Here is a 144,179-nt window from a genome sequence, read left to right on the forward strand (position 1 = left end):
CAAACTCCTACGACAGCTGTGCCTTCCTGTGCTGAAATGATGCGTTTTCTGAATGAATCTATACCTCATCACTGCAGTCTGCCTAACAAAAATACTTCGACCCCATACAGGGCACTTCAGTTTATCAAGTTCACAACTACTTTTTTAACCTGCAGCACCCCCCTGCCCCCACCCCAAACTGTAAGGATTAGCAAATGAGAAGAATGGACTTAAATTGCTGCTTTTCAGTCAGAAAGCAGGAAATTTACTTTCTGTGAGCCTTCCATCAGTTTGGCGGTCCAGAAATCTCCCAGACCTCAATAGCCAATATTAGCACTGTACAATACAAATTGCACAAACCGTGCAATTTTAGTACAGTATTTTAAAACTTATAGGATTTTATTAGGTGCTGAGATTTTAAACTCAGCTAGAGTCATTTCTTATTTTTAACGTTAGGTAAGACTACTTTATAAAACTGGTATTAAAAGCATTGTACACAGACGGAAGGACTGAGACGGTCAAGCCTGTTCTCTGCCGCTCCGTTGAGTTTTAGCAGTTTACTGACTCTAAAAGAAAAAGAAACCACCCACGACCGCCAGGTCGGGTTGCTTGTACCCCTAAATAACTTGTGGCTCTGTTCCCAGAGAGTATCCGAGATGCTGCTTGTTCCCCTCTGGGAACGAACGAACGTATGACCGGGTACCGTGTCACACGTTCGGGCGCTGCCCAGAACGGCGGTTTGTGCCAGGTTTACTGTTTCAGCAGGGAAGCGCCTCCGTTCAGCGGAACCCTCCCCGAGGGCTCGGCTCCGGGCTCCGCGCCCGCCTGCAAAACAAGCCCCGGAGCATCGCGCCTAGCAGCGGCGGCAGCCACTCCAGCCGCCGGGCCACCCCGGCTGTGCCGCAAGGCGGCATCGCTCGCAGCCTCCCACGGCGCCGCTGCCCGGAGGCGGAGCGCGGCCGGGCACCGTCCCCGCTCCCCGGCTCCCCACCGCGCAGCCCGACTACCGTCAGCCCGCCGAGCCCCGACGCTCCGGCCCGGAGACGCGGCACGCCGCTGGGTCTCGCCGAGTCGGGCTTCCCCGGTCCCGAGGCGCCCGCACACGGCCCCGCGGGAGCGCCGCGGCCGAAGGCCCGCGCCCCGCTCGGTAGCGCGGCCGCCGCCATTTCCTCCTCGAACAGAGCGGAGCACAGCGTGATCGTGATCGCGATCGGAGCGGGGTGAGGTGAGGCGAGTTGAGCCGAGGTCAGGGAGGCGCGGCGGCCACTGCGCCTGCGCAGGCTCCCCCGCGCCCAGCCCCTCCGAGCCCAGCCGGCCCCCAGGCAGGCGGCCGCGCACGCGTAGAGAGGCGGTGGGAGAGCGGGGGATCACCTCCCCGGCCGCCAGCGCCGCTCTGCGCATGCGCGGCGGCGGTGGCCCCCGCGCGAGGGGCCGGGGTGCTGCGGGTTGCAGTGCGCCCTGGCGCACGCGCGGTGGCGCGAGGCGCCGCGGCCGCCGGCGGTGGGCTCGGCGGCGCAGGCGCGGTGGCGGGGGACTCCCGGGCCCGGCTGCTGGTGCTGCCGCTGGAGGAGGCTCTGTGCCGGTGGCGGGCTCGGGGCTGCGCGTAGGGAGCGGCTTTCGCCGGGAGAGGTCGGGCGGGCAGCGGCCGTGCGGGGCCGGGTAAGGAGCGCGCTGCGCGGCGGGGCGGGGCGGGCGGCTGCGCCGGGCCCGGCTGCGGCGGGAGGGGTGGGGGGGGGTAAGACGGGGGACGCCGCGGAGGGGAAGCCGTTAAAGTTTGACAGCGGCGGCGGGTCCCCACGCCTCCAGGGCGGCAGCGGCGGCGGCGCGCGGGGAGGGCAGCGGCTGCCCTTGGGCAGGGCGCGGGCGGGGGCGGCCGCCGCCGGGGGCGGGGGGCGCTCGCGGGGCACCCGCTAGGCCCGGTGACCCACTTTGCTCCTGTCACAACTCCCGGGCACGTTTGGAGCCCTGCCCGCCTGGCCCGGCGCCCGCCCGGGCCGCTCCCGCCGCCCCCCCGGTCCCCCGCCGCCCGGGCTGCGCGCAGGCAAGGGCGGGCGCGGGACTCCCCGGCATCCCTCGGCCGCCGGGCCGGGCCGTTGCCGAACCGCGCCGAGGACCGCCGCCGGCCCCTCGGCGGTGGGGCGGGCAGAGCCGCGGGCGGCGCCTGCCCCCGGGGCACGTCCGCCGCCGCTCCCCTCGGTGGGGCTGCTCGTCTCGCCGGTGCCGGAGAGGCCGGCCCGCCCGCGCCGCCCCACGCGTGGGGGAGCTTTTCCGTGGCGGTGGTGAGCGTGTTTACGCGGCGGGCAGGCGGCTGCGCGGGGGCCGCGGCGGTAGGTGTCCGCTCGGCGGCTGGGCCGTGGCGGGCCCCCGGGCCCTCCCGGCGGCGGCGGCGGGACGGCTTCGCGGAGTCTCGGGCACTGGGCGGTTAGAGGGTGCCCGGCGCTGCTGCGGCGCGAAGCCTCCCTGCGGCAGGTGAGCTGGAGCTGCGGGGTACAGGGCTGAGTGCGCACTTTGTGGGCTGCTTTTTTTTTTTTTTTCCCTCTCCTGTGGTAACTTTTATCGTGGTGCCTACAACGTGTTCGTGCTCTTAAACGTGAGGAGTTCTCAGTAGCTTTGCCCATCCGCTCCTGACTTATGTGCGTCCTTAAAATCAGTGCGTCAAATGCTCTGTGCGTGCGTGTGTGAAGTATGACCAGCAAGGGACTGGAAATCCGTGGTACTTCGTTTTTGTGTTTCTGTTAAGGTAGATGGGGAGTTTTGGTTGGCTTCACTTTCAAATTCTTGGTACTTTAGGCCTGGATATAAAGTCGAAATGTTTGGGGTTTTGTTTTTGGTTTTTTTTTTTTTTAATGAGGAGGAGTGCTTGTAAACTAATCAAACATATTGGTGGTGAGATTTTTATACGGCTGTTGTTTTTGTGTACATGTTAAAAGTTGACCCACTAAGAAGCACAAGGAAAGTCAGCTGTAGTTCTAGCTGGGATATGAAGTGGCATGTAGAGGTGAAGTGGCTGATCATAGATCCTGATCCGCTAAAGGATTCTTCAAGCAAGTATTTTTTTTTTATGACATTGTTTGACAAGCAGTGCTTTTAGTGGCACTGTTGACTTAAACAGGCCTGTTCCGTTCCTTGCTCCCAGCTCGCACCTCTTTGCTGCCCCCCTCAGCTGTACCAGCACAGTGGTTCATGGAACCCTGTCCCGTAACTGGGCTGGGGAAATGATCCAGGTTAAAATTAACTACCTTTGTTGTTTTTTTTTTTCTTTTTTTAATGTGGTTATATTTAACCTACATAATTTCTCTGGGTGACAGGTGTGCCAGAAGGCAGGAGGATTGTTTAAGCAAATACTGTAGTGAAAGAAGTACTTGAGAAATACACATCAACTGTGGTAGTCCTAGTAAAAGTCAATTTGAGCAGTTGCAGTTGTTTCATACTGTTCAATCTTACAGGAATAAAATTGATTTTATTCTGTGAATAGAAGTCTATGAATATCTGTGGGTTTGGGCCTGTTATTTGAAATTAGAAAGCATTTGATTGTTATAATAAAGGAATTCTACTTGACAGGACGAGTAACTGCAATATTTTATTAAAATAAACTATTGATTTTCATATATCCATTTAAGATACTTTCTCAAAAGTGTTACAGGCACTGCTTTCGGGTTACCAAACATTACGTGTTTGGGTTAGGGTTTTTTGGTTGAATGTGGGTCCTAGTGTTTTTAAGGTCATTGGTAAGGCAAGAGTTACCTCTTCATAAGAAGCAGTCCAAACAGTAAAAAAAACAACTCCCGGGTTGATATTTAATAGTTTAAGATGTCATTCAGCCATGTCTTGTTTTTTATTTCTTCCGCTTCATGTTCTTACATAGAAAAGTTTAACACACGTAGATAAAATGAAAGGATGTAAGGAAAGCGGGGAGTGTTTTCTTTATTAATGCTCTAAGGACCATGTAAACGCTCTGTTGTAGCTAATTTTACTCTTTTTGTACTCAGCAATTTAAAAACTGAGTGGTAATTACTTTAAATTTAATTTGTAGTGTTGGTTAATTATCTTGTTAGTATAGAATTTCACTGAAGTCATGAATCTTCATGGATGGATTGGTCTTGCCAAGGAAATTGCTGCTTTCAAGAGCTTTTTTGGGGGGGGGGGGGCTATTCTAAATTTGTGCAAAAAGTTGAAGATATAAATTAGTAGTAGAGACATTGACCTCCACCCTCCCCATGTGTTCTTTATAGGAAGTGTTTTTATCAACCTGAAAAGTTGTGAATTTTTTACTGAAAATAATAGACTTGTGTTGAAAATAGTTGTGAATCAAAAATGCAATTTTCTTCTCTAGGTAATTTCATCATTTGAAAACAGTTCCTTTTTTAGCTATGCACCCCTTCAGGAGATATGTATAATTTGCTGTCTAAAGCCTCACAGCTTCAGCCTAATTTTGTAGATTGAAGAATATGGATAGTTCTCCTCTTAGAATAGAAAATTAGTACCGTAATACAGTTTCTAACACAAAATACACAATATAATTAGGAAGAAGAGGAATTGCAGCTAAGCTGCCTTCCTTTTCGCCACATTGTAATGAGTTAGTTTTTCTTGAGGAAAATACTTTGGTAGGTGTTTGAAGTAAAGAAAAGTGCATTTTAGTGTTTCAGCCTTTTTAAAGTACTAGTTTCCATATGAATGCTGGAAATTGTAAAGGCCAGATGATAAAGCAGACCTAGAAATGTTTCTGAGGATAGATGGTATTAGTAGATAGTTGTGTAGCAAAGACAGTAAGTAGTAGTTGTTCCTGCCGTTTTTACCTTCTATTTATTTTGCAAAGTATTAACCTTTCTATGTTAATTGAGCTGGTTCACCCTGTAGAAAGCTGTACTGGCACCACTGAAGGGGTGGCACAAGAACAGGAGAGAGTCGCCAGGCTGCTGGAAGAGCAGTAGCTGTTTTAAAGTAGCTTTATCTCTGGAGGGGAAAAAAAATACTGTGAGACTACAGCCAGGCAGAGGCCAAACCATTCAAGTGTGTCTTTCATCTTCTACTAATACTGAATTACTATTAGTAGTATTGGTATTATTATTTTGAATTTAGTGGTCTTTCAGAATAAAAAGAGGTGTAGGAAGCACACCTTCAGTCACGTAGCAGAGTCTGAAGTGAAAGATTTCAGTGTTTCAGTGTGACTCTGGCACAAGCAAAGTCGGCTATATCCATTGGGAAGGTATCTCGTTCACCTCTGTGGGTGGTCCACCTGGGGAAAACAACTTACTATTGCAGTTTGTTATTTTGGTAACTCAGTTAATGGGTGTCTGTAATAATTTGAAACTATTCATCGGGCATTCCCCTGTTGATTTGTTGCAGGAGTTAAAGATGTGAAATGCAAAATCACAGAAGAGGAAGGAGACTCACGGTTAATGCAGCTGTGTGCTGCCCTGAAGGATTGAATTCTCAACCCCTACTGCTGCATCAAAATTCCTTTGTAATGCAAAAGCCACTTTAATTTTGGCATACCTCATGCCTGAGTGTTTAGTTTTATAGCCCTAATATTCTCTTACCATACTTTTTGTGTATAATATAAATTCTTAATTATAGCCGCTTTCAGAATATATAATCATATATGTAAAAAGTTTCGGTGCTCTGCGGTTGTCATATATTTAGTATTATGTGGAAGCAACAAGGCTTCTCGGATTCTTTCAGCAGTTTAGCGTTGCACACTTTGGACTCTTTCCAACTGTTACATTTTGTCATTAAAATCACTGAATTAGTTTTCTTACTCTGCACTGATGTTCTGAGGAGCATTGCTGAGTATTATAAAATCATCATTAGTAGTATTAATATTTTATTAAATATAGATCCTTAGAAATTAGATATACCCATAAGATTCAAGACTGATAAAGACATATTTAGAGAGTGAAGCTTATGAAGCTTAGTAGATACTATGGGCATTCCTCATCTTAATGATAAAAATGTAGCCAAATTAGGCATAAATGTGGGTACTTAAATGCTTTGTCCTTAAAACTATGTGTTTAATAATCTTGGAGTATGTGAGAAAGCTTCAGTTTTGAAGCTAATATTATTTTACCCATAATGACAGCCTCGTACCACAAGATAAATGGTGCTAGACTATTATGCTTATGTTAAAACAGAAGAAAACAGTTCCTGGAGTACAACAGATCCATTTAAAGTGGATTTTTAAAATAAAAATAGGTGGCCTTGTTCTTCTATAGAGGTCCTTTTAGAGTTCCATTAAAAAGGATATTTGCAGGTATCTCCAAGAAGATTTTTGATGTATGTTATTTTGGTATATGATGAGATCCATAAAATAATATAGAGGAGTCAAAACTGTGATTTAAATGGATTTTGGCTGTCTAGCCCCAAGTAAAATTGTAGCCATGTGTTTTTTTTTTTTTACAGGTCTCTAGGTTTTCACTAGTAAAGTTTTCCAAACACCTCAAAGTTTTGTTCTCACTCAGATCTTCCATAATCTTGTCACAACTGAGCATCTTGGCATCTAAATCTGTTTACTATTCATAAGTTAGGCAATCTGTAAATTAGGTATTCACTTGTCCAAAGGCATGTTCAAACCACACCTCAGGCACACCTATGGGATTGGACTCAGACCAAAACCCTGTGGTGGCTCTACCTTTTGTTCAGAAACACAAAGGAGTGAGGAGGAAGAGGTTTTGTTGATGTCTCCTTTAAGAAACCCCAAACAACAAACCAACAAAACCCCAAACCCTAAAAATCCACGTTTCCTTGTGTACAAGATGATTAAAGTCTAATTGCGCCAAAGAGAGATACTAGGCCAGTTATTTTCTTTAGAGAAAGAGGAGGTGAGTGCCTGTGTTCCAAAAACTATTTTGTATTTTCTTCCATTTAAAATTTTAAATGCTATTAGGAACTGGAAACCAGGACTCCTCTCTCTCATTTGGGTGCCCTTCTCCTTAGAGAAGCATGCACACTGGTGGTTCTGCTCTGTGCAGCAAAGCTTTACTTTTTATTTTTTCTTCCATGTTCTGAAGATTGCCACTGAAATGAGAAGTTATGAGTTGATCCGCCTTCCCAGTGCAATGTGGAGCCTGCTGAGAGATTACAGTTTGAACCACTCCTGGCAGGGTAGAGACTGGCTTTCAGATTTTTCTGTTCCGGGTTACTGTGCTGTAACCCTGTGCTGCTGGACAAAATGAGAGCACATCTTTTTTCTCCTACTGGCATGTTAAAAGAATATATTACTCCTGTTTGGATGGGAAAAGCTTAGCTACGTACATCAAGGACGGGGACCAGGATCATGAGTACTAACCTTACCTGTGTCCTAGACCTTCAGAAATAGGTGAAGGCAAAGGCATACTATTGTGTTCACTGGTTACCTTTATGGTTCGCATCTCTGCTAACTTTTTCAAAAGTCTTGCTGAGTGATGCAACTCTCCCTGGCTTTGGTACTTTAGAATTGTGGATCCTGTTGTATGAAATCCCCTTTTTGTGTCCTGCTGATGATATCTTTTAGTGAAGACTGTACTTTAGGGTAGTATTGCCTATTACAGCCAGAGCAGACAGCAGAACTCAATTACTAACTCATCACGTGGTAGTGGTGGTGCTGTGGGACACTGAGAAGAGAAGGAGTACCTGGGAATGGGCCGATCATCCAGCATGATGTCTGAATTTTAAGTGCTTTGTAGTAGGGTAAAGTATTGCTAACAACATCATCTACAAGAGTTTTTAGCTTGCAGCTCCACAAGTTAGTGAGAATATCTCAGTTGCTTGCAGAAGGATGATCTCAGATCCCATAAGCATCTCATTATCTGCTGAACTGGTAGATATCTAGAAAGTTGCAGCATTTGCTTTTAAATACCATCAGGGCAAGTGTTTGTGAACATAGAGGAGGCAGGCACTGTAACAAGTGGCTCTTGTAGGAGGGAGGAAAGTTAATGTGTGAATTTCCTAACGTGTACATTAGGAATCTTGAGGAAATATATATTTTTACATATTAAATTATGATCTTAGAGAATGAGATACTAAGCTGCCTAATAAAAAAAGGATACTTCAAAATAAATTGTATTAGTATAGGTAATTTCATATTTCCAATTCTGAGAAAGCTGCTGCTGTTGTAAATAAAACAAAAGGTAAGTTGCCATTTTTACATTTGACTAAAGTTTTTAATGACATACTAAATATTAGTTTCTGGCATTTAAGAGCATTTGATGTGTTTGGTGGCTATTTCATTGCATGTTTAATGTAATGTCAAAGACTGGCTTTTGCCTTTTCATTTGTGGCTATTACTGACATGCAGCCTGACAGAATAATATTCCATCAGTTTGGTGGCTGCTGGCGAGAAGGTGGATGTGAATTTGGAGAGGGTAGACTCCTGCTGGTGTAGTAAGGTAGAAGGTTTGTAGTATTTCTGATGAATCTTGTTAGAGAAAAGCCAAAGGTTTGGATTTTCATCAATCATCCAAAAGCTTCAAGATATATTAGGGGAAAAACTGTCTTGTTACACAGAGTAACTTTCCCAGTCCTTAGTCCCCTAAAGGTATATTTGAAACCTAAATGTGAAGTTGTAAAAAGTGAGAGAAATTGAAAAATGTTTCACCAAAATCTGCTTATTTCCCATGGCCCAGTAAACAACCAAGAAATTTTCTCCATTAAAAACTGTAGGGAGTTGCCTTTTTTAAAGCCTGATTTCCTAGGAAAATGTGATTTATGCTTTTTCCTTGTTTTCTCTCATTCTTTCCTTACACATTTGCCAATAGTTTTTGAAATCATTGACCGATTACAGCCATGTTTGTAGGAGGGATAGAAATTTCAAAGACTGTAATGTTCCTAAAGGTTTTGGGAAAATAGGCAAACTGGGTAGAGGGAAACATGTGCCACTACCCTCTCTTGAGAGAGAGATAATGCAATGTGACTTTGGCACTGACTTGTTTTTTTCAGCATGCTCTGGACCTGTGTTGGATAGGAGAACAGGAGATGGTCGTATGTGCCAACGGGGCTTGATGGGGCGGTCAGAACGTTGGGCTGTTTTGGAAAGGGATGGGGACTGAGAATATGGGGACTGGTGTGTCAGAGGGATGACGGAGGGGAAGCTGGCTTCTCATGGTGGGGGAGAGGAGAATAGAGCTATCAGAACTGTGCTTTACTGCCCGCTGAAGAACTCAATGATAAGCTGGTAAAATATATTTTGACCATTAACCAGGGAATTATTGTCCTGATGAGAATTAGATGATGCTATGTTTCACTGACTGCAGGGTTGCCTGACCCTTAGTTTGGTTTAGTATGTAAAATAAATCCTTCTGAAAGTAAAAAGAGGAGCTTTAAGCTGTGATTAAATTCATATTTTCCCATTGTTTCAGGCAAAAAGATGGTTTTTGGTGTATTTCTTTGAAAAGACTAGAACTTAGACCTTGCTTTCAGTAGTAAAGAGGAAAAGAAAGTGTAACTTGAGCTTAAGAAATAGGACTTTTCCATTTAAAGGCCATAGAGAGTAAGTGCTTTTAATAGTGTAGAGATAAAACTGAAAGGGTGCCATTCAAAGATTTCTGTTTATACCAGTTACTGAATGAAATATGTCCATTAATAGCCAAAGAATAAGATTTTTCTCTCAGCATAAGAACAAAAGATAGTACCTCCCAAATGGGATTTGTTGTACGCCCACTCCCCTGTCTTGTAACATGGACTTATTAATTGAAAAGCAGAAGGAGCTGGACTTCTGTCTAGAATGACACTTCTCTGGTTCTTTCCTGTCTTGCCTATATTTGCATTACCTATTAACTATTATAAAGAGCAGACTGAAATTTACCTCATTATGTTCAACTTGTAAGATTTTTATCAAGTCTCAGTGGAGAATTGTAGTGTGTCCTGCTGGTAGGTTTAGAGAAACTTCTTATAGACTTAGTAATGGTGAAAGTGAAGAAAACATTATTAGCTTGCTACTTTAATTTCTACAGAATTCCCTGCTCAGTAATGTCAAATATACTTTTCAGGCCTTCAGTAACCGAGGTAATACTAAAAAATTTTATAGTATTCACAAATCTTAATTCATTAATTTCAAGTATTAAAATACTTCAGTTTTAAAATATCGTAATGGACTACAAAATAGTTAGGTGACTTTGACTTGTGCTTATTTTAAGGTAGTTTTCATAGCAACAACAAATTTTCTAAAGGAAACCGGATTTTCCTCTGACTGTGAGTAGAAAAGCAAGTAGCAGCATGAATCACAGCTTCCAAGAACTGTATGGATAGGAATGCAGATTCTTTCTCTCTCACACACACACACACACACTTTCCTTGCTGTCAATTTTAATGTAGTAATGTGATTTAATAAAGTTTTTCTTGCCATCCACAGCAGCAACATTCATTATATGTTAATCAAGCTACTGCTGGCAGTTGCGTGGTTGCGGATGAAACTAGAGTTTGGAACTAGTATGGTAGTTCCAATGATAACTCCCTAACATCTCAGCAATTTTTGCTTAAAATATGTTTTCTGAAAATGTTTTTGTTGTTAAAATACTGTGCATCAGTTTTTTCCAACTCAGAAGCATTAGTTAAACATTTTGTGCTGCACTAAAGCTTTGCATGATGTTTTATAGATAATAAGATATAGTTCCAGCCTTGAAGAGTTTGTGATCTGAATTTCACTGACATAGAAAGTGAGGAGAATGACCTCAGAAAGGGGGACAAGGATTCAAATGAATAAGTGAGTCATAGTGAGTGAATTAAACAAGTTGGTGTTTCTAAGAACAGAATAAGGTAGATCATCAAGGAGGAAGATGAGAATACAGAAGCAAAAGACAGCATAAAGCAAGTCCAAATATTGTAGGGATTTGAAGGAAAAGAGTGAAAATGGGTTATTTTGCAGGATCTGGAAAGCATAATAAATTCAGAAGGGTAGTCTGAATCAGGATGAAGAGTAACAAGAAGGTGTCAGGAAATGGAGCAGGAAAAAGATGTGTAGAAACTTATAAATTATGTTGATGGGTTTGGCTTTTATGAAGAAAAAAAAGATGAGATGGAAAAAGACTTGAGAACGTGCTGGTTTGATCGGTTTGGCAGGAAAGTCAGGACACAAATTCTAGTACTAAGGGTTTTTTTAACCCCTTAAGAAATTCAGCAGTCAATTTAATTTGCTTTTAAAGTGAGTGGCAAAACAACAGGCCACTGTGCCTGAAAATTCAATCTCAGGCATTCATGTTGCTCTGTCAGTACTTCCTATTACACCTGGTTTTTGTAGAAGCTGGAGGACTTCTTATGAGTTTCAGCACAACTGATGTGGGGCTGTAGAAGCTTCTAACATCAAAGGTAATTGAGGCACTACCACTTCATCTAAGTCAAATGGATCACAAACTTTTTTTCATTAAAATAACTTAAATTGCTTTTCAAAATTATTTTAGTTAAACTGGTACTACCTTTATATGGACAGTTAAATTTATAGTTTATTTATATTGAGTTGTGTTAATCTTTGTATTGTTGGCATAAGAAATGAAAAATAATCTCCCATAAACTTGTATAGATTTTTTTAAAAAATGGCACCTAGACACTTTTCCTGCCCCATAGAGTATAGTTTGTAATTTCTTATCTATATACTGGTATTTGATTAAAAATGTTGATTTCTAACATTAGAATATTTCATTTTACTGTATGGAAAAGTAGATAAGTAGGTGATAATGGTCTACCTTTCTTATCCCATTAGGCTTTCCAGTAGACCTTCTTCAAACATTGGCATTCTTCTTCCCCAGCTTGACAGCTGCTTCTTTCTATGTTGTATGTACTGGGGGACAAAGTGTTAAAGAACAGGGATTTTGAAGTTCCTGGTTTTTTGTTATCCTATGTCAAAGGAAATCTGCCTGTCCTTGTATAGGATGGAAGGAAATAGTTTTATGTATACCTAAAGGACCTACTTTGTCACGTGGGATTACTGAATAGAAAATATCAATAGTGATAACTAGCAGTGGTTTTCCCAGCAGGATTGTCAGCAGTGAGATTATATTACCAAATTGGTGCATGAGTATTTAAAACACAGCACTGTATGTAGCAATACAGAATTTGTGATCTGTAGTAGATGAGGAGCTATTTGTGGAGTAAGTAGCATGTTTGTGTATAGAAATCTCTATTGTATAGTTAGCTTCTGCTCTGTACAGTTTACTGAAATTAGTTTTTCATTAGTGAGGGGAAGATATTTGAGTCTTTCTTCTGCTGTTGTGTGCCATGTTCTCTGAGAGTTTTAAACTGTGTTCTGAGGTAGATCACATGTCCTGTTTGAACCATAGTACACACACAGTTAAGATTGTATTGATGTATTTTCTTTCCAGAAATTTGCCTCGTGTATTATTGATGTTCTGCAAGGTCATAATATAGCCCAAAGCAATTGTAATATAATAATTGTAATATTAATGTTTCGTTAGGCAGTGTTAGAACTGTAACTTTAATGTTGCCATTAGGCTGTTGCATTTGTCTCACAGATTTGGATTTCAGGCAGTGCCAGAGCTACGTAAAAGGTGGTATGCATTTTTGAAGTACTCCTTTGTGTGTATTTACTTCATTATGTTGAATAGAGGAATTGGAAAGTGAAACTGTGGACAGTTTAGGGATGGAAATAAAGTGACTGAAATGGCAGGGGAGAAAACAGAGCAGTAATCAAGGGCTCACCTCTAAAAGTTGTTTTGAATGGATTCATCTTTATAGAACTGTGGGGTTTTTTGTTGTTGTTTTTCAGAAGACTGTGCCAAAGGCTTTTGCTCAGATGACATCACATTTGGACTACTAATGCCATCTACCCACTCGACACAGCACAATGAATTTCTAGGTAATTTAAGTAAGTACGTAGATTTTACTGCTACTAAAACAGTAATGCTTTAACCAGAAGCATCTCTTTTTCAACCTCAGGCAAGGTAGACATTCCACTTCAATCTGAGATTGAAATTAATGTTGTGTGGGGGCAAGAATAAACTTCAAATAAACTTTTAATAAGCTTTCATCCTGTACACTGGAGAGCATGGAATGAAACAATTGAACTAACTGTACCTGAGCTGCCTTGGAAACTAGAAGGAGAAAAAAACCAACCTCATGATGGCACTGTCCCCAGCAATGAAGTCTGCTAATGTGGTCCTGTGGTTTCTGGAGACTGAATTAATATCTCTTCCAGTGATGTGTTACAGTGAATGAGCATATGTGTTGCCGTGCTCACAGCTTTTTTGAGTGGTTTGTTTTGGTTTTTTTTTTTTTTGCACGTGCCCCTGTTAAAGTGGAGATGGGCTTAATACCCTATTAATGTAAGAATATATAGAAAGCAAAAGAATGCAGCTTAATAGGTTCAAGTAGCAATATCTCTGTTCACATGTCATCTCATTTGTGAAAGGGTTGCATTTCCCCACTTCCTTGATTGAACACTACGTACTATCCAGCTGAAGATGGGCTAGGAGGTACAGATTTCATCTTTGCAAGATTTGTCTTATCTTGCAGCAAGGTTACCGATTGCTTTGTACATCTGTGGTCATGCAAAGAGAAACACATGACAGACAGGGTAGTTTAAGGTTCATCTTATGAGTGACAAAGGGGTTTTGATTTGATGTATTATGAGGATCATGGCCATGGCCCCCTGTAGCCTCCATGTATGTGTTTATATGCTTTTTCATTGTAAGTAGATACTACTGTTAAACAGTACAACTGTTTTTGACTGGGTCAAAAAAACTCAAGAAACGGATCTATTTAGGTAGATCAGACATTGTGCCAATCTTGCTGAAACTGGATTATTTTGTCTTGCTGGCAGAAAGCCTTCCTATAGTCCTAATGGCTTATCATGCATTGGAGATGTTTGGTTGTGCATGAAGCTTGATCATGAATGGAGTTACAGGTAGCAGTGCTTGTAGTTGGTGATGTTTGACGCTTTCTATTCTAAGACCCTGGTTTTAGTTGCTTATAATTTGGCAAGACTTGAATCATTGAGCAGTAATTCTTTGCATTATATATCTGCTTCAGCTAAAACTTTACCAAAAGTCATCTTGTGCCTGAGAATGAAATGAGGGTGAGGAATGTACCGTTTTCTTGATTCAAAACGCACTGAAGATCTTACCACTGGAAAGATAAAGCATCTGCATATGTTAGAGCAAGCACTCAAGGTTTTAGGAGAAAACTTAAACTGTTACGCTGCAGTATCAGGCTTTTTTTTTTTTTTTGGTGCCATCCCAAACTCATACATTAGGCAGCATGATAGATTTCTGAAAATACGGTTTGTACCAGTTCAATGATTTGCCTAAATCCATTTCATCTGTCCAAATCAGATGAGGTAGGTATATTCCAAATCCTTTTAGTCATAACTAGACAGAGCTACTGAGCATGTTCTAGCTGGACTGTGAGAGGTAAACAGGCCTAATCTCCTCCACTCCATTGTAATGTTGGGTACAAACACTGAGTAAGGAGACTTTCTTCTGCACTCCTTGTGCTTTTCCTTAACCGCATTCCACATCTACTTTTGATGCTGTCCTTCAAGTGCTGCTTCAGTAGTATATTCCCATAACTGTTGTGCATTTTTGTTTCAACTTGTCTATGTTCTCTGATGTTCTTTATTGCTGCTCTTGTGTTCAGAACAGATCATAATAAAATAGATTTTGAACAATGCATACTGCGTGTGGTTAAAAGTTATAAAAAAACTTCTTTTTGAGCATCCTGGAAACTTATGTGTGCTGTGCATCTTTGCTGTTGCTTTTAAAGTAACCTTTTTAGACCATGAGGACCTGCTTTGTTTTATTAAGAATTTGTGTTTTCCAGGGCATACTTGAACTTCATTTACTGCTTGTCTCTCCATGGGCTGTTTTCCTTCACCTTTACATTTTCATTAGTCCTTTTACTTGTGTTTCTTCCTCAGCTTTTTTTTAACTTGTGCTGAAAATCCTCAGTTTAAAACTGTTCTTAAGTTACAGAACTTTTGTATTTACTTATATAAAAACATCTTAATGTTTTTTGTAGAAGTATGAAAAGCAAATAACTAAATAGAGAGAAAATACTTTTGACACTAATTTGTGGAAATAGAAGAGAGATTTGAAAATTGTTGTACTCTTTCTCACTGATTTGTCTGCACGTGTGAGTGCTTACAGTAGTGCCTCTGTGCCTCTCTGGAAACGTGCCCATGTCACTACTTGTGCAAAAACATGTTTAGTCAGGAGAACAGTGAAATCAAACCACTCTCTCATTCGGATTTGTTCTTATACACCTGCTGTAGAAGTGCAATGAGTAAGGAGTTAGCAGCAGCACAATCAGAGCCCATCCACAAGGAATGGGAAATACAGTATCATACGGCAGTTAGTTATCTTGGTCATAATTATTGGGGCTGCTCAGCCTATCACAGTAAAGAAAAATTGCAACTCATTAAATCAAGATTTGTTTAATAGGGTATAGAAAGCTAATGATCTGTAAATGGTCTCTTGGTTCCTAACAGATTTAAGGGAAAAAAGAGATTGTTTCTGAGCAAGCTAAGAGATTATCCTAGGTTTTATATTTGGATCAGAGGAGTTGACTTAATGAAATAAAGTAGTGGAGTTGCTGACCAAAGCAAAGGTATGCCCTGGGCCAGGCAGAGAGGAGGGAGAGGTGCTATGTGGGTGAAGTCACCACCCTGTTTATCTAAAGATTCAAATTATGAAACAGATGAAGATAGACTTACAAGACAGGCTGGAGACTTCTAGTTCCACTTTGTTTTGCTGAAACTAGAATTTATAGTGTGGAGGATGATCTTAATGTTTCCACCCCTCCCTTTTGCTTATTATAGGATGGCACTGAACTTCGTTTTCAAATATTTTGGGTTTTTTGTGTTGAAGTGACTCAAGAACATCTAGTATTCATGAGTTACAGGAAGATGGAATCCGTGTTCAGTATAGGAGTAAACAGAACGATTTGTTGTTTCTTAGATTTTTATGGATTAAAAATGTAGCATTGAATTCATAGTAAAATTCTGTGATTGCTTAATAGGGTTTAAAAAAATCAATGGAATAAGTTGTATTTAATGTTGATGAAAATTTCTGCTGATTTTTTTTGTTATTAAAACCAGAATTACTTACAGACTCTGGGTTTTGCTTTGAAGCCCAGGTCCACATAGAAGGAAGCTTCTGAAATGAAAAGGATTGTCATTATACTTAAAATTTTCAACTTATGTACATGTGAAAGTTTGTATAATGTTGTTTTGTGGTTTGTGTTTTGTTTTTCTTAAAAGACAATTTTTCTTTAGGAATTGCTTTAAAGAGATCTGATTTTCTTTTAATCTAAATTTTAGCAAATGCAGAGTGAAGCCAATTCTTTCATTTGCAAAAATCTTCTGGAAAATTACTTGGATGTTGTATATTGAATGTCAGTGAAACTAGGTGAGTCTGAATATTTTGATTATTCTAAGCAACTAATGAGTTAATTGTGTGTGACAAAATCCTGTTTATAACTTACAATGCTACGAGAAACTCTGGCATTTAACCTAAAATCTAGAAGATTAAATTATTATATAAACAGATGACATCGCTCAGAAGGGAAAAAAAAGGCAAAGATTAAGCAATATATTCCTGGCTTTACTCCTAAGGTAAAAAGCTGTGTGTACGCCCAGATATGTTTTTATCTAGTGTTTCTGCAATGAAGTTCTTCCACAACATAAGTTGCTTGATTAGTTTTCCTTAGCATTTCTGTATTTGGTGTTCCTGTGGCTGTTCTCTGAGGTGATGTTTAGAACCAGGCTAATTTCAGTGTTACAGTAGACTAATATTCCTGTGTCACTAATCTGATTTTTCTCAATTCACGTAGTTGCTTAGCACTGGATTTGGAGATCAATTTGAATGATTAAAGCAAACACATGTTCACCTTTAGCCCTTTTCAATTTTGTTTGAGTTAGGGCAAGTTAAATCACAGTGGTAGTGCTTACATGCCTGTCTGTCTACACCATCTGAATTTCCAAATAAAAACCAACCTTGACAGTTCTGTCTGAAAGTTCACAGATGCCAGAATCTTTAGTTTTCTCTTGCTGTATATAATAGCACAGGTAATAGGAGGAAATAAATAAATGAGAGAAAAATCTGAAAGAAATAAGGGGGAAACAAGAAAAGAAGTAAAATTTTAAAGGGGGAAAAAAAGACATAAATGATGGAGTGAAGAAATGAAGAAAAGAGAAATGAAGCCAGGGTGACAGGGGTATCCAGTTTTATGTCTTCTGCTGAATTCTGGAATAGGGGAAATAAATTCTTTATGTGGTAGCCAGTAGATTGCTATGTACCATGATCTCTTTCTTTTGTTTTTCTTTTTTCTCTTTTTTTCTTTTTTTTTTTTCTTTTTTTGTGGCGAGGAGTTACGAAGAAAAGCTTACAGAATTGTTCTAGAGTCTTTCAGTGCCCTCAAGTATTCTGTTTTGTGAGATGACACCTGCTTTGGTTAGTCTGGTTTGGAAAGGTAGGATGTAATTCGAGTGCATGCATTACCATTTTGATTTCGATCATTAGTGCTGTTTTGGAGAAAATCTTTCAATTATCTCCCCTTACCACGTACTTGCTCAGGGTGTTCGAACTACATTCCTTTTCCAGAAAAGTGGTTTGTAAGTTCTGCTGCAGGTGCAAAGTGCTCTTCTGTCACTACTGGGGACATACAGGTCTGAATCAATTATTAAATCCCTGGAAAACTTTGAATGGCTCGTGTGACGGTGAAGTTTGCTTCTGGAGAGCAGATGAAATCTAATCCAAAATAAACCCTCTTGAACAGCTAGCATAAGAGTGTCAGCACCAGCTGCTTTGATCTACTGATCCATTTCTACTGTTCCAGATTACTTGCTAATGGAGATATAGCCAAAATTGTTCACTTTGGTTATAGGTCAGTGGATGAGGGCAACGAACATCTGTGATATGTATCTATTTTACAAATCAAGTTATATGTTTCAGTGCTAATATTTACAACTTTCAAAGTGCCATGAATGTTCTTTGCAACTTCTGTTGATACCAACTGTCAAGGAAACAAATAAATACTACAAGTGACAGTGAATCAAATGACTAAATCGTAACTACCTTTTGAAATTTTTATCATTTAGTTTGCTTTTCTTCCCTGCTTATATTCTTAAATTGTTAAAAATAGGAGTCTTCTGATTTCTTTCATTTCATGATTTTCATGTAGAATTCTGAAATTTGTATACTTCCCACCCCAAGTGTTTTGCTTGGGCTGCTCATCTGCATTGAAAAAAAACCCAAGTCCAGTGTTTTATTGCAGTCATTAAGTAGGAGCAAGACAAAAAATGAAAAAGAGATGGTCTTCACAGGTGTTTGCAGTTATTACCATCTTTCTGTGCATTGAGCTGTCATGAATCCAGACAGACTTATTTTTTCCCTGGACTAAATTCCTCAATTTGAGATTGTAGATGGCAGTTGTTAACATTTTGAAAATTTAAGTAATGTTTAGTTGCCAATGTTAAATCATTTCATCTTGAAGTAAAAGTTATAAGAGTTCTCCCCATCTGCCCCATGGAATTTTAAGTTCAGAGATTCCCAATAATTTTTCACGCTTACTGCTGGTGTAATATCCCACATGTCTAAGCCAATGATTAGGACTAAACTCAGTTACATTTCTTATTTATTACATCTTTGCAGAATCTAGGCCTTAGCTTTCAGCACTTCAGAAGATTTCCAAGATTCAAGTAAGATTTCTCTTGATAGGGACATTTAAAACAATAGCCCTTTAATATAATCATTTAAAAAATATATATAAGGCTGTAGCAGCACAAGTATCAGCAGCATTTTGGATAACTTTTTTTTTTTATTGAAGCCAGTGATTTTTTTTCAAACCAAATTATTTGCAGTGTTATTTAAGTTGTTTTTATTCAGTTTATTCCCTCATGTTGTAACTAGCATAAACATATTATAAAAGTTAGCATATTTTATTCTCCTAGGCTTAAGCATCTCTCCATTCAATTTGTATAATCCTTTCTAAAAGAGCAATTATTACTGACACGTGTATGTAGCACTTTAGCCCAGGGAAGTTGTTGAGTCACCATCCCTGGAGGTATTTAAAAGACATGTAGATGTGGTGCTTAGGGACATGGTTTAGTGGTGAACTTGGCAGCATTAGGTTAACGGTTGGACTTGATGATATTACAGGTCTTTTCCAACCTAAATGATTCTATTCTATTCTAAAAAACCAATGCATTAAGTAAAAACCAAAATTTAGTACTTAGCTGCTTCATATAGCAGCTTCTGGAGACAGCCTCATTGAGGCAGGTACAAGCCTCAATTTAAAATGAAGAAAAATGTTGAGAGTCAAAACGTGAGAATTGTAAGCCAGCAAGTTATGACGAGTCCTCATTATTTTAAGTAATCTTGTCTTAGGAATATTGCACTGTCATGTTGAAGTGTATATTTCATCTTCACTGTATTTGCATGTTTGTTAATGTGTTAGGCATAACTAAACTGTTCCAAGCCTTAATGTATGCTTAAATACAATAGAGCTGTTTTCATTAGCCTGTTAGCATGTGGCCTCAACATATAAATTATATTAGTTTCAGGATTTCCTGTGAATGTTGATAGCTTTTGGAATCCCATTCCTTGATACCAGTGTTAAATAGGCTACTAGCAAGATCCTAGGTCATTGAAACCATATTCACAATGTTCTGAGCAGAAGAGAATTGCCACTGAAAATAAAACCTGGTTATAGTTTTACTTTTTGGTAACTGATATATTAATTGAAAAATTGAATAGCTATAATGCCTTTATAAATACTTTCTTAATGTTACTTTTTGGGACTTAAGTGCTGGATAACCTAAGTCAGGTTCTGTTAATAAAGTGGGGTAAGAGCATATAAGAGGGTGGGTTACCACATTTGCTTTGATTTAAAATATTAATTGTAAAATACATTTAGTGTAACTTGATTTTTAACTAGGTCCTACTTGCTAGTTAAGATGGCAGTCTTTTAAGCAGTGCTAATTTTAGCATCTTCAGTAATGACCTGGAAGGGAAGGTTGTAAATATTTGCAAATAAAATATGGTGATGCTAATCTGGGAGGTGTTGAGAACTTGAGAGTGCAGAGATGGCTTTGAGGGGCAAGCAGTAAGTATACCGAGACGTGTTTTGGTAGATAGAAATAGTGTGGTCTGATCATTTTGTGAAAGAAAAGCTTGAGAAGCGGTAAAAGAGAAAAAGAAAAAAAGCAGAGGAAAAGAGTTTAAAGTCATGCAAATGTAGTGAGTATGGTCCCAAGTAGTTGATATGATTTTGCATTGACTGTTGTAGATGGTAAAAAGGAGTAATAGTTCTCACATAAATAACTCTGAGGACTCATTTGAAACTTTTTAAAGTTTATGTGGAAGTATCAGGACAGAATCTGAATTTCCAAAAATACAAAGAGCAGCTGAATTTGTGACCTTTTCCCCCAAAACCTAATCTTGAAAATTCTTACCTCAAATATGGTAGCAGCAAAGCTTAAAAAAAGCTTGGCTTAGAAGTTCCTCAGTTATATTACGTTTTATGTCTTTCAGTCAATAACATGATCTTAAAATATTTTTTAAAGAGCTGGAGGGGATGGGAAATAATTGACAGAATTTTTGCTATGAGTGTTGAATTGTTGAATTAGTCTGCAAGGTCCCGAAAGACTTCATTAAAAAAATTCCCAATGCTTGAAGAGTAATATTGTCATCATAATTAATCAACTTAATTTACAATTAAATTGACTGGGCCCGACATTTTGAAGATCATACTGATCTATGGGAACAAGGAATTTTTTGGTGGTCTTTCACTGCTTCTCTGGTGACCCTCAGAAGGTGAATTAAGTAGGTTTTCTGGACTTGCTTAGTCAGCACAAACTTTGAAAGTTTCTGCTCATGTCAGTAGCAAGCCACAAAGGAGGATTGCATGCTGCTGCTGCTGCTCAGGAGAATGAAGAAAGAATTTGAGCAAATTTGATATCTATATAAATCGATCATGTTTTAGAAACACAGAATGCTAAAAAAACAGCTGGTTAAATGTTACAGTGCTACTTCAAACTATAATTTTCCTTTGAACAGTGTTTACTGAACATTCAGAAATTCTGTTCTGTTCAGTGCTCTAATATTTGAATACTTAAGTAAATATGTTCTTCCTTTTTTGTTTCCATATATATGACAATATATATGCAGAATGATTACAGTAAAATTACATTAAATTTACAGTTGACTTTGTATGCTTTTTTCTATTGCTGCATTGCTGTTTCTGCTTAGTTCATGCAGTACTATTCCTTTTGTTAAAAAAATGCACCATCTTTCTTGCCTGAGCAAGTCCAATTATTGACTAAATGTTGGCTGGTGTTCCATTTCCTTTTGATTCTTGCTTATAGCAGGGTGGTGAAAGGATACCTAACACCTATCCCCAAAGTGGTTACAAAGTCTTTTGCAAAGTTTCCAGGGACAAGAAAAGTAAAGTTTTTCTGCCTTGGTTTTGTCCATTTTTTAGCCAAGAGAACAGTTAAGACGTTTTCTCTCTGTACCAATTGCAAAACTTTTTTATTTTGGTTTGGTTTGGTTTTTTTTCCTGTTAAGGCACTTCTTGCCTATGTAGTATTAAGGACTTATCCTGTATCTCGGGTTTTGCAATCACTGTAATTTGAGTTGAGACTGGATTGTTATAAGTTATAAAGTTCTGACAAAAGAGTAACTCTAGTGTTTTGTTTAATGAAATTAAGGAGTAGTGCAATGCAGGGGTTTGGAATTCTGTAACTATAGCATTGATTTTTTATTTAACGTATAAACTTGCTCTTTCTATAACAGGTAGTTCTATTGGGTGAAAAACTGAAGGATCCACTGGTAGGCACCAGAATTTTAGAAAAGTAAGTCTTTACTTTTGTTAAATCTTGTTAATCTTATGAACATAACAGTAAGCATGCTAATACAGAAGTGTATTTTGCCACATCTTTTTTGAATACACTGAAGTTAGCATCCCCTAGCATTTCCCTTGTTTAGTTTTGTTCTAGTTTTCTACTACCTCGTTCTTTTTTATTTTGTTATATCACTTTCGGGTCTCCAGGATCATGTGCAGGACTTCTAGGGGAAAGGGGTGGGGGAGGCAGGGAGGAGGAGCTGCTTGTTGGTAATTTTTGACATGGACTGTGCTTCAGTGTTGGAGCTTAAAATGTTCCTACTCTCTCATTTTATGGAAATGTGAATGTGGAGTCTCACTTCTTTCTTTTTGAATACGCTTTCCAGTGAAGTGCACTGCCTACTCCATTCTTCAGGCAGTCACACAGTCCCCTCCTCACAAAAGCTTTACAGAATAATTTAGCTGTGCATGAGTCACCCGCAGTGGGAAATCTAAGTATCAGAAGCACTTCCACAGCTGCACAAATCAAGGATTGTGCAATCAACTTGGAAAAAAAATGATGCCTATCACTAAATATTTTTAAAGTGTTTTATTTACATGTTTGTATTTCTACATGAGATGGATAATTAAGTTTCAGATTAAATATTAGCTTTCTGAAACATCTGTCACTTGTTCTTGGGTGTTGCTGTTAGCAACTGTCCTAATCTTTTTTTATATATGTCCATTTGGTACACTTTTACAATTCTAAGAGTTACAAATAGCTGCTGTTGGTATAAATCATTCTTTCGTTAAATTTTCTTAGTTTCATATTATTCATTTAGGTCAATACCCTTGTATAAGTATCTATACTGAGGATCATCTTAAAACAGTCACAGTTCGTGCTAATTAACATGTTATTTGATACGTTGGTAACTACGTAGCAACATGTTAGGTATATATATATTCCTGTGCTTTACATTTTGCTTGAGTTTCCCATTGACTCTAAGGCTGAGTTCTGGATTTATTTTCATATCCAGAAGCTGATCCATGAGTCCGGACCAGTGTAAATGAACAAAACTCATTCTGTCCAGAAATTTCACTTGTCATGGGTTGCCACATGAGGTGCAGCAGTGCATGGGAGAGTACAGATGTTTCATTTAAATATGGAGCAGACTTATCAAGTAGTAGCTACAATGCTTGTTCCTTTGAGCACAAATTTGAATCTCATTTTTCCTAATTTTGTTCTCTGGTTGTAATTTAACACATGGTGTAGGTCAGCATGAAATGGCATTGTTGCCAAAAGATGTCTAACCTGGTGATTCACTGCTTCCCCTTCCCCTGTGCCAACACAGTTTTTGAGCAGCCATATGGTGAAACAAATGTAGTTGATTTAGCTGAATGAAACAGTATTTGGGTTAGTTTTAGGCTGGGCCACTTTTAGGCTGTGTTGACTGTGTGATCACAGATACTAATGCTAGCAGAAGAGAGGGAATTTAATATAGGTGTGGAAATGAGTGGTCAAAGTAATGATCAAAGGCTAACACTATGAAAACATTTGTCTTGACCAAGGCATTTGGTAAAAGTGCCTACAAATATAAATTAACTGTTAGGGTGTGAAGTGCCTAGTTATCTGTAGCTATGTAGTTACCTGCATGGTCTATGTATACATTGGTCTTGCTATCTTATGTGTGGTAATTCTTCATCTGCGGACTGATTGAGAGGAAATACTTTAGTCTGTTTCCCCCACATTCTAGGTGAGTACCCTGTCCATGAGTTAGGAATGTCTTTGTCTCCTGTTTAAAAAAAAAAACAAAAAAAACCCCCACCAACAAAAATTGAGTTCATTTCATTGAGTTGCCTGGCATGGCATGCTGCTTTCCCTCTGGCCCTCCACCTGGTTTTAGTGTGTGCATAACTAAGAAGTGTTAAGAAGTTTCTGGATGTGCTAGATAATGGTATCTTAAAGGAATAAGTTGTTGATATGAAATAGTTGGTTGTCCCTTAAAAGGTAAGGTGAATTATAAATCAAGCAAGACTGGTTTTATGACTCATAGCTATATGCTTAAAATTTCTCCTAAATAGACTGTAAAGGCATTGGGTGCAGAAATAACTTGCATAACTTAACTTCTTACTGACCCTCTTGCCCATCTGTTGTCTTGGATTTCTGAAGATTTTATAATGCAATAGTGAGAACAGAACAAGAAATTTTGACTGAAGGTGTTTACAGATTAGTTAGTACTCTTTATGTAAGAAGTATAAGTGTTCATTTGGATATAAAAGCTAATAAATCTTCTTTGGGTAGATTTTTCTGGTCTAGGATAGAATTCTGGAAAGATTCATTTGTGTGAATTTCAAAAACTGCTTTTTAGCTACCTTTCCCACCTTACAACACACACATGCATACTAAAAGTCTGACAGATAAGGTGCTCATGTTCATGTTTTTCTGCAAGATTAATTGTAGTGGATAGCTGAGTGTTGCTGCAATAATGATAATTATAAAGTCTCATTTTCTAAATTTAAACATGAGTTTATATCAACACCAAACAGAAATTTTTTATGCAATGGAAGAAGAATTTACTTGGCATTATCTTGCTTTGAATGTGTACTGATTATGTCTGTTGAATTTGATAATTAATTTTTTCCAGGACAGTTTTCAAAAATTAGTTTACTTTCTATATCTATACATTCTTCCCTCTTACTACTGGGGTAGAGGAAAAACAATATTTAACACTTTGATCTGTCTCATTTCTTGGTAAATTTTCTTGTATATTTTCCAGTGTAGGAATAAAGTGTTTGATACATTTTTCCCCTTTGGTTAGATTTATTAGTATTCTTGGTATTTATCCTCTGAGGAAAATAATGGCAAACCATTTTAGACAAATTGTTGTTTAAACTAACATCTGTACCTGATACAAAACTTTTAAAATTGCTAATCCTCTGTTTGATAAATATGCCCATTTGTAATTGGATGAATCATTTCAAAGTGTTGTTAACTCCAGGATAGGTATCTTGGTACCCTATTTTAAAGTTTTTCCTTAAATTTCTGTTAATACTGAGAAATCGTCAAGTGAGCAACTTTTTTTTTTTCTGGTAACTTTATTCTGTAGAAAATCATTATTTTGTATGTAGCAGATAATTTTCTGGGATAATTAGTAATATTCAGTGGGAATTTAAATTTTTGAGCATGTGTGTGTGGTATTTTTTCCCCTTTGAACTTCTGAAAAAACCCCTGTCAATTGCCTACCCTCTCAGTTCCATTTAAGAGGCTGAAAGAAGGAAGCTGGGATTTTATTTGTTCATTGTAAAATATAACAAGTTTAGATGCCTCCTGAGAGAGAATAGCAGACTCTCCAGATTTTACACCATCTACAACACTTTTTCCACAGCATGGTGAGTGTTAATTTAGAATCTGTTCTTGAGCTGGCTGGCAGCAGGTTGTTTCTGCCCAGAATCCCATTAAAGGAAATGGAGATTTACAGAGAGGTGAAGATTTTCGGTTTTGAATTGTAACACTAACCGGTTAGCTTCTCTTGATTAAAACTCATGTTGTGAAGTACTGGGTTTTTTGTTAAGCACCATTTCAGGAGGCAGTAGCTGTGTTTTTCAGCCAGGCTTGATTATGAGCTAAATTGTATTTTAGATGTGCAAACACAACGCATGCTCTTAAGTCTAACCCATGGTTCACTGTTACAGATCCAGCAGTGGCAGATGTACTTAAGAGGTTCCTGCTCCTTTTTGTAGAGGGGTACTGTTTCTCAGCTGTGCCAATTTTCAAAGGTGCTTGAAGCCACACAAGATAATAAAGATTGTATTTAAAACTGTGTGATATGTGGGTTATTTTAGACACATTTCACAAATCTGCTTCAGTGTGTGGCCAGAGCTAAAGGGGTGCGGACCTCCAGTGAGAGCCAATGAAGGGTGGCAAGAAGCAGGGTGGAGGCTTATAAAAATGGGTGCAAATGGAATCGTAATGTGTAGCCACAGTCTTTCTCTTGTACAGACTAGTTGCACAGGATTTACAAGCATTATTTCTGCCACACTTACGGCTTTGTTATTGAAGGAGGGGGATCTCCAGTAAGGAACTGTAAATACAAAGGACTAAGAAAGTATTTTAAATGAGAATACAGAAGAATAGCAATTGTTTCTGACGGCCAGGTCATTAAACACTGCCTTTCAAATTTAACTTACAAACTTAGTTAGGTTTGTACTATTTTTTGATTATCCTTTGTGATTTTCTGGGACAGGGAGCGTGTTCACTGACAAACTCTGAAAATCAGTATTATAATCACTTTCTTTTAATATATTTGTTAATAATTTGAAGGGGGCATGTAAACAACACTTCAGGTATCTCCAAATGTAGTTAATTTGGATCCTATAAGGCAAAGAAAATACAGGCAGCCTGGAAGGGGATGGATGGGAAAAAAGCCTGGTTAGTGCTTCAGCACCCCACAGCCAAGGACCAGTTATTACAAACCTGACAACCTGCTGAGTGCTTTCCTGGTCACTCCCAGGGAGCTGGAGGGGCAGGCTGCTCCCAGGGGAGGGCAGCCAGGCTCAGGCAAGAGCTCAGATCACCAGCAAGTTCCTGGTGAGGAGGCAGGTCTGAGGATGAGTTGAGAAGTCAAATCAGCCAGATTAGTGGGGTACGTGGCCAGGCATGGGCCAGGCTTGAATGTAGCCCAGGCGAAGAGACTGAGCTTCTTGCACATACCTTCATTGCAGTCTAAACCAAGATTAGAGAGCTGCACTGTATTGGGGAGGGAGCTGTGGGCCCATCTCTATGGTGAGGAAGGGGAAGGAGATGCAGGCTCCAGAGAAGAGTGGAAGAGTGGCACCAGAACAGCTGGTCAAGCAGAGGTGAGCCCAAATGATCTGGAACAGAGGAGTGGTGGGCAGCAGTGTTTTCTTTAACCATGAGCTAGAGAGATGGAAATTGCAAACTGGATTCAGTCCCAAGTTAGGGAGCAAAGTTCTCTCCCAATGGCAGGACAGTCTAGTACATGAAGAATGCAGGAGAGAATTGCTTTTTCCTCTAATCCTCATCGTCCATGTTTCTATGAGGATATTATTTACAGTGACTTTTAGCCAGACTTGTCAGAGCAGGTTGCTTAGGTCCATTACCTTTGTAGGGAGTAGACAAGGACACATCTGTGTGACAAACCATTTCTAAAAACTTAACCTCTTTTTACCTCCATGGTTGCTGTGTTGTCTCCTACTCGTGACCTGTAGGCTCTTCTAGCTGCTGCTGTTTGTTTGGACTTGTACAAATAGGTCTGTGGGCAAATAGTATGCACTCTTTCAGGTGCCACTAAATCTGTGATATCTCCAACCACTACCACAACAGGCCTCCTAGTAGGCAGTTCATCTCTCCTATAGTCTGCTTGGACTTATCCTCTTTCCTAAAAGTCCCTCAGGAACAGACTTGAGACTGGAGGAGTTACTTTGATAGTGGCAACCCACACCACCTGTCATCTGTCCTACTGCCCTTTCTTCATTATATTGCACACAGATGTGTCCTTGTCCGCTCCCTGCAAAGGTAATGGATCTAAGCAAGCCACTCTGTCAGAGCAGGCTACTTGTGCCCACTCACAAATTTTCCTATTAAAAGCCCATCTGGGATCAAGTTGTGTGGATGTCTGTGCTAGGAGCAGCCCTCTCCTACTCTGTTTTCCTGTGAAGCAGGTGAAGATACACACCTGCTGTTAGAGCATGTTGATCTACAGAAAATGACATTTCTGGGATGTGTCAGCTCTTCTGCACAAGTACAGACCAAGATTACAGTTGATTTGTTGACATGGTGGAGAGAAGTTTGCAATATATGACTATTCCTAGCTGCTAGAATAACCTTTTCAGCTGCAAAGTTTGGACAGCATTTCTTGAAATTCCCTTCAGCCCGATCTTGTGATGGTTTTGTTTTGATTTTTTTTTTTATTTTGAGGTAGAAAATGAGAGACATATGTCAGTTTTAAAAGCGTAGTATTTTAAAAGATAGCCCTTGATTAGTGAGAAGGGACCAATCAGTCAATTTGCTTTCTCTTGGTGTGTATACCATTGCAAGCAAAGGAGCAAGTATCTCGAATCCTGGGTAGCTTGTTCTATTAGGCCAAACTATATCTGATTAGAGAGCAGGTTATGGTCTAAAGATCTCTTGCTCTCCACAAAAGTCTATGGTTACTAGGGAGGAGGTGAACCAAGCAAATTCTTCCCCTTCTCTTCCCCTCTACCCTACCTCTGAAAAAGAAAAAGCTAAAGAGAAAAATGGTTAGGCTGGAGGTAAACTGATGAAGCAAAGAGTGAAATGGAAAACATGAGTGATAGTGATGCGCTGTTCTGGGCATGAGATAATGGATGGATCTCTGCTTGCCCATTATGGTGTAATGTCCCAGTAGAATAAAACCCCAGAAGTTCATAATCCAAGTTACCATAAGCAAATGTTTCTTTGCTCCTAGAAAAGATATCAGAAAGGTTTATAATTATCCTCAGAATCTGTATAATGAATAGGGCTTTTGGTGCTGTGCTGACGTTGGGAGTCAGGTTCTGGCTCAGCTGTTTGCTCACAGTGTGATTTTTCTGCTCCTTGGCTTGCTTACCCTGGTATGTAACTAGTGTTAGAGCTCTGCTGGGGCATCAGGTGCCATGGAAGTGCAGACTGGTGTGCTGTGATTTTGATTCTTTAAACAAGATCTTCCCTAAAGCTTATCCTCAGTGATTATAATAACTAGTTTGTTCCCCTGGCAAAGTAGGATTATGGCACAGAGATCAGGTTGTATTAAAGAAGTTAATCTATTTCTGTTTGAAGAAACTGTAGTGTTGGAAAACTGTATTGTTTCCTGTATTTTTCCTGTGGTATTTCCTGGGTGAAATTATTTGTCTTAATAATACATGTCACCTCACATCAATTCTGTCTGAGGACTGTAATCTGTAAAGTCATGAAACTATTACTTATAAAATCAAGACATTTATATAAAAATCTTTTTTACAATATAAGGGCAATAGTGGTTCTTCCTCAAAAATATTTAGCAATGTTACTGTTAAGGTGAGGTGCTAAAGACAGAGAGGTTTCAGTCACTGACTATGTACAAAATTAAATACAGGCAACGCATTGACTATTGTCCCATCCATTTTTCAGTCCAATCCTGACAGAATGTCTGTCATGAGCAAGACTGTAGTGTAATTTCACAGTTTGTTCAATCTTTGAATGTCTCTAAGATTTAGTATCGCCAACGTGCATACCAGTATTGGCGATAAAATTGGACTGAAGTTACTGAAATTCTTTCAGTCTAAAACATGGAATTTTTTATCAGATGATGTGAACTTTTCACTATTACCTTAGGTTGGAATGTGGCTTTTTACCCTATGACTTATTCAGAACCTTGTTTCTTTGGCCAAGTGATAACTTGGCACCCAGTAACTTAGTGCCTCTCCATGACTGATAAGTCAGCATAGTGCAGAAGTTGCAGTGTTGCTAGTTTTTGTGATTTTTGCTACAGATTGAGCAATGTTGTGTATTAATAGTTTGTATATCCATGGCAGCAGCTAAGGTTTTTGATTGAGGACCTCAGCTTTCTTAAAGATAGTAAGCTTCTAGCCTTCTTGGTTGCAGAAAAGTTTGGAAACATGCACTGAATGTGTACAAAGGACGTAGTATTTGGAGACAGATACGCATAATTCATTGTATTTAAAAAAATCCTCATGAATTGTAGAGACAGACCCATGACTTTGAACGCTTGTGGCTGACAATGCTGGCGTGTAGGCGTCAACCTTTCTGCTGGCTTTCACACGCATGCCATTTCTACTGACTTAAGAGATCTATGTGGTTTTGGTTAGAAAAGCTTTTCCACTGTGATTAGCTTTCCTTTTGGTCTGGTTTAAGCTTGCTTATGTTCATTTATGACATAAACATATTCCTTTCCTCCTCATCTTAAAATTCCTTTTTGAAATATCCTCAAAACCTTCTTTCTTTTTGAATTCTGTTCTAGACATTATCAAATATGGTTCTGTGCTTAAGTCCTGTGGTGTTTGTCTTAAGTGTTTAATTGTGATTTAAAAAAAAATACACCTCTACATACTGCAGAGCTCATCAGAACTCTGTTAGGAGCTGGGTGAGAGTTGGCAGAGTTGTTTGACTCCCAAGCGGTTTAAAAACACAGGTTTCATGTTGCAGTCTCTGTAACCTAGACTTCCATGGGACTCTTTGTCACTATTAATGTTTGCACTTGTCAAATGGAACAAAACAGAATAGGAGAGGAGGCTGTAAGCACCTAAAAAAGTAGGTCAATGGGCCAGCAGGTTATTTGGCCAGAAAAGAACAAGTGGCTTCATTGAATCATGCTGTAATTATTTTTCTCCTGTTGGCAGATTGTTCTGCTGTGCTTTAATTTCCTATGTTAATATTTGCATCTGTATTTTAACCACTTAAGAGCCTCTGTTAGGTGCAGGGGAAGGAGAAACTTAAGTTTTCTAATCAAATAAGAGATAATTCTGGTGTCTTCCATAAAATCCATTAATGAATTTAAGAGTAGCATAAGCTTAGTTTTTAGATCCCAGCTTCCTTTTTAGAATTTAATATGCCTTAAAATAAAATTTTTCGGAAGTGGTACAAGTACATTGTAGAGTGAATACATTTTATTTTAAGAAGATGTTGTGGTTTAACCCCAGCTAGCAACTAAGCACCACGCAGCTGCTCACTCACCTTCCCCCCCCCCCCCCCAGTGGGATGGGGGAGAAAATCGGGAAAAGAAATAAAACTCATGGGTTGAGATAAGAACGGTTTAATAGAACAGAAAAGAAGAAACTAATAATGATAATAACACTAATAAAATGACAACAGCAATAATAAAAGGATTGGAATGTACAAATGATGCGCAGTGCAATTGCTCACCACCCGCCAACCAACACCCCGCCAGTCCCCGAGCGGCGATTCCCCTCCCCCACTCCCCAGTTCCTATACTAGATGTGACGTCACATGGTATGGAATACACCATTGGCCAGTTTGGGTCAGCTGCCCTGGCTCTGTCCTTTGCCAACTTCTTGTGCCCCTCCAGCTTTCTCGCTGGCTGGGCATGAGAAGCTGAAAAATCCTTGACTTTAGTCTAAACACTACTTAGCAACAACTGAAAACATCAGTGTTATCAACATTCTTCACATACTGAACTCAAAACATAGCACCGTACCAGCTACTAGGAAGACAGTTAACTCTATCCCAGCTGAACCTAGGACAGAACAGTAAGCAAGGCAGATAGAAACAGGATAAAGATGAGAGAAAAAACTGATTTCATGTAACTTAAAAATGTGGAAAGTAGCATGGTTCAAGGGAAGAAACTGTATAAATGAAATGTAATGGTGTAAAGAGACTGGAAGTTGGTGATCTCTTCTACTGGTGCTGAGGTTTTTTATGGAAGAGCATTTGTGAGGTAAGTTTGGAATACATTCTTGAAAGTGTTTTTGAAGTGGGTTTTGAAAGAAGGGGTCTGTCTGAGGCAGTAGCAATAATGCAGCTGGGCAACTTTGCTAGTTGTCAGCAGCAGCATTCTACACATTCTGGAGTCCTGAGAGTGGCAATTTTGGAGACTTGAAGAGGAGAAGACATATCTGAGAAAGCCAGGAGAGGCCCAGGTAAGAGTTTTAGCAGAAAAGGTGTTTAAATAGTGGTATAAAGATATACTTTGTAGGTAGCAAGTGGAAGTGAAGATGTAGATGATGTGGTTGATACGGAGTTCAAAAATAAAAATGACATCAAGATTAAAGATAGGCATAAAGTCATAGCTTAAAGCAGAGATGAAATTGTGTCAGAATATCCTGCTTATCAAGGAGAAGAGCTTTGAAGCAAGGTGAATTTGGATAGTAAAATACTTGGGATATTTTTAATAAGCAGAATATGGCATTTATAAATTATTCTTGTTGGAATGATTACTTCTCTTTTATTTAAAAAAAACAAATAAGTGATCATTTCAAAACTCATTGATTTAAAAACTCTCCTTTTTCATTTTTTTACAGTTCAGAATTTAATGCTTTTCTGCAGAGGAGGATACATCTAACTTGACATTGTTCTTCAAAGGAACCAGGTTTCATCCCTAAACCTCACACTTTAACAAGTTCCAAAGTCTAAAAGGTAAAATTATATTCTTATAATTAATAAGGTTCCTATGGCTTTTAATTATCAACACTGAAGGGCTGAGTAGCAGTGTTAAGTAGTGTCTTTTGTTCTCCAGAACACAACTGAATTTGAATCTTAGACATAGTCCTTGATTTCTGTAGTTTGCTTTAAACTTGACTGGTTTCATTGGAATTATTTCTGCAGTCTTATCCATTGGCACGTAGAAGCGCTGAGAATGTTCAGCCTTTTGCGAATTTGGATGCAAAGACAGAAGGGTCAGACCTTGAAAAGTGAGAAGCAAATGTACTACAGGTGCATTTCCTGTAGCCTTTATGTTCTTTTAAGTATTTGTCTTGGATACCAAAACTAAGTTGCCAGTTCTGGTGTAGGATCTGTCTACTGTAACAAGTGAATGATTTTGTTGAATTCTAGAAATTGAGTGCTTTGTTAAAGTGAAATAATGACTTTTAAATTCTGAGTCTGCATAATGAAGATGTCATTTATGTCACAGGTGAGAGTTTTCTGTATTTAGCTGTACATATATTTTTCTTCTGCAGATTAGGGGAATAATATATCATTTGTCCTACAGAATTTTGTATTACTCTTGATCCCTATAATCTTAGGTTCCACATTTGTTTAAAAACTAACACAGGGCTAAAAGTGTAATTAGTGCATGCCTGTGTTAGTGCATACTATGCAAGCTAAATGAAATCAAGTTTCTAATTGGTGTCTTTATTTTAAACTTAATTCCATGCCAGCGATGGTAGTTTGCTTTTACTGCTGAGCAACTTGTCTGTTGTTGCATGCTTTTGACCAAAAGTCAAACATTTCTTCAAAATTTACTTGGGCTATTTCTAGCTGGTTTTCGAATAGTGCAACTCCATTACTTTATAAAACTTGGCCAACTAATTTGGGGAATTTAATTTGTCAGTATGGCCAGTGCAATTGTTATTTTGAAGAATTGGAGTGAAGGAATGGTTTGCTTCCAGTGTGTCTTCAGAGCACTAGATTTTGGAGAATAAAGGCAAGACGAAGTTGGGCTGTATTAACTGAAGAAGTAGGTAAGAGGACTCATGGGGCATTTGGGCAAAACCACATGCACACCTTGTGATGTACCTTGAAAGAGATTGTGCTGCAGCACAGCTCTCCCACTTACTTTCCTCCTGCACTCAAGTTATGAAACTTTGTGGGGAAAAATACTAGTCTTGTGAAGCAAACCTGCATAGTATGTAGCTGTTGTAGACTCTGAGGCAGTTTGGTTGAAACATAAGCTTTCTTCCTCAGTTTCCCCATATATTAAAAAACTGGGATAAGATTTTCCTGGAACATTTTGCAGACTGTCTGGATCATGGAGTTGCTGCCATATTTCTTGTGGTATTAACACTGCAAGTTCCACTGGATTTGGCACTCTCAGAAACAAACAAATCCTTCCTTCCCAGAAACTATGAGTCACTGAAGTGACTAAACCAGCTCCTTTGAAATAAATGTAATACGTTTTTACTATGAAGTTTGTAACATAGTAAAAATTCCTAAAGATATGCAAGTTTAACTAATATAAAACTTCTTGCTGCATGCAGTTGTTCCTTAATCACTGATGATGTTACAATTTTGCTGCTCCATTTGAGCTGCCTCTGACAACTGACTTTTCTGTATCAAAGAAAACGGTTTAATTGTATCAGTTTATGTTTGACTTTCACTAGCACCTGTAATTTTGTAATTTTTGGGTACCTAAAAGTAGGTACTTGTTGAATTATATACTTATTTTAATTTTATATTCCTTCTCTCACTATTAATATTTCATTCACATTCTTTATTCAAAATCATGTGTGCAGCTGGAAAACCAAGAACTTCCTGCTGAAACTTTGTAATGAATAAGTGACTGCTTTAAGAAATGGCCAGGTTAACTAACTTTCTCACAGTATGGAGATCACATTCTACTGGGTATCTTATTGTTATCATTTCACATGTCTATTGTAACAATGTGCTCAAGAAAAAAACAGAGTAAGAAATAAACGATAGCTGTAAAATACTATATCCCAAATGCTTTCTCTTTGCACAGTTTCTAAATAGAATGTATTACTACTGAGGAGTGTATTTTACATCTGTTCAACCTTCAAAATTATGAGAGTCTTTTAGGTAAATGTTAAAATAAAAATGAAACGCTATATCTGAATTCCAGGTCAGAAAAAGGTTTGTATTGGTTTAGTCCGGACTTACTGTGGCATTTAATAAAACAATGTTCTTTTGAACTCTCTGTCATGTAAAATGAGATATTAAAGTCCAGGTTGTGATGGCAGTGGAGACTGCATTAGAGACGGTAAGAGGGTAGAGCAGAAGGTTGGCAGAGAGAGGAAGATAAAGAGCAGCTTATAGAGCAAATTAAAACTTCAGTATGCTCTAATGAAGAACATGTTTGTTCCTCCAGAATCACATTTTGATATTTTTTCTTCTCTTATAGGCAAACGTACAAATGTCTACCACAAGACTAAAGTGTGATATGTTATGTTTTTTACCATAAGCACCCATAAAATGAGCTCCATTGCAGACAGGTATGTTAATAGATACTGAGAGTTTTGGGACACTTACTAGTCAATGCTTTCTTTAATAATCTTTTTCTTATGGTTAATATATAGAGAATATTAATTTATGCAAAAAATAAAAGGAGTGAGTTTGGGGCTAATTTTGACAAAGCTATTTTGGTAGTTGTTAGATGTGTTGTTTTATAGTCATTGGAAATAGTGATTTTTATTCTTTGAGATTAATCTTAAAATGTATTACTTGTTTTCAGCCATGGAACAGCATGTGTGCAAGTTGAGCTGATTTTTAATGTTTACTTGAATTTTTTTTTTTTTTAGTACTTCAATATTTGATTAAGGAAAACAAATACATTTAAATGATTAGTGATGCTGCAGATGATAAGTAAAGTGACCTGCTAACCTATTTCAAGGGAAAAGTAATAGCTGAGACATGTTTTCTACTTGAGTCCTTGAGCTGCACTTTCTTAGCAGCTTAGGTGAACATCTGTCCTTAATATTCTGTGTATTACCATTTTTGAGACTTCAGGAAATGAAACTTGCATCAAACTTACCAAAAGTTAAACCTGATTGAAATAAATAACAATAAAAGCAAAGGGTAAAACTTCTAAAATGCTTGTCTGACTTGTCAGTTCTTTTAGTAAAGTTTTGTGGCGTTTCACTGACACTTAAGCCTTTTGAATATATGAATTCCGTTTAAAAGCTTTATGTTTATGTAGTAGCATACAAAATAATTACTTCCTAACATCACTGCTTATTGTAATGTACAATTGCTTGATCCTTTATCAGTTATAAATCAGAGAGATGAGGTAAGCTTTTTAGAAAGACGGTTACTTGCCCTAAGGGAAGGAAGCATGAGGATAAAAAAATTAAGGGTGGAAACACAGAGGTCAGTGTGGACAGCACTAAATAGACTGAAAGCAGACAGAAGAAGTTAGTGAAATAAAATGTGAAAGTCCATTATACAGCAGTTTTGGAAAGTAGAAGAACAGTTTTGACTTGACTTTTTAAAAAAAGGAAATGAAACAGAGGTGTTGTGTAAAGTATACTGAGGCATCTTCAAAGGAAAACATGTCCTTATTTTGATATTTTAATACCTCTTTAGCAGTACATGGACAGTTGTCAAGCTGAGGAGAAGTTATGTGATATTTGGTGAGAAAGCAAATATAATGAATAATTACTGTTACTGTTTGGCGTTGATATTAATGCTTATCTATAAAATTATGTATGTGGATAAAGTATAGCATATTCCTCAGCTCTCTTCCATTAATAGTGCTTCAGTATTTAAGAAAAATGTACTTGCTTACTATGTACTATGTACTTTCTTACTAAATGTTTCCAATAATTGGAATAGAAGTTGCCAGTAAGTAAAAAGAAATTATATATGCCCTCTCCCATGTTTTCAAAAGGATAAGGTAATGCAAATAATCAAGAAGATAGAAAAACAAAATTAAGTAGTGTTCAATTAAGTGTTTGCATAGGGTTGTAAGTTCTTACTAGAAATAGTCTGAAAATCCTTTGAGTTGTGTCAGAAATTTTAAGGTTTTTTGCTTTCTCTTTAGTAACTGTCCTACAAGGAGAACTTATAGCAGACTTAGTTTCAGGTTTTTGATGATGGTCCTTGTGAGACATCACAGTAAAACAGTGCTTGGTTTCTTGATGTAACAGAGATGATGAATAATGAGTTCCCGCCCCGCCCCATTGTGATTGGACTCCACGAGAGGAATTTTACACTCCAACATTTATTTCTGTTTGTTTCTTTCAGAAATGATGGAAGCATTTTTGATGGGCTGGTGGAAGAAGATGACAAAGATAAAGCAAAAAGGTAAGTTTTTAAGTTATTTAAAGCTAAGAAATGTCCTATACTTGTACACTTAAACTTACTAGGGTAATTTCTAAACAATAAAAATGTGATTCTTTTATAAATAACCATATTACTCAGCAACACTTCTTTTACTGTTATTCTTCAGATATGTTGTGTATTTATAACTGTGGTTCAATGATTTGTATTTTTGTAAAAGGGTGCTTTATTCCAAAGGCTTAGCTTCACACCTCTGTGAGAAGAAGGAAGCCACTCTTCAAAAATGCTGTCTGAGATATACAGTAGGTGTTTTTGTGACAGTTCTCACAGCAGAAATTCTTAAGGGGCTGTTTGTATCGGGAACCTGCCAGTAGTATGCAGCTTATTATAAGAAAGTTTATATAAAAGTTGTTATAAAACATTTTCTACTTTGTTTTTCAGAGTGTCTAGAAACAAGTCTGAGAAGAAACGTCGAGATCAGTTTAATGTACTTATCAAAGAGCTGGGTTCCATGCTTCCAGGTAATGCCCGGAAGATGGATAAATCCACTGTACTGCAGAAGAGCATTGACTTTTTACGGAAGCACAAAGGTAATTATTTGTAACAATAAAAAAATATTTGTGAATTCTTAATTTTTTAAACGATATTCACTTAGTACATAAAACATTAACAATTTTGCAGCTTCTTTAAGGAAATTGTCAAAAAAATGTAAAGAGCTCCTGAGGAAAGACATTCTTACGATAATAATTTAGGTAGCAGAGATATAACTATGGTTTTGCTAATACTTTGCAAAAGCTAGTACTAATTTTTTTTTTTTTCCCATAGTTGTCAAAGAAGTCTGTTTCATGAAGAGAAGCATTTATTTTTTAAATAACCTTGAAGTTTTTAGTTCTGGACCAATGGAGACCTTTAGAATATAGTTGCTTCATAAGGCACAAGTTGTCAAAGTTTTGCTTCAGAGGAAAACTGCCAATTCATTTCAGTGGAAGTACTTGCTGGAAGTACTTATTTTGATATTTAGATAAGACTGGTTTGAACAGTTGGTTTGTCTCTCCAAGGTCCACATAAAGCAAGATAAATCACTGAAAAAGCTAGTCCAGGGGAACTTAATGCTCCCACTTTTCGTGTCGGGTATCTACACAACTGGCTGCTTTAACGAAGTTGATAAGAGAATGGGGCATTGTGGTCTTTAGCCAGCGTTAATGGGTGACATGTAGTGGGCATACAGACCAGGAGCATGGGCATTTTCTTTTTTACTTTTAGCTGGAAAAAAAACCCAGAAAATCTACAAATACTTTTAGCTGAACTTTCTAATTTTCAAGACATACCCACTGATGTATAAGCCAATGAGTGTGTGTCATTTTGTAAACTGTCATGTGAAATGTCAAAACAATGAATGTCTTTGAACATCCTTGCTATGTTTTGTTTGTCTGGTTGTTTGCATCAGCCGATGGTGGGATATACCCAGATACGTTGTACTGAAGTTCATTACAGATAGTTATTTCTGTCACAAAAAAATTCTTCCACCAAGCGTACACTTATTTATGGCTGTTTGATATTTATGTACATAAAAAAATCCCTGTTCCTGCTCCTACACTTGTTCTTAATATGGCACCTTGTGGTTCATGCTGCCAAAACCAAGATTAAAATTCAGGAAAATGAACTCTTTTGCTAGTTAACCCAGTTCCCCGAGTAATTTCTGGGCATGCATACTAACTAGAAAGCAGTAGGGACAAAAGAAGCAGCTATAAGGTTATAAAATAAAATAAGTAAAGTTGTGGAGTGGATGAATAGGTATGTATTTATCAACAGTATGTGTGTCAATTTAAGGTATTTTAAGGTCTGATAAATATTTTTCCATGCCCTAGCGTGTCTCTTCCGTTAGTGTTATGGTTCAAGTGCACTAGATGTGTACCGAATAGTGCCATTAAAAGGGTAAACATAACAATTAAAATGGAAAGGGAGAGGGGAATAATTTGTGTGAGAATTCATAGGTTTGGGGTTTTTTTGCCAATTAAATATTGATTATGCTGTTTTAATTCTCTGAGACACATTTGTCTCAAAAAGAAAAGCGGTATGAAGGCTCCTTTTCTGTAAAAGTTCTGCAGATTCTGAGGCCTTTGTGAAAATTGGTTCTGTTCCAAAATCACTTTATCTTGTATTGATGATTCTTATCGTAAAATATAGAGTGTAGAATGAACACGTGTCAGCCAGTCAGCAGCACCAGTCATACTTTTTTCTTCAAAGTGCTTTCTGAGATTATTTTTTAAATTTTTTTTTTTTTTTTAATTTTTTTTGAATAAAGGGGGGAATAGCAGCTCTGGAGATGGATGCTTTTTAGGGCATGGTGCTTTTGTCCTTCAGCTGGTGGGACAGAGTGCAGCTTTGTGTGACTGCACATACCATATTAAGGTCTCTAAAGCTCTGGCTGCCAGCGCTTACTAGCACTGCTCTGCACTGGTTTACATTAAAATATTTTGGACAAAATGTTGGCAAAGGTCAGAAGCATATTTTGTCTCCTGAGGTGCTTGGATCTGTTACAGTAAAGCAGAGTGACCCTAGCAATAAATGAATTGTTCAGCACTGATTAGCTGCTTTATTGTTGAAAATCCTACTGTGTTCAGCCACCAGGTTTTGATTAACTGCATTGCTTCTGGTTCTTTCTGGACCATTTCCACAATGGCCAGGCTTGGTACTCTGGGGGCAGCTCCAGATGAACTATCTGAGCTGGTTATTAGCCAGTGTGGATTCTGTTTCTCATTGGGAAAAAACAGCAAGCTAAACACACTGAAATTATATTACTGAGAGCTTCTCCTTGGCTAATACTGCCTACCATCTTCCTTTGAATTTGTAAACAAGAAATTTTTGAAAATTATGAAATACTGAAGAATTTTGCTGCTTATAATTACAACCAGCAGACTGATAGTCATACAACCAGCAGACTGATAGTCATACAACCCACAGATAAATGCTACAGATCTTGGCCCAGCTGGCAGTTTTTTTGAGGATGCTCAGTGCTGATGCAGAGTTGCTTCAGATCCAGGATTTGAAGACTGGAGTTTAATGTGCAAGTTTGGTTACGCTTCTATGTCTGGTATTTAGCTCAGGAACGTGACCTCAGTGCCATTTATCTTTGAATACAACCTTCTGCCAAAATTTTTAGGCATTTCTCTGAAGTTACGAAGTGAAACAAGTTCTTTCCATGTTACTTTGACTCTGTTTTCCAATATCATACTTATTGTTCTAATTACGGGAAATGTAAAAGAGCACCTGTGTTTGTGATAAGACAATTCAGAATGGTTTGTTAGAGGCACGAAATTCAGCTTTTATTTAGTATAAATCCTTTCTACTGCAGAAGCCAGAGTGACTTATTTCTGTGTCCTTTGACTTACCCCTCAGTGTTCAATACATTTGTTGTGACTGAAAAGTTGGATTTGCGGCTATACTTACATTATCCTTATTCTCCAGCTCACTCTTGCTGCTTTGTGATACCATTTCAAAACAGATAGCAAAAGCCTGATCAATTTATGTCTTTTGTGAGATCTGATCATTGGAAATTCTGGTCCGTCTTATTTGTTGATATTTTTTTCCCATCTCCTTGCAGCTCTCCACTTCTTGCCAGTTTCTTGCATGACATTGCTGCTGTTTACTCTTCTTTTAGTTAAGTCTAAAGCTCTTTTGTAAAGTTTTCCCCCTTCAATGTGGGAACCAAAATTCTGAACTGTTCCAGCCCTTTGCATATTTAACCCAATTCCGGGTTTTCTGTGCTCTTTGAGCCATCTGAACTGACAAACTAGCTTACGGCCTTTGTACAGACTTGTCCTTTAGAAATCAAAAGCCTTAAAGACATGGTTTGGTTCTTTCAATTTGTCTAAAATACTTGATTCACAATTACTTGTTCAAGGTTGTTCTTACAACCAGTACTTCTGTAATGCCTTTGTTACTCATGAAAATTGAAGTACTACGCTGTCTTGCTTCTTGTTGTTTCAGTTTTCAGTTGATAAGGAAGCATCAGCTTTCAGAACCTGGGGTCTGGTTTTGCTTAGCTGTTGTTTCTCTCACCTCTGTATTGGAAGTTAATCTGTGTATTTCTCTTAAGTCCTACAGGAATCTCTGTTCGGAATTTGTCTCTGTGTACAAATCAGACAGTAATTTTGCAGTGGAGTCTGTCATATAGCTCTTAACAGTCTTTGTTGAAAAACTACTCTTTTTTTAATATAACCTTATTTCTCTACAGAAAAGAGTGGGAAGAAGAGGAAGGATAGTGACAATTTTTAGTGCCAGGATTGGCCAAGATACTTGAGGATCAGGCGTTTTAATGACCTAAACTGATCAGGAATTTTGGCTTTCTAAATCTTTGAAAACAACAATCTCAATAAAATATTTTATTATAATTTCAGAGGAAAGAGTATTTTTCCATTGTCAAAATCCATTACTTACTGTCATTAACTTCAGCATTACCTTGAAGTCTGGCAGGACTGTAGCACAAACTGGTAGAAGGAAAGAGAAGACAAATCTAATTATGAAATAGGGGAGAAGACATTTTCTTTTTAAGGAACAACATCTATATGTAATGAGTGAAAAACAGAAGAGACTAGAGAACCTTCTGCTATTTCCTACTGCGTATACGTAGCTTAGTGGGAAAGTAACGGCTTTTGGAAGTATAAATCCTTATATTGTATATATGTTTGATTGTAGAAATTACTGCACAATCAGATGCCAGTGAGATTCGACAGGACTGGAAACCGACATTCCTTAGTAATGAAGAGTTCACACAGTTAATGTTGGAGGTATATTATTTCTGTTTTTTCTGGGAGTTGAATATTTCCTCAGTGGGAGTCATTCCATGATGAAGTTTTTCAGTTTGATGACATAACTTTTTATTTTCATATTTTAATTGTAACTATACGTTTTCATTAAGATAAACAGCCAAAATTCCTATGTATGCAGTGTAATGCAAACCAGTTTTTTCTTTTAACTGCATTTTCAATTACGTAAAACATTACAACAGAGCAAGTCCACAAATGAACATATTTACTGTCAAAGTAAAGTGGATATTTTAAATTATCAATGTAAGGAAGGTACTAGTTAAATAAAGTTATGCATAAATTAAAATCTTAATTATAAAAAAGGCTCAACACATCCATGTAACGTGAGCAATAAAGTGTTTCATTTCTTTGCTTAATATACTTTACGAAAGTGGTGTGTGAGCGTTACTTTGCTAAAGAAGATTATGTGAATAGTTAGATGACTACTAGAAATAAGCTTTCAGTATAAGCTATCATTTCCTTGGAAATCAGGCTAATTCATTTGTATCTTGTTAGTGAAACAATTTCTAATATTAGTTAAATGAAAAATATTAAAGCAAATGAACAAGCACTTTTTATTTTCATTCCATAGTTAAACCTTTTCTTTGAGGCACGGATTTAAAAAGTAAAAAGTTCTCATTTTCTGTATTTAAAAAAATAAATTAAAAAATCCTCTGGGGTGAATTTGCATATTTTTTCCAACAAGTTAGTGAAGTAGTTGCTTCTGTTTTTCAAGCTTTTTTCTAGCTGTTTTGGGTGTTTCTCAAGTCCTCTTACAAAATATGTGTCTGCAACTAGTGACTGTAAACCTAGAACAATATGATATAACAATTTTTTTCAAAGACGTGAGCCTTACAATTTCCTATTTAGAAATACAGTTCTGTCATGCTTTTATGTTTGGTAGCATTCAACTAAAAGATAGTTGTGTTATGTTCAGTGGAAATAAGTTTGAGTTAAGTGGAAGATAAGGCAGTCAGAACTATCTTACAGTTTTTAAGTCTCAATAAAATCTTGCTACAAGTTTCTTTTATTGAGATTGGGAATATTGAGAGTTTAAATACCAAAATTTATTGATTTCACCACCTCTTTTATTGTTCTTCTCTTAGTTTTTCTATGTCTTCTTGCTTTTGTGTCTAACTCATTTTTCTGAGTTTTCTGATGTTTAAAATTATGATGGAATTAAAAATAACAGGCAGGCAGAGTGGGAGATGGGGGGAAACAGTGGCTAGCTGTATATGGACTTGCTTCTGAAACCACAGATTATTTAAGAACAGAACAGTATGGCAATTGTAATGCTTGTAGTGTAAAAGCAACACTAAGAAGTTTTAGTAGTGAAAGGCATTCTCATTTTTATAATAAACTAAACTAAAATTGGTCTAAATTATTTTCCATGTTGAATATAGCTTAACATTTTTAATATGCTCTGTTTCTTTTTATTTAACTGCCCATTATGTTTAATTTCAGGCTCTTGATGGTTTTTTTTTAGCAATTATGACAGATGGAAATATAATATATGTGTCTGAGAGTATAACTCCCTTACTTGAACATTTGCCAGTAAGTACAAATTGCTTTCAGTAACAGATCAGTTTGTCTATGGATGGTGTTCTGCTATGAGTACTAATTAATCATTAGCCTTTTCAGCATTATAGAACAGATATATTCTTTGTTTTAATACTTCTGCTTTTTCTTTAGCACAAGTCCTTCCTACTGGTCTGTCTCCTATATTAAACATTTCCTTTGGAAATACAGAATGCAGTCGGCACTCTGATAGGCAGGATTATGAAGTGTCAGACTAGCATCAGTTTCTCTTCAACACAACTGAAATAACACAGTTGACTGCAGGAGACCCTTTGGAGTTCACACCTATCACAGCCTCTACATGAGTCACAAGAGTATTGCTAAGGAGCTATATCCTTGTAGTTTCTTTAAACTACTTTTTTACTCCTTTCTTGCCAAAGAACTCTTATAAGAAATACATTACTGCTGGTTCTGCTTTTTAAGCTAGGTATATACTTTGGGTTTTACCACATTCATTCATCCTTAATCTTGGTGGTATTGCTCACTGGTAAATTTTAACATTCTAGTTTTTAAAGTTACTTGTGAATAATGTTATTCCGAAATGAGGCAAATTAGTGCTCAAAAATGCAAACAATTGATGAGTGAAACAGTTTTTTTCTGGAAGAGAAGGACAAGTTATTGTTGAAGGCTAGTCATCTTACTGTGATAAGAGTATTTTGTAAAACTTGCAGTGGCATATTTAAAAAATGATTCTGCAAAACACAAATTCCCCTAAGGTATGCATGGTGTCAGCCTGAGAATTTTGAAAAATGTACAGGTAATTGTGATTTTTTTTTTTTTTTTTTTTTAAAAGAGTAGAGTTTCCCAAGTTCTCAGAGGCACATTTGTTCTTTGCTTTTAGGTGTGTTTATATATTCTAAACATACAGTCTATGATCCCTCTTCTCTGAATACTTAATCAAATGCATTTATGCATATAATCAGTTGTTCAGTTGCTCAGTTTTATTGCATTCATCTCTGTTGTTCCCAGTTTTGTTTATATAGTTGCAGAACTAATAATATGTATTCATAAAATCAATTGCAATTGGATATTATTTATTGGTAACATAATAAACTATATGATGTAGGGAGGGGCTGTCTTTTGTTCCGAGGTATCATTTCAATGTTTTGGATGCCACCGACAGGTTACAGTGCCATAGAACAACACCCTATAATTTCTAATTAAAATGCTCTAATATAATTTCTAATTAAATTGTTGCATCCTGGGGAGGTTAATACAATCTCCATTGTACTTCAGCGTGTATGTATATCTGGTGCGTTCATGGTGTTTTTCATTAAATGGTTTGCAGTGTCAAAATTAAGACAGATCAAAGTGAGATTTTTTCCTTGCAAAATATTCATGTGTATTCCAGCAGGTGGCTTTGTTGAGTCGGTAATGTTCTTCTGAAGTGTGAAATTGTTTTACATTAGAGTAGTAGGCTTTGTGACATTATATGTCTTGCATTAGTTTAATGCTTATTAAATCTTTTTCTTTCAGTCTGATCTTGTGGATCAGAGTGTATTTAATTTTATCCCAGAGGGGGAACATTCAGAAATTTATAAAATATTGTCTTCTCATCTGCTGGAAAGTGATTCATTGACACCAGAATACTTAAAATGTAAGTAGTTATTGTGGGTTAACCCTGGTAAGCAACTAAGCACCACGCAGCTGCTTGCTCACTCCCCTCAGTGGGATGGGGAAGAATCAGAAAGGTAAAAGTGAGAAAACTTGTGGGTTGAGATAAAGACAGTTTAATAGATAAAGCAAAACCCATGTGCACAAGCAAAGTGAAATAAGGAATTAAAAATTTGCTATTTCTTATTGGCTGGCAGGTGTTTAGCCATTTAAAGGAAAGCAGAGCTTCATCATGCGTAATGGTTACTTGGGAAGACAAATGCCATAAGCACAAGTGTCTCCCCCTTCCTCCTCCTTTCCCCAGCTTTTACTGCTGAGCACAATGTTGTATGGTATGGGATATGCCTTAGGTCAACTGTCCCAGCTGTGTCCCCTCCCAGCTTCTTGTGCACCCCCAGCCTACTCACTGGTGGGGCAGCGTGAGAAGCAGAAAAGGCTTTGCACTATGTAAGCACTGCTCAGCAATAGCTAAAACATCCCTGTGTTATCAATGCTGTTCCAAATCCAAAACACAGCACCATATGAGCTGCTATAAAGAAAATTAAGTCTATCCCAGGTGAAACCAGTACAGTAGTTGTGGTAAAAATAATCTGCTTTGTATCACATGTAATCAGTTCCTTTCTTCCAGTCTTATTTAAGCAGAAACATATGGGTGATCTCTGAAGAACAGAAGCACTTCTTTGTGTTCCCCCCCTGCCTGAAGAGTAAAATTTTCAGTGTTGCATTGCATTTTGCTCTATGACTTACCCATGTATTAGAAATGTTCATCTTGTTTATACAGCTTCCATTTAGGCAGTTGTAGCAGTTGGCAAGAATAAAACCGTAGCAGCCTAATGGGATTTGGAAGTGCATACTTTAGTAAGTTTAGAGCAGCTGCTTCTTTAAAATAGCTCTAGTTTTCAGGGGTTTTCTATGTCATTAGCATTCAGGCCCTTCATCCATGAATTCTAAAGGAGTTCTTTTCTTTAGGTTAGTTAATATCATGCTGGTTAAAAGCAGAGGCTCTAGCCATTTGTAATCACAACACTTACAGTATCTCAATAAGTATGCAGCTTAATTATTCCTGCTTTCCATTTCATGTTGCCCGTGCGCTTCATCAAGCATGTAGGCTATTAATTTGTTTATTCTTTTCTCAGCAAAAAATCAACTAGAATTCTGTTGCCATATGCTGCGAGGAACAATAGATCCAAAAGAGCAACCTACATACGAATATGTAAAGTTTATAGGAAATTTCAAGTGTTTGAATAACGGTAAGTAATTTCAGTGATGTTAGAGTGGAATACTTAGGCAGCTTCACAGCTAAACAGGCTTGGGACCATTGTGCAGCATTTGATGGTGGACTAAAATCACTCTTTCAAAAGAAGAGCTTGAAGCAGAGTTATATTACTTCTATATTGTTTTAATGAAAAAGAATTAAAACTGCCTATCAGGTATTACAGCTCCATGCGTTTCAATTCAAAATGTAGTAATTCTGCTTAATGCTTTCAATTAAAGAAACTAGTATGTTGTAAAATGTTTTTAAAAGAATGTAAGAGAAATTTAAGCAAACACTTTAAAATAAAGAGCCTGAATTTAGTTAAGCATAATCCATACTTTAGCAGGTGACTAAGTAACTTGAAGATCAGTGGTACTGAGTACCTGCAGTTCTCATTATGCGGTGAACTGGGAAGTAAAATGTTGGTTTCTCTGTCATTTCAATTCTGTGCTTTCACTGACAGGAGTTACCACTCAGATAAGTGGATGGGCCAGTACAGTTTTCTGCACTGAGTTCCTTCTCCCTTCCATTGAAGTTATTTTTATTAGTTATGTACTAATATTATTCCTCTGTACTACATCTCTAATCTGTTTGGCCAGCCTGTGCTGACTAATTACTTGAGAGGCATGTTTATTTGGTCAGCCAAATAAATGGGTTGTGCAGTGTGGTCAGTAGTAGATCTTCATGAAGATCACCCCCCAAAATATTATCAAAAACATATTTTGTAAATAAACCTATGGGGTTTTGTGGGATACCAGTATTTTTCTCACAAAATGGGGAAAGGTTGAGTCTTAGTGCCAAATGTAGGTATGTACTATTATAGGAAAGACAAGAAACAAGCCTGAAAAGGCCAAATATGGTGCCAGTCTTGGAAAGAGAAGTTGGGAAACTGCAGACCGATTGGTTGCAATTCAATATTGAGAAATATTCCAGAACAAGTAATTAAACTATATTTGAGCTTCAGGAAGCTAGCAAGGAATTGAATAGCAACCACTGTGGATTTTTCAGGTAGAAATAGCATCAAATCAATTCAGTTTCCTCTACCAAAGAGTAATACACTGTGTGGATAAGAGGACGAAGCGCAAATAAATGATGGACTTTATTAATATGCTTTTGACAGTTATCATGTTCTGTTCTCACAAACATGTAAGGCTAGCACATGTTAATTGAAATTGCTGGAGAGTAGCTGCAGAAACTAGTTGGAAAGGTTACTAATGTTCACCATCAAAATGAAGTTTTAATGGACTTCTGGATTTGATCAGTATTTTCATTAATGTTATCAATAATGGAACGTAGTTTGCAGTCATGAAATTATGCGAGAACACTAAAAACAAGATAACAATTCAGCCCCAAATTTAGAAAACAAATTATTTTGGGGGAAAAAAGCATACAAATTGACTAAGAACAAAACAAACTATATTAACAGAGGAAAAGGTTACAGTCAGCTAGATAGAAGTCCTTTAGAAAAAGGAGTTACTGTGGAATGTAAACTGAACATGACCAAATCACCATGATCGATCACCAAATTGTGAAAATACAAAAGCCTTTCTAAAATATAGTCTAAACCACATGAAATAATCCCATGGCAATTCTTAGCACCCATATGTCCTCATCCAATTTTTTAACACTATTTGTTGGTAGTAAGTAAAGCAGCTGGAGAGAGTTCAGACTTGAGCAATGAAAGCAATCAGAAATTAAAAAATATAACTTAGAAGGCAAGATAAACTCTGAAGATCAAAGGAGAAGGGATAAGATAAAGAGGAAGGAAATTACCCATTTTCTTTCTGATGGGAAGAGCAAGGAGCTGTAAGCTTAAATTGCATGAAGAAACTTCAGTAGAAGTTCTAATCTAGAGCTGAACTAAAACCAGTTAGGCTTGGAAGAGCCTGACAGCATTTTGGAGTCACCATCATTAGAGCTTAGTGAAGATAAACTAAATTGCTGTCTGCTGGAAATGAAAGATAAGGTTAATCTGTTTTGAGGTCTAGTCCATCCTTTGCCCCCTTATGATTCCATCCATCTCTGTGATTCAGTAAGTGGAATTTGTTTGTTCTCAGCTCGGTGTCCTGATTCTTTCACATACATAATTGTTGTGCCTTTGATTGTTCTGTTACTCAGTGTGTCTTCAGCTTGTGTCGTTTGAATGTGATGGAAGCCTAGAAAAGAAATACCTACCTCAGAGTTCAAAAGAAAACGTTAGCAAAACCTGATACAGAAGAGAAATTTTAAAGATTTTTTTGAAGAAGGTGTATTCCAGTCATTTTTAGTAGTTACCAAGAAGGATTAGAATTGTTATTAGTTTCTTAAAACTGCTTTGTTAAATAATATCATATTAAGTGTAATTTTAGTTCTTTGAGAAAGTTACTTCATGGTTGTGTTGCCATTACTACTGTACAGCTACTATTCCTGTGCATAATGTGTATATAATATCTGTAGCATTTTTGTAATACATGTTAAAGTATAAGCAAACCACATTAGATAAATATTGGGCCATTTGTCTTGTGCTTTTACTGCCATTTTTCTCCATGCTTATATTGTAATCTGTGTTGACCTCTTCTCCTCGATCTTCCCTCAGTTCCCAACTCAGCGCACAATGGGTTTGAAGGAACTATTCAGCGATCGCACCGGCCTTCATATGAAGACAAAGTTTGCTTTGTAGCCACAGTTAGATTAGCTACACCTCAGTTTATCAAGGTATGTACAAATGAATTCACTTTTGTATCATTTTAAAATGTGCTCTGAACAGGAAAACTTCAGAGAGAATGCACACAGCATTTCAAATATTATTAATGAAAACCGTAAGGAATTTTATTATATGAAACTGAAAGTGTCTGTTTTTCTTACTTCACACACAAATAAGTTAAATGTTATGCAGAGCATCAAATGAAGTTGTTACAGTGAATGCCATTTCTAAATAGTCATATAAAATAGTAATATGCAAGAGATTAATTTAGAAGAAGTCCATAGGAATATAATTTAGCAAGTTTAACTTAAACAAAATGAAAGATAACATCGAGATTCCACTTTCACTGGAGAAATTAATAGTTTTAGTTGAAACTTGGATGTGAATTTCATGTTGCTGATGGTCTTGCTGTAGTTTGATACAGAACCAAATCTGGTGGGGCTTAATGAAAGCTAACATTACTTGTCAGTAACTGAGAGTTGGGTTTGCTGTAATAGAACTCTTGTTTTGTTTCAGTACTGTTACTCAGTAACTCAGTTGTTTAAAGAGAACATTTTGCTTAACTGCTAATGTACAATGAAGTTATCTTTCCAAGTTTAGAACTGGATGTGTATGAAGTTTGTGGTTTACCAAGTATAATCCTGTTCCTCACCAAAATCAATCAAAATAAATACTCAGGATACAGTACAGGAAAGTCTGTGATTGTGATTCAGATTATATGTTTTATACAAATGTATTAATCAAAGTACAGGATAGTCTACTAGCTAACATTTGTTCTTGCAATTCAGTTGTAAAGAAATGCCGTGAAACGTATACGGCACATGGTTAAGCTGCTGTCTGTCATGCAGAACTCTTTGTATATTTAAATATTCTGCCTGTAAGTTGAATGCACTGGTGTCTTAAGCTGAAGATTGTTGGTGGTAGCCTCTGAGGACATGGTCTATATACTTGGCACTTTGAAAGTGTAGTAGGGAGCCTGTGGACAAATGGTATAAACTTCTTCAGTTCTGTCAGGTTGAATAGGAATTGGATCTCTCCAGACTGCGTGCCAGAGACAGTTTGTTGTTTATTTCTCCTGAAACATGGAAATCATTCATGTGACACTTTTCTTCCCATGCGGGTCTAAATAATGTTCTTGCTGTTATGCCTGCGGTTGGTAGAGATGTTAAATGTGTGATTTTTGCTTCATGAAATACTTGGGGGAAAAAGACCAACCCAGCAGGATTTGCAAATATTTTTGTCTTTTAAAGTCTGACAGGTTAGAATGTACTATAGTAAAACTTCTGTGTTTCCTACTTCTGGAACAGGATATTTGGAAGTTGAGGAACATCCATTTATGATCATTCAGGTCTCAGTCTCCTGAGGGCGAAAGCCTTACAGGTTATACTCTGGCCAAAGTTTCATTCCTCTACCTGAACTTCTGAGCCCCTAGTGCCTAAGTAAGCTTTCACGTTACAGAGGTTTTAACATCCTCTGAAGGGTTTTGACTAGTGCTGTTCGTCTGGGAGCTCTTCTTGTGAAGACTTTTAACCTGACGATACTTGTTTATACTCTTTTGATAACTTCTGTTATTATTGAGGCTAGCATTGACTAGAGTCTAGCAAATAAGTGTTATATCAGGAACTTTACCATCCCAGTAACTTTACTAACAGATGTGTGATGCAGCCAGTAATAAGATGTTTATTTTAGTACTAGATTGCCTTATTTAAGGTAGAACCTGCCTGCTCATCTGCCACTTTTTATTTCAGATGGTATACGGTTCTGGATTTTTTTTTTTAACCTAGAATGTAATTTCTCAAGGATATACAGTGCTTTTGAAGAAAGCCATAGTATTCATGAGAATAACCTCTGAAAGTTCACGTTTTTATTGTCTGCATATGACCCACCACTTTTGTAACAAAATATGCCACAGATTTTGCCCCCCAGTGAAGGATTTGGCTCTACACATTCTTTAAAACATTTGTCTTGCATTTTGACTGGTAAATGATTGAATCCTATCAAGGTGGCAAGATTAATCCACCCAAATGGATTCTACCAGAATATTTTTTGTTACAAATGAAAGTCCTTTCTTTTCTAGATGCCTTGTTGACAACTTCAACAAGATGCCTTGTTGAACAAGATAGCTTCTATCCAGGGGTATTTTACAGTGGAATATCTGCAAATATTAATATAAATGCATTGAGTAATCAGATACTAACCTGCTGTGAGCTCCTCTCTAACAATGATGTTTTTACTGTGATTTTACTGCCTGCACTTGAAGTTATTTTTACTTTTGTTTTGGCTTGTGCCAAAATAATTACATTAAAAGAAACAACAAATCAAAAGTATAGCTCAGGGCTATACACTTTGTCATTTCTTTTATTTTGCTATGAGTGGTGCTTTATTAAATGCTGTAATCTTAGGAAATTAGATGAGCTTTGGGTTTTAGGGGTAGTTTTCAGTTTTGAAGGTTAAGTCTTGCTAACTGGAAGTCACACCAAGAGTCATAAATTTGTGCCCAGAGTGATTTTGTTCATTACCTCCATCATATAACTCACTTTCTAGTCACTGTCTTTAGATTTTACACTGATGCAGGTGAGGAAAGAACATTGCCTAGGTATGTTCACTTTTTTCTTTCATACAAAGAAAACTTAGAAATATCTATCTAAAGAACTGCAAAATATCCACTTAAACTCTCTGTATTATAACCTGAAAGAATGAAAAGAAGGTGGTCCCTTTGTAGGAATAACAGTTAGTCTTCTACTGTATTTTTCCACAGGACTATTTTAGTTACAGATGTTTGTAGAGCAGCAGTGTGCTCATCTGTCCACATCTGTCAGTGAATTATGTCATCTGACATGAATACAATGTCAGTGCAGCAGTGGCTTCCATATTGTAGTCTTTAGGAAAGTGTTGTGGTATCCAATCATCAATAGATTCTGCTGTGTTCCTGGCAATGGGAATACTATTGCAAGCTCCTACAAGTGTGACAAACGTGCAGGTGTCCAAAAAAGAAAGATTTACTGATCTCTAATTTTATTGTAATTCTTTGAGGGGTGTATTTGTATGTATGCATGTATTCCATCATCCATCTTCCTTCTTGTAAGGCAGTACTAGAGGAGTTTGCAAAAGAAACAACTGGCTTAGGGTACTTAGCTCCGTTACTGTCTCAGCATGAGGCACAGTACTTGGCAGGGCATCTTTACCTCTCTGGAAGGGGATAATAGAAATTGACTGACATGCACTGATTGCACATATGTCTGAGTAGAATACATTTAAAACGATGTACAGAATACCTTGAGGATTTGTTGTAATAGTGGAAATACAATCATTCTCTTACTTTTCATGAGTTCTAAACATAAGAACTGTGTGTTATTTGTAGTACGTGTCTGTGCCCTCAAGCCCAAGTGATTTAGAGTACTCTGTATTCACTAAAAGGAAGAATCCTGCTCCTAAACTCAAAATAATGTGACCATCTTGCTAATGTTGTTTTTTACCCATTATAAGCATATACTGTAATCAGAGTGTCTGGTGGGAGTGTTTCCTCTTCTTTTGCTTGTTGCAAGTTAAAAGCGTAACTGCAGGAACTATTGATTTCTGCTTGTACTACTGTGTTTGTAGATACTGAGCTTGAGTTTAATCTCATGCCAGGGTTGTTCCATTTAAATCAACTGAGTGTCAGTCTGGCACAGCTGAGATTAGATTCTACCTCAGTACTATGCATCTAAACAAGCAAAACCAATGAAGCTGTCTAAAAATAACATTATAACTATTGTGGAGTTATCTACTAACTTTAGGTAAGTCTGAATTTCAGAAGAGCTTATGAATTAGAATAGAGCAGTTTTGAGAGAGATTTTTATTTTTTTACTTTTTAGGAAATGTGCACTGTTGAAGAACCCAATGAAGAGTTCACATCTAGACATAGCTTAGAATGGAAGTTCCTATTCTTGGATCACAGGTGCAATTCCTTCTATGTATAGCAGCAATAGTAGCTGAATCACAGTGGTGGCTATAATATTTAGAGTCCACCAATCAGCATTAACTACTCATAGCTTGTGTTGGGTTTAATTTTTAATTTTTTTCAGAGCACGTACTGTAAACAAGAAAACGTATATAATGAAGTAATTTCGTTTGGGATTTTTGTGTGAAAATAAAATGACATTAATTTTTGTATTAATTAGGGCACCTCCGATAATAGGTTATCTTCCTTTTGAAGTTTTGGGAACATCAGGCTATGATTATTATCATGTGGATGATCTAGATAATCTGGCAAAATGTCACGAGCATTGTGAGTACGACTAAGTTGCTAAAATGAGCAAGTTTGCTTTATAGATGTTCAGTTTAAAGTTTGTTAAAATGTACAACTGTTGTAGTGAAATTTTGTGCTATATTTGATTGAAGTGTCTTTGCTCCCATTCATTTGACATAATTGCACTGCTGATCTTAATCTTTTTTCTTTTGATACAGACCTACAAAACAGTTTTAACTTTGTCTTATAATTTAGAGTTTTCATTGTGGTAAATTGGAGTGCACAGCACTATGACTAATACTTCTCTAGTTCTTCCAATAGCATTTAAAAGGCTCTGTGATGTTTAATAAATGCAAAAATTGTTTAAACATGTAATTGAATAAGCTTTCTGTTCAACTGTGTTTTTCTTTATAAAGCTGTATTTAAATTTTTTGCACATAAATTTTTCACAGTATGTAAAAAAAAAAAAACGACAAAAATGGAAGTTTGAGTTCTGCAGTTCTCTGAAAAATGCAGTGTAAAATGTTTTTGGTAGAAAGCTACAGTTGTAAACCTGTTCTTAGTCATTGTCATAATACTGGATTTAGACATGATTTTGGGCCATATGAAGCTGGGAAATAATGTTGATTATGTAATTGCAATATTTACAGACTGGAAAGACAGTCAACTTTATTCTTCACTTTTATAGTAATGCAATATGGGAAAGGGAAGTCATGTTACTACAGATTCCTTACAAAGGGACAACAATGGATTTGGCTGCAAACACATTACTATATCACGTATCACCAGTGGAATTCCAGGCCAGAGTTTATTGTCTGTACGCACACTGTTGTAAGGTAAGTTATTTTTAAAAATCTATATTAGAGAAATTCTATTGGCATGGGAGCTGTATTGCTGGTCTTTTTGGAGGTAGAGAAGTCATAGCAGTTTAAAGAGTCATTGGAGAACTTTCTGAGATATTTGTAAGCAAGGTATCTCTGAGAAGTTTGGTTTTTGAGGTATGTTTTTTAAATCATCCAAGAACATTGCAGTCACATTTGGTTTGTTCTTCTAGTTATGCAGAAGTTAGAGCAGAAAGACGACGAGAACTTGGTATTGAGGAGTCTCTTCCAGAGATAACAGCAGATAAAGTGAGTGTCTTCTATAATTTTATTTTACGTCTTCTTTCTTTCATACTAAAAATAATATGTAAGCAAATACACAGCAGCAAGAAGTGTTTTGTCCTGTTACAGATAAAGTAATTATTTTGATCTCTAAATAGTATGACTGTTTAAAATGATAAAGTAGTCTAGGAAGGGTGTTTAACTGTATTCTGCCGTGAACACTTACCCTCTTCTTTTCAGGAGTTCATGTGCATGTAGTTATAACATGGCAACATCCATAAGTCGTTATTAAGATCTGATTCCTGCAGAGTTTGATTCATAAATAAATTTTCTTCCTTACTGGAAGCACCCATAATCTGAAAAACCAAGATCAACACACTAAGATGGCTTAAAGGAATTCACAAGAGGAAAGCAGGAGCTATTTCATTGTGTGACTCTGTCCCACTTCTTAGAAGTATACAAAATTCATTTTGAATTAATGTTCTTGGAAGCTCAGTGAGTTTTAGAGAAGCCAGCTTGTGCAGATGCTCTGTCGTGTTTTGCCTTGGCAGTTCAGTAAGTTTCATCTGACAGTGCTCCTTCTAGTGGAATTAACTCATCCTTTCTCAAAAGAATAAGCAGTTCACTCATTGCACTGGTGTTCAGAGTGGATTGAGTAGCTAGAGAAGGAGGTCAGCTCAGCAGTCGGTTTGTGGCCTATGTCTCCATGCATTTTGGTTTCTAGGCATATACGGCTTTGGTTTGGTTTCTTTTCCAAGGATAAAAGCCACAAGTGGAAACTGAGGTTACAGATACCAAACAGGCCACTACTTCTGCAGTCACCTGTGTAAGGGGGTTAAATAGACACAGCATGGTCTTAGATATTTGCTAATAGAAATGTACATTGTGTGCTGAATCAGATAAAAAAATTGTTGCTTGTGTATGTCCCTTCAGAGTCAGGACTCTGGGTCTGACAATCACATAAACACAGTGAGTCTCAAAGAAGCACTGGAAAGGTTTGATACCAGCCCCACACCTTCTGCTTCCTCCAGGAGTTCACGAAAATCTTCACATACTGCAGTATCAGATCATTCATGTAAGCACCAACTGTTGAAAATATAATTGCCTTCCTAGTGAAGGCTTTCTCTTCTTTACTTACTTGAACTAAATGCATAACTAGCAGTTAATCACCATTTTATGAAAAGTGTGCAAATGAAAATGTCCTTTTTGATGGTTCAGAGATCTGCTGACCACTCAAATTTTCAGAGGTTGTATAGTGATGTTAAACCATGACAAGTGACTTCTAAAAGTACAGTAGTAGACCCTAGAACACTCTATTTCAGTCCATCAGATTGCATTAGTGTTGGATAGTCAGGATAAAAAAAAGAGTCCAAGCCTTAAGCTTTCTTTTTATTCATGAAAAGCTTCCTGTGATTTGATTATTGCATTGCAGAACTGAGATAACTATTAACATGTCTCTTTTGTTGTAACTCTGAACATTGTCAGCAACACCGACTAAAATGACACTGGACACTAGCACTCCTCCAAGGCAAAGCTTATCTGGTCATGAAAAGACTACACAAAGAAGATCATCTCTGAGTAGTCAGGTAACTCTTCAGAGAAAAATTTTGTACTTAATCAGTGTAATTCACCTTTAAAGTGTATTATTAAATCCATATAACCTTTGCTTTATTTCTTCTGAAAACACATAATTTAAACTGTAACAGTTTCACTTGGAATACATGACTATCAGAATTGTATCATCAATATGCAACTTCAGTATACTACATTTTAAGGGAATAGAATAATTAAGCATATAAGTATTTTTTGGCATTAGGGTTTGCAAGCTTGAGTATGAATCTCTGCTTTCACTCACACATAACTTTCTACGATTCTGCATTTTTAGTGTATATATGTATATAAGCAATTATATACATATATATATATATATATATATAAAATTACCAACATAATGCTGTGTGTGTCCCTATAGAGAAATCATATAAATTTACGACTTTAAAGAATGTTAGTGAATACTTTCATATAGTTTCTGAAATCTTGGTAACGTGAGAAAATGTCATGCTTTGTGTACTTTGTGCTCATGTTCCAGTTGAACTAATACATTCACTTCAAAAATAGAATGCTTATTAAAATATGTATTTTTTAAAATTATTAGTGTAATAATAAATCAAAGGTGTCAACTTCCAAACTTGTTGAAAAAGTTTTTCCCTTACTACAAATAAGACTTTTAAAACAGTTGTCATTGTAATTTATGTTTTTCCTGGTTTATACCTACTGTTTTTATATATTTTTAGCAGTGGAAAAACAATACATATGTTATGTATATAATCAATTGCTCTCATGTTCTTAATTCTCTAACATTTAAGGTTAGATATTTCAGGAAACATTTACTTTTTTTTTTTTCATATGATGCTATTTTGGAATTGACACTTTATGTAAAGAAATATTTCATGTCAAGTACAAGTTTCATTCTTTCCACTTATGGAACAATTTTTTAAATCCTAGTCTTTAAGCTCCCAGTCTCTTGGACAACCAGTAGCACAGCCAGCGATGTCTCAGCCTGCAACTTTACAGCTCCAGTCTGGCATGTCCCAGGTATGGATTAAGTTGATTTATTGTTTATTATTTTTAAACAGTCTTGTTCTGAATATGAGGTTAATTTCTCTTTCAGAAGTTGAGTTCTTTGGTGCCAAAGTCACCTTTAGCATTATTCTCTTGAAAAGAGCAAATTTCCCAATTTGATGGTTTTCCTTTATTTTTTTTCTTCCTGTTATTTGTGTGGGTATAGTTTTCAGCCTTGGCCATTAGAAACATAGATACAAACACAATTTAAGATAAAATATTGTAGGACATGAATTTAAAAATCCATCAGTTATGCTGGTAACTTTCTACACATATGCTTGTAACACAAGGCAGCTTAGTCTATGAAACACTTTCGTGAAATAAGGATAGTGGTATCAGGTCCAACCAAAGATCTATGTCCTGTAGATAGGATATAAGTATCAAAAGGTTATATTGACTTGTGGCCCATAGCAGATGTCTAGGAAAGAATAGAAATGGCAAACATAGTTTCTCTGTGGGCTCAGCCTTCAACAGTTTGTGACTGAGGGTATTCCCAAGTTACTTGCATATGTTTTAGCTCTGGATGAATTTTTTTGGTAAACTGGTACAATTCTAATTTTTAACCTGAGAGAGCTTTAACATCCGCAGTACCATGTAAATTACTAAGGCTTTTTATAGAGTCTTGGTGATTTGGACACCAGTCAATTTCTTCTGCTATGGATTTTTTTTTTCAGTTCACCAAATCTGATGCATCAATTAAATGTGAGTTCTGTGACATTTTCATACTAATGAATTTGTCCTCAGATTATGGCTATTAGCAGTTTAAAAAGCAGTGCTTTGCTACTGTGGAGGAATGTATTTACTGCTTATAAATTACATGTCATTAATTTTGCTCAGCTTTTAATTTATTCATTGCACTACAGCCTGTGTTTCAGTTTTCAGCTCAATTAGGAGCTATGCAGCATCTAAAGGACCAGCTAGAGCAAAGAACACGCATGATAGAAGCAAATATTCATCGGCAGCAGGAAGAGTTGCGTAAGATTCAAGAGCAGCTTCAAATTGTCCATGGTCAAGGACTCCAGGTGAGTTAGTGTAACTGTTACAGGTTTGATTAGAGAATTTAGGCATCTGAAATGAGACTTGGGTACTTAATTCCACAAGGTAATCCTCCCTACTCCCTGTCAGCTGCCATCTGGACCTAACGTGCCTAAAATCCATAGCATCTGAAGCTACTGTTCCTGAGGTACCTGCCATTTTGCTTCTGAATGTATCTGGAAGTGCCCCAGTGTGTTTTCAATGTTGAGCAGCTCAAGCCTAGCTTATGCCTAAACCTAAATGTAAAAGGATGCAGTGGTTGTTACTTCTTGCAAAGTTTTGCAGCCATTAGAATATTAATCCAAAATGTGCAAGATAAGCATTTATTTCCTCTTTTAGCTCGAGGGTGTCAGATTGATACCTTTTGTTTCTTAAACTGTCCTAACTTATCAGGCTGTGGTCCTCCTATGCACCCTCCTAGTGAAGTGGTTCTACTTTGCATGGTATACTGAAGTAGTTACTGAGCCAGAAAGACAAGAAGTCGAAAGGATGTATTACTCAGTCAAGCAGCTGACTACCTGATTTCTGTATTTTAACTGGTATATTTTTTTTCTAATTTTGTCATTCTCTTTTCAGCAGCCATCTTTGGAAGAAAAGAATGACCCTATTGGGTTTTTCTAGTTAAAAAAAACCAACCCAAACCGAACAAAAACCCACCCAAAACTAAAATACACCTTAAGGAAATAATCTAAATATTTTCAGTATGGATTGTGAATAAAGAGTAGAAAAAAATACTTCCTGGAAGTACTGAGTATGTTGTTTAAATTCTGTTGCAGAGTAGGAGTTTCTGGCGTGTGGCATTTTCGGTGTTTTATCGTGTCTAGCATAAGCCTGCCAGCAGTAGACTGCCTTATAGATGCCTCAAAAGGAGAGATTCACAGCTCTCTTCCCATGCACTGTGGAGGGACCTTATTCAGGACTGTGGAAACTAGGGAAAATAGATCTAAGTGCTGCACGTTCTACCTTATTACCCTGTCTTCTTGTAGTCTTGGGCCTAACTTTTTGTAAAGACTCAAATATTTTTGTGCTGAATTCAGTTTATTACAACAATGTTGGAAAGTTCAGTATAATCATTATGATTTCTTGATTGCCAAGGAAGATTATGTTCTTGGTGCTATGCCTGGATTCTAAGATTTTCTTCATTTGAATTAGTTTCACTGCTGGAGATCCTACAAATAGAAATGTGATCTCAAATATGTTTTTATCTTTAGACAGTTGTAGACTACATTACCAGTTAGTCTCTAAATAGTACTTTTTCTTTAAGAACAAATAGTAAACCTTAATGTTTAGGGCTCTAGGAATCAGGATTCTGATTCTTATCTTACCAGTTACAGTACAGTCTCTGAATACTGACCCTATATGGGAGTTGGGCCTTTTGCTCTAGGTGGTTGCAATGCAGTTTCAACACTTCTAATAACTAAGATGAAACTTTATCTTATATTGATATAAAATAATTAAGTTTAGATTCTCTAAAACATCTTGAACAATTAACAGATTTTTCTTAAAAGCTAACTTGGGAATTTTTTTTTAAGATGTTCTTGCAGCAGTCAACTTCTGGACTCAACTTTGGTTCTGTGCAGCTTGCTTCTGGAAATTCTTCAAATGTTCAGCAGCTTACGCCAATAAACATGCAAGGTCAAGTTGTTCAGACTAATCAGACTCAAAGTGGGATGAACACAGGCCATATAAGTACTCCACACATGATACAGCAACAGCCTTTGCAGAGTACTGCAACACAGGTAAAATTCTCATTATTGATTTTGCTGGATAGAATATGTGCTCAAAACTATAGCTGAAACACAACATTTTTTTTTTTAAATGTCCTTTGAGTCATATTAATTTCTTCACGTTCCAAGTTTTACAATTGAAATGCATTTATGTTCTTGGTAATGCAATTTCAGATCGTTTGTTTTTATTTTAAGACTTAGGCATGTAAATAATTAATAACAAGTAGCTTTCTTGAAAGACCAGTATCACAAAAACTTTTAGCTTGCCTTTTTTTGAATGTCTATGATTTTTCTGTTGACAGAACATATAACTTGAGATTTGTACTAGGTGAGCTTGAAACCCGGTGTCCAGACAGCAAATAACCAGAAAAAGCATAGGAACAGGACAAGCATATATTGGTGGTTCTGCGGTTGACTTCTCTACTCTTCAGCAATTTGTCAGATGCCATAGGTGTATGACATCTGTAATGTAATAGCCTTTTTCTTCTATGAGTTTATTCAGTTTCTTTCAATACCATGTAAACTTTTGAAATCCACAGTATCTCATAGTGAGTTCTACAGCTTTACTCTCTGTGAAATATGATTATGTTTGTTTTTTAAACTTGCCACCCAGCTTATATACTGGGAAACACATAGAGCAGCTATTCGCTCTTCACCTTCTCAGTCATATGTGATTTCAAAGTCCTCTGACACATGTATCTCCATAGGAGCCTGTCCTTCAAGCTGAACACTTTTAATGGGTTTGACCATTTTGTGTATGGAGGCTCCTTATACCTCCAGTCTCTGTGGTCACCCTCCTCTGTACCTTTATCCAAATTCCATACTTTCTTTTTGAGATTTGTGAAGAGGCAGACTAGTGGTGGACAGTGTTACCATCTCAGCAGTAAGCTAGTTCCAAACTTTCAAATAAGAAATTGATTGATGTGATGTGCACATTTTAGTCTAAATCTGGCACAGAGATGCTAAAGGAGTGGAAAATAGGATTTTCAACAAACAGTATGCAAGTAGCTGAAAAATTCAGGAAAAAAAAATAACCTGAACAGGAGAAGAGGGTAATCTAAGAGATTTTCAGATGTCTGAGGGCCAGTCCCACCTCCAAATCCTCAGTCAGTAGAAATACCTGGGTACTTTAAATTAAGAATTCATTTGTAATAGAAAAACATTGGCAGCTGTGAAGTATGGGTAATGACAATGAGGAGAACAGCTGTAGTACCTGGCTATTTTCAATTTACTATCTCATAAAATATTTTTTCTTTTCAGCATAATCAACAAAATGTGCTTAGTGGACACAATCAACAGTCTTCTCTTGCCAGTCAGTCTGCCAGTCAGTCACAGAACACAGTCTCAGCACCTTTGTATAACACTATGGTGATTTCTCAGCCAACAACAGGAAATGTGGTCCAGGTTCCTTCTAGCTTACCACAGAACAATAACCAGAATGCTGCTGCAGTAACCACTTTTACACAGGATAGACAAATCAGGTAAATCTTCAATATTCAGATGACTTGCTATAATGATATGCTTACATAGTTCCATCATATACAAAAGGAACTAAAGTAGCATTAAAAAATCACGATTTATTATTTTAACTATATATGAATACAATTGTTAAACTAAACTTTGCCCAAAATAACATGTTCACAGGCTTATCAAGACCCATGTTGTTTATAGCAAAGTATGAACCTGACAAATCTCAAGTGCACGTGACGCTTGATTTATCTTTCCTAAAGAGACTCCAGATGTCGTTTTCTATTAACAGATTTTCTCAAGGTCAGCAACTTGTAACAAAACTTGTCACGGCCCCAGTAGCATGTGGAGCGGTAATGGTACCAAGTACTATGTTTATGGGACAGGTGGTGACAGCTTATCCCACTTTTGCTGCCCAACAGCAGCAGCCACAGACTTTGTCAATAACGCAACAACAACAGCAGCAGCAGCAAAGTCAGCAAGACCATCAGCAGCAGCTCACCACAGTTCAGCAACCAGCTCAGCCACAGCTGACCCAGCACCCCCAACAGTTCCTACAGGTAATGCAGCATTGTCTACAAATTTTTCGAAGTCCTGACACTTTCAGCTTTGCTAGCTTATCCTAGGGGTGCTTTATCTGAAAACAGAGCACTTAAAATAGCAACCTATGAACAAGCCTGATGCATGAAATAAGTTTATTCTGTAGCCATTCTCTAAAATCTTACTACTTAAAGGAGAGGGAGACTTTCCTGTAATTTGACTCTATGCTTTGTCCTATTTTATGTCTTCTTCCCTTTGAATTGCTGCTCTTGCTTGAGCATGGTATGAAGAAACAGATGTTTCCCTTTAAAACAGTTTGCATTTTCTTTGCATTCACATATTAATGCAAGAAGGTTTGAGAGATGATCTCAAACAGAATTGCTTGGTCTGGAAAGCAGCATGCAACCCAAAGCAAGACATGTCCCCGTAACATGAGGCATGAACATCTGTCTAGGCTACAGGGGAGGCTGAGCAGCAAGTAACCTTTTAAGCAGAGAGTAGAGAAGAACCTTGTTTTAGTGGAGAAAGAAGAGACATTGGATCAAAAGAGAAGGAGGCAAAACCCAAGGAGTTTAGAGACAGGAAATCTCGAAAAGAAAAGAAAAGAACCAGAAGGTAGAAAAAATTGATGGGGAAATCCGTTGCCGTTTGTTGATTCCAATTAATTGCTGGCACATAGCTCACCCAGCAGGTGATGCTGCTGAGGGAGATGTAGTTGTAGCTGGAACACAGAGAGGAAGTGCCTCCAAGAAGGCGTGCATTAAAAAAAATCTTAATTTGGCCTCTGATGTTGTCTTCTCCAAAGAAGGATAAAGTCCATGTAACTATCACGATGTAGTTTGTGCATATTCTTAACATTCATTAACTACTCTGGGAATGTCAATTTTCTTTTTTTTTAATCTTTAAGAGTATACATAATTAAAAAATCCTTATTTTAAAAATATTTACTATATGTGGTCTCCCATTTGCACTAAATTTGGGATCCTGTGTGCAGGTGGAATATATACAAATGCAGTAAGTAACTGGAGGCTTAACCTACATTTAAATGCACAAGGAATGGTTACAGTTCTGTTTAGGGCTGAGTAAAATTTTCTTTCACTAGGTCATTGACAGAAAATATTGACTTGTTGAAAAAAATCTTTCCCGGGAACGTACCAATTTCAGTCATGCATCAGGCAAAGGCTTTTCAGCTGCAAGTTGACTTTCAAAAGAAAGCTGAAGAATACCTAGTGATTTGAATTTCAGCACTCATTTATGTAGTGGGAGACTCTTGAACTGAATCAAACCAGAGCGCAGACTTGAATGTGTTCTCTGACAAGTCAGATAAATACCGTAACAATGCTGTTTAGCAGGTTGGTAGCGTCTGTACCTCTGTTTCCAAATTTAAAAGTTGGTACAAATTTGACTTAATTCTGGTGAAACAGAAGATTTGTGAAAGATTAAGATCTCCAAAGGTCTGTTCCTGTCCCAGAATTTCTTTCTAGGCAAAAGTTTAGTATTTTTAATACAAACTATTAAAGTGCTAGACTTTGAAATGAAGCAAATGCTCTTTAAAAAGGGAGAAAAGTGTTTTTCCTGCCTCTGCTCACTGGGGCAGTCTGATTCTGTAGGTGCAGCAGTCGATGTAGTTTACTTTCTGCTGCAAGAACGTGTTTCAGGATTGAGACATCCAAGTGCATTTGTACCCATCCTTCGTTCCTTTTCTTCAGTAACCATCATCTTTTGGTTCTAAGAAGATTAATATTAAAACTAAGTACTATTTCCAATAGTAATAAATCTCCTTCAAAGGGGATGTGTGGGTCTGCAAATGCAGCAGTTTCTTTGTTCATTTTTGGCTGGGGGGAATGAATGTGATCTGTGCCAAGTCATGCACTGTTTTTTCATTTGACTGCAATGACAGCCACCTGCACTTGTTAAAATAGATTCCTTAAGCCCTGTTATGCTCTTGTGGTCTGAAATGGAGACAAATTGCCATGTGTTCCTACTCATTGTCACGGGACCAGTTACAGCTGCTTTATTAATTGGTCAGATGCGCTAATTAACTTTATTAGTATGAACTAACCTTTGCAATGTTTGCTAGTATGAACTAATCTTTGCATTGTTTGCTTAGCTTAAATGACCAAATCAGAAGTTTATTTTGATTCAACCCTTATGACAAGTTAAAAAGCAGCTAGGCCTGTGTTTCTCAGTGCAGCAGGAAAAATAATCTTTTTCTGTTTCCATGTTTTAGACATCCAGGTTACTTCATGGAAATCAGTCAGCTCAGCTTATCCTCTCTGCTGCTTTCCCACTACAACAAAGCACTTTTACTCAGTCCCACCACCAGCAGCATCAGTCCCAGCAGCAGCAGCAGCAGCAACTTTCGCGACACAGAACTGACAAGATGACTGATCCTTCCAAAGTTCAGCCACAATAGTGTGGGGCTTTGCCTCTTCTTGAAGCAAACTAGCAGGAGGGGGCTGCTCCAAAAACAGTTGCACTGCGGCTACAGAGGTAGCAGTACGAAGGCTTTCTAACACCACAGTGTTGAGATCTACTTCTAACTTCTGGAATCTGTTAAGAAAAGCCACAAGATGATGGGGACATGGCCAACTTTGATAGTTGCCCCAGTTTCTGTGTTCTGAAGGATTTGCTGCCATGTGTTAATTTGTCCAGGTGAGATATCAAAATGTGACTGAAATGAGAGGGATGCTGAAAATATTGGTATTTTTATCAATCCTGTACATTTTTAAAGTATTGAAATGGACATGGAGCAATTGTTTGAATTAGCAGAAAAATTAGCCAGGAATATAGTCCAAAAACCATCTAATTTTTTTCAGATGATTATGGGACAGTAAATATTTTGAAAATGTTGTGTGAAATCCAGTTCTCTGTTGTACAGATGCTGTAAAATATTGTGTATATGTCTGCATAAAAGGAGAAAGAGCAAAATATTTTATATGATGCATGAAAATGTAATCTGTTATTTGTAGGTTTGAATATGTTTCCCTAAATTCTCACGCCATACTCAGACTAATGTTTTCCTCTGTTCTACCCTTTTGTTTACAACATGATGCATCATTATTTTCACCCTTAATGTGGGCACAAGTCTCTTGTTTGTGCTTTGTCTGTGATGTCAGGGTTTGTTTGGTGAGGTATAGTGTGTTGGTTAGTTGACTTCTTGAGGTTAAATTATTGATGAAGCTGTTTGAACTGGTGATCATGCATCAGGGTTCAGGACATTCAGATTCATGAATATCATCCATCATTTCATATATAATTCATAGTTTTATTTGAAAAATAGGAATTTGCACTGCTTTCTTGTGGATGGTTTGGAATTTTATTCCCCAAAGCTATCTTTTGATATAGTTCATAGTTGGAAATATTTATGTAAAAGGTTTAACAAAAAATGACAGTAATTTTCAAGAATGTTTCAGTTATAGGAGTAATTTGCACAAAAATATATTTACATTTAATAACCTTTTGGGCACTTTTTAACCACTTTCTCTGTGGTGAGAATTGTAACTTGTTAAAATATGTTGGAATCTTTTTATTCTCCTTCAAAAATTAGTCAGAACTAATTCAGGGTCATTTTAACAACAACAACAAAACCCATAGTGCCTTGATTTTAATTCAGGTGATAATGTTGAACATCTTGAATTACAATGTCTTGAATCTGTAACCATTTTCAATTTTGAAGTCTTAGTACATCGTCAACCAAACTTGTGTAACTACTTCATCGATATTTCTGTATTGTGTTGATTTTAATAATGGTCTGAGTTGAGACCATGAGCATTTTTGAGTGGTACTCCCCTTCAAACACTAGCCAGAAACAGAGGAGTCTCTAAAATCTCAGACCTTGAAGGTAATACTCTTAAAAGATCAAAAAACCTAAAAGTGTAGAACTCCTTTTGCAGGAGGAGGAATAGTAAGCTGATTTTTTTGTTGGGGTTTTTTTTCAATCATTTTCATAGCATATAAAGTGTGTTTTGGGGGAGATCACGATTGCATTTAACACTACCAGGCTATTGATTTAAGAGATATCACTGAACTAAGACTTCAGAAGGCGACTTCACTTTATAAAGAAAATAAAAAGTTCCAACAGATATGATGTGCTATTTTAAGTAAATGTTCAGTAGGTTTTTATGGTACTAGTTTGTGGAAATCAGAACTTCAGAGGAAAATTAATAAATGCTGATAGATCTGATAATTAAAAACAAAAACAGTAAAAGCAGTTAAAATTAGTATTAGGGAGAGAAAGCTGGATTAATCTTGAATACTGAGGAGGAGTTGAATGAATGTAACCAAATGGTGAGGGACTATTTTGTACTATGAAACAGTTTGATTGTATTATTGGATGAACCAAACCCGCAGGAAGGTAATACCAGTTTAGCCAAGTATTCGATACAGTTGGTTACGTTTTGAGGCTAGCCTTTGCCTTTGCATGTGTCCCACCATTAGATCTTTGTTATTCCCCAGTTATAAAGCAAGAGTTTGGCACCAAAAAGCACAGCAGTGAACAAGGAAGGAGAGTGTGAGAAACACAGTACCAAAGAAAATCAGATTGCTTTCTGCTCCAAGAAGCCTCTTGCAACCTGGAGCAAGGAACTGATGCCAATACCAAACATAGCAAGGAACACTTCCCCTTCTTTAAAGGGATTTCTGGCATCCTCTGGGCTGGAATAATTGTCAGAAACCTGTTTCTCTAAAGTTCTATGTAAAGAAATCCTGCCTTGCTCTACTATCCCTACCACACCATTCCACCTGTTTCTAAATTAAGCTGTGTTGACTAGAGGTCTGTGCGATCAGTACTTTTGCTTAATGGAAAATAGGTTAGATAAAAATGTTTTTAACCAATTACAATAACAATATAGCACTGAAAAAGAAAACTGGGAGAGCTTTAATAGTGCTGTTAGAACTATTGAATTGAATAGTGGTGAAATAGGTTTATTAAGCTATTACACTGAGAATTACAGAAAATAGATACCTGCCAGACGGTTAACGATGCAGCTTTTTATATAAAGCTTCGTTTAAACTTCTCTTCCCATTTCCCCCTTCCCAAATACTCTGGTGTGCTGCTATAGGTCTGTTGGTAAAAAGGCTAAACTAGGTGAGAGAGAAATTAGATAATGACAATAGCATGACTGCTGAAAGAGAACTATGGAGATGTACGCTTTGATCCAGAAGCTTTTTGTAACCTCAGAGAGAGGTCATTCAATTACAGAACTACCAGCTAGTAGAGAAAGTATAGAAGATGGGGAAATTCAAAGAAACTGGAACAATATAGCACGCATTTGAAAAATTCCTGCCATGAATTAGGCAAACTTTTTACAGAAGTGAGTATGTAGAACTCGGTCTAGATTCTGTGCAAGTATGCAGATGCTTTATTTCACAGCTGGTGACTAAAAAGTGTATATTTAAAAGGTGTGCAGCTTCCCCTGTTGCTAATCAGTTGCTGAACTGTCCTTGATTTGTAGTGGGAAGAGGACCAGGCTATTGCCTCTTTCTTAATCAGCCTTTTGCTTCTGCCCGACTCACTTACTACAGTCATAGACTTATTTGCAACATCCTAATCAATAGGACAATAATGAATGCTGTGATGCTGCAGGTTCTGGAGCATAAACATTACAGAATGACTCTGACAGAAGGGAAGGAGTCTGTTAAGGAGAGGATTGTATTTATGAAGAAATGGGCTGGTGACACCTGATGGAGTGAAAAAGATGGCATAGTTGCATGGAGTTTAGGAGACAGACATTGTTTGCCTGCAATGGGTGAGGATTTGAAGAAAAGCTTCTAGGATAACTTCAGAGAAGAAAAATATAGCTATTTTTATATTATATTTAATATATATTATATTTGTATATAAATATGAAAGGATTCTAGTAGGAGCTCTCCATATGCCTTCCATTTCATCTAGAAGGTTTACCTTCTGCACTACGGTTCCAGTGTGTCACCACCTTCTGTGGGCATCTTGCCTACTGCCAAACACCAAAATTAGTAACCCAGTATCCTTACAAGAGATAGGTTTCATTTCAGCTTTATGTAAAAATGAATAAAATAAAGCTATATCAGGCAGTTTTTCACAGAAAAAGAAATTCTCTTAAGACTCAAATAGCACTTTCTCTTTTTTTTTTTTTGAGTAATAACAAGCACTTTACTGAAAAGACTATTTGAAAAACAGTTTATTTCTTTAGTCAGTGAAACTGTTAAAAAGAGGGGGGGCATTGAGGAATAACATGCATAACTGTCAAGAGACATTTCTGGAAAATGTTTCTTTAATATGGTGATCCTTTGAGGCTCAAAGTGCAAGATTAAAAAGGCTTCTAAAACTGGTTGGCTTTGTGTTTTATGTGGCTGGGGAAGGGATTAATGATGATAGCTTCCTTAAAAGGAGACTTTTTAAGTTGCACAGTTGCCTATGAGAGAGAATCATCTGGAGGTTCATTTGCCTGTTCAGTAATTCTAAGTGTCCCTTAGGATTATAACTTGTGTGAAAATGTTCTGAAGGTTTAAAGATGTGGCCTTTTTCAAATGTTGAAGTTGATTCGGGAACCATTTATATTTTCAGAGACTTAACCCAGGTATTGTTATGAGTGTTTTAAATGTTGTGGCATCAGAACATGTCAAACGTCAGATTCGTAAGTTTCTCTATTTGAAATCATTATTAAAATTAGATGTACAGTCAGAGGGCTGGAAAAATGGTTATTTTGATTAAAAGGGAAAAGAGACTAGTTTTAATAATTAACCTTTTATTTTTTTACTTATCCCAGGTGGAAAAAGTTGAAGAAAATTAAGTGAATTTGGATTAAAAAAGACATATTTAAACAAATCATAGTAGATTAGACAACTGTGAGAGAACATTTGAAATTGTCTTGGTTGTCCGTGAGACTGGATAGTTGCTTTTTCACTATCATGATTTTTAACACTACATTCCTTGTCTTTTTTTTTTAACAGGTGATTTTAAGCTCTGCTATGCTTCATGCTATGTCATCTGCATGAATTTTGCCAGCATGATATGCTATATTCAAAGAAATTGTACCTAAATAAAAAGGGGGTGGGGGGGGGAAACACAAAACACTGTGTCTGAACAAAATACTGTATGGCCTAATATAGACACCCCAGCTAAGACTGAGAGATGCTGCATTAATAGACAATCAAAATGGGTAATTATTTATGAAACACTTTTGGGAATGGTCTTAAAGATGTTACTGCTTTGAAAGCAGTTGGTGAGTTGTCTTTTTTTAATAAGAAAGGTAAAATATTTATTTTCAAATATATCAGATTGAATTTTGAGTTTTTAAGCAGTGTTGATTTCACAGTGTCTTGGGTTTCAGTTTTGTTTTGTATTTTTTTAACTGGCATTAGATTTGTATACGTAAAAGAAAACAAACAGAAAAACCCTAGTGCCGCTCATATTGACGTCAGGAAATGTAGATACAGTTCCCTGGTGTTCATGTGACCATTACTAACTGTCAATTTTTTAACTGAATAAATGTAACTCATTTAAAATTTTGCTTTTTGTAGCTTCTAAGGTTCCAGAAGTTTTTTCCCCCCCCGAGTTGCTTGATGTCAATTTTATCCAAGTTTCACAGTGAAGCACTCTTAGCCTTCCCACAACTGTCACAAAGGCACTCTCTCTCCCCCACCCACAGAACCAACTTGTGAGAAGTTGCTTGATGTCGATTTTATCTTCTCTCCCCTACCCAGACAAATGACTTGTGAGATTTCAGTAAAAAACACATACTGTATTTTTTTCTTGTCTTCTCTCTGTATCTCTTTATAAATTGATGCCCCATTCTAAAGGCTAGAGACCTTTGATTTGTGTATTTATATTACTGGCTTGGAATTTCCTTACACAGCACTTGTTGGAACATGCAGAACTTAAAACTACTTTTGTATGTTCATGTGTACAGTTGCTGTTCTCTTCAAATGATGGAGCAGCACTGCAGAGCGTTTATCAAGCACAGAGCCCTTCCCTCAGTTTATGGCATGGGTAAAACACCCTTCTTTAATTCTTTCAAATCCCCTCCCTGGATATTTCTTCTGCTGGTGAATTGTCAAAGAATAATATTTTCAAAGGAGTAGAGATGATCTGAAATGTCGGCTATGCCACCAAAAAAGGAAGGAGAGACTTGAATTTAGCTGGGAGCGCAACTCGTTTAGAGCACGCAGCTCTTGCTTTGAAAAGCTGTGTGATAACATACAACCTGTCAGGGTGGTCTAACACTTTCTCCCTGATCCTTTTGCACTGATCAAAGTGTAAACATTAATAATTTGAAATTAATTAAATGTTCAAGGAAGCGTGGGAGGGAAGGATATCCTGTAATTGAAGCAGAATGCCTGGAGAAAATGGTAAATATGCTTAGCCATTTTTACAGTCTGCAGTTCTTTTCTTTCGGTACTATCACACTAGATGCCCATGTGAAGATACTCATCTTTTGCCTTTGGGAATTAAATAATACCTGTGCAAGTTGTATATTACTTCTATGTGCCATAAGCCCCCTGTGCCCCAGGAGTCAAAACAAAATTAGCTATAGAAGTGCTGTAGCTGTAGTTAAAAACTGTCAACACCCACCAGCGATAAGACCAATAGCATGTAGCAAGAAAGATTATCAGTTTTCTTAAAACTGAACTTTGGAAATATCAATATATTTTTCCATAAACTTATCAAGAAGAAGAGCTGTAATTATAACTGCTACCACACCTGAAGCAATGCTGTTCAATGGCAGTTTGCTGTCTTACAAGCTTAGAAACAAAAACCATGCTTATATGAGAATGCAACTGTTAAGTACTTGTAAAGATTAGCAATCCAAAGGTTAGTTGCACTTCACTTCTGAGTCTCAGGCATTAGTGATATAAATTCCAGAAGATTTCAGCTGTTTGAGGGTAACATATAATAAGAACAAAAATGTCCACAGTCTTACGAGCATTCTTTGTAGCACAGGGTGTCTATCGCTGTCAAGACTCTTTGGCAACTATATTTTCACTTTGGAACTAAATTTAAATAATCCAGAAGAAATAGACATCTGTAGTATGTGCCAACTGTAGATGGAGAATCTTAGGGGTTAAATGTAACCCATGTCTACGTTAGCAAAAGCCTGTCACTGTAACTTGCCAAGGGTGCTGACTTCAGGGGCTGTACGAGGTCATCTGTGGAAAAATGCTATGTCAGTACGGCAAGTGCCATTACGTCATTATTTCCCTGCCTCTGGAAATTAAGGATAACTCGGGTTATATTAGGATGAAACTGCCTGATCCTCTTAATTCAAGATCAGAGACTTTTTTGTTTAATATACAGCATCTGGGACTAAGACGTAAGTAGGCTCAACCACCAACCCCTTTCTAGAAACGTGTTGTAAAACTGCTCACATGAATACAGTGGCAGCGCTCCAGCTGCTGTGCAGCCTGCCCCGAGCTGGAGGTGCAGCTGAGATGAGGGAAGCCTGCATGGCAGCAGGCTGCCTCTTACGGCACTTGCTGAATACAGCCCCTCCGTAACTTTCCAAGTTTCCAGACTTGGTATCTGACTACTGTATCTCAAAACAGCAAGCCCAAGCACCAGCCCAGCATATACATACCTGGTTGCATGACCCTAGGAAGAGCAGGCTTGCTTGTGAACTGGACCTGTACTTTGGTTCAATAGGTTTCCTTTGAAAAACTTTGTCCTGGCACAATGGAAGATTAGAAGTTTGCCGTAATCTTTGCTTATTGCACTTTGCCACATACAGTGTAATGAGACAGGCTTTACCTAAGGATTGGGAATAGGCACCTTCGAAAATAACAAGCACAAGCTTTTTTCATTTTAAGCATCTCGGTTGATGTGAGATTTTTTTATCGCAGTAGAATGGACCATCATCTCCATTTTGTTTCTCTCACCTGGAAACGAGTAGTTGCAGGCAGTGTGCGCTTTTTTTAAACCTCTGCTGTGTGCACATGCAGTCAGAGATGCAAACTCCTGCTTTAGCGGCTGCTTTGGAGGTTCCCTTGGCAGCGACTGAAATCAGCTGCATCCCACCTCAGCAGGGAGAGCTGCAGGGCAGATGGGAAACCTGTGGTGGACAGTTGCCTATTTATTTCCCATGCTGCAGATGCAACGATTTGCAGAGCCTTCCCTTAAACGCTCGCTGTATTTCACATTCTCCAGCTACAAAAGAACAAGAAATTGCATAGCACTGTGGCAATTTAAACCTCAGCTAGTTGTTTCCTTCATGTTCTAAAATGCAAGGCAACCCCCAAACTTACCTCCATTTAAAAAGGAAAGAGCACTATTATTTAAACTTTTTCTGTATTTTCTTCCTGAAAAGCCAGGCCTTGGCTGGCTAATACACCAACCAGCTCCTTCCCCAAAAGTACCACCATCTAGGTCGTGGCCATGCATAATGCCTCAGGACAGAAGCATTTATAAAGCCGTGTGTGACATGCTGCTCCACCAGTACGGCATCAAACCTGCTCTGTCATCTTGAACCTTGAGATCTTGCAATTCCCAGCCTGCAAATGGCTCCTCCAACCTACCTGAGAGCAGCTCGAACACTGCCACTGCAGGACTGAACTACAGGTGCAGTTGTATTTCTTCCACGTGAGCAAGCTGATGCAGCCAAAAAGCACTGAACCACCCTCCCCAAGCCCTTGGCTACAATTTCATAGCTTGAGCATCTCTATAAACATCACATCATCTCCCCACCCCCCCCACTGGATCACGCACAGATTCTCCTCAGCCGTGGTGCTTTAACACACAGGCTTAATGCTCCTGCAAGCTGGTAAATAACTTGGCAGGACAGTATCTCAGAAGAGAGGAAGCCTGAGCTACAGCAAGCTGCTGAAAAGACAAAATAATCTGTTCCCATATGCCCAGCTGTGCTGCTAAACACATTGCAGCTCATTGAGGAGGAAGAAGTTTGATGAAGGTGCAACACACGAGCCTACTGAACCGCACAGCTCACAGTCAGATAGACATGCCCCATGGTTCCCACTTTATCTCTTGGTATAAGAAGTAGAGAGACAGTTTCTTTTACTAAGAGATCAGTAACTTCCACTTCGGGTACAGGGTGGGGAAAGGAGGGGCAGGGAATGAATTATTGCTCACATGCATCAGCATCTCAAGCCTCAAAAGCCTAGCTTTCAGCTCCCCACCCGCTGAATTCAGAGGGCATCGCAAGTGACTGCAGCATCAGTCCAGATCTTCCCATGTTCTGCCCTCAGCACCTCCTGCACAGGGTGTTCCAGCCCAGGGGCCAGCGACCCAGCGCATGTTCTCCCAAAATGTTTTAGCTCTAGTAAGAAGGCTTGCTTCATCTTACCAACAACATACCTACCTCTTCAATAAAGACCCACTACTTTAAGGAAAGTATAGGCAAAGGAAAGGCTTTAACAAAATCTGGAAGTTTTTGATGCAAACTCACCCTAAAGGGCAAAACACTTTTTTATTTGTATGTATATATATACACACACACACACACACTCTCAAGATACTACCTGTATCTCAAGTATCCAGGTATTTTGAGACAGAACAGCGCCACACACCTCTCTGATGACAATGCACTAGAAATACAAAACAGAAGTATGACGAAAGCTGCTAAAATCCCAACCCCTGAACCAGCCGACAGGCAAGAGAGATGGCCAGGGTGCGAGCGCTCTGAGATGCTGTGGAAGGACACCATGTGTGCTAGAGACAGCGCAGCAGGCACGGTGCTGCTAAAAATACATCAGTGGAGTCCTCCATCACCCTCAACAGGCTTCGGTTACATCCCGACTAGATGCTTTAAATTGTGAGAAATTCCAACAGGCACTTGACAACATCAAATCACTGTAACTAGTAGCAACTACTAAAGCACCTTTCAAAGCTTCTACTATAATTTCATGAGCTGTATAATTTTATAATAGATTTCCAAGGATAAGTTGATGTTTGTGCTTTAAAAAAAAAAACAAACAAAAAAACCCCCACTATTCAAACTCACTCCTACCTGCCTAGCTAGCATTAGAGAACAGCCAAATACATTGCTGTGACTGGTCAGAAGCAGTACTTAGCATCATGTGTAAGTTTGTAATAGTAAAATATAGATGTGGAAGATGCAGAGATTTGTTCTGCAACTTCACACTTACCTCTACAAACAACATATTAAATAGCTTCATTTTTCTGTTGATACTAATTGTTCTCATATCAAAACAGCTTTAAGCAGCACATACGAAGTTTGGATGGCTTCTACTAGAATATGGCCAATCAGTTTGGCTTTTTGGATTTTGAGCAACAATTTTCAGCAGGAGGAACTGCGGCACCACAGTTCCTTTACCCAGGACACATCTGTATAAACATACTGTAACCCAGCAGCTCCACTTTTGATTAATACAACAAGCAGTTGTCCAGTAAACAGTTAAAAAGTTTAGCCTCTTCCCTATTTTCAGTTCCCTGTTCCTGCCCTGTTTTAACATGACCTCTGCCACAAATCCCCTTGAAACAGGAGTTGAAACATGCCACGGACAGAGTGTGTGTTTCCAGGCTGTGGGAAAGAAGAGGCTGCAGCTTTTGGCTACAACGTTTGGTTCAAAAGGAAAACAAAACATAACAAAAACCCAAAGAAACCAAAAAAACGCAACACCAAACCAAGGCAGTGCCTCACCTAGTAATTAGCGATGGTACTGCCAGCAGCACCCTTCTGTCAGGCCAAGACATGACCATTTAGACCTGGAGCCTGAAACTAGCCTGTTTTCATACCGTTGTGCATGACAGGCATTGCGCTGCTGCAGTCTTAAGAGTTTGAGAAATGTGGCATTAAGGGGTTTTCGGGGCAGAGAAACCTAAGAGAAGGATTAGGGACTGCTCCGTTTGTGAGCTACAAATGGAATGGTCAAATTTGTAATGCTCCATATTACTTTAGCTTCAATAAAAGGCAGATTCATAATATTAGAAACCACATTTTCTGTTTTACAAGACTGTCACTGAGTAGATCTTAGTGGGTTAAGTCATTAGCTCAGAATCCAAATCATCACTGAAGAGCAGAGAAAAGCAGGTATTTCTGCAAGCCACGGATCTTCAGCCGTCAACATTTTCAAAGTCTTTATAACACTGGCATTTATCAGTACCCAAAATAAATTTAGTAAAATTTCCTCACCTTAAGTACATAATCACTAGGTAAACATTTGTGGCAGGAATTATGCGAACCATCAAACACAATACTGAAAATAACTCAAATGAAGACACTATGTTTTATTAATACTCTTCCAGGTTACATTTCTATTCCTAGAAAGAAAAACCGGAACACATCTAAATCTAAGAATTCCATTATTGTTCAATCCTGAGAACGGAACATTGTTAAGTTGGACCATGTTATTACTTTCCATATACTTTAGTATTTCAAAATAAAAAAAAAAAGTCAAATAATACTACCTCCAGACATTGCATATTGAACATGGGGTAGGTTGTTAATCACCACACATCAATTTCCTGATAAAAATCCCTGATTAAGAAGCTTTCCCTCTAAATTAAGTTTATAAAATTCTCTGTTGGTGGCTCAGCCACTCAATGGTATAGGAACTGCTCCCAGGTTTCTTGTTGCTTAGATCCAACTCGGGCGCACCCTGGAACCGAAGTCCTTGGAGGTGGGAGCCAGCAGTTTCCTTCTTTACACCTTCTGTTGAGCAACATGGAACAAGACACAGTCTGCTTCAAGAAGCCTTAAGAATCAGCTCTTGAAGAAACAGGAAAGGTGGCCATGTGTAACAGAGGAAGAAAAGAGGAAGCCTCGATACTTATGAGTAGATCCTCAAAACTCAGCTGAGCCAGGTCCCGCAAGCAAGAAAACCACACTAGTCCCACCAAGGGAGCAGGCACTACAGAATAAACAAACCAGGCAATAAGCAGATCTCCATTGCAGAAGCTGTCCATAAATGTGTCAGTCCCATGAATCATTCGCTATAAAAAGTTCAGTGTCTCATCTTCAGTGCTTAACTATAATTCTGTACATTATATACAAAAATGCACAAGGATAGTTGCTTGATGCTTCCAATCCTTGTTCTTTTGCAGTGATGAAAATTTTTAAAAACCAGAGTCTGGACTTATAAATAGTGCAGAAAATGCAAATGCTAAGAAGACAATGCCTCCTATGATTGTCACTGAAAAGAAAACAGAAACCAAAAAGAAATTAGATACTGAAAGTTAAGTATCTCCCACAACACATTACAGATTTTTTTTTTTTTTTTAAGTGTCTGATTCCCAAATAACCTTACTTTAAAATTTATGCTGCAAACAGTGGACATCATTGTTTCTAGCTCAGTGTCAGGATGCCCATATGTCTAACGAATATGCCATCCCACTGTCTAACTCCATCTACAAGAATATATTCCGGTCCTTAAAAGGAAGCTTGGTTTTACTCTTACTACTTTACCTAGTATAAAACTGAGGTTGACACCTGCTGTTGAGTATTTGGCTGTATGGGGGAAAATAAGATACAATATTCTCATGCTGGAGCAAGCCATCAGTTAAGAGCGACATACTAATTCGCATTTTTTGCACAGTTTAGGTAACTATATTGAAAGAGACAGTATCAAAAATACTAACTGCTTGCAATGGCCACAATCTGCTAGAGGCTGGGACAGTATTCCAGGAAAGCACCACTGTTTATGTTCTCCTACTCTCCTCTGAACAAACTAATGGGCTAGATGGATCTTTGGTCTAATCTAATAAGGCTATTCCTGTGGCCAAAGATCCACAATGAGATTATTAGGAGCATATTAAATCATTTTTAGATTAGCATTTCATCACCAATTTCCTTGGCAAACAAACACAACAGAATGCATGTTTCACTTTTTGCAGTGAAGTTGGTTTTTTACAACCTCTGCAACTACAGGACAAATATTTATAGGAAAAAGCTTCACAGAATCCTTCCCAGGAGCAAGAAATCTCACTACATCACAGGACTGACAGTTGAAGCAAGCTGCAACCTAATCTAAGGAAAAAAAAAAAAAAACCCACAACCCAGTGAAACCTTACTGGTCCTTCCTGTTACACATAGCAGGTATGATAAAAAAAAAAAAACATTTCTGCCACACACAGAGTAGCTTTTAAAGCTTTTATATGGCTGCATAACTTATAAGTATGCAGTTCTCTTGCTCACTTGGAAGGTCTGCACTCAGAATTGCGACAGAATTTCCATTATCCACTGTCAAACAACACATACCAACTATTCAAAATACTGTATTTCCTTCCTCTGGTCTCCTACAAGCTAGCTAACAGTGAAGCAAAATGTGTTTCACCTGTGTCTATCTTTAAACAGCTACAATACCCATTTCGATTCCTTAAATCAGAGTCAGTAAACAGTTAAGTTCAATTAAGGCCAGACCCCTTACAAGCACACTCAGACTCTGTCTGGCAGGAGGAATGAGCTGCGCAAGGGGGAGCTGACTATGCAAGAGGGGCGGGAAGGGGGTGGGGGTGACAATGGAAGACACAGACAAAAAACAAACAAACAAACAAAACTTTTGGGGTTTTCCAAAAGTTTTGAGAAACACTGTTCCCAAGCATGTAGTTATTTAGACCACAAACATTACCAGCATTAATGCATTTTTTTGGAGTGAGTTTTCACTTACCAGTCCTAACAGAAATTTTTTGTGCTATCATTCTCCCTCCGATAACTGCTAAACCAGTGCATAGGCAATGTCCCACTGTTCCTCCTACCGCCACACCATAGGGGTCCTGAGGAAAAAACACAGAAGGGAAACATCAGCACAATTGAAAACCCACTAGTCCTACAACTATCTCCTGCCGTAAAGGAGCAGTGCCTTGATTCCCTGGGTGCACACTGTCAAGCATGGAGGATACTCTCCGGTGTTTGCTCTGCTATCCATCACTGCCTTAAAGACCAGTAACAGTGTACATCAGCTAGCAAGACAGACAAATCTAAACCTAACTAATATAGGAGCATGTGGCATGTTTCAACCAAGAAGCATCTTCGAGTCATTAAATATAGATCCAGAAATCGCTCTACTATACTTAAACAATTAAGCAACCTCTAGAGGGAAGGTGGCAGCTGTTGAGAAACACAATATGCATCAGCTGGAAGAACACCAACCTAATTATAAAAAAAGAGAAAAATAAATCCATGAACTGCAAATGAAAGCTTTCAGCAGCTAAAACATTCTGACTCCTTCGTCCAGCTTCCCAAGCTTGTGCTCTACGCTCTGCCCTCCCCGATCATCCAAAGAGGGAAGTATGAAAGAATTTAAGTCCGGAGGATAATAAACTGTTCTCAAAGTTTATTGTCAATGACAGCTTTCAAACACTGTGTAACAAGCAGCTACTCAATACGTGAACAACTCTACTATGTAAAGAGGTTTCTCAGATCTACTTACAATTTACACAGTTAAGGGCAGCCTATGTATTGAACAGCTCATAAAACAGAAAACTTCAGCATTAAAAACAGAAAACAATCTTTTAATGACCGATAACGAAGGCAAGGTAGGAGCATGACTTTCTGCTGTACAAAGATAAATGAGGGAAAGTGGAGTTGAGTCCCCTGCACATCTCTATGTGAGACTTTTAGCTCCAAGAGGAAAAAAAAGCTGCTGCTGTCACATGAGGAATGCATGAAATCTCTAACAGGCGAATAGCAAAACTGTCTAAGAAATGATACGGTATGAAGACAACACTGACTAGCTAAAAGTACCAAAACTACAAGCCAGTGAGAAAAGGTGGCGAGCACCAAGCAGAGGACAGGTGGGAAACCACCAAGAAGTGCAGGTCAGAAGCAGGGCTGTGCCAGCAGAACACACTTGCCTCCAGCATCAGGACCCAAAGTTCCCAGAAATCCCTGTTTCCCTGTGGTCAGCAGTTACCTGTACAGCTTCCACTGGCAGAGGGTGGATCTCGCCCCCCACCCCATGCCCTAGAACCGTCCCTGGAAGGCAACAAGTTACAATGGCTTCCCTCAGCATAGTGTCTCCAGGAGCAGAAGTGCTCAGATGCAGCAGCAGAGGCAAAGCCAGTCTAGTAGGACATGGCGGAGTTTCCTTTTCTGTTTCCTTAAACAGATGAACAATTCTTATACACAGTAAACTATTAAGGTGTAAAATCAAGTTCTTAAGGACTGTTGTCAGGACTAGGTTCATGCAGACAGACTTAACTGATTCTGCTGGTGTATGCACCGAGACTGCCAAATTATCACTCTTTTTTTCCTCCAAAGGAGCCCTATTTGTTTGTTATGACAGGATGGACACTACTTTCTTAATGAACAGTCACGTAGTATTTTGTTTTCTTTTCACTGAAGAATGTATGGTCACAGCCAACTTACCACACTGCTCAAATCTCCATATAAAGATAATTTCTTTCCTCATAAGCATTTCTGTAATGCTTCTGCTATGTATCTTTGTACTTCACAGACACAGATTTATCTGAATGTGTTATGAAACAAAGGGGTATAAAACAATCCCACAGATAAAATGAAAAAAGATACAGATCATAATCATTCACTGATTTGGTAAGCCAAGATGAAGGTATCTTCAACTCATTTTTTGTAGTATTTGTTTTTGTAGCACTTATACAAATACTTCATATGCTAAAGGCACAACATCCCAGAGTCTTTAGTTGCAATGCTGAGCACTTCACAAACCAGACCAGTGTCTGATGGACACTTCCTAACAGGACACTCAGAAAACACAAACCAGAAGTCAACAACAAAGACGGGCTTCAGCAACTTGCCTAGCATCATATAAAAACTTGGGAAAAGGCAGTTAACGGTTCCTTGTTTTCCAAGATGGCCTGTAAGTGTAACTGCCTGAACAATGAGATCATCCTGCTGTTCCCTGCCTTGTTAGTTCTAAGCACCTTCCTTCCCTACACTGTAATAGAGACAAGAGATTCCTACAGATTACAGTCTCTTTCATTACACAGCCCTGATTTATCCCTAGGGAAGGTCTGAAAGTGCACTGAAAGAAGCATGAGTCCTAGGGAAAAAAATGTAAATTATCTCAATGCATGAAAGAGCACAGGCAAGCTACTTATGTTTATTACAAGGTTGACTATAAGTTTTAATTTTCCTTTAAATATAATACAGTTTACACATTCCAATCATCATGCTGAATATCATTTCATTTACAGTATTACTTACTGCACAGCAGTTTAGAGTTTATTTTAGTTCTATACACTGTACCATATTCACTTCCAATTTTTAAAAGGAGGTAACTTTTTAACAGCTTTAAGTTCGCTGGGATGAAGGTCTCTCTTTAAAGCTACTGTGTTAAAACTGTATGACTGCACAGATCAAAGAAACATCTGTTCTGTAACATCGCTCAGCACTGTAACAAAAAAACAATTGTATTCAGCTGCATGATATAAAACAACTATTTCCAGAAATGCCTGTGCAGTCCCAATCATGTAACAATAGTTTTAATACTACACGGAGCCTCAGTGCATTTATCTTCAGGTCTCAGCACAGCTGTAACACTAAGTAAGGCACAGCAAGGCAGCAGGTACGAATCTGATACCTCCTGCAAGAGTATTTTGTCTCTCCCACTTCTCTACAGGCAACCCAAAGAGGGCAAAAGAACAGCGAGCATTCTGCAACACTCACCTCTCTGGCAGCCAAGACTATGGTTGTTAATTGGGAACGATCACCCCATTCTGCTAAAAATGTTAAAGTAAAAGCTTGAACAAAGATTGGAGAAATGAAGTGTAGCCACTTCTTCTGAGGTATAGTGGTGCCTGGCCCTGATTCCACATCTCCTGGCCCATTTAACAGTTTAGTTCTCTGAAGCTGTGGAGGACAAGGGAAAAAAAACAAACCAAACCAAAACAAAACAAACAACTGTAAGAATAGAAATGTCATCTAAACAACCCAAATGAAATACTTACACAGTAAAGCTAGCCATTTAGTATCTGGAATTTTATCAGCCAGTGACTGCTGCATTATCAGTGTATTACTTGTATTAGATACCATTTTAAAAAACTAGCTACATACACGCACACACATATGTGTGTGTACATATACACACATATACATATATATACACACACTTGTAATCACCTCTAACCTCCAGTTATTGTCCATCTTGTACTGCCTGCACTTAGACAGCAGTTTCAGTAGGAATGACACCTGGTTTTTAACCACAGATTTCCTACTATTTTTAAAGCAGGGATCCCCCTCTTCCCAAGTGGTGGCTCTCTTATTAGGATTTGATTAAATAAATAAATAAATAAAAAAGATATAAGATTAATACTCTGCACTATTCCTTGGAAGTGGACCAGTGTATTTAGAAAGTTATTATAACAGAGACTTTTGCTGCAACATTACAAACCTCAGCATTAATCTGCCTGGCCATAAGAAGAAATAAAAGTAGAGGCAAGAGTAAACTGTTAATGTCCTGTTTGCTAGTAATGCATTTAAAAAAAAAAAACAAACCCCAAACAAACAAAAAAACCCCACACTCTATGGCCAAAGTCTCTTTTCTCCTGAGAAGCCAGGCTTGCCACACTGTAATCACCTGTTGAAACAGCCTCCAGGGGCCACTTCTGTCCCATTTACCACACGTTTTCTGTGTCATATTATCAATCACAGACACAGCTGAACACCCCAAACAGGACAGTGCCATTCTGCAGCTTCATGGCTCTATTTCATCAGCCATAATTCACAGAAAGTTGATGACTTACTTCCTCATCTTTTTTTTTAATTTCTGCTTGAACTTCCTCCAGCTCTTCCTGACCCTCATCTGGACTCATTTTCAAGCCTTCCCGAAGCATTCGGATGCCAAAAATTGCAAACAGTGCCGTTGATACATAGTATGTGTACACACGAGGAATAACTGTGGTGGCATAGCCAAACAAAACTGAAAAGAAAACAAATGCGTCATTTTAAAAAATAAGCATGAGGATCAGAATTGTTTTTCCCACATCTAAGAAATGCTTGCTAGCAAAGTCTGCAATTCAAATACCCACCAGTAGATAAATATTGTGGTTTTTATTAGTTTTATATAATTTTCTATTTTTTTTTTTCTCAAGATAACGACACTCTAGAAACTCCAACCATTACTGGTCATGCCAGCGACTGAAGTCCATTAACACGCAGACAAGGCATACCAGGCAAAGTTGATGTGCTGCTATTCCCAAGAGCCAGTCCAAGCAACATTATCTTTCCCATCAAGGACTACGCAAGTCCTGCCTTTCTCCAAGCATGCCATGAAACTATCATCTATAATCATGTTAGATTAGTCACAGTGTATACCAGTTAATTCCGTTTTTATATATGACTACATGTTGGACAGCATCTCTTTCCAATAATTTTATTTATCAGATAAAGTTAGAATGAGATTTTCTACAAGTTAAATCTACCAGACATACCCACAAATCATCCAGCTGCGTGGATCCACGTCTGTCTTCTTTTGCCAAGTGCAAATACCTGCACGGTACTATTCCCTTCTCTCCCACACTCCCCACAAATACACAACGTGACAACTTTGATCTTTCTTTAATTTAAAAGCACTGATCCCACTCAAAGACCAAAAAGCTACCTCCACAGTGCATCTACTTTTATGGGTATCGAAGGTGATCAAACTAAGCCAAAACTAGTTCTCAAAGAAGAATAAATATGTATCCAGGACAAAGTACTTCTTCACAAAGTAACACTAGTTAGCATTTTCGGACAAAAAAGGCCTGTATAAATGAAAGGAAATTAAAACTCCACACCTAACATTCAAGACTGCTTGGACCACGCGCTCACAACTGTCTCTGTTGATTTACTCCCCATGCAATTAGCTAAAAGAAAGGATACTACCATGTGTGTTTTCTTGAACACTTTCTTAGTTGAAAAATGCACTTGGAAGTTATTACATAATCTGGAAATTGATCTGGACTGCCACTACCAAAAGTAAGACTATGGGACCAAAATTAATCAGGCTGTACTATCAGCAAACACGGCACATACATACATGAATAACAGTATTGGTTGCACAGCTAAATAAACCAGAAGGAGCTAAACTAAACTTTTTTAAAGACTGAAAATACTAAAGCAAAGCAATGCAAGACACTATACAAAAAGATATTTAATGATTTTTTTTAGCATTACTTGCATATACAACCATAGACATAATGAAATAAGCAGAACTCTAAGGCAGCTTATTTTGTCAGGCACAGCTTGAAAAAACACCCCAAGTAGTGATTACTTGGAGCTATTAAGTTTAAGTGAGCATGTTTTCATGAAATCAAGGTGGGCAAAACCCCCAGGAATTTCCAGACATAGCTTGTATAAAACAAGGGCAGTGGAGAGAGGGGAGACGGGGGGGGGGGGGGGGGGGAAGGCTCCTTTCTGAAAAGGAAGAAATAGTTGGGAACCTCTAAACTGGGGGATAAAACAGAAAAGAAAGCTTTTATGAAACAGCATCAGGAAGATGTGAAGAAAGACTTAGTATAGAAAAAGGAAGAGCTGTAACAGGCAGGAGAAAAGAGATCGCAAGATTTAAAGAATAGTGCATCTCCTATGGTACTAAACAACATTAAATGAAGCAAGCAGTGCAGAAGTGGAAGAAGAGTCAAAGACTGTTAGATTAAGTGAGTAACAGAAGAAACTCATACAGCGCTATCATTACACACAGTGCAAATGGAAACTGCTCTAAGACTGCAATAATAATTGCAGCAGTATATATAGCAACAGCTACACACCCAAAACCCATTCATAGAAACGCTTGCTGAGAACCCTGAAGCCAGTTAATCGGCTGTCTCCAGTGTATAGAAACCAACAAACACTATTTCAATTATTTCTGAAACGGGCATGGTTAGAAATGAGCAAGCATACAACAAAATTCATGCTGCATCTGATATACCTGAAGGCTGCTCCATTTTACGATCACAGCTACGTAAGCACCCACAGCTACAGGTTCAAACGCCACCTGACACCTCGCTTCCCCCCCAGCTCTTGGCTTTGTCAGTACCGCCCATCCCAAAGGATCGTGGCAGAACGTCATCTTCCACTTACGCAGCTCCCAGCACAAATCCAAACAGCTACACATATGGGGATACAAGTCAGACGAGGGAAATTTGTCATCATATTAAGAATCTTTCGCCTTAGGAGGAAAAACAGAAGTCACTCCCACATTCCCTTTAGGCATTCTAATTTAACAGGAGCTAAATACAAAAAGGAAACCAGCGGCCCAAAAATCAAAGGAAGTGCTTAGGCTCCCAATTCCATTCCTCTTCCTTAAATTCATATTGAGGTCTAGGGAGCACAAACACCTCATTAGAGGCAAGAGCCTAAATATTCAATCTGAGCCGTGGTCTCCAGGAAAATCTTCACACTATCCTCAAAACAGAAGACTGCACATACCTACTACCTTCATTTTAATTTCAATTAAGATTTATTGATAAATACGTACCCAGCACGTTTTAAGTGATGAAGCAAAAAGAAATGAGTGCTAACCTGATAAACACGTCATCAGTCCCAAGGCAAGCATAGCACCAGCCAGTACAGTCAAACGGTTGTACCGCATTGCCATGATGGCTGCAATGAAGAAGGTCTTATCCCCCAGTTCTGATACGATGATGACCGATATAGCAGCCACAAATGCATGAATAAAGCCCAAATTAGTCTTGTCAGCTGACTCTTCATTGACAATGTGAACTGGAGCAACTGGCGAGGACCCCTTCTGTAAGAGCCGGGGGAAAAAAAACAACAAAAACCCCACTAGTTAATTAGGCTTGAACAGGTAGTTTGCAGGCATACTGAGCCTTGTGTTTCTCCTGTCATACCATACTGCATAGTGTGACATTTTAAGTATACACCTCTCACGCAGCATTAATGATCATTAACTAGTTACTGGCTGCCACCTACCTCAAATCACTAGTTAGGCACGTGGCAAGATCAGATCGTGCACCGATTATTAAAGCAGTACTTCACTGCACACACTATTACCAGAACGTGAGAACCACTATTACAACAGAATATGGGGAAAGCTGCTTTAGTTCAGCTCTAATATCGCTGTCTTTACAATCCCTGGCTATTTATTTTATGACCTTGACCAAAAAAACAATTTGCTGATATAAAGAACTAAACTCTTCAAACCAAAATTGGGTGGCTAAGATAATTAGGAGAAATATAAAGTCCTTTCAAAAACTGTCATAATAGCTTTCTTCCCTTGCAGAATCTTTGCATCTCAGACGCATTAACAATTTGCGCACGTTTTCATCAGCTTTTTATTTTTGCACATACCCTATGTTTGTTGAAAACTAGCTTTAAGACTTTCCAGTGGTCAAACTGGACCAGCACACTCCAGATCTCACTTACTGAAGTGAAGTGTTAACTTTTACAGAAATTAAGATATCTACAATGAAAAGCAAGACCCAAAACAAGGAAGTCGATGTTCACATACTCGACCAGAAACGGCTAAGAAAACTTGTTTCAGCACATCTACCAGCAGAGACAGATTGCAACGTGTTCTAACATCGTGGCTTCCCAGCATTCCACTTCTAGCAGTGCTGTAAGGTTTTGGTTTTGATATTTGAAAGTTTCCATGCTCTATATGATACATGGTGATTTCGCAGAGCTCGTTCACCTTTAGCAGTGCTGTAAATTTTTGGTTTTGCCATTTAAAACTTGGTATGCTCTACATGCTACGTCAAACCATACGTTAGGAATTTCTTCATCCCTCTGATCCCCCGGCACTAGAATCCCCTAACCAACACCACCGTTTAAATAGTTTTAACGCAAAGAAATTAAACATCGAGGAAAAACTGGCGAGTTTCGAGTCGCAACAAAGCCTGCCTTCATCTGCTTCTGTGAGGAAGAAGACCTGGAGAGGTCGGTTCCTCCCCTCAGCATGCAAGCAAGGCGGGCACAAAAATGTTTATGTGGTGGAAAAAAAAAAAGCATTAGCCCATTTTTCACGTCGGACCCAAATTCCCCTCTTTTAGCAGAAAGAGGGGAATTTGGGAGTCCGATGGCCTCCGAAAGGCGAGGCGTCCTGCAGGCCGGGGCCGTTCCCGCCCCCGCGGCCCGGCTGAGGGAAGGGAGGTTAGCGCAGGCAGCCGGCGCGGCCCCCGTCCTCGCCTCACCTCAGCCCTCGGTTCGGCTCCCTGCGCCGCCGCCACCGCCGGCGGCGGCGGCGGTTCCTTCTTCCTGCCGGGTTCTTCCTCCGGAGCGGCTCGCAGCCCCGCCGGGGCCGCCAGCAACAACGAGACAGCGAACAGCAGCGCGGCGGCCCGCGGGAGCGGCGGCGGGGACGGCGGCGGCGAGCCCATGGCGGCCGAGCGCGGTGGTGAGGGGAAGGGGAGGGTGGGGGGGGGCAGCACGGCACGAGGCCCCTCTTAAAGGCGCCGCGTCACCGCGCGGCCCCGCAACCGTCCCTCAAGCGCTTCCTGCAAACGGCCCGGCCCGGCGGGGCGGGGCCGTGCTCACGCCGATTGGCTGCGGCGGCCGCTGATGGACGTCCCGCCCTCCTCTCCGCTCCGCTCCGCCGGAACGGGCTGTAGCGGGGAGGGGGGTCCCGCTGTGAGTGGCGGTGCGGCTGGCCGCCCTCGGCATGAGACCCCGGGCGTTGTGTTTCTACCCCTTTTTCCGGCTCCCGGCGTCCAGAGGGGACGGGCAGGGCGGCCGTGCGGCTTTCCCGGGGGAACGGGCGAGCCGAAGCCCGTCCCTCCTCCGTTCGGAGTCACCTACGGGCAGGGAAAGGGCGCCGAGGGACGGAAAGCAAAACGAGGGACGGAAAGCAAAACGGCTGCGTAAGAAGGCAAAAAAAAAAAAAAAAATTGCACGGAAAGGGCCTGGGCACACCCAGGTTTCTAAAAACCCAGCGTTTTGGGTATGTGTGACCCGAGGAGGGCCGTGCACCCCGGAGCTCTCCCCGGGCCAAGGACAGGAACGTGCTCCCCGAGAAGCAATGAACAGTCTAGTAAACAGGACCCAGAACTCCAGTAAAACAGGAGATGCTTGGAGGCAGGCTCAAGGAGGCACCCAAGAATCACTAAAAAAAAAAATAATATAAGGAAAGATGCAGTCCCAAGACAGGGCTGTTTACGTTCCACGGTGAACTGAAGCTATGGAAGTGTTGACGGAGAGAGGGTTGCGAGAGCCAGGAGAAGGACGATATTCTGTGTGAAGTAATTGCTCACGTTTTGCAAATACACAGCTCAATTTTGAAAAATTATACAAAGTGGAAATAGAAGGTGTAATAAACTGTTTTAATTAGGTATTCATAAGATACACTTTAGTATATAAAAATTCTTCTCATATACAAAACAACATATGCATGTGAGTAGAAAACATGCTGAAACACCAGCATCCATATGCTACATCACGCAAACTGATCATTCACTCCAGTATCATGAAAATGACCAAAATATTCAATGGTTAAGTGCAAATAAACCCCTGTGCTGAGAGACATCATCTCCCTAGTGAAGAATTTCTTTGCAACGCTTGTCAGGTACTGGTTTCCATGTGTTCTCTGCCTCAGCAGTTTGTTACATCTGCTCTCACAGGCTGTTAAAAACCTGCGTAGTCATGGTTATGGTCATCCTGCATAACTGCCCCCTCTAACACACGAGGGATTCCAATAACCTGCTATAAGGACGACAGAACCGTAACCAAGAACATTAATTTTTTGCAAATTCTCTTCTACTGTCACTCTAGACAGAGAACCTTCCATGATTTTCCCAGTTTAGGGATAAACAAGGAGTTTTCATCAATGAATGAAAACACTTTGGTGCAGAAGAGATAATGCAGAGAATGGGTCTGTTTATCTCCACTGCTGAGCATGAGTCATTCCTCCACCGCAGCTTTCTCCACCGTTTTTTTGTGCTTGCAGTTATAAAGCAGCGGCTCTTTTTAATTATCAACAGGGAAGCACAGAAAGACAATACACAATTTGCCTCCCTCTGAAGTGATTCAAAGAAAAAAGACTAGGAAAAAAATATGCTTAAATATTAGACCAGGCATGAAATACAGTAGTTTAAATGATTCCCTGCACCCTCCTTTCACTACACAGTTTTCACATACATGTATTTGGGCTCACTGCACAACAGCAAGTGTTTTATGCATAAGATATAATTATAAAACAGAAAAGAGCCAATTAGCATCTCTTCAGTTTGCATTAAGGTCTTTAGTAAACCTTTTTTTAGCTTGTATGATATGCAGAGACTTTACATTTCCCCACATAAATCAGTAACACAGATGACATTATCATTAAGATTATGAGCTTTTAAGCTGGAATTAAAGAAAGTGTGCGGTTTTACCTTGGCTTTAATACACTGTAAATCTCTTATTCCCTTATAGAAAACCGTTTCCCTGTTTGCACTAAAGATACTTTAAACGAAATATTCTAAAAAACAAATGGTATAAATGCTTTTCGATGCTTTGGGTAGGAGCTAAAGTTTTTCTGATAGAACTCATGACACAAAACAGCAGCCAGTGCCTGGTTAAAAAGAACATACATCACTACACACCACCACGTCACGTTGTGAAACCCAAGCGTGATGGCCATAGATACATATATGAGGAGCTCTGCAAAATAATGAGGGCATGAAACTCTCTCAAACCAGTCTCCAAAAGGCACACTGTGGCTCAGACTTATGACCTTTCCTGCAAGCAAACAGGAAGAAATTAGTTGAGAACAACAGGCATTAAGCAAACTTTTCTCTTCTACTCACTACAGAACAACTTGCTCATTAAAGTTATCATCATCATTCACCTCCATCTGATCTGGCAGCTTTGCGCTTCTTAATGAAATTAGATGTCACCTCTGGCTGTTTGCGCAAATACGGAGTAAGGAAACCTATTTTTAGCCCACATGGAGACAGAAATGAGGTCCCCGAGGGGTGCCCACAAGTCCTAAGCATTAGCATGTGTCTGTCCTTAGGATACTAGCAGCTAGACCTTCATTTTAAGTTCTGTTAAACTATATATACACACACAGACACACACCCACCCTATTCAGCCATCAGATCTCTTTTCCAAACAGCCTCATTTAATCTACTGAAAGTCTCATAGAGAGTGCCACACTACAGGAACTGAAAAATACTCATGTTTTAAGGTATTAGAAGCTACAGAGCCTATTGAAACAACCAGGAAAAAATTACCTAAGTAAATGATCAGCAGAAATGAAACATCTTACCTGATTTACTTTTTCTAAGATTAGCTAGAATCACAAGACATCTGTGTTGGTGAAGAGAGGCCCAAATGTACATCGTAACTCCTACAACGTGGTACCAGCAGATCTGCACAGAAAGCTCCTTACCTGAATGAAATATGTTTCATTAATATACGGCCAGGAAATACCTTCCCAAGCATCATCCCAAACATTGTATACATTTTTAAAATGTTACTGTCTTACAAAATTCTAGTAGTGAGCCTCTAATCCCTTGAAAGATGCTTTTAAATCCTGCATCATTTAAGTGCTTGGCTGGTAGTTCATTTCCCTTAGCCACTCTATACTAAAAATATCTAGTTTTTAATCCAGTAGCTTGAGATACAGCATGATGTACAACTGATACATAATTGATAGTCTAAGACCTCAATATTCAACATTGTTTGTAATTCTTATCATCCTAATTAAAGATGTTGTCATGGCTCAGGTCAACATACAAGTACACAGTTGTCTTGTTCACACTGAGTGAGATACATACACCTACACACATACCTACGCCCCGGACAGTGTGAACCATTTAGGCCTTCAAAAAAAATGTTAACTGTATTAAGGACGATTTCCAATGTACAAGCCAATACACCATCTCCAAGAATCCACAAGATGTGAAAAGTAGAAGACAGGTTCAGAAAGAAAAAGGCTTTGTCTACATGTAGGAGATCTGAAGGTTCTTTTAAAAAAACACTGGATTAAACTAGAGTTGATGTGGTTGGAAGTGGTTAAAAACTTCACTGAAGTTACATACTTGGTAATGACCACCTTACAAAAATTAGTCATGGGAGAAGTGCTACAATCAGCTCATGGCTCATCCGTGCAGGGGAACAGCAGCGCAGTTGTGAGACTCAGTGGAATGTGTTGGCAGAAAAAAGTCATATAATTCAAATTTCTGCTGTATTAATGGAGACATTACAGTAACGAGGGAAAGAAAAGACTGACAGATGGAAAGCAGGGCAGTGGTGAGTTCCTAATGGAAAACAAAGGAGGTGGCCAAGACAGCCTTGCAGACTTGCCTTACAGAAAAGCTTACAACAACAAAAAAACCCAAACTCTAGTTTGAGAACTGAAGTTGCATAGTGGCATTTGAGAACTGCTACCTATTACTGTCCTTCATAAAGCATATCTCAATGCAAAACTGATTGGTAACGATCCTGAAAGCATCTATGTGAGATGTCTTTCAGGAGGTTAACTGTGATGGTTAACATGAAACTGTGTGTGTCTGTGTGTGTGTATAATGCTGGCTGATTATGTGATATACTGAAACATAGTTACTTTGAACTATGCCAGTAAGTATTTTTATGTCTTGTCAATTAACACATTTCTCATACAAGCAGCCCTCTGAAACCATTTGCTATGATGGAAACAAATGGGAGCAAAACTGCATCTTTGGTAATAACTAAGCAGGCACGTACCATTCCTGACGTTACTAGGCACTTGACATAGCACAGTTGAGCCAACAGCAATGTAGTAACCAAGTCCAAAGCAGTACTGCACGATGTGAATGACGCCATTGGAAAACACGCTGGTCCAGAGGCATTCTGCAAGTCTTCGACAGCTATGCAACCAAAGCAGTAGGAGAACCAGGAGTGCAGAGAAGTGCTCACTATCTGCTTGCAGATAAAAAATAGCAACTTTTAGACAGACGGGAACAATTTAACCCCAACAATGCTTCAAAAAGGCTATTTTTTCCCCTCCCCACAGCAAAATTTTACCTTCATTTTAAATTAACTGAGCACTGGGGAAAGTATTTGTACATGTGAGACACTGCTGACCTCAGCAAGATTACTTCTAGAAGGTGCTAACAGCCCCTTCTGCTAAAAGGACTGCTGAAAGCCATCATATCCATAAATTAGAATGATTTCTACCTTGAATAATGACAAAGGGACTTGGTATTCCAGGAAAGACACTTGGAGCCTAGTTTAAAAGCAGCTGATGAAGTAGCACTTGAAGCATACAAATTCAGCACAGGATGGTAGTGCAGCTTTCTAATATTTATATGGCTGCATCATAATATCTGGAATACTTGCCCGTGTCCTCACTCTGAGAATCTCTGCCAAGAGAGCGGTGCACATGCTGAATCCATGATGGGAGCGACCCTCCAAGGAACTCGGCTTGGAAAAGCCCGATCAGCAGAAAGCCGTTCCAGAGCACAGAAACCACATAAAAGTGAGTAAACCACCTGTGGGAACAGAAAGGGGTCTTCGTTAATGTTCTCATCATTCCTTAATTGGAAATGTACCTGCAGTACATGCTTGCCTGATGGCGAGTACATTCCCTTTTGGTCCCCACATCAATAAGTAGAGAACTCAGGACTCTAGTGGTACCAAGCAGGAATAACCCTAACACCTTCTTCCCCCAGCAAAATGCTGCCTGCAATAACCTCTAACTGAGCTTATCTTACTAACCATAGCTGCACTAAAGAGGAGAAAGCATAAACTACGCACCGCAAAGGTATTCCTCAATGCTCACAACTAATCATGATGTGCACAACTTTTTGTTCACAATTTACACCACTGAAAGCACATCCAAATTAATTTTCTGGGCATTTCCAGGCTGTTGCGCCTAGCAGCTCTCCCACTTTCTTCAGTTCTAGTGGATGCATTACATGATGTATTAAAGTTCATAAATGACAAATGCAGATGGTAAAAGGCACCCAGAAGTAAGTACTTAGCTGTACACTAAAATATCTTGTCCCTCTGCAAATTCAAGGCCTGCAACAATCATATGGGAAAAGAAACAGGAGAGTCCACCAATACCACTGGGTGATTACAAGGCAAAACCACACTTTTTTTGAAGAAAACAAAGAAACCCCCAACCCCATAATGCACTTACAAAAGCATATTATGTATTACTGAAATGCAAGACATTACGGTCAAGATGGGTAACTGGATGGAGTTAAACAGCCTATGATATCCAGCTCCAACTAAGTGATCCAGTATTTCCGTTTGCTTTTAAAACTTAAAGTCCTTCTGGCTAGGAATAAAAATCAGGACCTCTGGAAACACCTGCAAAGAGATGAAATACGTACCACCGGAATACGCTGCTGGCTTTGTCTTGACAATGTAACTATTGGTACAAAACTAGAATATAACTGTATAGTCAGAGAAGACTGTATTTCTCTGGAACATGCAATCTTTTCTTTTGGGGAAGTGTAGGGGTATAACACCCTTGCTTAGTGAAACCAAATAAAGTGACCCCCTCCCAAAGCAGCTCAGGTATCTCTCAACAGCAACACAGAGGCCAAGTCAGAACCACAGAGGTAGCAAGCATCCCTGCACGCTCCATAGCACCTTGCCCATTAGCGGTTGGTAGCCACTTCAGACGATAACTTCTCCTCCTTATTTCCGTCTCCTACCAAGCAGAGACAGCAACATTCACTCTGCTGATTTGCAACAGCAGAAATAAAATTTATCCCCTCTCCCTCATTTTCTGCTTAGAAGACAAACAGAACTTGTATATTGATAAAAACTTAATGCCACCTCCAAGTTTCAAGCTCTTTCCCTGCTGTCCTGTTACTCAGTAGACTGCTGTCTCATCACTCGCCAGAGAACTTTCTCCACACGCGTTGCTTTTTGCTACTGGCACACAAACAAGCCCTGCCAGCTTAGCACAGACATGCCCTGCGAGCCTTCAGCAATCCCAGTTACGCTGGGGATGTGTCTGACCTACAGAGCTATCCAGCACTGCAGTAAGTGCATGCGTCATCCCTCAAGGAGAGGAATGTTCACTATTTGTCAAACCAACCCAAAATGAATCATAACATTTGACAAGATGGAATGGCAAAGTTAAAAACAAGACCAGGCTAGTGAAAGTACAATAACTGTTTGGAAACAAGACGCAGATGAATGGAAACACAAAACGCCTCAACAGCTACCTTTGGGATGCTCTCTATTCTTTCAGCTAGCAGCGTTATGGGTTCCCTACTCAAGCAACAGAATTGCGCTGTAGACGTTGAGAGCTTGAGACCAATTTTCTGAAAAAGCCACATTCTTCAGACACCATCTTCCCTAAGAAGGGGTGGTGGGAAACTTCTGTTGGAGAAAGGTCAACTCAAACGAGAAACTACCTTAAGAATGTGGCACTTTGCAGTACGCTGCAATGAAGACAAAGCCTTTACGAGCCCTTATTTTGGCTGAGGGTAGTGCAGAGCTTAAACACATCCCTGGGTATTTTCTGTAACCAGAAGCCTAATAACCAAGTCAGTACATTACAACCTTTCCACGAATAACATGCTGAGTCACAAAACTTTTTTTTAACATTTGGTTTGAAAGCTATGTATATAAAATGTGTCAGTGATAACAAGATCACTGCATTACAGGTGATCGGATCTTTGGGTTAAGTAGCCTCCCAGTCTTGTCCTGCCAGCCTTGCAAGACCCTGTGGCGCCTAGGTTTGAGTCAAAGGCTAGTTCTAGTCGTGAATCTCAGCCGGTCAAAAATGATGAAATCCCAGTAATGTATAGAAAGCTGTAAATGGCATTTTTTTCCCTTTTTCATCCTATTAAACAACTGTTAAGAGACATGTTTGGATAACCCAGTGGTTCTTTTGCCTTATTAGCGACTGTTCATGCAGGGTCCAGACTGTTAACATGCTGCTAGTAGTATCCCAAGTCCCATTTTAAAGCGAAACCTTGAAGGAGGAAGACGATGGCTCAGCATCATTTAAGACAGTAAACCTGCAGTATATTTGCACAGTCACAGTTACCCTCAGGAATCCATATTCCCAGGTCCCTGACCCGAGCCTTGCGGGAAGCTTTGTTTTGCTGATACCGCACGGGACTGGGATTCAAGGGATTAGGCTTTTGCTCCCATTTGGAACATACGGACTCTGTATGATCGCCGCCTCTATGCTCCTCGGTTCCCCATCCGTAAGAACACAGCAACGCTTCCGCAAAAAACCCGAGCCCAACTCCATAAAAATACGCAACGCCATTTGCACACGCCGTTTATTTTTCCACATCTCCAGCTGAGTTAATGGGAACGCATACGCAGTTCCTTCCTCCTGCGCTGCCGTGCCGTAAGGCGAACAGCAATGGCGGCAGGCGCCTGCCCCGCAGCGGGGAGCGCAGCCCTCCGAGCCGCCCCCTCACCTCTTGGGGGCCTGGAGGAGGCGCAGCCAGCCCGGGCGCTGCCCGCAGCCGCGCTTCGTCTTCCCGTAGCGAACGAGATCCTGCAAGAGGCCGGAGACGACGCCGGCCCGCCGCAGCCGCGGCACCAGCACCAGCGCCGCCAGGAAGGCGGCGGCCAGCAGGGACCAGGCGGCGGCCAGCACCGCCGGCATGGCCCCGCTCCCGCTCCCGGCCCCGCTCCGCCCAGCGCCGCCGAGGGCGGCCGGGGCCTGGCGGCGGCGGCGCTTCCGCTTCCTCTTGTTCTTCCCGCTCTCGGGAAAAGCGGGGCTCGCCCAAGCTGCTGGGCGGGTGAGTCCTGGCGGATCCCGGAGCCGCGGTTGCTGCGCTCTGCCCCTTCAGCTGGCTCCCGAAATAGCGGGGTGGGGGAAATCTCTATTTATAACCTTACCTTGTGCCACCTGGGGCGTTTGCTGTGAGCTCCGTCATCTCTTTTCGTTTAGATTCGGAGGCGGTGGGGAAGCTGCCGCAGGTTTAACGAGGCTGGGGAGAGACGAACCCGCTCGTTACGCCGTGGTCTCCTGCGGTAACCGGGAACAACCTCCCTGCAGCTGCCTGCCATCGCACCGAGTTCCCCTTTCGGGGCTCATCTCGAGTGCGTGCTTACCCGTCACAGCCACCTCCTTCGTGTTCCCTGTATGTGGGGTCCCGTAGTCAGAATCGTATTCTAATAATACTGGTTTTGCCATTACATGAAAGGAGAGGCTTTCTTTGCCTTTCTTCTGCCCTGAGAAATCAAGAAGCCACACCAGCTTGGCATCAAAGGGAGAGGGTTCCCTCTGACCCCCAGTGAAAAATGTCCTGCTGCATCCCTCTTGCGCGCATGCAGGGATGCGGGTCGAGCCTTCCCCTTGTAAGAGAAACCGGAGTGTTTCTTGGCAGGTGTTCAGGTGTTGGTTTATCTGACCAAATATCTCTTGAGTCTATTATCTGACTCACTGCCTCCAAGGAGATACCAAAAGATACTTCAAACTTTTCATAGTACGTATGAGAAAAGTAATGATGTTTAGTGTGGGCATACTTACGCTAGTACTTATTAATGCTCTAGAGTAAAATAAGATTTTAAGTCAGGATTCCCAGAAAAAAATAGTTGGACTGTATTTCCAAGTCTTTAAATACAGAACAACCTACTTTTGTTAGTCTTTAGTGCTACTTCAAACCATCATGAAATCAACACATTAAGAGAATAAGGCAATGGCCACCACCTTGCAGCTCACTGAGATTCAGGCCTGAAGTACCCACAGGTTTTTGACTTCAGGAGGAAATTCTGTTGATACCTATGCGCTTCCGGTGTGGCTGCCTTTATAGTGCTGCCTCCCGAGGTATCTTTAAAGGTATTGATGACCTTTTCCCATATGGGATTGAATTATGTCATAAGCACTTTAATTGCATCCCTACCAGCTACCAAACCCATATAGTATGGGTGTAGATCAGGCTTGACTGAAAGAAAATTTTAAAATTTTACCAATGTTCTTTCCTAAACAGAGGTATAAACCCTCCCTAAATTATTTCAACATGTATGACTGTGTTAATCCATCCTATCAGTGAATCCTGCAAAGCAGCACATGCTCAGCTGAAGCACTCATGACATCAGTAACATTGCTTTGGGAAAAAATCATTGGAGTTCACATTTTCTGCTAAAACATGTGTTGGTAGCTCTCCAGTTATATCTGCAATATATAATATATATATTATATCTGGGTTATAATAAATATTTTAAAAGTCACTGTAATTTATGTCAAGGTTCGGAGCTCAGTCTAATTCTCTTGTCAATTCAGTGTAACTGAATCCTAAATGTGGTTCGGGGATTTGCTGGCTAATTGTTTAGGGTAATCAGCAGGAGACAAAGATACCAGGCAGGTGGGTAGACATTTTGGGGAGTGGGAGGGAGGAGCAGGTGATGTGCAGGTAATCCCACAGCCGGTGAGGGCAGGGGGAAGCAGAGCATGCCCAGGCAGCGCTGGGGAGGAGGGAGGGATGCTGCCATCGCTGCTGCCCAGCCTCACGCCCCGGGGAGCTCAGGCAGCAGCCGCTCTGCCGTGGCTGCCCTTGTCCCGGGGAGGACGCGGGCAGGTGCTTATTTCTGCATCCTACGTGGCCACGTTTCGAAAGTGCTGCTGTGGTGACTGGTTTGGGCAGAGCAGGCCGTGAGTAAGCAGGGAGCAGCCACATCTGCTTTGCAAGCAGCGATGGCACGGGAACCCTCTGCGAGAGCCTGCGGGTCACGGCAGCGATACGCTTCTGCAGGTCCTGACTCGAGGCACCGTGTCCTCTTGTGCTGAACATTCCCTGCAGCTGGAGGTTGTCCATTCTTGCAGCATGTCTCTGAAGCACAGCAGACGTACCTCTTTTCAGCCTCAGCTGAAAAGAGAGTCTGAAACACCAAGAAGACGCACTGCAGCCTTATCTCTGCAAGGTGTGTCCTTCTATGGCTTTCACAAGATAGATAAGGCAAGGGGGAGCAACTGTCTGGCCCATAAAGAGGGTCCTTCCTTTGTCTGAACAGCAAACTTTTAAAACTTAAAATAGCTTTGCTCAGCAATTTTGGTGGGCAGTTGTCCTGGGATAGGGTTAATTTTCACAAGAGACTGGGAGGGGGCACAGCCAGGATAGCTGACCTGAACTAGCCAAGGGGATATTCAATACCATATCACATCATGCTCAGTATATAAACTGGGGAGCTGGCCAGGGGGAAGACAGATTGTAGCTCAGGAATGGGCTGAGCATCGGGTTCTGGGTGGTGAGCAATTACATTGTGCATCACTCGCTTTATCTATTCTTAGTATTATTGTTGTTATTATTTCTTCTCTCCTTGTGTTGTTGCTCCAGTTGTTAAACTGTCCTTATCTCAACCCACGAAGTTTTACCTTTTTCTTCCAATTCTCTTCCACCAGGGTGGGGAGGAGTGAGCAAGCAGCTGCGTGGTGCTTTGTTGCCGGCTGGGCTTAAACCATGACACCGGTGCAGATGCCGTTTTCATGAAATCATGGTCTGAAGACTCCTGGCTGGGTGTATGGCATGGCCCTGCAGCATACCGAGCAGGTCCTTGGCTTCCACTGCACCCAAGTTATATTTTTCTGTGCAGTTTGAGCTTTGCGGGGTGTTTGTAAAGGGAAGGATAAGGAATGTGGCCGTTACGGTGCCCATGAGACAGTGGAGGCCAGAGGACCTAAGGCGTGCTGCTGCGGGATGGAGCTGATGAACGACAGCAGGACTCCAGCACGACAGTCACACGCACCCAGAGACACACAGCGCATCATGCCATGGTGCCCTTCAGGGTGACAGGTACCCAACTTTTTGGCACTTCAGTCATCTCCTAAATTTAACTAACCTGGAGCTCTCATGGAGGTCAGTGAACTACCAAATGTTTAATATCAAATACTCTTCCATCAATTAACCTTTATTTAAGGAATAGAGAACAGGAATCCTCTATGTGTGGGTCTGTAGTGCACGGTAGGATCGAGGCACTAATTCTACATGGCACCCTGTGTCACCAGCCACGACGTATTGACTGCAACGTTACTAGCAGCAAAGCCAGGCAAAGAGGGATTTAGTAGGCATGAGACAAGACTTGCTCTGCACTCTACCAAGATATATAGGTGGGCAGGGAGAGAAATTAGTGTCTGAGGAAAACTACAGCTGTAACAGACAGAACAGGTCCCTTTTAATATTTTATTCCTTGGCTCCAGCACTACTACTACGTGGGGTTTCCTGTGGGGCAAGTAAGAGCCACAGCATGAATGCCGTGCCTGCAGATCAACCCATGGCAGCGACTGACCATGTGCAGCAGCTTAAGGGTGAGGAAAGCACTGTGGTCTGCAATGTTTTGGTGAACGCTTGCTCAAAAATTGCTTCAACCCACTATGAAAGAGCTGCAGTCTACCCATCAGCAACACCCCCCCCAAGGTTCATAGTGTCCCTGCAAGTTATCATCACTGCGGTAGTTACCACACTGAACCATAGGTTATAGGTGGCAGATTTAATGGTGAGAGAAAGACGATGACTTGTATTTAGGCACCAGTCCTTCCTTTGCTTGTGGATGCTGGCTCTTTTCCCGCTATAATGCAGAACAGTTTTAAGTTACACGGGCAGATGCTAGACTTCAGGGGGGTCATTTGGAAAAGCTGGTGATCAGCAGAGGGCTATGAAATTGCATCCCTGAGGCTTTCTTGGCCACACAGTCGGTGCTTCCTGGAGGCCCAAGGCACCCCCTCACCCCCTGCCAGCTGGCTCCAGCCACGGCCAGTGCTACAGCAGCACAGGGAAGCGGGATCCGACCTCCAGATGTGGTCAGTTTGTCGGCTGTTTCTTCAGAGTTCAGATAATTGGAGGAAGAAGGGAAGGAATACAGCTGTGAGGCTGGGAAATGGAGAGGAATTAGCAGTTGGTCATCTTAAATATACCTTCTATATTTATATGTGCAAGTTATATTGAGGAGGAGATGTAAGTTGTATGCTGCTACTTCTCATAATTGTGTATATTTTTGCACAGCAGTAAGAGCCCTTCTCTCTAGGAATTTTTTTCCCCAGCGCTGTACATCCGTGGCACATTCCATCACCCATGTGCGGTAATGATTTTCCCACTTTTTAGGCGAATAGGTCCCTCTAGGTGGCACCCGCACTCTTCGGTTCACCCGAAGCCCTCCCGCCCTACGCCGGGCTCCGGCTCCTGCTGCCCGGGAGGGCCCCGGAGGTCCCCGGGCATCCTTCGGGCATCCTTCGGGCATCCTTCGGGCATCCTTCGGGTATCCTTCGAGCATCCTTCGGGTATCCTTCGGGCATCCTTCGGGTATCCTTCGAGCATCCTTCGGACATCCTTCGGGCATCCTTCCACCTGCATCCTTCCACCAGCAGCGCTGCAGGGCTCTCACCTCGGAGTCCCTCCTGGCCTTAGCTGTTTGTAACAGTTGATGTACTGATAGCATTTTTAGGCTTTGTAATTTGACAATTGCAAATGTTTGTGGTTGTGTGTTAGCTCTTCCTGGCAAATATTTGCACTTCAGCTCTGTGACGCTTATTCCAGTTCAACTTACCTAACTTTACCCATCTAAAAATTAGATATCTAGCTGAAACTAGTTAAGTGGGTTCCTAATATAACAGATGGAGACAGGTTCTTCTGGAGTGCCAGGTTTTTTTCTTCCTAAACACACACATCTCAGCTGTTGAGCTGAATTGTCCTCCCTGGTGAAGATCCTCCTGATGGAAAGAGAATCTTAAAGTATCCAGAATAAAAATGGGTATAATTATTTCTGCTCCTGAGTCTAGAGTTTGTTCGATTAGTGTCATGCAAAGAGGCTTTCACTGAGAGAAAAAAAGCAAATTTTCACAAAGCCTTGGGCCATGCAAGAGAGTTATCTGTAAATGTAACTGCTTCATGTTTCCTGCCTGTTACAGGAGACCTGCCTGGACAGTTCATAGGCTGCTGTGAAACACCACTTACAACAAAACTTGTTCACCAAGGAGAATGGGGAGAGAGCCTAAAAAGATGCTGTGCAAAAGGTGGGAAGGAAGGTCAAGGCTTGGCTGAACCATATAGAAAATGCTGGAGAGAACAGACAAGTGCTCAGATTTATGTATCACAAAGCTGGACTTGTGTGGGACGCTGTGGACCATAATGACTGATAGTGCTTTGTGAAATGCCTGTAGGGGTGGGAGAGCAAAGGTCTGCTTCAGAGATTTCCAACTCAGACCATCATATTATTCAAAGGAATTTGTCTGCGTGAGGGACAATAATCAGCATCATTTACTGGCCAGCCCACAGCAGATTTCACTGCAACTCCAGATTTAATAGACTTACCCACTGATTTTATGTAGTGATTTTGGTTTATTTTTTTTAATTTATAAGTGAGAATAGGGAAATTATTCAGTTACTCAGATACTTTTTTCTGGTTGCTTTGTTCAGATTTGGTTTTCCAACAAAGATTTTAATTTCCTAACAAAGGCCCCAAAGCTTTGTGAGTAAAATGGCTACAGGTGGGTTTCTTGGTAATATGTGTGAGACAGGATTCAATGTGAATTTAGCACAGGGACAACCTTGAAAGTACAAATAGAGGCCACGGTCCTTCAGACCTTTATGAACATGCTTAAAGCCAATATTGGTGAAGACCCTAAAATCTAGATACTCAGTTATGGGACATGATAATCTATGTTAATTAAGTCGGTTGGTACCAGCAGGTCTAGAAACTTTAATTATTAAAACATTCCTTGATTTGGCTAATTAGCATAATGGGGCAAAGTCACACACTTCTGTGATTTGTGGGAAAATAAACCAAGAAAGCCAACAGATTGCTACATTTTGAAGGTTAAAACACTTGCCTGTGCTCTACTGGTTTTAATCATTGGAAGATAATACCGAGATACTGGGGCCAAGAAAACATAAATCACAGAGCACAAAAAAAGAGTGCTTAGAGATGTGAGAAACGTGCACTGAAATGCACTTCCCACCATTCAAGGATCACTCTGTGCCCTTGGCTTTCAAAGTAGAAAATGTGAGTGTTTCCACTAGCTGACGGAAAGCAGGAATTACGCTCTGATAAGATGAGAGCTCCTGTGTAGGATTGGTGCCATGCTCCTGGGATGAACGCTGTTGTTTGCATAGCTTGTAATGCATAATTCATACACATGAATCCGTAGACTTCAAGGTGTTAATTCTACATCTCTTAGAGCTATGATACTAAGACGCATGATTTATTCATTATTCAGCTATATTATTTGCTGAGTTTTCACTGATCACAGCTAGCAAGTATCTTGCCAACATGGTTGACTTGGAATCTGAGACAGTTTGGAGTTTCACCCTGGGAATAAAAGTAGCTTTATTCCAGCTTGTATTGATTATGGGCTGGTCATGTGCTGTGAAGGCTAAGTCTGGGCAAGCTGATGTTTGCTATATGAACCTGCATTTGGATTTTAAAAAAGTATCTTTATCTAAGGAATTTTGTAAGGGAGAAAACTACCTAAAGCTCATAATTATCACTTCAATCATTTTGATTTGCAGAATAGCTTAATGAAAAATAAATACGCCTTTACTTAAGATTATAGGTAAGTTATGGTTAAAATGAGAGCAGGGAAGATGACTTAAAATTCTCAGGGATGAATCATTAATACTTTCTTTGTCAAAGGGCACCAATCCATGATACAACCCCAGGGCTTGGCAGGAGCAGAATTCAGACTCTTAATAGTAGCAAATAATTGTCTGACTGTACCAAAATCGTCAAAGGACATACTCACCTGTCTCTGTCTTCTGTATATTGTTTTGTGTTATTTTAGAAATATGCCAGAACATATTTGCTTGCAAAAATGGTCGAGGTTTTCTTGGGACAGACAGACAGACAGCATTCAGGCACGGGTTCAAAAGTAAAGGTTTCTCCTTGAGACTCCTGTTGAAACTTTCAGTATCAAATACAAGGGTTGAGAGTTCAGGGGCACCGACTGCCTGTCAGAGGAGAAAGACCAATGCTGATAAAAGCCATGGAGGGCAGTTAGTTTTAACAGAGCTATCAGCTGAGGAGGGAAAGCTCTAAGTAGACTTGGTAGACAATGAGAAAGGTAATAGCAGCACTCACAGCTCACGGTTGGGAAGGGTCAAAATTTCCTCGAAGAAACAAAGACTGTTTGTACGCTGCTTTATGCACTTGATGGAAATGGATGGCATTAGTGACCCTTTCCTACACCCTCTGGGACTGTGAACGGAAAGTATTTTAAGGCTGGTACCTGTTTCATAAGAATCAGCTGGGAAAGAAGGGAGTTTGGGACATAGCTGCAGTTCTCTGGGGCTGTAGAAGTTGTTCCAGGAGGATAAAAGTTGCTTCAAAACTATCTGAAGAGAAATACTCTGTCTACACCACATCTTGTGGACCACTCTGTGGCTCCTTTCCATTTTGAGGTTGCTTTTCATTCAGAGGGCCAGCCTGAAAGCATGGCCTGTGTGTGGCCAAACTCTAGAGCAGCCGAGCTGTAACGTGCATGAGCACAGCCAGCAGCTTATTTGACTTATACGGCCTGGAGAAGCTCTACAGTGGCTGTTGTAAGGAGCCTACAGATGGTCCATAGAGGTCATGGACAGCAGAGTTTGGGCAGTTGCTCTTCTACCGCTCATTAGCTAAGGGAGTCATTCACAGCACCAAGGACTGAAAACTACTTTTTTTTTTTTTCTAAAATGTGTTATAGAATAATCTTGGCTATGAATTTGCTCTTTATTATCTAGAACTTGCGTTCTAACTCTGAGATTTCATCTGCCATGCAGAAAAAAGGGAAAAAAAAGTCCTCATGCTTTGGTGTTCCTAGAGGCATGTTCAAGATGTGACTGTGGATCTGGTCACATCTCAGCTATCCATATGGGCCCATTGGGAAAGAAGAGACTCCCCATTTTGTACGACAATGTTGTGAACATTGAGAATTGTGAATGCGACTGAGTTTGTTTTAGATACCCAATCTATACATGAAACCCGTATTTGAAGAACACCGCCCACATTTATTGTGGGCTATAAGAATGCTATTACTGAGTAGCAGAAGCACCTTCTCAACTAGGCATCATCCAGAGTGGGTACCTCTCCCTTGGTATGGGAGGCTAAAGAAAGTGCCTGTGTTCCAGAGATACTCCCTGCTTCAACAAGGCAAATGCTAGGTTTGAAGATGCTGGGATATTGCCCTGTTCCAGAATGCAGATGTGTATTTTTTTCCATATGTTATCAGTGTTCTGCTGAGTTGTGCCGTAACATGATGACATAGGCTTAATTCGTGTATCTGCTTATACTTACCGGTGATCCTGCCTTGGGAAAGATACAGCAGCTCAATGAATCCTTACTGTCCATGACCTGTGACTAGAAAGAAATTCAGGTTTTCAACTACTAAGTACAGTTAACAGCTGTAAAAACAGCTGTAGAATATCATTTGTGTTGCTAAACTTAAACATGTCACAGGGGAAATGAAAGCTATTTATGAATATTCAATTTTTTTTTCCATTTATCCTTATTGTATAAATATCATTCTGGCAAATTAACTCTTCCTGATTAACTCAGCGCAGTATCGGAAAGATAATTTGACGTCTTTATTTTCTTATTAATACAAGTATTCACACATTGCTATAAAGGGCAAAAAAGGTGATAGCACAGATAGCATGTAAGGTCTGTGCTAATAGGATATGGTTTGTGCTTCAAACTGCTAAGTTCTCTTAGCAGGACTTGTTCCTAAATATGTCTGAGCTCAAGCTTTCAGTCTGATGTTGGAAATTAGACAAACTAGCGCTGGCTTTGCAGTTTTTCCAAGTGAAGGTGCAAGAGAATGTGATTTTATTCAAAGGAAATTAATTTTATCTGTAGCTTTTGGTTACAAATCCCAGTCTAGTTCTGAATGAAACCATGAGTGGGGAGGGAGTCAGCTCCACTTTAGCTCACACATCTTCTTTTATTCTGGCAAACCCTTACTTTGCTGTGTACTTCTTCCCTTGCTGGCATACGCTTAATTTTGTATACTTCTTTTTGCCAGCTGTTTCATTAATTTTTATCTTGGCTTGCTTTTCTAATTGATTTTTTGTAGTAACAGATTTTTAAAGGAAATTTTTTTCCCCGGTGTGCTTCCTGACAGAAAATGTCTAGTAAATATTTATCAAGAAAGTGTTATATTAATAATTTTCTCAATAAATATTTATTAGAGGCTTAACACTACAAACCCCAGTAGAATTGTGATAAATATTGACTACGGCCAAGAAAGAAACAGTGCCTGAAGAGCACTGCATGCTGCAAGCATGCTCAGATGCAGCTAATCAGTGATAAATATCTGGTGATTTTTAGGTAGGACAGCTGAGCTTTCCTTACCTACAAGATCTGTCATATGCATCGTGGTGCAGGATTAGCTACTGAGCTGGGGACACAGAATTAAGACACAAATCTTTTAAAATGGCAGCAGCCAAACCAGGGGAGTTGGGGGCTGACACTGGTTTTAAAGCACTTTTAAAAATACACTGCATCTTCTCCCAGTGGAAATAGTCTTCTTGATTTGATAGACACGTGAGAAGCCAGAAAGGCTTCTTGTGATACAGCTAGGCGAGCGTGCTAGTACCCACTTCATTCGCATCTGTGTGCACGGCTGGGTAAAATAATTAAAAAAAAATAAGTCTGGAAGTGGTAAAAACGAATAAAAGGTCATTGGAGAGTTAATTACTTGTAGTGCCTTACCTACAGATTTGCGCTGACATAGGCTGCTCTGTTGCTCTCTGAACTAGAGGCTAGAAAAATAAACGGTTATGAGTGGGTAGATATGATCGAGGTGTGTGGGGTCTCCGACGATAAATAATCTCAGCCCTTGTGTTCAGATACTGTAAGCAGCTTTGGCTAACGTCACGACTTACTTGCCAGATTCATTGTGTGCCATTCAGCAACTGAGACAGCAGTTAATAAATATTCTTATTGTCTGGACTCAAAACAAAGCTGAGGTCACACAGGGCTGGCACGGTTACCTAGGAGGAGACGCAGGCTCCGCTCTCCAGACTGCTGATTTCTGGGCTGTTTTAATGAAATCTTACCCTGACATGCTTCAAAACCCTTGGAATGAGAGCAACAAGATGACTGTCAGAGCAATAAGGATGCACTGCTTGCATATGCCTCTGCCTTTTGTGCCGGGAGCATAGAGCAATGCGCTGGCTCTGCTGTACCCATAGCTCTGCTGTGCCTTACATACAGAATACTCTTCCTACCGAAATCACTCTCAGTCCTGAAGTAGTTAAAGGAAGAAAAAAGGGGAGATGAAAACGGCAGCAATTTGGACCAGTGTGTAAGCAATTTAGGTTTTTCTTTCCAACCACGCAGCCCATAGGTGCAAGGAGAAATACAGCCAGGGTAGGATCACTAAACCTTCTAGGCTGGCTTGTCTGAGCCAGCGCTCAGGGTAGACAGGGCACAGGGCAATAAGTGATAAAGACCTCTCCTGCACTGCCAGTCATTTACACCATTTCAGAAGGGTGTAAGCGCTTCTGTCTCCTGCACTCATTGACAGGGACATAGGGACAGAAGCACTGGGCATCCTGCACGATGGGTCTGTGCCTGGTGGGCTGACCTGGCGAGGTGCACGAATGCCGCTGGCCAAGAGGACAGACCATGGCATGTCACAGCTCTAATTGGGCAGGATTGACTCTCCCTGATCCTTCCAATTCAGTTATCTTGTGGCTGACTTACATAGGTCTTATTTCAGGAGCCTCTCCCTATTCAGCAAAGGATTAAACCCAAGCTTAAGTGGCTTTGCTGAACAGGGATAGAGTTAATCTCAGGACCTTCCTTATATTTATTAGCATGATAGTCAGAGGTCTGGCTGTCATGAGCAGTGTATGTAAGAACAGTGAATGGCCACTGAATGGCCAGCCTAGCCTGCTGCTTGTCACTCCTGCATTTTGATGGGACCATCTGCGCAACACTCATGCTGAGTCCCTCTGCATGCCTTCAGCCCCTGCCTGACCTGGTGTCCAGGGGACAACGGCACTTGCTTCCTCCCCACCCCTGCAAAAATCTGTTTTAACACTATCTCCTCTGCCTACCGGTTGTCAGTGATCAGAGGGTCTGGTGGAAACCTTTGGATTTGTCATTTCCTGCTGAGGCCACCCCTTTGGTTAAATTCAACTCCCGACCTGCTCAGTGAGGTCCTATGAAAATCCATCCTGGCTGAGGAAATCTAAACATGCATCTAACATCTAGTTTTTCATTTCACCCTGATCCAGACAGTTTTAGCCCACTGTCCTGCCTAATTCACCTCCTAATGGAATCAACAGCTTCCAACTTGTTTGGGGGCTTCAGGAAAAACATAGTCTAATGCCCAGGGACCTGTGCTGGAGTGATGTCTCTGGTGGAGAGGCAGCTTCAGTGTTCGTCCCATCTAAAAATGCAATGACAGTGGATGTTTTTCTCTGCTCGGTTCCTTCTTTTATCTGTGTTCAGCATTTGTTTCCACTTACCTCTAGAGAGACTTGGAAAGTGATCTGATGAATTAGAAGAGGCTATTTAGGAGGAAATGAAAATAACTCTACGCAGCTCTCTGTTACTTCTTCAAGTCTTTCTGTGACTAGTACTAAGCTGTTATGATACAGGATTTTTGAGATGCCAGGGAGGGAAAAACAGCAGGGTTTCTGTGTAGCACTAAGTTTTCCACCCTGGGGTTTCAGATTCCTGTTTGCGGGACTGACATGGCGCTATCCCACTGCTGCCCAGCAGCCCTTGCATGGATAGGGCTGGCTCCTTACACCTCACCTTGCAGGAGCTCCAGTCTGGTCTCTGCTGAAACCCCTGTATGCTCCCAGAGAAACAAAAGGGGATTATTTCTTAATTTCTTGTTGGAAATGAAGAACATGCATAAATCTCAGTAAGAAGTACCACTTCTTCTTACTTACCTCCATTCTTTCTGCTTTGGAAATAAAATGTAGTTGGTGGGTCCTGACAGTGGGGCTAGTCTGGACATGCCACTGCTGAGGAGCCAATAAGTTCTGCTATTAGAGCTTTTTTAAAACATTGAACTGTATTTTGTGTCTTTCCTGTGCAAAAATCTCTCTCTCTCTTTCTCTCTCTCTTTTTTTTTTTTAAACCATGCAGGAAATGTTTTGGAAGGGAGAGTCAAGAGACTTAAGTCTGGAATTTTTATGTACACCAGAAACTTAAATGTGTGGTTCAAGCTGATAAACTTACCACACCTCTTTCTGTTTTCTTTATAGACTTATTACAAATATCTGGCTTGGAACCTAGATTTATGGTGTGAACAAAAGAAACATAGACCATAGAGACATGAAAAGATAAATCTCAGGAGAAGACATAAAAGGGTTTGTTCAACTTTTAAACTGTTTCTTAATGAAACAAAATAACAAAAAAGATCAGAACACTCATTTTTTAAAATGTTTGTGTTTAAAGAAACTGCTGAACATTAGTGATGCCACATATAAAATATTGCCTCTATTGTTTTATGCCTGAGTTGAAATTGCCTGTAGAGTCCAGTCCTGAGTTTCTTGTGGCATCACAATTTGCACTGCTCTCAACTGGAGGTTTGTACAGAAAAAGGAACAGCAAGCACAGAGCGCTCAAGCTATATTTTGAAACTAGAGCTGCCCAAAATTTCCCAGTGGTGCATTTAGGAGCACTGTTTTGGATTCATTTCAGGTGGAATGTTTTGTGAAAACATGTACACTTCCATGATATATAATTGAGAAAAGAATAAATAGATAATTTCTGCTTCTGTTTTTACTTTTTCCTTATATAGTATTTTAAATAATTCTAATTAAAATGAGTCCTTGTAACTTCAGTTTTGACAGTGCCATAGACTCTGAAGCCACTGTGAGCATACAGACCCCCTTCTTCCCCAGCAAAGATGTGGGACTTCCCTGAAACTTTGATCCGGAACATCTTTTAGGAAAAAAAAAGGACATTTACTCTTGACTGGCAAATTTTCAGTGGTGGAAAATTCCCACAACCTTTGGTAAGTTGTTCCAGTGATTCATTATCCTCACAGGCAAAGAGCTTGCACCTTATTTCTAATCTGAATTTGTGTGGCTTCAGCTTCTCACTCTATGGGCTTATTATAACTTGATCTCCTACAGATGTAAAAATCCAGCTTGTAGACTCAACACAAGTGCATGCACCTATGATCAAATCAAATAATCCCTGTTCTTATTTGTTAATTTAGATGAGAACCACTACTTGTGTCTGTCCATGAAAGACATACTTCCTTTATGGCTGTTCTTTGAATCTCTTTCAGTTGAGCAGAGTTGCTCGTTGACTGCAAGCACCAGAATGAATCCCACTGTTCTGGCAGCAATTTCATCCATGCCCAGTAAAGAAGAAATCTAACCTTCCTACTCAGTTTATATTGTATGACCAAGAATTGCACAAGCCATCCTATCGCAATAGGAGTTCATGTTTAAATGATTATCAACCAGTACCCCATCAATACCTGAATACAGTTTAGTTTGAATAAGACAGTGTGTTCATTTGGTCTACCTTTGTCTGATAGTTGAATTGAAACCTCAAAAATTTTGCACGTCAACATCATATGTCACTAAGAATCTATGAGGATAATTTTGTGAAGTCAGGGGATTTCTACTGTGTTCACAAATAACTGGATTATGTCCTAGGTCCACTTATAGGTTTTTATTGAGGGTGTCTTTGCCTAGAGTGGAGCTCTTTTGCCTTTGGAAAAGGGGATTTTAGGAAGTAAAGATTCATATAAGGCATAGACTCAAGCTAACATTTTTTGAAAAAATGTGTGCTATAAGTCTATGCAATTCAGTCATCTAATTGCCCAGATAAATAAATAAGGATTTACGTTTCACTGGGAAACTAGAAGATCTTGGATGAGGAACTTAATTGTAGGTTTAATCTGTCCCCACATCACTGGAAAGTGAGAATTATTGACCTTTAGTGGTTACTTGGTGTCCCCTGTAACCAAGGGAATTCTTGAGTCTTATAACGACAGGTAGCCACACCATGGTACTGCTGCCGTGGCTGTTCTTAGCAGGCAAGTTTCCCAAAGGCTAGGTAGATGTTCCAAGGCCAAAATGACTATGGAGACAGACCTACCCATTCAGCCCCATCAGGATGCGTCTCAGAAAAGGAAATGAGGCACCTCAATAGGAACAGGTGGGGAATTTATGCTGCTCCTACCTGAGCTGTCATTTCCCTGTGGCTAAATAAGAGATTTGCTCCTGACTCTTTCAAGAACACCAAATTAACTTAAAAGAAAATCAGGTCTGAATCCAAATGTAAGCAGATTATCTCTGGGCCCTAACAAACGAGATTGCTATGAAGAATTATGTAATTCTCAAATTTGACCTCTAGTCTGTGCAAACTTTCAAGAGCAGCCTCATCTTTATGGGGATCTACTCCAAGCTTCAAAGCATCTATGGCTCTGTGGTTTTGTCATGAGCACATAGTAAATGTGTCTAAACATAGCTACTGTAAATGTCTGGAAGTTACCAGCTAAGACAGAAGCAGCTAACTGAATACAGCATCAGCAGGCACAATAAATGTGCATTGATTTTAATGTTATATGGAAGACATAATATTCAAGTGACTAGATTACTATTAATTGCATTGCTTATTCTAAAAATGCAAAAGATAAGTAATTACTAAAATTTGTACATTAATTCGGCTTAAACGAAGTGATTAAAAGTAGAAAGAAAAAATGAAAACAAAGCATTACCAAATTCTTTTACTCACTTTTTTTGGGTAAACAAGATCTTTCTGTGATACAACCACTGTTCAACTAAAAAGAAACATTGATAATTATAAAGTATTATGAGCCAACCAAGTATTTTCCATTTGAACAATGATTTTCACTTAGCACGTTAATGTTGACAGAAAAAGACCAAAGGCACCCTTGTGACTTTACCAGCATGTCATAACAAAATGAAGGCTTAACCTGTTTCTGAAGGATTGACTTTCAAGCAGGAAACTGGGCTATTTTGGAAACTCAGCTAATGACACTGTTATTTTTTCTCCTGAGTGATAAGGTTGATGGATACATACCACTTGTATTTTGCTTAATCCTTTTTCTCCCATGCTCAGGACTATCACTTACACCATAGTGTTGATGAATCAATGTATATTAGTATCTAGCTCTACTGACAAATGCTCTTGCTCTGTCGCTTGCAGCTGTAAATTTATTTCGACAGAATTATCTGACACACAGTATCTTTTTTTTCTTTGGAGAACTGTAAAGACTAAAATTTTCAGAGGGATTCACCTAGAATTTGGTGAATTCATCTCTTAGTGAAATCCCAGGGGCACCAAGTGCCCGTGTGCCCCAGGAGTCCTGAAAAACCCAGTCAAAGACTGATTGGGATCTTCCTTATGCTCCAGAATAATGTCACAGTACATCTGATGTGATAGAATAAGCTTCTATAAAATGTGGAGATGTAAAGAGCAATAAATATACAGACCTATAAGATTTAGAAGCAGCACCAGTAACAGTGGCTACCACAGGTGTTCAAACTGTTAATTATTTTCACTGAGGTGAACATTTCCAAGCTAGGTCCCCAAAATAAATTCTTAGAGCGAGCAGACGGTAAAGAATATAATTGGATTACAGAGCTCTGCAGTATCAGTGCTTGGCTTCCTTACAGAATTTAAAATACATTTTAACTGATGGGGAAGAATTTCCAGTTGAAGAGAAGAGGTGCTCAATGAAAACATGATTTTACCATCGCCCGACACTTCTGCAAGGTCACAAGGGCAGATAAACAACTTCCTGCAGCTGTGGCTACATCTGGCACACGACTGAGGCAGAGAGCATGCTTCGCAAAGATAAACATATCAGGTTGTATCTCCATAGTCTCCTACACTTCTGGATAAAGCTTGGGGAACTGAACTTGGCCCTGCAGTGCCAGCGGTAATTAATATCTGAAACTGCATTGCCACTAATGAATCAAAGCAGCCCTGCAGTGAGTTTAAAACCACCGCACTCCAATAACGTGTGGTGGCCATGGGTAGCTTGGTGCCACTGCACTGCCCCTGAAGCCCCCGGTGGTTTTTCTCACCTGGAGACTATAGCTATCGTCAGTCTGCCGGTGAGGTGCTTCAGGGGCACACAGCTGAAAGAGGAAAAGTGAACTGTGGATCTGCATGGTCGGTAGGTGAATGGTGCGTGGTGAGAGCCAGGTAGCAGACCTGCTCCCAAAATTGTCACATGAGCTATACCTGGGCTGGGGAATGCGTTCCTTGTGGCCCGGGGTTAGGGGCTGCCTCTGTGTTCCTAAGACACATTTTATTAGCCATTTTAGAAGACAGTCTCTCTTTGGATAGCTTAAATTCAGCAGACTTGGTTGGTGGGTATTTCTGGCATATTGTCACACAGGTGGTTGGCTTTTTCCTCAAAGGCTGTCACGGTGTTTTTGGGTGTAGGGTGGGATAGTTTTTGTTTGCTAACTGAACAAACTGAAATTATTAAATGATTTTCAGCTGATCCCAGGTTGAAAGTTTTTGGCATATGCCATGAAACAAGCCAAGTTAGCTTTAACCTGAATGGTAATAGCAAAAAGGAATTAATTACATTTTGCATCATTTTTGTATTTGGACAGTAGAATAGCGTTGCGCAGCTGGAGAGGCATTTCCCTTGTAGCCCCTTGGGTGAATTGTATGTGGGTGCCTCTGCAGGTTTCTGGAGGGAGATACAGTCCTGAAAAGGTGCCTTCCTCTCTCCCTGGACTATCCCAGGAACCCAGTTGTCCACAGAGGGCAATCCAGACCCTCCTCTGAGGCTGGAGAGGAGCAGATCACCCACTCCTCTCCTGAGGCTGGGCATGCTATGGAGCAGGGAAGGGCATCTGAAAGTGAAGGGCAGGTAGTGCCCAGCATTTGAATAATCTTATGTATTATATTATGTTATATATTATTATATTTTGGATATTGGTTCAATGGGCATTACGTTGATATGGTCAGAGCACTTGCCCACGGCTGGGAGCTGCAACCCTCTGAGCTTGAGGGAGCACTTGAGAAGTGCTCCACAAGCTCTGTGCAAGAAGTCCTCGGAGAGCCTGCATGCCAGGTGATGCCCAGACAAGTCTACCCATAACACACCACAGAGGCAGCCCTCGGTGGATGCGACACAGTGGAGGTGCTGGGCAGACACAGAGCTCCCAAGGCAGACTTTGGCCACCCTCTGTTCCAAGGACCGCTTGGACAGCAGCTGGTGATGGAAGGATCATGTTTATACCTCTTGTACCAGCCAGATCCCCATCACAGGGAGCTTTGCCCCTCAAAAAGAGAAGCATAATTCCTCCTCTGTGGTTAGCTTGACAGTTTGCACTGAGGAATAGCTGTTTGGCTGCGTAGCTGTATTGGTAGGAGCACTGCTTTCTTGCTTGCTAATGTATTGGGAAATTGCTGGCCCTGTTGCCTGTAGATGCTCATGATATCTTCCAGGAGAAAACTAAAGTTCCTAGGACCTTGGCCCCAAGTTTATCCTATCTGGAAACAGCACAGGGTTTGGCTGAATTTAATTCAGTTTAGCAAACAAAGAAACAAAATTCCTGAGTTATAAAACATCTCTTTTCTTTGCAAAAGCCTTAGTTCTGTAACAAGCCATGTCAGGTAAGTATTTGTCCACACTTCGACACATCACAGGGAGAACTGTAGGAGCTGACAATATACAAGCCATTTGATGTTGTGTTTCTACCCTGCTTCCTGGCAGACACCTCTCGAAGATGACAAGGGAGTATCATTTTTACATGACGGTGTTTCTACCAAACTGCTGATAGAGCCCTTCACAAGATCACAGAAGGGTCCGTATCATCTGATTAGCATTTAGAGAAGCTGGTTGTCCGGGAGGGAACCGCAGGAGACCAGAGACTGCCACCCTTGAGGGCTGAGAGAGGAAAGACTCAATCAGTGGTTGATAAGGCTTAGCAATGATAAATCACAAACAAAACTCCAGGCTTAGGAATTCACAGCACAATCTGTCATGAATTTCCTTCCCTTCCCTCCCTCCTCAATATCTGATGAGAATTTGCCTTTTAAAATGGTCTCTGGCAGTACAAGAAACCAAGTCAGCGAGAATTGCTGAGCTGTGCCTGGCTTTTGTTAGTTTTCTTAGTGCCTTATAATTTTTTTTCATAACTGTATCTTTGTGTGTATGTGCGTCTCTGGGTATATTTATGCAAATTCGGCTGCTAGTAGGTGATAGCAGGAGGAATTTTAAATTTCAAGGGTTTTTTTGTAATGTTAAAATGCAAAAATCTCATGTGAAAAACACTTGGTACCAGACTATCAACACTTTAAAAGAGGGAGATTTGAAACCTGCCTAGGAGTCCCAGTTCCCCACTGAAGCAGTCTGCAAAATCCTTTTAAAAAAGCATTTTAGAATTGACTTAAAATAAAAAGACCTTCTCTACAGGAGGTACTTCTGCCGGTAAGAGTGCTCTCCGCATCAGATTTCCCACCAGTTCCGAGAGGCTGTAACACCTTAGTCTGCTAGCTGCATGTATATACAGTATATAGCTATGACGCTGTAGGCCAATGCATGGGTTGAAGTTATGGCTTCCCACGGTGTGGCTATGGAGGAGAAGGAGCACCGCGGTGTCGGTGTAATGGGACAACACATTTACTGAACACGCATCTCGACACTCAGCTGTTGTGCGTGATGACATTGCTATAGGTCTGCCCAGGACACTTCTGCTTTATCCCCTCTTCCCCTTGTTAACCAGTTAATTGATGCAAGGGGAAGATGCAGAGATTTTTAGGTCTGCCTTTGCCTAAGAATGTTATAAATAGGACTTGGCAGAGTACTTCCACTGATTATAGCACTTACAGTCACACGTGTACATTCTCCCTCTCACTTTTAGGGTACAGTGATCTGGGGTGGAAGCAGGTCCTTGTTTCACCTCTGTTTCTGGGCACAGGAGCACCCCTGTGGACTGTGAATCCCCTTCCAGCACCTTTTCCGTGCTGCCCCTTAAATGAAGGATGGAGACAGATGAGTGCTACTTGCCATCTTTCATACAAACCAGTTCCCTCCATTCTTCTGAGAGAAGCCAGATGAGCAAAGCACGCATGAACGACATGCCTCCCAGCTGCACGTCCGCTGACCCTCGCTTCTCAGACACGTGTACACGTGGGCTCAGAAGTGGGGTCAAATAATCCACATCTACCCAGTTAAGAAGCTAAAAACAAGGAAGAAAAATACTGTTAGAATGGACCAACTGTGTAGGAAAAAAATATGGATTTGAGGGGGAACGATGGCAAAAAAAATGCCAGAGACCGCAAAAAAGCAGGAAAGAAGAAAAGGCGGCACGTGGAGAAAAGTCCACTGCACTAATCATATAGAAATTGCATATACACTGCTCCCTAGTTTGAGGGGTGGATGGTAGGAGCTGCATTGAGCTTCTTGCAGAACTGTGCTTTAAAAATACAGTAAAATGTTGGCTAGTGCGCTTGCAATGAAACCTGTGGGTTTTAACCTAAACATCACTGTGATCATCCTCCTCTTCCATGATGGGGATATTTTGGGGCAGTGTTGCACTGGTTTGCTATAGCAGCTGATAGGCTGAACTGAAAAAAGCATAAATGTTCTTTCCAAACTGATGTGAGAGAGAAAACTGTTACAGGAGGGGAACACTGAGGATCTATTTTTAATTCTTACCTTGTTAAAAATCATTGTATGATAGTGATAGCCTGCTTTTACATCTGTAACAATTCCTGCCCTCGAAGAGCAGCAGGATTCCTCTAAGGGATGCCCAAGAATGCAGAAATGCTGACGCTAGCCTGATGCTGGTGCTAGCACTGTGCACTGCTTACTCTTATTAGACAATAACACATACCCTGGGGTGTCTTCTGGCTTTTGATTAATCTCCCTGGGATTCCGGCTTTGTAGATTGGCCATTGTAAATGCAGAGGCAGAAGAAAGATGCGATTGCCTCTGCTCCAAGGGTGGTACAACCACCTCTCCCGGCAGGAAGTGCTCAGATGCCCTTGATGACAATGGGCAAACAGACAGTGTTTTTGTTTATTTTCTCATAAAGTGCTGATGAACAAATGAGGCAGAGGCATTAAGAAGCTCACACTGTGAGGAGAGATTTGAGTTTATCAGCTGCTTCTTGGCAGGGTAAATTTTACATACAGTGAGAATTTTAAGCGATCCCTCCCTGAGGGGTGAGACTCTAGAGTTTTATTTCATAAATAAAAGGGGAGGAGTGCTTTCCTTAGAGATTTGCTCTTTTCTTGAGTCAAGTTTGAATAATACCATTTGTTTTCTCTGACCTTCTTTGCTGTAACATGATCATGAAACACATCACAGCTAGCTAGTTGAGGGACAGCAGAGGATGAGAGGAAGCACCTATGGATAAAGCACAGCCTGGGAAATGCTGAGGAAGAGCTTCTCTGACTAACAGGCCAAACTCTGCTATTAAACTTTGTTCATTTGATGATCTAAGCCCTACGATGAAAGGTGCTATTCAAAACTCGGGCTGGTATCTGCTCTCGCTGAAGTCGTCACAAATGGCTCAAAATACTATGTACGGAACCTTGCCCAGCGAAAAGAGGTAATAATGAGCCCGCATGATCGCACAGATCACATGCAGAGCTCTGTCCTGCCAAGTGGTGAGGGCTGAAGATACTGAACCTCACAGCTAGCACACACGAGTGTTCTCTTTCCTCATACCCTTACCTAGGAGGTCTTTATACATTTCACCAGAGAGGTACATGGCAGGTTTGGAAAACATTTTGGAATTTACATTGTGAAGCAAAGTGGGATCTTTCCTCCAAAGTATCTAGAGGCCAGTGGCAATGTCCACATGATCTCTTGTAAAAAAGGTGATGCCATATGGCAGGAAGCCATTTATCTGGCTTCATTGCTGTAGGGAGTGAAAATTGACAGGACAATGCTATCTGCAGGGCTCACGGGCCTGGGTCAAATCCTGCTTACCTTACTTATGTAAATAGTTCCCTGCATCTCAATAGCTCTGTGTTGTTACAAACTGTCCTGATTTGCACTTTGCAAACTGAGAGCAGAAATTGCTTCCAAACCTTCCAAATGGAGCTTTTCCCTCAAACAGAAAAAAGCTTTGTCCTGCCCAACCGAGTCGTCCGCATGACTGCAGAAACCCAGTAGCGTTTCACAGGGAGTTTTCTTTTGAAGTTTGGTTGTGTAAGACAGGAGGAAAACCTTCCCTCCCAAGCATAATCCTGTAGTGTAAAATCAGCTTTATATTTATTTATTTTGACATTCAAACCGCTCTTTTTAATGCATATGTATAAGGTCTTAGGGATTTAGGTCTTCATCGCTTGGTGATTTGCCTAGTATTTCTCATAGTCCCCTATACAAGAGAACTATTTTTAAGAAATTCTGCAGTTGCAGCTTTGCTATCCCTTTACAATGGTTAGAGAGGGAATGCTGGGGCCAGGGGTGTGGGGGCATTGTTAAAAAAAAAGTTCAAGGGTGGTTTTACAGACTCAGTGGACTCCACAACTGGGAACTCAAACCTCTTGAATTACTGCCAAGTCTTCCTCTCAGATCCATCTGAAATGACTTAGAGCTGGTGCGGGTCAGGTCTGAGCTTCGGCAAGAACCGTCCTGTGTTACCCCTAGGGAGACCCCACCATACTGCACCTGCCTTTGAAAAATAGAAGATCTGCATGGTGATGAAGCACTAAAAACAATAAAGGAGGGTGCAATGGTTAGGAAATTATCCTTGAGCACAGGCTCTGCATGTGCAATAACCTTCTGTGCTGCAGTCTTCCTGTGCAGCTGCGGCCGAGCCCCCGGGGCTGCAGTCCATAAATGATGGGGAGCCCTATGACTTAATGGGATCACCAGCCCCAATGCCCAGGAGTGCGGTGCTCAGCCCCTCCTGGCACCCCAGCTTTCACCACCGCACTTCCACTGGTGCCCACGGCTGGAAGTGGCTGGAAGGGTCCCTGTACTGGCAGCGCCGTGATGCCCACATCTCACCCATAAGTGACCTGCGGTCGCTTTCTTCCATTACCTGACACTGTTGGAGCCCGATTCCTTAATTCCCCCTCGCACCAGATGACACTGGGGAGAGAGGGGGAGGACTCATGCATAGTCTTGGATTCAGGAACAGAGATGTGAGCTAGAAATTGATTTTGAAATGTTTTGCTTAGTTTTTTAAGTATGCAAGCATTTCTTCTGAATAAAATGCAAAATATTATCATAAGATGGAGCAATTCAGATGTGCTCATCTGGAATTAAATGCAATCTTGATTTGTTAATTTTGGCATTTGTGAAGCTGGAAGAAGAGGGATTCCTGCAGATCTGTGTATTGGCCTGGCAGGAGACTAAAGAAATCAAAATAACATAAAACCTGGGATAGGACTTGGTCTGTCTAAATCCCACACTGATCCTACTTTCTCGGACTGGCTAATCTCTCTACTGAAGCCAGAAATCATAAGCAAAGTGTTATCAACCCACACTTTTAGGCCTGTCTCCCTTTCTGCAGTAATCAAATTGCTAGAGAACCCCCCCAAAAATGGGGTCCATGTCTGCCCCAGTCTGAAGGAGCCCCTCTGCCTGCATCAGACCAGGACGTGCAGCCATCCATCCACCTGCTGAGCAGCCGGGATGAGCACAGCCCGCGGCAGCCCTTCAAGGCCAGGTCCTCTTCCTCCGGGCAGGGGGATCCTCCAGCTCGTGCTTCCCCTCTCGGGGGCACCCCGGCAGAGGGATGGACGCCCAACCTGCCCTGAGCAGATTGCCCTTTGGGCAGGCATGCTCTCCCCATACAGGTGAGAGGTCCGGTTCTCTGGACGGGATCTGCTTCTGGGGGTTGTCAGAGACACCTTTGTCCTGCCATGGCCTTTACAGCGAATTTAAGAGCTTACTTTCAGAGGACTACGTCACTGCCTCCTTCATACATCCAATTTAAGTGAAGTAACTACCCACATTTGGGGGACTTGATTTTACTTGATGTAGGTAAGTTAGGCACCTAAATCAGGCAATGAATAAGCTAAAACATGGCAATGACTCCATCTTTTCCACCACATGAAGATGTGTCACACAGAGTGTAGCACATTGACCTCGGTACGTCTCCCCTTTGTCTGACACACGGCATAGGAATGGGTTAGAGCAACTACACCCCTCCATCTCCTATCTACCTAAATGAAGAAAGTTAGCACAAGTTTGTTCCACACATCAATTTACCTGCATGGATGGGGCTCAGGATTATATTTTTGAGGTCAATTTGTTATTGACATACATTTCCAAGTATCCATCAATCCACACTTACATACAGGATGAATATTACCATTGTACTTTGGCACCAGTTTCCACATCAGTTTAATCTTCTGTATTCGTAGTGATAAAGTCTTAACATTTTTCAGGTCTTGAAAATTAGGCTCCAGATTAAAACATATTCCTTCTCTATGGCTTTGTCTGCATAATATAATGCTCTTAAAGTGGACACTAAAGGCTTGACTGAGTTTCCTATGCTCAGGTATAAGGTGCCATTTGAAATGGCCTGGGGTACCCAGGGCATTCCCATGGGTGGACAGCTATGACAGATGGTCTTCAAAAGACTCACCCCTTCCTGGAGGAGACTAGTGGGATACCCCAGGGCATCTCCAGAGGTACTAAATGCGATTTATGGATACCTGAGTCAAGCCTGCACCAACTTAATCTGTGTCCTTTCTGCCACAGTTTTAATTGGTTGCTGTAAAGACTTGGAAATCTTTGGCTCCTGAGTCATTCAGCTCCCTAACTGCTTGTTCTATAAAAAGCAATTTAAAATAGAAATACAGAATAGTAGTAATTGAGGGAGCCCACTTCTACTGCTAATATTTTGGCTTAATTAGGTTACTCTGTGGAAATATCTATCATGGCTGGTTTTTCTAGAAAAATTGCTATGAATAATGAAGGAAAAATGTATTCAAAGGGATGAAATTTCTAAATGATAATTTATGTCATTTTCATTATGCTCTGTAATTCTTTGAAAAAAAGTTCCATTGTTTGGTGTTATCAGGAATTTCAGTGGGAACTCCCTAGAGAAAGGTGCAGTTGGCTCACTAAAAAGCTTTTCATTTAAAACATTACTGTAGATGGGCCCGCACATGAGATAAGAAGGAGGGGGCAGTTAAGAGGAAACAATAAAATATGCTAAAATGTTCTGAAATGATGGTGCTGAGTTGATATTATTTTTTTCGTTTCCCTTTTTTTTCCTCCTGCATTGTCATATGAAGAACATGGCTCATATTTTCATCAAGTGGACAATACAGCTTCAAAGGTCTGGGAGGAAGGGGAAGTCTTTCTTCCAAACTTTTCAAAACCAATGATCAGTCAGTAAAAGCAAATATGTTTATAGTAGCATAATTAGTTGAAATTTTATTTACTGCAGAGACTTGCACTTCGGTTAGTTGCAGGTAATTCCTTCTTTGGAGTCTGTACCCTGTGGAGCAACAAGAGTTTTCCGATTGGCAGAGGATGTTCCTCATTTCAGGGAAAAATAATATGTACAATTAGCAATACTTCTTCTGACCCAACCTGTTGGTCAGTGTTGTGGTGGTTTTCGTCGTTCCCTCCTTTCTATCACTTTTTTTAGACACCCATTTAGACATGAGAAGCCCATCCCCACTGCCCCAAACAAAACAAAACAGAACAAAAAAAATTCAGCATTTTCCTCCTCCATTTTCATCTCTCAGTCAGACCCTGTAAGCATGCAGCTCAATCCCAGTCCTTGCAGGTAACTGATATTTTAAGAGATGGTTTCTATTTTTAACCCATCCTGTTTCTGTAAGAGCCTAAATATTTTGTGCATTTACCCTGCATAAAGGAGAGTGGTTCTTATGCCCCCCATCTTCAGTTTGATTTCACCCAAGCCTCAGCGTATCTGTGTGCTACAGAGCTGAAGGGATAAAAAGAGCTTGTGTTATAAATTTCCTGTTTAATGTATTCTTCAATGTATTAATCTTTTGCATTGAAATTTTCAATTCTTGGTTTCTGTTCAAGAGACTCTGTTCTTCCCCCTTGCTGCCTGAAAGATTGAAGCTTGAATGCAGTGATATTAAGATCAATGTCACTTATGCTGATAACTCAGAGAAAAAAATCCTGTGGAGTTTTCAAATTATGGCAGGCTCTGTTTAGATTTACAGAAAAAAATGCAAGCAAACTACTAGTCTTTGTATTTCTGCAGTGAGAGAAGCATTTCAGGATTCCCTGCCATACTTGCTCCCAGACTTTTACAAGTTAGAGCAATGCAGTTTTATTTGCTTGGTACTACCAGCTATTATTAAGTTACTTGCTATTTCTTGTTGCAGATGTCAGCCCTTTGAATTGATATTGCTCATGCTGGTTGTCCGCTTCAGGGTACTTCTAAAAAAATGGCGTGGCTAGAAACGGTTTAGTTGTTTTCAAGGCTAAGAAATAAGAATATTCTGCTTTCCAATCTTAAAATGGTGGGGGTTGTTTGAAAAACTATCACTCCTAACTTAAAGAATTAAATTTAAGATATATATTGTTCCTGAAAAAAATCTGCACTTTTTTTTTCGAATTCTAAATCTTTTGAAAAGTAGCCATGATCTGAAAATTCGATCTAGGATTTATTGCCAACATCTCAGAAGAGTCTTTCCCCTCTGAACTACCTCTGCTTCAGCTCTTGCCATACACCACCTCCACTCAGCACCTGTGTCACTTGACAGCAGGAAGCCAGGGCAGAGACTGCGCCCGCTCTATTGACTGTCAGCTCCTGAGTTTTAGGAAGTAAGACAGCAGTCTGAAGAAGTGGAAAACTGCTGTTCCTCATTAAGGCCAAGATTATCTTTTCTTGCCTGTGGGATCCATCCTTCCGAATAAGAAAAGGAATTTAATACTGACATCATGTGTCATTACTCACATGGATTGAGTAGCGCTTAGGGGTGTCACCAAATCAGACAGCGGGAATTAATATTTGTTCATCACAAGATCCTCTGGTAGAGAAGAGAATTTCATTCCTCGGCTTTGCATTAAGATGAATATTCACTGTACAGGTTATGCTATTCCTGAGTAAAGCAAGTCTTCCCTCCCCAGAGGTTCCTATTCTCAGGGCTTTACTTTTTCAGTATTGGTAACACTGTTTCCTTCTTAAACACAAGAAGGTAAATATAAATGGGAAGGTCAAAGATCATTGGAAAATGCAAACTGAAAAAGCATGCTTTTCTTTCCCAAATTGTCATTTTTTATCTGATTTCTCAGGGTTTCTTTTCCCCAGCTGTTTCTTGAAACAGCCCTCATCTGCACCAAAGACAGTTTCCTTGGGTGTTGCTCCCACGAAAAGTAAAACTATTTCTTTTGCAATTTCTTTTAGTTAAAATCAGTGAGAGATATAGAAAATGCCGAGTGCCAGGAAGAAAACTGGCATTCAACCAGCGTACATGCCACAGTCTAACAACAGTCAAATAGTAGGGGTAAGTACAAAAAACAGGAAGGGAAACAAATTCACTTTCATTAGGAGAACTGCAGGATTTCACCTGTAATACTATCTTCTTTCTCTGTGTTTGTGTAACTAACAGGCTCCATGTGAGCAAACAGCCCAGCTGATACCTCTCTTGTCGGGTGTTCACAGCAAGGCTTTTTCTCCCTAAGTACACATCTTACATGATAATTGATTCCACCTTCCAAGAACGGCAGGATTTCAAGACACAGCATGTCTTCAGCGTGTGTCTGCGGCACGCTGCGGGGACCTGCAAATAGCAGGGAGGAATTTTTAGAGTGCATCTAAAGGCCTTTGCTTGTCATTAAGCTGATAAATGTAAAAATCACTCTCCAGGCTACTTGTGACACTTTATGTTTTTCACAGGGTGCTTCTGTAACATAATCATCCCTGCATCATCTCCCTGCAGACACAGCCCGGATGTCTAAGCTACAGGGCAGATCCTCTGCTCGATGGACCTCTGTGGCTTTATGTCAGCTGAAGGGTTTTGTGGTGCTAGAGGGTAACGCTCTGTCTGACCGTATTTGTGTGCTTGTATTCCATAAAATATTTTCTAAAAATATTAAATGGTGACAGCTGGAACACTGAATTTGATGTAGGACTAAAGGAATGAGCAAAGCTACTGTTTATGATAAAGATGCACCTCAAATGCCTTGATTTCATGGGGCATTGAGTATATCTTTTACCAGGATTAAGAGAGATCCCTCGTGTCCTTCTTCTGATTAATTTAAATGCCAGTACACCAGCTCTCCTATACTGGAATCTGCTTTATGGCTTGGTTGCAGTAATGCTAAGACAAACTATCTCTGCCTCCATCTGGCAGTGAATACCGTACCAAAAATGGAGCGTAGAGCTAGGTGTTCAATGGCTAGGACAGCCCTAGCACTCTGTGGCAAAAGCGCTGCAGATCCAAGCAGCTTAAGTTGCATGGGTCCAAAGGAAAAGCTAATTTGGGGGTCAGCAGTATTGACCTTGGGATCTGTCCAGTTGCCTCTTTAAAATGAGAAAGAGAAAAGTAGATGGAGCACAAGATCTGGACAGAAGTAGCAGGCTGATAGGAAAACAAAACAAATGTATTGCCATTTACTTGAACTTTCATTCTCTAGTTTTACTGCACCACTGAGGCTTTTTTCTCAAGACGTGACATCACTTACAAGACCGGTGGAGTTGTACTGGCCATACCTGCAGTGACTTTTCTCTAGGAGACGCTCCAAGCAGCTCTAGTTCAGGCAGAGGGACGTGCCAGCATGTGGGCATGACCTGAGGAGAAAGGGCAGTCCTGCGGTGCCGGGGGAGTCAGCGGGGTGAGGAGTGAGCTAGGGCTGAGCAAGGAGCGAGCAGGGAGTGAGCAAGGAGTGAGCAGGGAGTGAGCAAGGAGCAAGCTCCCCCACCATGCTCTCAGGGCTGGGTGCTCCTGGGCTGCTTCCTTCTTCACCCGCTGCACAGGCAGGTGTCTCCTGAAAAATACTTTGGGATTTTTCCTTCTCTTGTTACACCTTTCTGCAATAGTATCTAAGAGTTTAGCAGAGGAAAAAATTAATTGTACTATCTTTGTTCTGAAATAAACCCCCTGCCTCCAATCTTTTTTTGAATTACTTAAATGCCATGCTGTGTGCCACTCAATGCTCTTTCTTGCAGTACCTGTTCTCCCTGGACTATCGGTCGGTCATACCATAACCTGATACGATTTTTGGTCCTTTTTAAGTGATGGCTGGATTCATTCTGATGGATGGAGTGATAAACTGCTCCTTTACATTTTGCTTGCCAGTACTTTTCTCTTAAGTGCCAGCTTCCAGATTTCTCACAAAATTCAGCTAGTACCAAATACTGCTTCCCTGCTTATTAACCTAGAAGAGATGGCCAAGTCTCAGCTGTAAATGATAGTGTTATTGGCAATGCACTGCTCAAGGTGGTGAACTCAGGAGAGGGATTCTCTTTCTGTTGTTTGTTTGTAGAGTACCTAGCTGAAGGAGGATTTAATCCCTGCTTGGACCCTTTATACACTATCACATTAGAAGCAGTAGTTTAACTGCTTACTCAGCCTGGACTTGTTGTTATCTGTGCAAATTGTCAGACATTGTTCAGTGTCTTATTAACTACGCCCATTAAGTCTGTATTTAATTAGCATGTGTGCTTTCTGACATAATTGCTGAGATCAACTACTTCTCCATCCAGCAGTGTATACCACGCCAAGCACAAAGCACGGAGCTGAGTGTTCACTTCTGATAGTTATAGGCAACGTGCAATTGCCTGCAGTTGCCAGTGTCCCATACACCACATACATCTGTGTACCGATCAGGCGTTTGCTTCTGAAATCTTGAAACTTTAGAAAGAAATCAGAACGGACCTTGTGTGAATGGTGCTTCTGGTCTATCAGCAGTCTTCATCCTGTGTCTGCTACATAAGGATTTTTCTCTCCTCAGCGATAGGATAATCCAATTGCTCTTCATGGCACTTTTACTTCTTAAAGCATTTATTTTTATATTTGTGAATTGGTAGACTAGGGGTCTGCTCTGCTTACAGAAGAGCTTATTTTCTTTGCAGCTAGTGACAGTTTATTTTTTCCCCAAAATGGAGATAAGATTCTGCGATCCTTTTCAGGTGTACCATGCTCCACATCTTCTTGCAAAGGAGAGAGCTAATTCTTTTCTAGAAATCTCCAAAAATTTTAAGCAGCCTGAAGGTCAAACTTGTGGCATGGCATATGAAAACCAGAGTGCTAGGATCATGCAAGTAAAAATAGCTTAAAAATAGTGATAGAGCACTGGTTAAATTACAAGATCATGTGGAAGATGATATTTAACTTCTCAATGAGGTCACCTTGAAGTGGATGTGACCTCATCTGTTCCATCATCTCCACTATGAGATTGCTTGAGTTTCTAAATGAGACTACTTATGAACCATCTAAAGATAAGCGTGTGGTTATGTTTTTACCTCCAAATTTCACATGCTCATATCTTCGATGCTGTTTGACCATCTTACTCTATGCTTGACTGATTTTGAAGGGCTCATGGAAGTCTGAAATAAGTACGTCTGAAGATTACATTTATTCTGCTGTGTCTTACTGTTTGTTGCACAAGCGAGTATAGTTTTCATTATTCATCACAGCACCGAGAAATAATGTACAATAAATACAAGGAAAATCCATCTGGAAAACTACAACCACAAAGACTAGAATGAAAATCGGAAGTTAAAATCAAACTGATTTCAGTTAAGCAAAAATTGAACTGTTTTGTTTTTCTGGAATATCACATCCTAAAGCTCTTTTCTGTTAAAGAGGAGAGGAAGATATGTTAATGTGCCTTTGGTCTTTAAAATAATACTACTGGAGACTGTAAATTTCATTCTCTACAAGTATTTGACTGGATCAAAAGAAAGAGCAGTCAAGAAGAACAGAAACATGAGTATGTGCTGAATTAACCTTTTTTTTTAAAATTATAAAAGTTATAGCTCTGTGCTGCTGACAACACTAAATTTCCCACTTGAGGCCTTTGGCATTGATACGTTCTTAAGGAGGTAAAAAATTCTCATTTTTCATATAGCACCAAATGGTTTATTTATATTTAAATCAGTCCTTCTTTATTATACTTAGGTCCAGCAATTTTTCAGTTTTTTACTACATGGCTAACCAGGCACTTGAACAAGTTGGTCAGAAAGGCCATGTAATCTGTGTCCTCAAACTTATTAAAAACTGGACTAGACAAAGCCCAGAGCAACCTGATCTAATTTTTATGTTAGACCCAACTTGGGAGCTGACCCTGCTTTGAGTGGGGGACTCGATCTCAAAAGGTCCCTTCTAACTTAAATTATTCAATGTTTTTGTGCTTTTATGGGCTAGTTTTAACACTCACCACAAAATATTGAAAGTAGATCAACAACTGTGCTGTCAAACAAAGTATATTTGCGTTTAGAGGAAGGAAGAGACTTCTTCCTAAGTTTCGTGATCATTGGAGCAAATTATTCTTTTCTTGCCTTCCTTCTGCCTTTGGAATGACTTTCAAGGTGGGATATGTTTTGCAGTTGTCCACAGCATGACGGACACTCAAGGGATCTGGAAATACACTCAGCTGTACACAAAAGGAAAATATTCTAAATATAGCCTCTTCCATAGTTAAGCTCTTCCTGCTGGACTTAAATTAATCTTGTTTTAAAAAGAGAAGGATCCTGTACACTTCCCACCATCAGATCCAAGCATAACTGCAGTTTACATAAAAGAAAAAAAGCAGAAATCCCAATGGAGATTGGAGCATTTTCTTGAGAAAACATTGACAGTTTCTAATCCAAATTGACTATGACACAGAGATGAAACTGTATGGTTAAGCAGCCAGTGCCACTTAACAGCAACCTTGATGCTTGCCAATGTAAGTACCTGGGTAGAAAAAATAGGCATTTCTGAGGGTAGATTTGACATCAAACTATATGTTGGGGTGTATGTTTTCCACCATAGGCAGCAAGCTGCAAAATGCTGGCAGGCAAACACCCTCTCCTTGGAGCCTCATGAGGTAGCAGCCAGCACATGGAGCAGGAAGATGGGTTGCAGATACCAGGGGATACAAGAGCTCTCCTTACTTTTAACTCTCCTGATCTCCTAATTTTTAATTTTTTTAATTTTTTTTGGTATTCATCATGTGGAACTGTCTAAAGCTCAATGTTTCTAGTCCCTGCTCTGAGCTGAGGAGTCTGGCTCAGCCTCAGCTGCTGTGGTGGTCTCCGTGGTCCTCATGGGATATCCCCACATCACCGTGCTCTGACACTTAGTGGCCATGAAACAAAAAATATGGGGTTCTTTTGAGCTCTATGGCATGTATTGAACCAGCCAGTTATGTCAGTAAATTGTTCCCCTAAGAAAAATGGCATAAAGCCTTCATTTCATGAGCTGCTGAGTGTTGCTGGCCAGATTTCAAGCACATGAACATTTCCCCTGAGCACAACATGTCATCAGGTATTTTTAAAGATAAATTCCCTGTTCAATGGGAAATATTGTCCCTGTGGAAAATGGTTAGGGAACATGAGGAAGGTACACAAAAAGAAAAAAAAATCCCTGAGTAAAGTTCATTCCATGTTGTGCTGTGGCACTTGAATTTTGGGACCAGCTGCTGTCTGGGGTTGAAGACAGAACAAAGCCATGTGAGAAAAGCCTGTTTCCTTTGCACTTTCCAAGACAAAAGTCTATACCTCTGCTGGGTAAACACAAGGTTTGAGTCATAGCTCTCTGCAGAATTACCTGGTAAAAAAAAGAGTCACTACATGGATGCAAGTGAAGAGCTTGAATTCCCAACCCTTGAAACTAACGCTCACCATTCACTACAGATTATCACAGTGAGCTCTGACCTTTTTTATGTGCCAAAAAGACGCTGACTTATATGCTATGGACTCTTCATTTTGCCAGATCCACGACAAATGAATCCAACTGAGGAAAGCCTCCTGCTAACTCTGTCTTCTCCCACCCAATGCCATGCTATGGCTTAAATGCTTAAATCTGAGGCACAGTTAACACACACAGAGGCTTTGTGCTATGAACATGTGAATTGAAACAACCCTTTCTAGCTCTGCTGCCATGCCATCTCAATTTTGGAGGAGCTAGGTAAGAAAAGTCTCATTCTCAGTTGTCTTTTTGTATTCCCAGATATTCTGCAAGTGAAGGCACTTTTTCAAGTATAGCTTGATGTAAGTCAGTCTCTTCTACTTACTAGGTTGGAAAGGAATCTACTTCTGTATTATAAGGCTGAAAAAATTTCATGTTTAGCATACGCATGTGTATTTTCTATGAAGAAGGCAGGTAATCCAGGGATGCATCCCAAAGAACTGTAAATCCCCAATCCTTTACTGGCCATGTGCAGAATGAGGAGGTAATAAGGAACTTTATTACTGGGCAGGAACCGATTAAATAGGGGGTTGCTAAGAATGGTTTCATAGGATCATATTCTGATGGCTTTAGACCAGCTTTCATCCAGATGCTTTCTCCTACTCCTCTCCCTTAGCAACTGCTGGGTTGATGAGTGATATAGGTTTTTTTCATTTTCTGAAAGTCCCCATTGTTGCTGTCAGTCAAATCATCAATCATTTCTTCAATCCATTGGAAAAAAAAGAAACAACAGATGCAGCTTAACTTAAGTTCATGTTGTATTGAGTTTGTAAATTAATTTATTATGTTTTAAAACTGATGTGTCTATTTTTTTCCTTCTTTCCTCTTCTGTTTCCTATCTGAGAAAGTATAAAAAGGTAATGTTTGCCGTTTTGCATTCATTGTGATTCATGAGTCTTTTGTTGGGCTGGATTTCATCTTCACCTTGTGATTGCCACACATAATCCCTTCCCTACAGTTCCTCCTTTCTCTTCTGCCCTGATAAAATTAGGCTTTTATCCTCTTCTGAGCTAACACCTAGTTCTCCTAAAGCCTCCTGCTAATTCTGTCTTCTCCCACCAAATGCTATCCAAAGTATTCTTTGGAGATGCTTCTGTAGTGCCACCAACCTTTCCTCTGCCAAGTGTATTATCCAGGTTTCATTTCAGATGTTGTTGGGGGGGAGGGATCTTTGTGATTTCTCTCATCAGCCTCTGTACTCACTCAGCAGTTATTTTCTTGAAAAATCTCATCTCAAAGAAAGAAAGGTTAAAATGATCAAACAGCTCATAGTTTTGCTGCTGCCATTCAGGTGCATAGATCTGAAGGTCATTTTTCACAGGGCTGGGTGTGCACCACTGCTCCTGTCTTGCAGCCAGGGAGCGTGAGGCAGAGTTGTGTGTCTGAGCACGCATGGAGGTGAGACCCCTGAGCTGCAGCCCTGTGCCCTGACCGCTCCTGGTGCCCCAGCCCGCCCCGAGCTAGCTTGCCCTGCTTCTGGGGAAACGAAAAGAAAAAAAGAAGCTGGGCAAACTATTCTCCTTGAACCCTCTCTCTCTGGTTTAAGATGAGTGAGGGCTAACCATGGGCAGGTTATCTCAATGACAGCAGCATACCAGCTGCTCTGCAGGAGCTGCTGATGCTTATGCTATGCCTCTGCAATAACCAGGAGTAACTTGCTCCGTTTTGGAGTTGCCACAGGGAAAGAGCACGATCCTGTGGTGAGGTAGGTTGATACCCTCCCTTGGCAGTGTTTCAGAGTTAAATTTGCTTTCTCTATGTCACACCTTGCTTGGGAGAGCGTGCATACCATCAGTATGGTGCTGGCAACAGTCAGGATGTCTAGAAAATTTTCTGTGTCAGGGAAATCTACTGGTAATAATGATATGCTTAAAAAAATACTGGACTTGCCCTTTATGAAAAATACCAATGGTGATTTAAGATTGGGGCCAAATGACAATGAACGTGAAGGGAATGTTGAGTCCAGCTACCTGCCAGAGCTGCAATATCTGCAACAGCTCTTCCTTGTGAAAGCAGCTGAAATGGTTTATCTAGGACAACTTCTCTTCCTCGCAACAGCTGATCGTACGGACTATAATTCCTTTCTGGATGTGCGAAACATTTGCGCGCCTGACTAGTTCAAGGTCAGCGGATGTTAAAGCTCATTGAGAGGGTGAGGGAGAAGCTTTGTGCAGTTTTATCTTTCCCACTATCTTGCTGCTCTTTCTTCATTTATCTCCATTCTGCAAGGCAGCACCTCTCAGCATCTTCCAGAGAGCTGAGACCTCAGGGAGCTGATCCAAGGTCTGTACCTAAGCTGTCTCCTCTGTAATCCTGGTGGCCCACTGGATTCAGTTGGATAATGGGAGTAATGTTAACTCACCTTCAGCTGGGAGACCAATGCAATTCATTTTTGTGGTAGTCTCAGCAAAGATGATATAGAAACATCTGAAGTAAATCAGAGTTGCACAATGCACAGAGTTAATGCATACAGAATCAAGACCATGGTTTTCCAAAGTTATCCCATTCACCTGGAATAAACATTTACATCTAAGCAAATAGAGTGTATAATGATGCTACTAATAAATAAATAAAAGGCAGCAGGGTTCTGGGCTCTTTAACTTCTATTACAAAGGCTCATTTGAAGTGTATCTCCAAATCAAGATCAATGCACCTAACAAAATCACATCCAGAATCTAAAAGCTGATTATGTGTCTGGTTTCAGTGAAGAAAAACCCCCTCCTGCTAAGCCTTTGCAGAAGCTGCATCCACAAAAACAGCTGATTTGGGTGCACTTTGCATCAGTTCATACAGAGAGACATTTGCTGCAAGCTGCTCCCAGTTAATCTTCAAGTCACTTCTTTCCATTGCTGAGACATCTTCAGAAAGGTTTGTTAGGTGGTAATAATGCCACTTTCTTGCTCATCTTTAGTTGTAACAGTCCTGTTACAGTGCTTATGGACTCCATACAGTCTGACACTGAATATGATTTTCAAGTCTTTCAAAGATTTGTAGTGGTTAAAGGCAAAAGATCCTGATGACTTTTAAGCTCTGCTCTGCTTTACACAATGCAGCCATGCATCTGGCTATAGTAACAGGGTTAGAAAGCCCTAAAAATTATAATTCTAGCACCTTGTGTCTTTACTGAGCACTCCCTCACCCACTTCAACCTGACATTTATGAAGACAGAAGTATTATCTTATTCAGCAGCTAGGCATGTATTTTATCACCCAAAACCACAGGTGATGCTTTCATTTTAAAGGAATTAAAGCTGTATGTTACCTTTCCAAATCTCCATTACCATGTGTAATAAAGCATTAGCAATTTGGAGCTGTAAGAAATTTACTGTCATATCACTGTTCTGCCGTACAAATTAGACACTTAATGAGCAGTTGGTTCTTCCTGTTGCCACAAATATATTTATCTGGTTGTATCTTTACAGTTAGCCATTTTTAACAGGCATTTCTAATTGAATAATAACAAGATTATTAAAGGAAATCCTTTACAAATTCAAGGTGGCAAACTATGCCACTTTCCAGGAACATAAAATATTAAAAGCTAATTGGTTTTTAGTGCAGCAGAAGCTCTTTCCAACTGCACCGACTCTAGGTCTTTTCAAACCTGAAGCCTGTGGCTCTACACATCTCTGGCACTGTCCTACAAACTTGTCTGGCGTTTCTACCAAACTGCTCCAGGGTTGCCTTTTTTTCAAAGCCAGCTGGTTCGATCCCTCCCGATTTAGCATCATTCTGTGTACAAAGTCAGCAGTGACTTCTGGGGCCCATGTAGGCTATTTTGCGTTTGCATGCGTGTTTGTGTGTGCATGTACGTATATTGTGCATGGATTATCAGTTAAATATGTATTGACATACAGTGTAGGCAATAAAAACTAAGGCCAGAGCTTAAATCTTGTCCCTGAATTTCTCTTTCCGCTCCTGTGTTCTGGTCCCTGCCGGTAGTTTACTGCAGGAAGCTATACACTAATCAGCCTGTAAAATGCTGCTCTGGGAGAGACGGTGATCCCAGCCGCAGGCTGGGGCAGATAATAGACTTGCCTCACTTGACAGAAAGATAAGAGTGCATTTTGTTCCTCATTATTTCACTGTTTTGGGGAGGTGGGTTCTTTCCCTCTCTTGTTTAAACAACATAAACAACACTAAGTGTCATTACAGGAGTGGGAGCCTGTCAATGCAGCCCTATAATTAGAAAATTTCCATGCATGAGGCAAAAGGGGTGTCTTCAGGCCACTTCCTGACCCACTCATCCATAGATCAAAAACCCAAGTAAGATACAGATAAGAAAATGCACAGGAAATGAAACATGCTCCATACTGCTAATTCAGACAGCCTTATTTGTGCTGCTGCCAGGGGCTGCCTGGTGTGGCACGTCTGCCTAGGCACCTTGTTGTATCACCAGTGAATTTGAAAGGGTAGCAAGGCAAAAGGCTGCTGTCCTGTTGGGGCCAAGCACTTTGTCTTCCTTCCTTTGTCTTCTTTCTTAACCAGAGCGTAACTCTATGGACGCAGCATAACACCGTGGGAGACAACAGACTTGTACTCATATTGCAAAGTCCAGAATGTGCCTTCTTCTCTCCTCTCCTCTCCTCTCCTCTCCTCTCCTCTCCTCTCCTCTCCTCTCCTCTCCTCTCCTCTCCTCTCCTCTCCTCTCCTCTCCTCTCCTCTCCTCTCCTCTCCTCTCCTCTCCTCTCCTCTCCTCTCCTCTCCTCTCCTCTCCAGATTATTCTGCCCGAATTAATAGCAGCAGAAAAATCTGCCCACCAACCCAACAAAATATTATCCCTGTTTAACTTTTCTACTCCACTACTTGCTTGCTGGCACAATCCCACCAGATAAGCACCTTGCTTTTTGCAAATGCCTCTGCTGTGCTCTCCAACTTGTCTCCGTATGCTACAAATGCAGAACATGCAAACTCAAATAGCAGCCAGCAATATCAATCATGTGGCCACTTTTCAGTATTAAAGGCAAATTAATGCCAGACTGTTTTAAAGTCCAGCTGCTTGGGGCTGGGTTGAGGCAGATTGGTTCACTGCAGCTGTTTATAGGTACCCAGGGAGAATAGGGCAGGAGGGTTTTGCTGGCATTGGCATCTGATCTGATCTGACTGATGAGCCTGACATCTTAATTGTCGTGAAAAGCACCATGGGCTCTTCAGCAAGAACGTGAGGCCAAGACCTTGGTCCTGCAGCTTGGCGGAGCGTGTGTAAAAACTTCTCACAAGCGAGAGTTAAGATCGTCTGTCAACAGCTCTGTCCCATAATGTGCTGAGAAGTCTGGCCCAGCTCCAGGGCTAATTTTAAGCATATGAGTAGCTTCTTTCAAGTCAGTGAGAGTGGCAGAGTGAGCTGCTGGCTCTGGGAGAAGGATGCTTGAGCACTGGTATGGCTGGACCCTGAGGAGGCAGGGACAGTGCCATCCCAAAGTATGCGCTCACGGGTTGGCAACCCAGGCTCAGCAATCCCCCTCCCTACACACACAGTCCCAAGGCCTGTTAGCTAGTGCCAGGGTTGCTGGGCTGCTTATATTGCATAGGATTTCCTGTACTGCGTGATCAAATCCCATGCACCATATGACAAGCATACGGGATGTGTCTTTTCCTGTATTTTTTCAGTAACCGGCCACTCTTCCGGATGCTTCGGAGTCCAGGCTGGCGGCTGATGGGAAAAATGGCTATTGCACACCTACAGATAAATCGCACTGTATGTACCAGACTTACCGTGTCCGTGCAGTGCTGTTAATCTGGGTGTGCACTGGGCTGTACAGATGCAAGTGTGTTTTTCTGAGAGGAAAATACAGTCAGAACCATGACCAGGGTCTCAAAAACATTAATATAATGAACCTGGGCAATAGTAACATCTTCACTTCTGCATTTTACCAAGGAAAATACCCAAAGCAATGCCAAAATGTTTTACAACGTTATTGCCTCTTTTTGCTTGGTGTGAATCATATGAGTCTGTAATTTTATGTAGATGTCATACAGATCACATTTTTGGCAGCCAAAGAGTTTAACAGCTTTCAGCTGTTGCTGTTGCACTTACCTATTGAAATGATCCTGGAGATGTGTGATTATTAGAAGAGTAATTTAGTTTCAGTTTGCAGAATATCCTAATGAAGACTGTATCCTCAAAGTCGATACAGTATGTCCGTCTTTTATCCAAATCACTCCTTATCTCAGGGAAGGGCAAGTCTATTAGAGAGCAGCACTTACATGCAAAACTCTTGTTATCTGAGCACGTTTAACTAGTTAAATTCCATGTCTCCAATGTCAGCTAGATAAAGAAGGCTACTGTATGTTTAGCACAAAGCCTGCAGAAAAATTCTTACCAAAGTACAGTATCATATGGGACTCTGCTTTATTAAAAATGACTAGTCCTTACCCAGCTTTTTCAGATTCCCATCTAACCTAGTGATTTTTCTGAGTTTTAGAGTGATGCCTCCCCAGCTTTCTATCTATGCTTTGTTTCTCTTCTTCCTAACTCATTTCCAGAAGATTGCTTTTACCTAACTGCCAAGTGTAGAAGGAGCACAAGTCATTAGCCTTTTTCCCTTCCTAGCTGAACAGTAATACTAATATTATAAACCAGTCAACTGTACCAGAAGGGTATTGGCAAATGACTGGATGATTTGTGCCCCATATTATGCTGAACCAGGCAACTATTGTGCTTACCAACTTGATTAATTAAAATGATCCAGTTTTGCTCATGTTCCTTTGCTGCGAACTAACCTGATAAATATGTTGGATACCTTGAAAATACCCCCTGAGAAGCACCTTGCTCTCTTCTTCCAAACACCTATGCAGGGCTGAGCATCTTTCAAAACTGAAAGGTCCTCCAAGCAGTCGCATGGGTTTGCTGGTTGCTTTTGTTTTGGTGTTTTTCTTCTTGCGAGTTGCACCATAATCTTGCCTGAAGAGGTTCGCTTAAATTCCTCTTGCTGCTTCAGAGGTTATGAATTGAAAAATTAAACCAATCCTTACAGATTACAGTCAGAAAGCATTGACAGTTACGAATGAGAACCAAATGCTTTCCTCAGAGGTGTTTTCTTTAATTTACAACAAGTAGAAATTCAGGAACTTCTGTTATCAACGAGGAAGCCCAGGAACAATAGTTCTTTCCTGTAAGTATCAGTAAAGTGATGACTAAACATGTACTCAATAGCCAGACAGTAAGCAAGGCTACCTCCAGTGGGCACGCACTGACGTTAAGAATGGCTGCTGAGAAAGATGGTGGAATTAGACCCTATTCATTAAAATTTATTGCCATATTCCAAGAAGGGGAAAGTGACTACAAAGCCAACAACAAACAGTAATTGCTGGTAAAGTACAGCAAGGTTATTTGGTAATAAAATATGCCCCCACACAGTCCAAGCCTCCCCTGCAGCTGTATCACAGATGCCTTCCAAATTACAGTTAGGAAAAACAACTGTCGTCTTCTGCACCGGTCTTGTGGACAGCTGGAGACACCAGTTTTCTGGTTCACCCAGACCCTTCCTTGGCCCATCAGGTCATGTTGTCCCATCAGCCATCTCCTCATCCCAGGCTTCAGGGACCCAGTGCTGGTCGCCCTACCAGCGGTGACCCACGCCACGACTGTGCAAGCATCGGTTGCTTTCACTTAGTAAAATGAATGCAAGATTACGAGGACTACGCCTGGAGAATATCATCTTGCTAAGTGCTTAATGGGCCCATGCTGATTCTTGAAGGCCTCTTTCTCTCCAGGCGGGAGCAGATATGGGCTGTTACCGTGGGATGGAGACAGCAGCATCCTGTCTTTTGTGAGGAAAGCAAGTCTCAAGGCCGCAGGAACTGCTCAGGGGGATCCAGCTAGCATGAGAAGGAAAGCAGGACCTCCGGGCTGCGGTGTGGGTGGTGTTTCTCAGGAGCAACATGAGGTGAATTTGGGCAAGCCTGTGTTTGTGCACTGCTGGGGAGGATTTTAGTACAATATGTGTTAGAGTAAAAGCCTAATTAGAATAACTACAGTTAGTTCAGTCAAGCTCAATTGAATAAAATACTCTTTTGGTGTCACAAAGGATGGGGTAGTTAAAATAAGAAAACCCAAATTTATTTCATCCCTTTGAGTCTTGCCTTCTCATCATGACTTTTCTCAGTTCTTGATGATTTTAATGATGATTAAATCTTCCCTCAGATTCTGAGGATCTCCTTCTGGCCCAGCCCATGCTTCTGGTTATACCCAATCCTGCATGCACACATGCGCACCTGCGCCAGGCACTGCTCTGATGTTCCCAGCATGACAGCAAGCAGCTTTTGTTCAGAAACAAAGCTACATGAATTCATTTGAAAGACTTGTTGAACTTGGCCCATTATTTCCCAGAGAAATGACTGGTAAACAGATTTATTTGTCATAAATTTTTAGCTGAGTGATTTCTGCAGATAACTTTTGGCTGCAGACCATTTGCAAATGGTTTGCAATTAATATTGGAGATTTGAGATGATTTTCTGTAGGTTGCCTGACAAATTTCTGCTCTCTTGGCTGGATGAATGTGTATCCTAGAATCAGGTTTCTTGTGGAAATTCTTGTGTGTATAAAATCCATATTTACTTTCTGCAGATTCTTTGTAGTGTACGGTTGATCCTGCCAGGGGCTTAACGCACTGTCTCTGCTCCAAAAAACCCCTTATACCTGTGCTTAACTTTAGGGACAAGATTAGTCCCCCAGAAGTCAAGCCAAAGTTAATTTGAGCACGTGTAAGAGAAAAAGCAATAAAGGCGGTTTAGGATTATGTGATTGTGAAAAAAAAGTGTGTCCCTTCTTTGTCCTGAAAATGATGCCACAGCACTAGTCTTGTTCCTGACCTGGCCCTGTGCTTGTGGTACCTCTACCCCTGCCCAGCCACCCCCTGCCCAGTGCTGCCTGCCCCACTCTTCTGCTCAGCACCAAAACCACAGTAGCTCTGGGAGGGCTGTGCTCCCTGACCCCTGAGACCTCTTCACCTTCTCCATCACTCCTAAAACACTGTGTGCCATCTCCACCCCCAGTCAGCACAAAACAAGCATCCTCCTGGTTGGGTCCAAGCAGAGTAGTTTTTTGAGATGTTTGAGACACAACTTTGTTCTGGCACCAGGTTAAAGGAAAGGGCACACCATGGTGATAAAAGTCCTCTATTTGTAATAGTCTTTTCCAGAGTCTTTTTTTCTCTTCGTGCAGGATCACATCACACAGCAGCTATTTTTTCAGTGTGGAATATGACTTTATTTTTCTGGAGCTGGTAGAAAAAATTACCAAAGCAACAACCTGTTCTGAAGGGGGCTGTGGTTTGTCTTAAGGACAGTGACATTATGAAGAGCCCAAGGTCCGAAGCACTCAAGGAGCCAAGGTTATCAATTTGAAATGCCAAATATTTACAAAACCTCAATGAGAGCTTCTGCAACTCTCTAGAATGAATAAACCATACCTTTCAGAAATGCTTCTTGCTTTACAAAAGTCCTGTAGCAGAAAGGAGCCGTGTGTAGACTGGGCAGAGCTCTCCAGGGACTTGCTTTGCACCGCAAACACCAGCCGTTGCTTCTCCTCTCTGCGTTATAGCATAGCTAGGGCCAAGGATAATGCTTGTCAACACTGTCACCTTATGATGTGTTTCTCATTAATGTTTGAGCATTGTTGGGAGACTTTCATAAAGAAAGACCATGCCACAAACAGCTAAGTATTCTGCTTTCCACTTGTCAGCTCTTCTAAATGAGCTGCTCACTGGCTAACCTCTTCTCTCATCCCTCATAGGCCAAATCAGTTGGTATAAATGGAGATGATTTCAGTGACTTTTTGAAGAAATTACACCAGTTTATATCAGCTCCAGCTTTCTCCCACACACTTCCTTCAATATAAGTGAAAACTTCCCCCTTTCTAAAACTGATTACTTCAGGAAGGCATCTGATAATGGACACTGTAAAACCATATAGGAGCACAGTGTGCTCTGGAGCCCGGTACAGAAATACCTAGGCTAGGTGTGACCAACCTGGGAATGAAGATGCCTCTGGAATCCAGCTAGAAGCCCTCTCCTGTGGCAGTGCATGTAGACCTGCTCATTGGGAGGTAGTCTGGAGCATTTTGCATCCTACTTCATCCGTTGTGCCCCAAGATACTGAGTCCTCCCTAACTGCCACCTGTGGCTCCTAATTCCAGAGCCGTAGGCTAAACACTTGCACAATTTTCCAGCAACTTAACTTTCTACTCCTGGGCAAAACTCATTGCTCCAGTGAATCATCCTCCAGCCATTCTGTGTGGGAATGATGGTCACACATGGTGACGCCATGCATTCATGGATCTGCTTCCCGTTACAGCAGGATAGATGGCCACAAATCCTGCTATGATAGCTGGTGTAGCAAGAGACCATGTTGGCCCATTTTGTCTAAGCCTGGGAGACCAAACGTCCTGTGTTGGTGCAGATAGTCCTGATGTGCAGGAACTTTCCCAACCCTTCAACAAAAGGCTTTGCACTCCTATCTTGTCTTCATGATTCACAGGGATGCAGGATGTTCCTGGTCTCTCCCTTTTGAGCTGCAGCCCTGGGAACTCATCATTCAGCACGCTGCCGCAGGGAGGTGGGGAACAGTGGTCCCGTGCTCCTGCCTGGTGCAGTGGGGTGGAACGACCCAGCAGGGGCATGGCTTCGTGCAGGAGAGATCCCTCTTTCCTGTTTGTCCCCTTTTCAAAAGAAACCTAGTCCAAAGCTTCCCTTTCCAAACGTGGTGTCCTGGATGATGACGACTGAAAATGCTGGTGTTGCAATAGAGAAAGGCTGCCCTTGTCTTTTCTCTGTTAGCAATCAGAGGGCTTCGGACTTCAAACTTCAAGAGTGTCAGCCTATCCCCTTCTGCAAAAGCTATTTCTATTAATAAATACATAAAATGAAGGGAGAGCTTGGGGTCCCATCATTCCACCTTGGCACGCAGCAACAGTTGTGGGTAAGCCCCATGTGAGAAATAAGTCCTCACAGCTGCTATCCTGTTAACTTTAGCTATTTTGTTATTTTGGCTAAGTTGTCAAAACGTTCATTTCCTGATGTCTGGGAAACAGGCTGAGCAGCATCTACAGCACTGGGCTCTGCTGCTTGCTCCTGAGATAGAGGGAGGCTGGATACGCGAGAGTGCAGGCCTTCGGCGAGCAGTAATGCAAAGGACGGACTGCTCTTAGTTCCTCAGCAGCAATTTTATCTTATCTGCGCACATTGCTCTTTCCAAATCAAGACCAGCCTTTTCATTATTATAAACAACTGGAGAGTGGGAAAATATTCCCTGAGGCAAGAAGCAGCACTTGAAGTAAGGCGCTGTAATGGAAGCTGCAGCAGGCAGCAAAATTAATCCCTCCTTAGGACATATTCCTGCTCTCAGTGCAAAAGTCACTTTTGCCACAAACGATACACAGCCTAGTGTCAACTCCCTGAGTCCGATGACATCTCATTAGAAGAACAACATGTTGAGTCACAGCTTTTAATCATGTAAGGCTCAATCTCACAAGGTTCTGCAGCTGAGTGTCCAAGCTGCAGTCCCATAGTGTGTGTCAACATAGTGCATGTCAGCCTCAAAGCATTCTCCCTATTCGTGGAAGGCACGGGAGGCACATATATGCTTATAATTGAGCACACATGCTCAAACCTCTTCAGGAGTAGCAAGGGCAGGACCTTGCAAGACTGAGCTGAAACAAACCATTAGTAACTGGACCTGCGTGGGGTCAGAGCGCAGCTCTTGAGCTGATGTCCAAAGTCAATTCCCTTCTTTAGGGAAGAAAGTTGTTTATTGAAAAAAACAAAGGTTTTTGTCAATGAACACTATTAAATTTTATGACCTCTCCCACCTCTTCTTTCTGCACTGTGGTGCTGCTGCTTTTATTAGTTGTTAAGAACATCCTCATTGTTATTATTCTTACTGTGGATCTGCTTGTTGCTAACAGTTATATGAAGAGTGCCTGGGTGTTTTGCAGTGCTGGTGTATCATTTCACCCAGTATTTTCTCCAGTGAAGTGACTGAGCCTGCCTGTAATCGGAAGACGGTGTTTGTGAGAGTGTGGTCAAAGTGCACCACACAGCACAGGATGACAGCCTCAAAGTCAGCCCTGCAGCTGTGTGCTTCTTTGAAAAAGGTCTCAGTCAGCTCTTACAAATTTGCTGATGTTATTTCATTTCCATTAAACAGGCCAGGAGCCCCAGAGCTGTCTCTTTCCCCATCTGCTCTTGCCTTCCCTGCACACCTTGCCGAGAGCTTGCTGAAAAGGTTTCCTCTTTGTTTCAAAGCTTGCTGGCAGTCTGAACCAGGTCACTGTAACGAGGTGCTTGCGAGCAGTCAAAACTTGACACAGTCTTGAAATGTGATTGTATCAGATCAGGACTTTGCCTTTTAGTGGTGTATTAACTTATTTTGATCAACAGCTTGCAGAAGGGAGAAAGAAAAGCAAAACTTGTATGAAGTCAATGTTGGTGAAAGCTGTTTGCAGAGCAGTTCTCCAGACTCTGTGCCCTCAGGAAGGGAAAGGAGAGTACAAAAAGGGAATCGTGAATGTGATGCAGTCTGCAAAGGCAAGAAGCACTGCTGCTTATGCCAGTTTTGGAGATAATTTTTTGGAAAACAGGAAGCTTTGCAAGGAACACGAGCCACTAGACTCAGTTGAGAGAGTAGCATTATGGTGCAATTACATGATTTATCAAATCTGACCTGACTGTTCATTGCCAGCAAGGGGTGATCTCTGCTTCCCAGTTTTTATCATGCATTCCCTACCCTCTGGCAATTGCATGGTTATATGTGTTGCATTGGTCTGCTGAGCTGATCTGATGGAAAACTGTTTCTTGGAAGTGGGTTTGTTTTCTGCCAGATGAGCTCAATGGACCAACTCACTGTAACTGTGTGATTATGGCTGTAAAGAGAAGCAATGACAACTTATGCCTAGGGGTGTGGGATGGGATTCATCCCTTTCAGTGCAGCCTGGATCATGCTGGAAGAGATGAAATACTCAGCTTCATTTTCAGAGGCCGTGTCTGAGCCATCAGCTGGACCAGTGGTGGTCAGATTGGCCCTAAATCCAGGACTGGGGATACCAATGTCAGGGGTCGAGGGAGCTGTGTTTCCTCTAGGGCTGTAACACTAATGCTGGCCTAAAGAAAGCTACAGGGATGCATGGCTGAAGGTGGGGGACAGGCTGGGATCATCATTCTCAGAAGCATTCTCAGCTCACCCCACTTGTGAAACCACAACATCAGGGCCTGAACCTGCCGCTGTTTGTGGGTAATGTAGGTGAAAGCTTCTGTGTCCAGTTGAGATGAATACTAATAGTAAAACACAAGTCCTAGACCAATGTTGTTCCATTAATGTCAGTACATGTATGTCATAGTGAATGATTCAAGCACAAGATTTTGAAAGCTGACCATCTAGCAGATTTGGCTATTACTACAGCTATCTTGTCAAAAATCTGTTTAGCTGCCAAAAGACATAATTTCATACTCGTGCAGTTCTCTTTCCTTGGCAGGGAGAACAGTGGCACTTATTACATATGAGGAAGATGAGGGACCAAGCCATGGCATCAACAGCACACCTCTGAGTGAATGCAGAGGTCTTGTGCCCATGTTGGCAGTGACTGATTGTTGACTATTTTTTGTTAGCAAATGGTGAGCATGACCTGGTATCAGCAACATATAAGAAAGTGGAAGGGGAAGCTCCAAACCCACTTCTGTGTTCAGTGATGCTTCATCTTCCTTTAGAGGTGTTTATCTGGATGTGAATATCACATGGCTGGAAGGTCTCTGGCTAAGTCCATGTTGTGAAAGACCTCAGGAGCAGGATACATACCTAGTAAGATGTGATGGATTTAGGTGTCCAGGTCCCTATCTGTTCAGTCTTCTTCTTTCCCAAATGGTCTTGCCCTTACTGAACCACTGCAGTTTATAATCTTTTTACAAAATAGGCACTCATTCTGAGATATTTTATTTTGCTGGATTATAAACCACAAGGATTCAAGTGCTGTCACAGGAGCTGGTGAGATATCCTACAGTAAAAGCAGCAGCTTCTGAGAAACAGGTGACAGAAATCAGAATTTTTCCAGCCCATGAATCAGACCTTCTTTCAAAGGAAAACCACCGCTTCCCTGTTTTCTTACCATTCACGTTTCTTTTAAAACAAAAGACTATGCACAAAATTTTGGATATTTGTGGACTTATTTCTGCCAAGAAAAGGTACAGAAAGAAATTTGTTAAAAGGGAATTAGATGTTTAGACATATACAGCTTCCTCTAATGTTTTTTTTCTCAGATAGCAAGTACTTGGGCAGTAGGCAAAATAAAGGAAGCAATAACTTCAAAATGCGGGAAAAAATACCAAAGCTTTGTGCATAATTTCTGCCTGGCTGAGCATTAAGAATGTATCAGAACCATTGAAATGAAAGGCAAGATTTCAGCTTGTTTCACCATCAAAAGAATTGAGCCCTGAATGGGTGTAACTGGTCCATGAAGTTTAGCAGGTACAGTTGTGCAGTGTACTGGATTATCTGTGAAGAGCCTGATATTTTCTGTAAGTCTAGTGCCACTTTAGAGCCTTGAGATGCTTTAACTTACATGATGCCGTACTAATTAGTTGCTCTCTGATGGCTAGAAATGCAATACACCGGCAACTCTTAATGAAAATCCAGCTGAGGGAAAATTATACGAGCCTTCCTGGATTTCTCTTTCTTTACTTTTACTCAGAGGTGATAAGTTCAGAAATTTCACCATAAATTGTGTTTTCACTTTCCCCTTACTTAATCTTTAGTCTTGAAAGCACAGTGTGCTTTAGATAATAATGGAAAAACATGTAGTAATCTTCACTGGGCTGGGATAGAAAGCAGGTCCTTCTTTAAAATGCACTGTAGGAAGTGGGATGGGGTGGAACTGCATACAAAATAAGAGCTCTGCTTCCTGGCAGTTTATTTTCTATCATTTTATTTTGTCTAGGTCTGAGTGTGCTTGCCACTTTCACTAGAAATCCATGTTCAGCTCTGAGTTTTAAGAAAGGATTCAAGAAGTAAAAATCAGATGGAAATATCCCTCATAATGAAGGGGGCTATCAGAGCCTTTTGCTACAAGATTCCTTTTGTGTGTGAAACATTTATTAGTCCTTGCCTGTTCATTATTTGAAGGGATATCTGAACTGGTGTATCCTTAGGGAATCATGAGGGGAGCAGAGGGAATGTTTACAATGAAAATGGTGCTTAATCTCTATGAATGACAGGAAAAGATTAAGCAAACTGCAGATAAACCATCTTATCATTCAAAAGTATACACGCTGAATGCATTGTAAAATAAATACACAGCTGCTCTTTAAATCCTTTGTGCATCAAAGGACCAGAAGCACAAAAACGACTTATTCACCTCGAACAGGATTTACATGGACTCTCCATCCAAAGATTTAAAAGAACTTCCACTGATCAACCACCTCAGTCTAGCATCTGAGCTGGTTTGGAGGTCCCTGTTGGACCTGGAAATCAGACCTGCTTGTTGTGCTGCCTCCAAAGCCAGGGTGATGCTGCCTTCAGCAGGTCCGTACCCCTCCCCTCCACTGCGATTCAGAAACTAGGCAAAGTGGCCTCTGCTCCTGTGCTGGCTTCACTGGGCTATTATATGACTATAGAGCCTTTATTTTAGGAAAGGCCGCTCATGGTAGCCCATTTTATATATAACACCTTAGTCAACTCACATATCCAAGAAGTGGGTGGCTTGGGTTTTATGCCCTTTCTGGTTAATGGCAATTCAAAACTGTAGTTGCTAACACTGGATTATGACCGTCAGGCTCTGACTGAACCTATCAACAACCTAAATATTTAGAGAACATGACCTCTTGATTGAGAAATGGCATTTTGAGAAGAGTTTCATAGAAGGAAAAATTTCTGTGCCTGTAAGACTTTTATCAATAAGGTGAGAGCTCATGAGACAAATGTCTCACTAACATGTTCAGAAGGTTGTCTAACTGTTCAGGTACTGTGTTATTTTCCCACTATAACATTCTCTCTCACAACTAGAGTATTTTTCTACCACTAAAGTTAACATACCAAACCCAGAGATTTCCAGCAGTTCATTTTGCAGAGCCTTTCCTGGCGTCTGACACAGAGATGAAAGTTCTTCCTCACGCAGTCCATTACAACTCCTCCAAGGCTTAAAGGCTGCGTTTCCAAGGTGCCATATGGCTACAACTAAAGATGATCACAGTGACTGAGCTAAAGATAGGGGCAGTTTCATCTGCCCCTGGAAGGACAATGTACAAAACCTTCAGTAGGATGGGTAAAGTGTGGAGCTGCTGGTTTTGCTGTTGTGCTGTGTCACCTCTCAAAGTAAATCTCTTCCAGGTTAAGACTGTCCCCAGATACCACCTCCAAAATTAGAGACAAGGATTATCCTCTAACAGAAACTCACCTGTCTATCACTGGGTGTTGATGTTCACTTGGAAGAAAATGATCTCTCTGTTCTGACTGCAGAAAAAGCCCCACCACACTTATGGTGGAGGATTAAACCTTTCTCTACTCCAATTGATAAAATGACTTCAGGTAGATATTTGATGCAAGTCAACCATTAAGAATGAAATCTAACCTGTTCATACTGAAGAAATCTAGATTAACTCCACTAATGGAAATAACCTTACCATATATTCAAACCAATTGTAGCTGAATTCCCAGTGTGTGTTCCTGCCCTGAGAACACAACTTTTTAAGTTGTGGTTCTTTTTTTTATAAAACCAACAGATTTCTACAGGCTGTGCAAACACTTCATGATGGATGAAAGTCAGTGTCCGTCTTTGCCTAGGTCCTTTCTCACATGTAACACTGACCGTTGTTTTTAAGAAAATAGATCTGACATCAGCTCAAGGGTGAAATTCTTTTTACTAGTTGGTGGAAGTGTCTGTGCGAGGACTCTAGACACTTCAACCAGAAGATCGTATTTCAGATGAAGAATTACTTGGCATTTCTTCTTTCATCACACTGAGCCAACTTCATTCTCCACTTCAAAGAAATTAAGGGTTACTGAATCTGGGTTACTGTCAAAAGGATTATACAGCAGAATAAGTCTATCACAAATGTTGGGGATTTTTTCTGCATCTTTTGGCACTCTCGGGGGAGTTAGTTTTAACTGGCATTTTAGACATGCTCACATTAACCAGTGAAGGATGTTCATGCAGAGTTTTCCAGTCTGCATCAGTGCAAAGGAGGTCAGAACCGGACTGACAGTTCCTTTGGAAGCACTGTGGTTTCTTTTTGGAAGGCACTGGCCTTTCATTTGGCTACAATGTGCAATAAATAAATCCAAGGCACTTTGGCATTTGGCACCTGAAGTACATCTGAACATAGTAACGCATTAACACATCAGGGTTTTGAGCAGCAGAACTAGCAGAGCTTAGTTTCCCATGGACTTATGTCCTCTCAGCAGTCCCTGCAGCGTGACCCCAGCTCCCACACCTACTTCCATGCCCACTGGGCCGAAGCTGTACCTGTGCTGTGGGCAGTCAGGAGCTAGGAACAAGTTGACTGGCAGGCCAGTATGTGTATGCCCTTTAGCTATCTGGATGCTGTCAAAGAGATTACCTGTTCCCTAGAGGGATAGTGAACTGAGTCTTTCTCCTCTGTCTAGCCACCAGTTTCCACAAACATAATTATCTGTGCTATTTCTAACCCCCTTTCAACTTTAACAGAAATTGGCCAATGAATTCAAAAGCTCGTAAGGAGAGTGGGACTTACAGATGGACAATGTGATGGCACAGTTTATTTCCTTAGGACAACATGCTAAAGCTCCATAAGTGTGGAAATGTCTCCCAAGAGGTTAAGCTATTTTGTTTGTTTCCAAATTTGAACTGGGCACAGAAGAAACAGCAAGTCAGCACATATTAGACCACTTTCAGTCCTGCCTAGGGGAGAGATCCAGCTGTAAGCAGTAGGATTTCTCAGAGCGATGAGGTTTGGTTAGAAGTTCCCCATTCCCATCTGGCCCAAAAGAGACACAGAATGATCTTTGATTTGAAAATATTCTTGATGCTCGATTTGGATTCCTTCTGAGTTCATTTGCTTCATTTATGAAACTCATTTTGTCCACATGTAGCCACAAGTACACAGCAGATGATCTCAGCATCAAAAGAGATGCATCCTAGTCCTAGTGCCTTGGTGATAGGGTTGGAGGGACTGAAGTTAGTAATTATTTCTAGACAAAGGAGCATTTTGTGGAGGGGTAAAGCCCTCATTAATATGTTCTGGGCTTCCGTGGCTTTCCAAAGTCACCGTGCAGCCAGAGGGTGTTGTGCTACTCCTTGGCCTGCCTCGTCCTCTTGGGGAACACAGCACTGGGGACTCATCTGGGAGGACCCGTCTCCACTGCTCAGTCACTGTCCTTCAATGGTGCAGCCTGAACAACAGCAAATGGGCAGTAATTTCATTTGCTGTAGCACCAGGATAGCAGCCATCCCCTAAGTTGAATCAGTAAAGGTAAGAAAAAGATCATGTTGAACTCTAATGGAACCAAAGACACTTTTTTTTTTCCCAACCTGAACATTTGGGGACAGATACATTTCTCTTCCTGGCTCTGCCTTTTTAGGCTGGTTTATTTCTCTGTTAAACTAACTCCTTGATGATGTCTCCTGCTCACCCTCCAGCTGCGGCTATTCTCTTCTGTTTTCTCAGAAGCAGCATCTCATAAGGAGAGATGCTTATCTTGGAAAAATTGCCAGAGGAAAAAATTGGGGGCAAAAAGTGAAATTGGGAATATTGGAGAAGGTGCAAGTGACTATTTTTTCTAGCACTTATGGCAGCATCTCCCTTGGAAGAGGAGGACAGAAGCATTTGGAGAAATGGAGCTCTGCTTTTTCATGTACTGCCACTGCTGTCTGCCACTTTGCAAAGGCCAAGGCTCCTATCCCACGAGGCGTTCATCATCCTTCCCAAAGAGGCAGCAAGCACAATACTACGTGGCTTTTG

The 144,179-nt window shown here is 40.4% G+C and overlaps 3 protein-coding genes across 24 annotated transcripts; 1 reads left to right on the forward strand and 2 right to left on the reverse strand.

The window, feature by feature from the left end:
* Nucleotides 1-1,462: 1,462 nt before the first annotated feature.
* CLOCK (clock circadian regulator) lies at nt 1,463-68,595 on the forward strand. Of its 18 annotated transcripts, none has more exons than XR_008234121.1 (26): nt 1,464-1,638; nt 12,671-12,769; nt 16,220-16,307; nt 21,696-21,754; nt 31,720-31,834; nt 34,278-34,368; nt 36,119-36,178; nt 36,596-36,744; nt 40,853-40,944; nt 42,427-42,516; nt 44,017-44,137; nt 45,291-45,404; nt 47,985-48,103; nt 51,947-52,029; nt 52,253-52,359; nt 53,009-53,156; nt 53,375-53,450; nt 54,357-54,498; nt 54,909-55,009; nt 55,929-56,018; nt 56,909-57,067; nt 58,613-58,819; nt 60,068-60,288; nt 60,567-60,834; nt 63,045-63,469; nt 67,748-68,595. XR_008234121.1 is itself a non-coding variant. In XM_052780024.1 (26 exons), the coding sequence occupies exons 7-26, from the start codon at nt 34,322-34,324 to the stop codon at nt 63,228-63,230; spliced, it is 2,580 nt and encodes an 859-aa protein (XP_052635984.1). In that variant the 5' UTR covers nt 1,464-1,638; nt 12,671-12,769; nt 16,220-16,307; nt 17,267-17,370; nt 21,696-21,754; nt 31,720-31,834; nt 34,278-34,321; the 3' UTR covers nt 63,231-68,595. The 18 variants fall into 18 exon arrangements, 17 of the variants coding, with proteins under 17 accessions (XP_052635999.1, XP_052635984.1, XP_052635985.1 ...); XM_052780024.1 differs by adding an exon at nt 17,267-17,370 and having other exon boundaries at nt 63,045-68,595; XM_052780025.1 differs by adding an exon at nt 17,270-17,370 and having other exon boundaries at nt 63,045-68,595.
* A 5,381-nt stretch (nt 68,596-73,976) lies between these two features.
* Nucleotides 73,977-85,053, reverse strand: TMEM165 (transmembrane protein 165). The gene is made up of 6 exons (XM_052780041.1): nt 84,816-85,053; nt 83,185-83,410; nt 80,427-80,602; nt 79,351-79,533; nt 76,373-76,478; nt 73,977-74,899 (listed from the first exon to the last, which is right to left on the reverse strand). The coding sequence occupies exons 1-6, from the start codon at nt 84,999-85,001 to the stop codon at nt 74,823-74,825; spliced, it is 954 nt and encodes a 317-aa protein (XP_052636001.1). The 5' UTR covers nt 85,002-85,053; the 3' UTR covers nt 73,977-74,822.
* Nucleotides 85,054-85,919: 866 nt separating this feature from the next.
* Nucleotides 85,920-93,525, reverse strand: SRD5A3 (steroid 5 alpha-reductase 3). 5 transcript variants are annotated; one of them, XM_052780046.1, is made up of 5 exons: nt 93,412-93,525; nt 89,923-90,074; nt 89,308-89,502; nt 87,869-87,991; nt 85,920-87,336 (listed from the first exon to the last, which is right to left on the reverse strand). In XM_052780046.1, exons 1-5 carry the CDS (start codon nt 93,447-93,449, stop codon nt 87,077-87,079), a joined length of 768 nt encoding a protein of 255 aa, XP_052636006.1. In that variant the 5' UTR covers nt 93,450-93,525; the 3' UTR covers nt 85,920-87,076. The 5 variants fall into 5 exon arrangements, with proteins under 5 accessions (XP_052636006.1, XP_052636002.1, XP_052636003.1 ...); XM_052780042.1 differs by lacking the exon at nt 93,412-93,525 and adding an exon at nt 92,985-93,198; XM_052780043.1 differs by lacking the exon at nt 93,412-93,525 and adding an exon at nt 92,985-93,198 and having other exon boundaries at nt 89,308-89,498; nt 89,919-90,074.
* Between the last annotated feature and the right edge of the window lie 50,654 nt (nt 93,526-144,179).

This window comes from Harpia harpyja, chromosome 2 (genome assembly GCF_026419915.1).
Source record: "Harpia harpyja isolate bHarHar1 chromosome 2, bHarHar1 primary haplotype, whole genome shotgun sequence".
NCBI lineage: Eukaryota > Metazoa > Chordata > Aves > Accipitriformes > Accipitridae > Harpia > Harpia harpyja.

Coding starts and splice junctions, on each gene's coding strand:
- CLOCK (XM_052780026.1), top strand. CDS start 34,322: ATGTTTTTTACCATAAGCACCCATAAAATGAGCTCCATTGCAGACAG. Junction 53,451..54,356: donor CAGAGATAACAGCAGATAAA/GTGAGTGTCTTC, acceptor ATGTCCCTTCAG/AGTCAGGACTCTGGGTCTGA. Junction 60,835..63,044: donor ACCCCCAACAGTTCCTACAG/GTAATGCAGCAT, acceptor TCCATGTTTTAG/ACATCCAGGTTACTTCATGG.
- TMEM165 (XM_052780041.1), bottom strand. CDS start 85,001: ATGGGCTCGCCGCCGCCGTCCCCGCCGCCGCTCCCGCGGGCCGCCGCG. Junction 83,411..84,815: donor GAGCCGAACCGAGGGCTGAG/GTGAGGCGAGGA, acceptor CGGCTCTTACAG/AAGGGGTCCTCGCCAGTTGC. Junction 79,534..80,426: donor TTAAAAAAAAAGATGAGGAA/GTAAGTCATCAA, acceptor TGTCCTCCACAG/CTTCAGAGAACTAAACTGTT.
- SRD5A3 (XM_052780042.1), bottom strand. CDS start 93,175: ATGCCGGCGGTGCTGGCCGCCGCCTGGTCCCTGCTGGCCGCCGCCTTC. Junction 90,075..92,984: donor CTCCTCCAGGCCCCCAAGAG/GTGAGGGGGCGG, acceptor CTGTTCCCACAG/GTGGTTTACTCACTTTTATG. Junction 89,503..89,922: donor TTCTCAGAGTGAGGACACGG/GCAAGTATTCCA, acceptor ATCTGCAAGCAG/ATAGTGAGCACTTCTCTGCA.